General features: G+C 41.9%; 4 protein-coding genes and 1 long non-coding RNA gene across 11 annotated transcripts; 2 read left to right on the plus strand and 3 right to left on the minus strand.

Moving 5' to 3' along the window:
- Positions 1 to 1,045: 1,045 nt before the first annotated feature.
- On the minus strand, positions 1,046 to 5,808 carry RSRP1 (arginine and serine rich protein 1). Of its 5 annotated transcripts, XM_069479596.1 has the most exons (5): positions 5,431 to 5,808; positions 4,598 to 5,179; positions 2,987 to 3,138; positions 1,479 to 1,562; positions 1,046 to 1,395 (listed from the first exon to the last, which is right to left on the minus strand). In XM_069479596.1, the coding sequence occupies exons 2-5, from the start codon at positions 5,118 to 5,120 to the stop codon at positions 1,279 to 1,281; spliced, it is 876 nt and encodes a 291-aa protein (XP_069335697.1). In that variant the 5' UTR covers positions 5,121 to 5,179; positions 5,431 to 5,808; the 3' UTR covers positions 1,046 to 1,278. The 5 variants fall into 5 exon arrangements, 3 of the variants coding, with proteins under 3 accessions (XP_069335697.1, XP_069335699.1, XP_069335698.1); XR_011234552.1 differs by lacking the exon at positions 1,046 to 1,395 and having other exon boundaries at positions 1,494 to 2,341; positions 2,557 to 3,138; positions 5,431 to 5,802; XM_069479598.1 differs by lacking the exon at positions 1,046 to 1,395 and having other exon boundaries at positions 1,494 to 2,341; positions 5,431 to 5,800.
- Positions 5,809 to 5,926: 118 nt separating this feature from the next.
- Positions 5,927 to 15,188, minus strand: LOC138390522 (uncharacterized). Of its 2 annotated transcripts, XR_011234555.1 has the most exons (4): positions 15,064 to 15,188; positions 14,037 to 14,759; positions 13,032 to 13,180; positions 5,927 to 6,166 (listed from the first exon to the last, which is right to left on the minus strand). It is a non-coding gene; the product is annotated as an uncharacterized lncRNA (long non-coding RNA). The 2 variants fall into 2 exon arrangements; XR_011234554.1 differs by lacking the exon at positions 5,927 to 6,166 and having other exon boundaries at positions 10,467 to 13,180.
- Positions 15,189 to 15,376: 188 nt separating this feature from the next.
- On the plus strand, positions 15,377 to 33,451 carry TMEM50A (transmembrane protein 50A). Its single transcript, XM_069477472.1, has 7 exons — positions 15,377 to 15,458; positions 17,607 to 17,711; positions 19,342 to 19,454; positions 24,047 to 24,114; positions 25,928 to 26,020; positions 28,180 to 28,240; positions 33,012 to 33,451. Exons 2-7 carry the CDS (start codon positions 17,619 to 17,621, stop codon positions 33,055 to 33,057), a joined length of 474 nt encoding a protein of 157 aa, XP_069333573.1. The 5' UTR covers positions 15,377 to 15,458; positions 17,607 to 17,618; the 3' UTR covers positions 33,058 to 33,451.
- Positions 33,452 to 34,915: 1,464 nt separating this feature from the next.
- LOC138389244 (RH-like protein) lies at positions 34,916 to 72,691 on the minus strand. The gene is made up of 10 exons (XM_069477473.1): positions 72,544 to 72,691; positions 63,674 to 63,860; positions 59,679 to 59,829; positions 53,408 to 53,555; positions 52,476 to 52,642; positions 50,756 to 50,893; positions 48,133 to 48,266; positions 43,451 to 43,548; positions 39,690 to 39,763; positions 34,916 to 34,942 (listed from the first exon to the last, which is right to left on the minus strand). The coding sequence occupies exons 1-10, from the start codon at positions 72,689 to 72,691 to the stop codon at positions 34,916 to 34,918; spliced, it is 1,272 nt and encodes a 423-aa protein (XP_069333574.1).
- A 9,068-nt stretch (positions 72,692 to 81,759) lies between these two features.
- MACO1 (macoilin 1) lies at positions 81,760 to 141,155 on the plus strand. Of its 2 annotated transcripts, XM_069477474.1 has the most exons (11): positions 81,760 to 82,050; positions 96,619 to 96,760; positions 98,202 to 98,328; positions 102,398 to 102,521; positions 104,450 to 104,628; positions 105,864 to 106,365; positions 128,445 to 128,603; positions 130,291 to 130,473; positions 132,817 to 132,937; positions 135,060 to 135,234; positions 140,861 to 141,155. In XM_069477474.1, the coding sequence occupies exons 1-11, from the start codon at positions 81,971 to 81,973 to the stop codon at positions 141,061 to 141,063; spliced, it is 1,995 nt and encodes a 664-aa protein (XP_069333575.1). In that variant the 5' UTR covers positions 81,760 to 81,970; the 3' UTR covers positions 141,064 to 141,155. The 2 variants fall into 2 exon arrangements, with proteins under 2 accessions (XP_069333575.1, XP_069333576.1); XM_069477475.1 differs by lacking the exons at positions 104,450 to 104,628; positions 105,864 to 106,365.
- The last annotated feature ends 1,933 nt before the right edge of the window (positions 141,156 to 143,088 follow it).

A 143,088-nucleotide genomic window follows, 5' to 3' on the forward strand; every position in this document is an offset into this window, starting at 1 on the left:
ACACAGTGAGACTCAGTCTCAAAAAAAAAAAAAAAATTTAGGACTTCTTTTGTGCACAGCCTGCTCACCATTCATTATAGTCATCTCTGGGTGTTTGTCCTTTCAAGTGATCTGTTTTGCCTCTAACGTTCTGCCCTTTCAAATTCTCCAGCTTATTTATCCCTGCCTACTGGAAATCTATTCCATTACTGTCTAAATTTAAGAAGCTGTTCAAGATACTGGCAAGCAAAGTGGTAAAGAAATACACGCTCCTACTCAGATTATAAACCTGGCATCTTAAACTCATTTTAACATTTGCTGTATCAAGTCAAATAACATCTGTGCAGGTAACCTAAAAATGGCTGTTTTTCTAGGGTTTAGGTGTCCACAAATATGTTTCAATGGGCAAAAATGACAAAAGCCTATAATCAGTCTGTTTAGGCCAGTTGTCTAGATCTTCCAGTTCATCATATGTGCTTAGTAAAGATCCTTCCCAGCTACAGTAGCATTATAATATTCAAGCTAAGAATTTAATATTTAGAATACTTTTAAAAACGTAACAAAGAAATACATCTCACAGGTTTTACAATTTCATGAGGCATCCCATTTCACCACTTCCTGCCCTATGGCCAACAGCATAACTCTTCCAAGGTAACTCTATGCCAGTATTCCTAAGTTTGAGGCCAACTTCTCAAATTTTAGAATATATACAGACCAATTGGGAATATTGTTAAAATTCAGAGGGAGTGAGCTAGGGACTTCAGATTTACCAAATCTCAAACTCCCAGGGAAAGGCCTGTGCGCCCTATGTTGTCACTCCATGTACTTGGATTTGAGATTAGTAAGGCTTTAAACAAGAGACACCTCCTTATATTTCTACATTAAATAAAGACTGATTATAAAATAGAAACTGAAGAGACTGAATAAAAAAAATTTATTAATATACAAAATACTTCAATTACTGTGTTTGTCTTAGAAATTTCATTTCTATGTAAACAACTGATAGTCAATATTTACAAGTGTGTGTGTGTGTATATATATATATATATATATACACACACACACACACACACACACACCCCTCCCACCCTGTATGTAACCTTTGGTCCATTTGTGCTATCTCTTATCCACAAGAGAAACCTAAAATATTAATATTTGATTAAGTATTTACATCTTTTTGTGTTGGTTTTTAATTGCAATAATTACCACTAAATACCTCAAAGGAATGGGATAATGCTAGAAACACAAATTTGAAATAAAGTGCAGTTTCATGCAAACTTAGCCATTAGTTTTCTCCTTTTACACAGGTCTCCACAGTCCATATGGACTTTTTTTCTGATTTATTTTTGGTGACCCTGAAGTTGTCTCTTCAGCAACAGCTTGAGCTGATTTCTGTATTGGCTTTGCTACAGAATTCTGTAAGAAAACAAATTAAGTTAGCTTCCCAAATACATACATTCTAAATCCAATTTGAGTGGTCAGTACTTGGATATACTTACATTAGAGCTAAAAGCTATGCTTCTTTGCTGGTAAGATTTTCGACCCAGATTTTTAGTTCCATCTTCTGTTAGCTCTTCTGACAGCTAGACAGGTAAGAGAAAGTGTAACTTTAAAAAACATACCCTTGGCTTACAAGTACCATATAAAAGCAGCTCAACTGTATATAAATTTAGTCATAGACACAAATCAAATTCCATCTAACCATATAGTTAACAGCCTAAACAACACAGAACTCTTGAGTTTTCCCCTTAACAAAACTGATTTAATAACAGGTTTAAGACACTCTTCCCATAATTTTATTCCCCTGCTGCAGCAAATTCAAGTACTATTGAAAGTCAAGCCATACCAGGAAATACCTAGTTTCAAGGAAGTAAGCTACTTGCCAGCTGGGCACCTAATCATCTGAACAAACAACTCAAACTAAGATCTTATTTGTCTACTAATATAACATACAACTGGGTCCCAATGACAGGTTCATTTACAGCAGTCCCCAACCTTTTTGGCACCAGGGACCAGTTAATGGAAGAAAATATTTCCACAGACAGCATGTGGGGGTTGGGGAGCGGATGTCAATAAAGAAGGCTGGCTTACAGTTGAAGGCTCACTTGCCACTCACCTCCTGCTGTGTGGCCCAGGGGTTGGGGACCACAGCATTTAGATAGGATGAATATCTTTACTATGCTGATTTTTGTCAATTTCTAACAACTTTAAACCTTCAAAGCTATGAATTTTAAGCTTCAGATTTCACACAATTAAAAGTACAGTGCGATTTGCCAATGCATATCCTGCACATTTCTGGAGAATTATAATAAACTTATCTGCAAGTGAAGCAGGCCTCCTCTTCTGTAATCTCTCAAAACATCTGGAATATATTGCATATATTATGAAAGGGACATCTATATCACAGATGCCCCGCCATTACAAAGTGTACCCTTGCTTAGTTAAAAATTGTCTTCAGTACCTTATACAAATAGTACTTGTCCCAAATTCTAGCATGCACATGGATCTAACAACAAAAAACTAAGCTTTCAGTATGTGAATGTAAACTTCAAATGCTTTAGCCCATGTATCAATTACCAACAGATTTTCTTCATCAATGTCTGGAGACCACATTCATGATTTCTATAAAACACAAATAAAGCAGGTAAACTATACTGTATGCTGAGTACAGAATCTGTGGGAACATAATGCTGCAAAGAAAGCTCAACACTCTGTAAAGACTAGAGATAGAATTTGACATAGAAATCACCAAAGTACCAGCTACGATATACATTAATGGTATTATGAAACATTTGAGTACAGCATCAACTGAAAATCAAGTTCATTAATCTTCCATTTTCATGGGCGTGACCTTCTCTAGTATTATCAATCTGATCTTTTGATTTTTAGCAAATTACACATAGCTAGACTTCCCAAGAAGTATAGTCTAAGGTAATTAAACGGCTAATCGGATCTTTCTGGCAATAGCTTTCCAAAGGTTTTGTCCAGATAAACCAAGAATACTGACCTCCAACTTAGCACCAGAATTCGGTACAGCAGTTCCATGGTGTGTTTCTTTAGCTACAGCTACAGTTCTGAGACTAGCTGGCAAATCAATGTGAGTTGTTCCTAAGGCTTTTGCTGCATTGGCTTTTGCTATTTCTAACAGCTCCATCCGATCTGGAAAAAATAAGATATTCATTAATCCTATAGTATTTCCCCAAGGAGACTCAAACCCACAAAATGAGCTTTTACGTTGCTGTTTTAAGTAAAATATATCTGAGTCATTTGCTTTATTTTCATAAAGTAAGGTGGACCCTTGAAAAAACATGAGTTTGAACTGCAGTGGTCTGCTTATTTGTGGATTTGCGCACCCACCCCCCCAACCAAAAGCAGATCAAATATGCTTCAGTACTGGAGGGATGGGAAACCCCACAATATAGGATGCTGCAGGGCTGACTGCTAGTTTTGTGCAAGTGCCAGAAGATTTTGCTAACTGCAGGGGTCCTGGAATTGATTTCCCATATATACTGAGGGATGTCTGCATCACTTTATTCTCTACCCCATTTTTTGCTGAGAAAAGTAAACATTCCTGAATTACCTCAACAGTTAGTTTTCAATGTTTCCTTACCAAAGACCTTAACTTTGCATTATTTTGCTTTCTCTTCAACATGTATTTTTCCAACATACTACTATCCTTTTTTCTATTCTGTGATCCCCTCTCCAGGATAACATTAAATGGTTTTAACGCACCGACTGCCACACTAGGAAAAAATTTTCTCCTTGGGGCCACGTGTTTTATTAGGAAAATAGAATAAAAACTTAAAAGACAAAACAATCCTTTCTAATTTAATGAAAAGTTTATTATTTTTTTTAATAATTTTTTTTTTCTATTTTCAGTAGAGACCCATCCTCACTCTCACTCAGACTGGTCTCCAACTCCTGCCCTCAAGCAATCCTCCCACCTGGGACTCCCAGAGAGCTAGGATTACACCGAGCCAGGCCATGTTTGTTATTTTTTACTGTTTTCTGTGTACGAGTTATATGCAACTTGAAAAATGGTTCCTGCGAGTCCCAAGGTGAAGAGACTGAGTTACATATGCTTCCAGAGGCCCGGGCTCAAAACTAGCACGAGTTAAATACAATCCACAGGGCAGTTCATGTGTTGAAATACCGAACAATTCTGTTCAGCAATACAGTTAACTAAAAAAAAAAAAAAAAAACAAGAAAGAAAGAAAAAAAATTTTGCATGTTTTGATACTGTTACTGCCATTCAGTACTTACTTTAGAAACCTAACCAAGTAAATCACAATTAACGTTTAAAAGGCTCCACTAACAACAGACAGCCACTAAAAGAAAAGGTCTTCTCCACCCTAAGCCCGTTGGCACCCATAATCCTTTAATCCTAAGGAGAAAGAGCGCCGTACACTTACATCCCAGCCACCGATCATACTGTAGTTTTAACTACCGGCTGATGTCCTCCTCCTTTCCCCCAACAAAACAGACTTCTGCCACCGAAAAGACAAATACCAAGACCACACAGCACCTTTGCCTCCCCAGCCCACTCACATACTGTCACCACACAGGTAAAACGGTGACAAAGGAAAACCATGCGTCTGCGTGTCATCGAGAGACCTACCCTTTTCGCTTAAGCGGAGGGGGGTTCCGCTCCGAGACCTCGTCCTGGACCTCTCCCTCCACCTGTGTTCCCCCGGGGACACCGTGCGCCCAAAGCCGTAGTAGCGCGGTCCCCGCGCGAGCGAGTAGGAGCTTCTGTGGTACGACCTTCCCCGAGAGCGCGACCGGCTCCGGGACCGGGACCGGGACGGCGAAGGAGACCGGCAGTATCTCCTGGACGGCCCACAGCGCCGCTCCCGGTACCGGCGGCTGCGGGACGGCGACCGGCTCCGCGAGTACGACTTCGAGTAGCGCCTGTACTTCCGCTGGTGGCGCCTTCGGGAACGAGACCTGGACCTGCTCCTCCTTCGGGGCCGGTTCCGACTCCTGGACGGCGACCGACTGGAGACGCGGGAATAGGACCGAGAGCTTCTGGAAGAGCGGCTCCTCGACCGCGAAGACGGGCGGCTGGAATCGCCCGACCCGGGCACCAAGGGGGAACGCTGCGGCGAGCCCGGCCACATGTCGTTCACGTACTTGGACATCTTCACCCGCGGCTCTAGCTTTCCTGTTCCTCGGAAGAAAAACTCCTTCCCGAGACCGGCTAAAAACAAAAAGCGAAAAGAGCCTGTCAGGCCGCGGAAGTGGGTGCTCGGCCGGGCGCCTCCGGAGGCGGAGCCGCGGCGCGGGCGGTGCGGAGCCGACGGGGAAGCCGGCGCCCGAAACCCTGCTCAGCGCCCTGCGGCCGCGCAGCCGACCCGAAACGCCGCCTTCCCGCCATGCGGGGCCCGGCGCTTTTCCTGCCACTCGATTCTGAGAGAAATTCGGGACCGACCCCGTCACCAGAAAACTCACCGCAGGCCGTCGACGCCTCGCTCAAGACGGAGAGAAAGGACCAGCGAACGCCTTCCTCTCAAAGCTTAGGACGAAGAGAGGGATTTCGTTTCTACCCTCAGAGAGGAGACGCACAACATCCACCTCACACGCCCACACGCCAACTGCAGGCACTGTTCGCAGACGCGGCGAAGGTACCAGAAGCTGACGCCGGAGCATGCGCAGAGACGTTAGCGCGGTGGGCGTGGCTCTCCTCTCGCCCAACCGCCGCCCTGCCTCCTCCCTCCCGAGCCCCGCCCCCTGTATCGCGCCACGCCTCCGGGGTGCGCATGCGCGACAGGGCCCTGGGCCCGGCGGGCGGGGTAGTGCTGGTACATCCGGGTGTCCCGGGGCCGGTGCTGTTTTTTTCTGCCCTGAGAGAAGAGTAAGTCAGACCTGGTTACCAGAAAACTTTCTAGACGGCGCCGCGCGGCGCGACACCGACTGCATGGGCGGGTGCGGGCATAAGCGCCAAGCAGTTACCGGCTGGAGCTCGGACCCGGGACTGTCTGCCGGGCTGATGCCGACAGGGTCGTTGCCTCCACCCTCCTGGGAGCCGCGAACGCGGGCTGTGCCTCACCGGACCCTTCCTGCCACTTCCTCCTGTCCTGTGTCCCGCGGTGGCGGGAGGGGGCGACCGGGTCCAGACACCGCCTGGCTGCGGGACGAGTGGGGAAGAAAGGGGACCGTGCCCCTCCTCCAGGACATCCCAGGATCTCTGAAAATGCAATATATTAACTTAGAAATGGTTTTTTACTTCCCTGTTTTGGGCAGTAAAGGTAATTAATGTAGAGACAAAATGCAAAGAAATGCATAGGTGACCTTTAGGGGGTAAGCATGATATCTGAGATAACTGTTCCAGAGACAGCGTGGTGTAGGAGATTAAACAAAGGTGATTTTTATTTCTGGGGATTTACAAATAGGGTACGTTCCAAACACTTGATGTTGTAATAAAGCATGACAATTGCCTTGAAAATTGTGGGTTAACTTTTTATTGAATGAACTAACCACTTCTGTAAGGAAAGTTAGTCATTAAATGCACTTCCTTGCAAGACCATTTTTACAAAAGCCACTTTTCTTTAGAGGGAGACACAAACTCACTCATCACCAATCATCTTCACCTTACATACCCAAACTTGCACAAAAATAGAGGGAATAAAATCCTTAAATATCTGCACTCACCCACATGACCTGCCATACTTGTTCACTGTCCACAGTATCATCCATATGTAGTGAGGACGGATGCATCGTAATGGAAGTAGTTCTTAAGTGAAAAAGTGTTTCTTTTTTAAAACATCTTAAGAAATATCTTAAAATATCTTAATATAAGATACAGTGCCCATCTACCAGGAACTTTTGCTGAAAGTTCTCAGTAAACTGTGAGTAGACAGAAAATAATGAGTGCACATTGGACAAGTGTAAAATGATGTGTTGGGGAAATAAAGTGAAACTATGCTTGCAATGCAGTCTTAAGCTCTTGGTTATGCATACAGTGATAGGAATCTCTGTAGACAGTTAATAGTATCAGTCAAATGTGTGCCTAAAAAATGGTTGTCAGAAAAATCCTGGATGTTAATAGAATATTAGAAACACAGTGGGAAACATTATTTGCCCTTGTGCAGAATGTTGGTGTATTTGTTTCAAGAACTTACACAGTCTACCTGAGTTAAAGTCTGCAAGGGATGTTGTGTTCCTTTATTTCTCTAAACAATATAATCTTCACTGAGCATTTACCCACTCACTTGATGGAAAAATCCAACTTCAATTATCATTAGAATATCTAGCACTGAATTTGTAGGCTAATTTAGGCAGAAATGTCATCTTTATAATTCCAAATCTTCCCATCTAAGAATGTGACCCTTAAGTTTTAAATGTGCTGTTCAAGTTTGTTTATATTCTTCACTGTGATAGACAGACTAACGGCCCCCTAAAGATATCCCTTTGGTCGCTAATTTCCTGGAACCTATGAATATGTTACCTTAATGTGGCAAAAAGAATTTTGCAGATGTAAATAAGGTTAAGGACCTGAAGATGAGATTATCCTGAATCTAATCACAGGAGAGATTCAAAGCATGAGAATTCCATGCAATTCAGAATTGCTGCTTCTGAAATGCAGGGAGCTATGTGCAAGGAGAGAGAGAGGCCTCTAGGAAATGTTATGGAACTGAATTCCACCAACACCTGAATGGGCAAGCATTGGGGATTCTCCCCTAGGGCATCCAGAAAGGAACAAAGCTCTGCTGACACCTTGAGTTTAACCTAGTGAGACTTCTCACTTACAGAACTGTAAGGTAATCAATTTGGGTTGCTTTAAGCCACTTAAGATTGGGGTTATCTGTTACCACAGCAATAGGAAACTAATACATTCACTAAAATTTTGTAACTTTTTTCAAATACATCTTGCACATGTCTTGCTAGGTATATTCAGAAATATCTTAATGACATTTTTATTGTTATATGTTCATTTTAAGTGTTTCAACAGGTAAACAACACCTGAGTTTTCACACCCCAAATGAAGTTTTTTTCCTTTGGTAAGTAAATTCAACCCTTTTACATTTATTGGAATAACTGTATTGTTGACCTTATCCCTTCCATTGGTGTCTACTACTTACTATACTTTCCTTTTTCACTTTTTCTCATTTTATTTTGCCAGCTTGATTAAGTATCTCTTTTTCCCTCCCTCCCACTGTTCATTTAGAGGTTCTACAATGTTTCTTCATTGCTATTAATGGTTATCTTTTTTTTTTTTTTTTTTGAGATAAAGTCTCTGCTCTGTTGCCCAGGCTAGAGTACAGTGGTGTCAGCCTAGCTCACTGCAACCTCAAACTTCTGGGCTCAGGCGATCCTCCTGCTTCAACCTCCCGAGTAGCTGGGACTACAGGCGCACACACCACCACGCCCAGCTAATTTTTTCTATTTTTAGTAGACATGGGGGTCTCATTCTTGCTCAGGCTGGTCTTGAACTTCTGACCTCAAGCAATTCTCTGGCCTCGAGCTCCCAGCATCCTAGGATTACAGGCATGAGCCACCATGCCCAGCCAACAAAGATTTTATTTTAGTGCCTTTATTTCTCTTGAGTATGATGTTGCTGAATATAAAAAGGAGGATGTAAAACTGACAACTAGTTTTGAATCTGTCCATCTTATTTTCAGGCAAGGGGGAAACGAGAAGTAAATGATAGCTTCTTTAAGCATCTGGTATTAATTCTCTAGCAATTTCTAAGATTTTTGAATATGCCCGATTGGCCATTCATTATTCATTCAAAGCATTTCATTTTCTCAGTATCTCCTCTTTTACCAGTTACAGGAGAAACAAAGCTAAATTAAATGTGATTCCTACCTTGAAGTACATCACAGACATCTGGACCTTACACTGTTTTTAGAAGAGGCAGATATACTTTTATTTAAACCAGGTCTTTTAGAGAACTTGTCCTACCTAGCATCACATAAAATAAGCACCAGTAAAAAGATAATTTTTATGAAATTTTTAAAGTAGAAAAATTCAAACACATTAGTAAGTTTAATACATTACATATAAAATCTTTCTGGGTAGGGCTTCTGCTTTTTTAACGGGTAACAGTGTGCTCATAGAGCCTGCTTTGACACAACTATAATTATGTGCTTCATGGAATATTAATTGGAATATACCATTCGATTCTTAAGGTTTTTATACTTCCCCTTTTCAATAGCATTCGCTGCTTTGAAGAATTAACACCTTTGTGAACCTGGTAGTGCTTGTGATTCAGACTTCCACTGAGACCAAGGGGAGAACCTTGTACTCACCCGACTGCAGGACACACAGATGGACAGCATGTGGCAGTGTTAAAATGTTCTTCTGAAAGCTGATGCCTCAGCTCTGTACATTGATTGCAAATGCATCCCAGGATTATATTTTTCTTTTCTATTGCTATGTGTCACACTTTGCCAACCAGGATGTGGAAAATGAATAAGCAGTTTTCTTATGCAGTTCTTAATAGCAATTGGTTAAAATCAACTCCACTGCCTAGAAAAGCACAGACACAATTTAGTTACTGAAGATGGCTGTATGTATATATGGTTATTATGGGGGAATCTTGTTTTGCTGAAGTATTATTTTCTTTGAAAATTCTGGTAGACCAAGGTTTTACATAATACTTGAAAATTTAAAAAATGAACAGCTATCAAATTACCAAGTTTTCACTAACATAAATGTAATTGCATTTATAAAATATGATTGTGAATGTACTTTTCCAGGACTTTTAAATTATGAGCATTATTTGAATGAAAGAGAACCAATCTATCAATTAAAAACTCATAGAAGTCATCACATACACCTAAGCAGAAAAGCAAAATAAGACAAAAGAAAAAAATTATAAAAAAATAAAAATAAAAACTCACAGAAGGCCTTCCTTATCCCCTTGGCCAAAAGTAATTATTTGGTAGTTCTCTTTAGCCAAGGATAATTTGTACTGGGGCCGGCGGGGGGATTCAAACAAAGAGAATTCACTTACAACAGGGATCAAAATTTCAGAGTTAAGAAAGATGTAAGAGCTGATTGTGGGGAGACAATCTGGGACTCCCAATCTGGGACAAAGCCAAAACAAACACACATACGATAATATAATATATAATTATACGTGTTATTTTTAACATAAAAATATAAAATATAGGTGTTTACTTGAAAATATATAGTTTGTATTATTCTTTCGGTTACATAAATGCAATTATTTAAACAATAGGAATAGTTAAAATTGTCAACTAGTAATAACAGAACTAAATAAACAAATAATGTATAAGAAGTACATAACAATTTTATGTATTTCTGTCCTGATACAGCAGTTAACTTTTAAAATTTTATTGAATATTTAAATTTTGTAGGTTATATTGTTCTGTATTAAGATACAAAAAATAAGACTTTTTAAAGGAGAACAGAAATACAACAAAATTAACAAAACAGATATTGCATGTAATAAAAAGAAACAATGGCATGTTTCTTTCTGTCTCAATATAGTAGGACATTTTTACTCTTTTTGTTTCCTTTTCCAATAGTACTTCTCTGAACTTCCTGCAGCCTTTAGGACATCCTTCTTTTCTTTTATGTAGTGATAGAACTGAATACAGTCAAATGTAAAATTCTCTTTCACTTGCAGCTGTGCTCTTATCAAGCCCACATTACATTGACTCCTGGTGTCAGTCCATTGTGATGACATCAATCTAAATATCCTCTCAACAAAAACATTTGAGCATGGAATACTTAGGATTTTGCTTACTAGCAACAGCAGGTTTTTAGTCTTGTAGGAATTTGTTTCCAGCTCTCCAAAAATGTCCATCCATTTTTTATCTACAGGCTTGTTTTGGTACACCAGCTGTTTGTCAATCAGGTTCTTTGCATCTATAAACTCATCATAGAGGCTATCCATCTCTAAAATATCCATCATTTTTAAATGTTCGGAAGCACAATGAATGTCATCGTAGGTTAAACCTCTCTTTCTCAGGGAAAATGGTTTTAAAGCACAGAGGTAATTTGAACTTGTAAAATCAAAATTGGATTCCAAAAAAGTGATAGTTCTAGTAAAGAAATTGAGGAAGTCCTGTTTAACTTGGTTGCCCTTTTCTGGTGACATTTTTTTGAGTTCTAAAGCAGTCTTCTTCCCAAAAAATGATTCATTTTTTCGCTGTGTGAGTTTTTGTCGCAACTTACACATAACATCAAATAACTCAGGTGCAGTCAGTTTATCCTTTTCTAGGCTCCTTATAGCTTCTTCAAAGATCATCAAGCAATTCTGGATAAAAAGCATATATATTTCTGTTGTACTGTAATCCTTTTCTTCATTCTCATCCTCAATGTATTTCCAAATTAAAGAAGGACATTCTTCTTTTCCTATATTTTGAAAATAGGACTTCACAGCAGGCCAACATTTTAACATCTTCTCTATGGCTGGCAACAATGATAGCCATCTTGTAGGCACATTTCTAAGGAGTCTGTCTCCTTCCATTTCTACAAAGTTAAAAATCTCATTAAGTGCTTCTGCATGTTTTGAGGAAACCGAAAAGTAACCAAGAGCTTTCATTATGAAAGCCTCAATATCATAGGAAAGCAAATCACAACCCTTTTTAGCAGTCTTGTGTACAAGGTGTGCTGGACATTCAGCAGGTAAGATCTTTTCATTTTCTTTGGTAAGAAGTTTATAGACTGAATGGAATTTGTTGTAATTTATATTTGTGCTATCTGCTGAATATGCAGATAGGTGAGAAAAGTCTAGTTTGTATTTGGACAAGGTATCAACAATCTTTTGTTTTATGTTTTCTGAGGTTTCATTAAAATCTTCATAGAAATCAAGAAGACGATTGGAAACTCCATTTTTCAAATCAAAGTACCTAACAGCTACGGGGAACACTTTTTTATTGCCATGATTCAATACATTACTTGATATACTGTAGAAAGCATGATCGTTCGTAAGATCTGACAAAATCAACTCGACACTGTAAGGGGCCAACACATCTGTTATCAAAATTTCCCCTTTTGTTCGTCCACAGGACATTTTAGTTGCAACCTCTGAATCAGGAAATGTAACTTTACTCAATTTCATAGAGCAATCAAGGGAACGATAGGATAATGCATGTTCATTTGTGTGGTATGCCCAAGCTAATTCAGCAGCTGCTATTTTTGATTGAACACTGATGTCTTTTTGGAAAATGAAAACACTTTGAATTGATTCAAGACTTGCTTGTCTCATCCCAGACTTGTGAGATTCAGTCTCCACGTGCTTTTTCACATCTCCTTCTCCGCCATGCCCAACCCCAAATTCTTTTCTGCATATTGTACAGTATGCTCTGTTTGGGTTATTTACCTCCCTAATCCAGTTGTATGTGTCCTTCCATCTGTCATTAAAATAACATAGCCGTTTAGCCTTCTTTTTCGGTAATGTCTGGGTCGTGCTGGCACTGGTATTGTATTCGTTATCAGTTTCATTATCTGAACTCTTAGAAAACATGGTCACAATAATTCACAAAGTTAAAAATGAAACTAGCATTTTCTCTATACAAAGCACAACAGTTAATTGGACTGCTAACACTCAAGATTAGAACTTAAATTGTACATATTTCAGAACTTAAGTTGCTCTAAGAGAATGCAACAATGGATGATCCATTACTGTGAACCACAAGTCATGGCTGCCAATTCAGCAGTCAACAGAAGGTGGACAATTGCCATATTCATTTGTCATTAAAAACTGTTATCTTCAGCCTCTTTTGGGGTGCCTGGGGAGGAACAATATGGGTTTTACATGCCCTCCAGCCCCAATCTTCCATACTCATTGTTGTAAATCAGCATTTACAAAGGAGTTTCCTGGAATACAGAACTTTCAGAGTCAGTCCTTGGCAATCCAGAATGGTTGCTCAGTGAAAATAAAGTCCATTACTCTCCCATTTTCATGGGTGAAAGCCTGTCTACTATTTTCAGATCTGCTATTTTGACTGTAGCAGATTATATTTAGCTAGCCTTTCTAAGAAGTATAGACTAAGTTAAATCAAATTAGATCTTTCTGGTTAAATGGTTAAGGAGTAGTTCTGAAGGTTTTGTTTGGATATGCCTGGAATACTTACCTCAAACTTTGCAGCATTTGGTACAGCTGTTCCACAGTTTGTTTCTTTAGCTACAGGAACAGTTCTGAGACTAGCTGGCCAGTCAAGGTTGGGTATTCCTAAAGATTTAGCTGCACTGGCTTTTGCTATTTCTAACAGCTCCATTCTATCTACAAAACACAAACACAAATACTCATTAATTCTATAGCGTATCCCAAAAAGGCTAAGAATGACAAATTAAGCATGTACCTTATAATGGTAACATAAAGATGTACAATCATGTTATAAAATACTTGACAATCATTGTAAGGCCAGGAAAGCTAAAAAAGTTTCTACCCTTTAATACCTTTCCTCCCGCAGTCATTAGTTAGCTTATTAGAAGCTGAAATCAAGGTTTGTTTAATGCTGCTCAGAGTTGGTAAACTAATGTTAGTCATTAACAGACATTTAAAAGGTTTCATTACTCTGGGAGGTAAAGGTGGGAGGATTGCTTGAGCTTATGCATTTGAGACCAGCCTGAGCAAGAGTGAGACCCTGTCTCTACTAAAAATTGAAAAATTAGGCAGGCATGGTGGGGTGTGCCTGTAGTCCCAGTTACTGGGGAGGCTGAGGCAGGACGATCCCTTGAGCCCAGGAATTTGAGGGTGCAATGAGCTACGATGATGCCACTGCACTCTACCCAAGGCAACAGAGCCAGACTCTGTCTCAAAAAAAAAAAAAAAAAAGTTTCATTAAGAACTGCCCGCACTAGATTCCTCCACCCTGAGACATTAAACAGTCAAAATTAATCTTTAATCCTGAGGGGTAAGAATGATGTCCATCTGAAAACGGCCCATGGACAAGACTAGATGTATTGTATAGTTTTACCTACTAATTGGCTAATGCCCTCTAAAAAACCCAAAACTACATAGATTTTATGCATCAAAGGACACAACACAATCACCTTAATTCCCTATCCTCATATACTGTCGCCATACATGTAAATATGATGAGCCTGTGTGCCTCTCTTAACGACAAATGACCCACCTTTTTCACTTAAGTGAAAGGGGGTTCTGCTCTGCCACCTCTTCCTGGATCTCTCCCTCCACTTGCTGTTGTTCTTTGGGGTACACCATAGACAGGGTCAAAGACTTAGTAGCGCTGTCCCTGCGTGATCGCATAGGCCATTCTGTAATACAACCTTCCCTTACAGCAGGACCTGCTACAGGATAGGTACCGAGGAAACCGGTAACATCTCCTGGACGGCCCAAAGCGCCTCTCTCTGTGCGTGTGGTTGCAGGATCGCGACCGGCTTCGCGAGTAGCGCCTGTACTTCCGGCGACGCTTTCTGGAACCAGACCTTGACCTGCTCCTTCTCACGGGCCGGCTCCGACTCCTGGACGACAACTCGAGACGCGAGACCCAGACTGACAGCTTCTGGAAGAGGGGCGAGCCCAGCCACAAGTCGTTCACGTAGCTAAGACATCGCTGCTTCCGGCTTCTTACCTTCCTTCTCTTGCAAGAGGGTCACTTCCCGAAAACTCAGGCTATTCTCTAAACAGTGGTTCTCAAGCGGGGCGATTTTCCCCGGGAGGGGATATTTGGCAAAGTCTGGAGACATTTTCCGTTGTCACGACTCGTGACAGGTGCTATTTGCATTCAGTGGGTAGAGGCCAGCGATGCAGATAAACGTCCCAGGATGCACAGGACAGCCTCCGATAAACACAATTAGCAGGCTCAAAACGTCCAGAGTGCCGAGGCGGAGAAACCCTGCCTCAAAACAAAAGGCAAAGAAAGATCAAGTCCTAGAAGTGGGTCTCCACGCTGGGATGGGAACCTACAGGACTCCCACCTCCCGCCAGACCAAACCAGAAAGTCCCCGCCTCTCTCGGGGAGGCGGAGCTGCGGCGCGGGCGGAGCCCGGCACAAAGAAAACAAACAAGACAAGAGCCCTGAGTGGTGCTGTGAGGCCGCGAACCAAGACCCACCTTTTGCACCACGTGGGACCCGGCACTTTTCCTGCCACCCACACCTGACATAGCTGCAGGACAGACCCCAGCACTAGAAAACTTACCATATCACGCGAAACGGGTACAAAGGCCTTCCTTTCAAAAGCTGAGGACGGAGACCAACTTCTCACACCTACCCTAGCAGGGCGTACTCAAACCAGCACGTCCGATGTCCAGACAGGAGCCCAGAGCTGGGGAAAGCCCCTGCGGCGCGCACCCCGGGCATGCGCAGACTCGTTGGATGCGGTGGGCGTGGCTCCCTTTGGGCTCTTCGCCGCCCGCCCTCCCGACGCTCCGCCCTCTGCCCCGTCCCCGCATGCGCGACTGGGCGGTGCTGCAACATCCGGGTGTCTGGTGGCCTGTGGCTGTTTGGTTTTCCGTTCTGAAACTGGGGAAAAGTGAGGCGGCCCGGTGCGGCGCGACACCAGGCTCCGGACCGACTGTGCGGGCGGGGCAGGACGTAAGTGCCTGGCGGGTAGTGAGGGCAGGGGAGGAACGACTGCAGTCTGGCTAGGGCTCGGACCGGGGACTGTCTGACCGGCTCGTGCCGACAGGGTCGTTGCCTCCACCCTCAGGGAAGCCGCGGACGCGGGCTGTGCCTCACTGGACCATTCCTGCCACTTCCTCCTGTCCTGTGTCCGGCAGCGGCGGAGGGGGCGACCGCGTCCAAACCCCGCCAAACTGCAGGACGAGTGGGGAGGAGAGGGCGCCGTGCCGTGCCCCTCCCCAGGACATCCCAGGATCTCTGAAAATCTTGTCTCCCTGCTTTTTAGAGCTGGACAAACTGAGACTCCGAGAGGGAGTGTAATCGGCTGGTTCACACAGCGAGGGAGGTGGCCGAGTTAGTGTTAGTTCCCAGTTCCCAGATCTTCCCAGGCCTCTCTCTAGACCTAAAATTCCCACAGTCTGGAGGGCGAGGTTTGGGCTTGAGTGTGTCAGTAGTCATACATAGAAAAAATGGATTCGGGGCGGGGCCGTTGGGATGAACCGAAAATAACTAACACTGGATTGCTAATCCTCCCAGGGAAGAATAAAATGAGTGAATTTTCAAAAATTGAACTTGTCCCAAAGGCATATTAGCAGTGATTGTAATCATAGTTTTTAATATTAATTTTTTAAGAGAGAAGTTAAAAGTTGAGGTCGTTGCTTTTTTTAGGGTGTCCTGTTTTGGGGCAGCCATAAACTACAGAGTACTTTAATGGACAGGCTCAGCTTCGCTGTAGGAGTTTGGGCGTTTCTTGATTTTTTTAGCAAGTTATATGTAATTCGGGCTTTTGCATACTCTGAAATAGAGATAATATGTATATCTCTCAGACCAGATCTGTACAGCTGAGCTTAGAGGAATATTTTATGTTATTTGTTAAGACAGTTTATTTATGGTAATTTAAGTATCAGTGAGGTTTCTGTTGTTTGAATTAATATTAACGATAGTTGTGTGCATTCCTTTGTCTGGAAACATCTGCTAGAATCAGAGACAGAGATATCAAAATAAAGGCGATGTTCTTTACACATTAATAGAAATGAAACCAAAAAGCATGCTTGGAGAAGGAAAAATAATGAAGTGAAAGGAAGTGATGTGAGTGGTGGTAAGCTGCAGTGCAGTATTTAATTTCTTAACCTAGGTGTGAAGAAACACACGTTCTGTAATAAAATATGTAAATTCCCTAGAGAAATATTTTTCATCTGAATCCATACTTTAACTCAGAGCCAAACTTTATCACTTGTCTCTCCACTGTTAGTGCTCCTGAACTGTAAATATCAAAATCGTATTAATAGCTTCGTTTGGGATTAAAATGATGCAAAAGAGCGCTTGTGGATTGATAATCATTAAATACTTGATATTAAAAATATCACTTAAGCTAATTTAATACCTAGTTGTCAATAATAGCATGTGACAACTTTTAGGGGGAGGTCAACCAGCAGTTACAATTTTTTCAATATTTGGATACCCACCTTTGTTCTTATTACTTAAACATACCAAAACCATCGTGTGTGTGTGTGTGTGTGTGTGTGTGTGTCTGTCTCTCATCGCGTGAGAGAGAGAGACAGAGTCTCACTCTGTTGCCCGAGCTAGAGTACCGTGGCATCAGCCTACCGCACAGCAACCTCAAACTCCTGGGCTCAAGCAATCCTCCTGCCTCAGCCTCCCAAGTAGCTGGGACTTAACAGGCATGTGCCACCACGCCCGGCTAATTTTTTTTCTATATATATTTTTAGTTGTCCAGCTAATTTCTTTCTACTTTTTTAGTAGAGATGGGGTCTTGCTCTTGCTCAGGCTGGTCTTGAACTCCAGAGCTCAAAGGATCCGCCCGCCTCAGCCTCCCAGAGTGCTAGGATTATAGGCATGAGCCCCTGCGCCAGGGGGCTTTTAACTTACAAAGAAACCTAAATGAATCCAAATTTTGTTTTCCAAAATTATAATGTGGAAATTCATCAAAAGCTAAACTAAATATTCTAAAGGAGTATGGGGAGCCAAAATAAAGCATTGGTAACTGTACTTTTATTAAATTATTCCTGAACTATTAATTATTTTCTGGGAACATAAGTCATAGTTGAAGCAAGTAATTGGAAGTACTTTATTTAGTTGTTTGTTTATTTTGTTTTTAAGTGACCTGAAAAAATGTCTGGATTTCTAGAAGGCTTGAGATGCTCAGAGTGCATTGACTGGGGGGAAAAGCGCAATACTATTGCTTCCATTGCTGCTGGTGTTCTAGTAAGTGGCATTGATCTTTTGGGCCTTTATTATTTTGGTGCATTTGTATTTTTTGGGTTTTGATTTCTGTGGGATGTTTTAAAAGGTGTACTACTTACTTCATCTTTGACCCACTGAACTTATTTTAGTAAATGCCGATTTTTTTTTTTTGTTTATGGGGAGTTATTAATTCCATTTTAAGAGTTGAAATTAGATTAATAGGTTGAGTTATTTTAATTGCATGGCAAAAATGGTGTAACAAAATGATATATTTTATACATTTATTCATTTTATGGATTATGCTTCCTCTTTGTGAGTACATTAAGGTAATATTAGGAAGTATTTGAGAAACAATCAGATCAAAACCAGTCGAGAGCTATGATTGCATTTCTCCATAATCCAGTTAACTTTCTTAATCTCATTAAAAACCTAGGAAACTCATTAAGATATATTAGGGAAAAGTGATTTCAGATAAAATTCTTATTTACATTTCAAATCCCTCAAAGAGTCTGATAGTTGTGTTTTATGATCTTATGGTGTCATATATTCTCGAGTAAATTTTAAGTAAACAAATAAATATCCAAGTGTCTCATCTTCACCTAATCGCTGACATTTATAATCTATGAAAAATAATTAGCCTGTATTTTTCCAAAGTAATGGCAGAATTTAATACTGCTGTAGAAATTCTGCTCTTACAAATATTTTTTTAAAAGCTTTAAATTTTAGTCTGTGAAGAAAATATCTTGAATACATTGAGCTAAGGGGAAAAAAGTGAATGAGTACTCATGCAATCAGTAAAAATGTCATTAATAGAGTACGAAGCTGTCTATAACCTGATAAACATAATTTGATTAGCCTAAGATAGTTATTTTTAAATAATTGCCCAAAGATGGCAGTTCCCAGAGCTAACTGGATTAGGGGTGGGAGTCGGAGTGGGAAAGGGGGTTATTTTCAAAACCTATTTGTCAGAAGTTGGGTAATGCCATTTTATTGTAAATTTCTGCTCAGATGATAAATATTTGTGCAGTTTTGGGGTTTTTTGTTATATATTTGCCCTTGATAATATCCAGAACCAAATTCAATTAGATAAATTATAATCTGGTATTTAAATTGAATCCAAAATTATACTTGAAACCATCTGTAGACTGCACTCTATAAATTCATCAAAAGCAAACTGCAGAGCTGTTATTTCACAACACCAAGGGGATAGCTAAATTCTAGCAACGATAATTGTTCCCCATATTAACTTGAATAATGTGAATGATTTTTTAAAAAAATTTTGATAATATCTTTCTGGAGGATTATATCAGCAGCAGGGTATTTCTTCCATCAGTTGGAATCTGAGTCACTTTTTTTCTTTCTCCTACCATGAGATATTATACTTGTTCCTACTTCACCAAGTTAGATTACAGACTGTGTAGGACAATATAAAATAATGATTGAAGTAGGCGTAGAAAAAAGTTCATTATTATTGCTGTCAGGTTTAAAGGTACCTAATATTTAATCAGCCATGTGCAAATTACATGCAGGAAACTGCTGGAACATTTAAGAAAATGTTGAAATCTCTTCATTTAGATACTTTGCTTTCTTTTAGCCAGTAAGACATGAAATTGGTATAATTTCTCATTGGTATCACCTTTGTTTGTCTTAGTTTTTTACAGGCTGGTGGATTATCATAGATGCAGCTGTTATTTATCCCACTATGGAAGAGTTCAACCACTCATACCATGCCTGTGGTGTTATAGCAACCATAGCCTTCCTAATGTAAGTGTCATTGTTATTGGCACTACTTACATAGATTGCCACAAGATAAAAATGTTTTACATGTAGTTGCATAGATTTAAATTTTTAAAATGTTATCAAATTAACATATTGGACATGATTTAAAAGTCAAATAGTAGAGAAGGACTTATAAAGAAAAGCAACAGTCTTCTGTTCTTCCTTCCACCTCTCTTACTTCTATCTCCCAGCTTCTCTCAGTTATCCTTTTATTTCTATACTAACAGAACTCATAACTTTACATTTAGGTCAGAAACTAAGTACTTTGTCTAAGGGATTATTCATTTTTCCCACAAATATTTATCAAGCTTTTATATTCTAGGCTCTGCTCTAGGTACAGGAGATACAGTTGTGAATAAAACTGGGAAAAAAATCCATGCCTTTTTGGAGTTTATACCCTAATGAGTGAAGGAGACAGTAACTAAAAAGAAGTAAAATATATAGCATGTTAGATAATAAGTGCAAGGGAGAAAGGTTGTCCATTTATATTTAAGAAGGAGTCAGGGAGAGGTTGAATGAAAGCTCTGGTCCTAGGTTGGAGCTTCAATTTAGGGTAAGTGGGCAGAGAGCTAGTCTTCAGGCTCCAGGCCTCCCAAATGCCAGGATATAGAACTTTACTGTGGACATAGTCTCACTAGCTGCTATAATTCTGCCTAGATAGTTTTTTCAATTGCTTAAGAGAAAAACCCCTTTTTCCCTCTTCCTAAAGAGAGTAAACAGTTTCCAGGTGTGCTTTAGGTAAGAAGGGGTTGGTACACCATGGCCAGGCCTATTTTGTAAATTAAGTTTTATTATAACACAGCCATGTCCAGTCAGCTACATATTGTCTGTGGCTGTATACTTGTGATGGTGTGACAGAGTATGTGGGCCCATAGGTCTAGAATATTTACTATCTGATCTTGAGGAAAAGTTTTCAGATCCCTGGAGGATGGGAGAAATGAGGAAGGAATGTATTCTTCTACATCTACACCTTTTGTTCATCCCTGTGTTTCAGCCCCATTTCTCATTCCCGGCCTGTAGTGGACCTTCTATTCCTAGTCTGTCATATTTTCTGGGTTCCGTCAGAAGGACCACTTCTGTGGCCATGGCCGTACATAGCTACTGTCCTGACCTCTTCCACTGACGATTAGCTTTCTGTAGACTTTTAACTTGAGTTTTAGTGTCATCTTTTCCAGGCTTTCACTTAATCCAGGTACAAAATGACACACATTTTAAATTTTCTCTACACTTACATAAGTGTACACAAAGTAGCTTGTATTTTCTGACTAAAGCCGCTAAGAGAGGCCAGTGTGACTGTGACTGGGGTGGGCGGAGTGCCAGAGCAGTTATTCATTTGCAGAAGAAATGCCTGACTTCAGACACCACTGACAGCAAGGGGCTATCTAATCTTTTTGAAGTTCAGCCAGTAAGCAGCTATTTCTGGTTCTTTCTGTTTTGTTGCAATTTATTTTGTTATAGTAATTATGCTGTTAGAATTCTTTTAGAAAGCTGACACATGTATAAATTTTAACATTGGTTCAGATTTAAAAATTTTATTTTTGTGACGTTATTTATTTATTTTGCCCTGCTTTTGTCCTCAGATCTTTAAAAAAAAATTTAGCAGTAGCAGCTCTGACCATGTGGAGGGATGTGTTAGATATGTTAGATTGTACTATTCAAAACTTTTCTGCAAAACTTGTATTCTGTTGGATTTCTGGTACGTAATCATACCAAATCTGACTCCCAGGTTTTATTAACATTTATCATCTATTTGGCTTCAACTTACATCTTTTCACAATAGTGCCAGGTAGTGTCAGCCTGTAACCCAGAAGACCTTTCAAACTAAAATTGTTAATTGTAATTCAAATGGATAGGGGTCAAAGAATGGCTACTCTTTCATTAGTAACTTTTATTTTTTCTTTTATTACAAAAGTTATCACCAGTTCTGTGATTTGTGGCTTTAAAATGTTAATAAATGTTCTTTTGTGTTACTCTGTATTTTTTAATTTAAAAAATGTAGGATAGGCCGGGCGCGGTGGCTCACGCCTGTAATCCTAGCACTCTGGGAGGCCGAGGTGGGCGGATCGTTTGAGCTCAGGAGTTCGAGACCAGCCTGAGTAAGAGCGAGACCCCACCTCTACTAAAAATAGAAAGAAATTATATGGACAGCTAAAAATATATATAGAAAAAATTAGCCGGGCATGGTGGCGCATGCCTGTAGTCCCAGCTACTCGGGAGGCTGAGACAGGAGGATAGCTTGAGCTCAGGAGTTTGAGGTTGCTGTGAGCTAGGCTGACGCCACGGCACTCACTCTAACCTGGGCAACAGAGTGAGACTCTGTCTCAAAAAAAAAAAAAATAAAAAAAATAAAAATAAAAAAATAAAAAATGTAGGATATGCCAATAAGCAAAAATGAAGAGGCTATTACTTATAATCTCACCAAACTATAACATTTTGACATATATTCTACCAGTCTTTTCTTCTGTTCTCTCTTCTCTAACACACATATGTACGAAGGCTATCCGGAAAGTATCCAGCTCTGTAATATGAAAAATATATTAACAATGGCTGGATACTTTCTGGACATCCCTCATATATAAATATTTTTAAAGTAGTATTCAACTCTTCTCTTCCTCTACTCTTCCTAAAAAATCCAGTCCGTAAGCCATTAGGTGGGGTCAGCATCTTCAGCAGAAGGGCAAGGTGTGGTGGCCCAAGCTGGCCCAGAGCTCAAGCAGGGTGGGAAGTGGGTGCCCATAGGAGGGCAGCCCAGCACAGGCCGTCAGATCCTGAGCCGGGTGAGGAGGGGATCATGCAGCTGGGGTTGGGGGTTGGGGAGGAGGCAGCTCTAAGTGGGATGTTGCAGTCCGAAGAGTGGGAAGAGGCTGTCCAAATGACTGGGGGAGTGGGGAAGTAGTGGTGCCAGCACCTCCACCAAGAGGTCCCAAGAACAGCTACACCCCCAAAACAAAGAGCACACCTAGCACCTGGGTTATGGGGCATTATGTGGTCAAATTTCAAATGTTTCAGGAAAAAAATTGTTACAGCTATATACTTGTAACTTTTCTGTAAATTTGAGAACATAGGTAAAAATAGTAATATCAGAGAACAAATAGAGATTGTTCATTCCAAAATGTACTTGATAGTGGCACAGGAACATGGCATCTGACAGAGGGCTGTGGAATTTATGGATGGCTCAGCAAGGAAAACAAGAGCTAACCTAAAAACGTACAGTTTTTTTTTTAAATATGAAACTTGTGTTAAAATATATTTATTTTGTGTACAGAAGCTTGTATTACAATATATTTATTTTCTGTACAAAATAATTTAGTTAACACTGTGTATAGAGATCACTGAAAATAATCATGAGTATTTCAATCATTCTTAAACTTAAATTTGCATGAATAAATGAAGACTTCATATTATTGTGAAAAAAAGTTAGAGTTCAAATGTTCAGCAGTTTATTGAGCACATACTATGTGCCAAGCCTCATGCTAGAATAAAAATGGGAAACAAGATAGACAATGGCCACTGTCCTCATGTGGTAGACACACACACACACGAACACAAATAACCAACTAAATGGGTTTATATCAAATGTATATTATGTTTTGTAACTTTAACCTGACATATTGGGGAATATTTTCCCATGACATTTAAAATGTTTCCGAGGGTACTGCTGAAGAAAGCAAGACTATCTCAATTTAAATAATTATTTATTTATTTATTTATTTATTTTTTAGAAACAGGATCTCTCTATGTTGGCCAGGCTGGACTTGAACTCCTGGGCTTAAGCGGTCCTCCCAACTCAACCTCCCAAGTAGCTGGGACTACAGGCATGCACCACTGCACCCAGCTAGGCTATCTCAATTTAGAGTGGCAGTCTATGAAATTCAGTGAAGGACTTCTTAATGTTTAGAACATGTATCAGAAATTGAAAAAACAAAATTTTACAACCTGAATCTTTGAGAACATCTTCAAAGCAGAAAGTATTTTATTTGACATATAATTATTTTTCCAAACACTGGACATTGGTACAAAATTATTACCAAAAATTCATTGCAAAGCCAATTTTAAGTAATTTGGGGATTTTTTTAGGGCCCATTTTCTCTTTCTGTCATTGCCATACATGATTATGTGTTGAGAATGTATGTTGTGTACAAATGGAAAACTAGATAGAATCAAGCTAAAATATCCTTTTACCTGTTCCAATTTTAGCAAGATAAAATTTTGAGAATTTCATTCTCAGATTTTAATAAGCATCAGAATCACCTGAAAGACTTGCTAAAACTCAGATTTCTTGGCCACATGCCCAGAATTTCTGCTTCAGTAGGTTTGGGATGAGGCCAGAGAATTTTCTTTTCAGATAAGTTGCCAGGTGATGCTAATCCTCCTAGTCCAAGGCCCATGGCCACTGCATTAGAATATCTGGTCGAAGGGACTTGCTTAGGGTTACATGAACCCCTTACTCAAGACTCAGGAGGCCTGACCTTAAATTTGAGGAACTCTAGCTAACTGTTTCTGGTAACGTGATGTCATGGATAGTTTCTTCTTGGAGTCAGAGATCCTGATTTCCTGGTTTTATTTTATTCATACAGGATTAATGCAGTATCGAATGGACAAGTCCGAGGTGATAGTTACAGTGAAGGTTGTCTGGGTCAAACAGGTAAATAGGTACAAACAGCATCTTACTATACATGTTTACATCCTTAAAATGAGAATCTTATATATGGAAGATCACTTGTGTAAATCCTTCAGATCAGGGATAGGATGGAGTTCTGTCTAGAGGAGAGGTTATAAGTTCCAAGGCATAAAGTAAAATTGGTGTTTGGTCAAAGTTGACTGTATAGTGCAGAATACACAGGTTTAAGTATATAATCCTGTGCAGTAATATGTAGATATTAATATAAATGTATACAAGATACAATAGAGAACATTAATAATGTGCAAAATAGAGTTTATAGTATTTTAAACTATATCATAAAAATTTTCTTCACTTTTTTGCCAACCTTATTTTGTTAAATTAGCATTTTGAAATAGTTTAGAATCATAGAACTGTTGTGGTTTTTTAAATTGTGATAAAATACACATAAAATTCTTAACCATTAAAATTTGTAACCATCTTAACCATTTTTACATATATAGTTCAGTATTAAGAATGTATTAAGTACATTCACATTGATTAAGTACATTCACAATCTCTTGAACTCTTTTCACCTTGCAAAAGTGAATAGAATCAGAAAGTTGGTGCTTGGGCTCACCCAGGCCTCATTTTCTCTACTGGGGACTCTTATCCCCTGGACTCCATGGCCATGTACCTGAGGTAGACAGAATACAGGGGTATGTGGCACAACTTACAGAGTCCAGTTTACTCAGAGATTTGAGGAGACAGGTATTTATTAAGCAATTTAAATGATAAACTTAAATATCATATTCATACAAATATAAACCTGGCTATTGGAAAATTTCGAGTGACTTTTTTTTTAATGAAACACCATAGCCTTGTAAACTTTGAAAGAAGGGATGAATGTTAGCAGTTAGTGTTACAATAATAGTAAGCCAATAATAGCTAGAGCTAGGACTAGAATATGGCTATCATGTCTCCAAATAAAATTTTGTTAGCTTGCACAGCTTTGGGGGTCCAGAGCCAGATATATTTGTTTTAACATCACATCTATTAATAATAGATTATTATTTTGGAACTATTGTTTTATGTTTTGGGCATGAGCTTAGAAATTTATATATATGACATTGTATTTGCCATGCTTTATTGAGCTAAGTAGTGTTTTTATTAAAACGTATTTGTGCTAATTAAAGAAAGAGACCCTATCTCAGAATTCATTTTAGGCAGTCTAATGACTCCATTTATTATGTATAGCAAATGTTCATGAATATATTAATACTAATGTGATTTAAAAGTTGGTTGTCCTCCTCTGTTAACATAATTTTATGTTACCTAAGTGCCAGCCACAGTAAATTTGAATTTGCTTTGCTGCCTGACCTCCCTGAAAGTGAAATATGGTAGCTTTGAGATTCATATATCACTGAATATTAATTTTTTTAAGTGTGTATATGTTGTTTGAAAGTGTACTTAAACTTTGGGGCACAATTTCTAAATATATGTGGAGAATGAACCTCTAAATGTGGTAAAATGTATTTTGTGAGATGTTTTATAGGAAAGTTGAATAAAGTTTTTCTCAGTGTAGGTAATTTGGGAAAGTAAATGTATGCACTTAGAATGTACAGACCAATAAATAATAAATTTTTAAAAAAGGATTATACAGACTAATCAAGAAGAAAAAGGCCAACATCTGCACTGATGAAAGGTACTTAACACACCATTTACTGTTCTTATTGTAGACTTTAATGGCAGCTGCACATTTTTTTTGTGTTTGGACTTTTGTTTTCTTTTTGAAAATTAATTGTACTAACTGCTGCCATATGAGAAACAATTCTGGTAATATGTTATTTCTTTTAAGGTGCTCGTATTTGGCTGTTCATTGGTTTCATGTTGGCCTTTGGATCTCTGATTGCATCTATGTGGATTCTCTTTGGAGGCTATGTTGCTAAAGGTAAGAGAAAACACAGGTTACAATTTACTTCAATGGAATACTGGAATTTTGCACTAGAAGTTGTTTATTTTAGAATAAAGGTTTTTTCATATAGTTGGGCCAACTACTAGCAATGCATTTATACCTGAGGACTCTCCCGGAATTGAAATTTGTTTAGTTAAGCCTCCCTGATAATATGTCATCTTTTACATAGAAAAGTAAGTTAACAGTTAATACACATCAGCTATATAAGGCCAGTTTAAGGCAAGCCCAGGAAAAGGTATACTGTTAGATTCCTGGCTGAATTTCACCTTGAAGGACCCCAGAAAAATATGAAACCCATTTAAACACTACTTCTTTGAATAATATGTACTTTTGGAGTAAAATCATGGGTTTCCTAAATTTTTATTAAAATCATTTAAATCTTATAGACTGATAGGCATTTTCAAATATTTTTATTTTGTTTATGTAACTTATTATTAAAACAATGTTACCTAAAATGTAGAAAAGAAAAAGAAATAATAATAATCTTACCACTCTTAAATATTTTGATATATTTCCTTTTGGTTTATTTGTTTTTTATGTAGTTATTATAATATAAATGCAATTTTGTTCCTTGCTTTTTGCATTTAACACATCATGCCATTCTCTTGCTGCTATAAAACCTTTGTCACCATCATATCTAAAAAGAAAAAAAATGACTTTTGTATCGTGGGAATTGCATAATACTTGTTCATTATAGATAACTGAGAGTATAAAAGAATACAAAGAAGAAAGTAAAATTACCAATAATTCTTTTCCAGATACAATTGTTAATACATAGACCTTTTATTTTCCTAAAGGTTCCTGGAGAGAGGCTATGCTTTGAGAATTATTAGCAGCAGATTTATAATTTTATAAAGTTTCCTTTATAACGTTTTTATGAGCCATTCTAGTGGTAATGGTTATTTAATGTGGATTAGTAGAGAAAGCCTACAGAAACTGTCTATTATATTAATCAGATTAACTTAAAGCTATTCTAAGATGAGAAAAAGTTGACGATTGATCTATTCATCTTGCCCCAGTTTGTCAGTTAATGAGCAATCATTGACAGCTCCAATAGTAGAAATTTATGAGAATTTCAACTTGACTTCTGGAGACAATCAGAACAAAATGCTCTTCCTGACGTCTTTCCCATCTTAGTTAATGGCTACTCTGTCCTTCCAGGTGTTTAGGCCAAAAGCCCTGGGTGATTAAGTCCCGTCTAAGATGACACCTCTCTTCGTCTCACACCCCACATCTAATCCACCCACAGATCTTGGTGACTCTGCTGTAAAATATATCCTGAATCTGACCACTTTTTACCAATTCCACTCTGGTTCAGTCCATAACAGTCTCTTGCCTGATTTTCTGGAAGAGCCTCCTAAGTGGTTTCTGTGTTCCTTCCCTTGTCCCCTTTAATCTCCTCTCAACACAGCAGCCAGAGGGATCCTGTTAAAACATGTCAGCTCATCTCACTTTTCTGCTCAAAACCCTCCTATGGCTTTTCATCTCACTGGAAGTAAAAATCACAATCGTCACGTGGACTTACTGTGGGTCCTCTAATATACCAGGGTGCTCCCACCTCGGGGCTCTCGTACTTGCTGTTCTGCTGCTTCTGCGTGGCTCTTGCACTCACTTTTTTTGTAGCCTGGATTGTTTACTAATCTACTACAGTCATTTTCATAAATTTTGTTTTGTTTTGTTTTGTTTTAATTTCAGAGTATTACAGGGCTGCACTTCTTTACGTCCCTACTCCATTGCCACCTTTTCATGATGTCTGCTGGCCACCTGTGTCAAATGTCGTCATTCACTACACTTCGTCTATCTTCTGTTTCATTTTCTCTCTTTATCAAGTCAGCATATTGTCCAGCTCCATGAGGGCAAAAAAATTTGCATCTTTTGTTTACTGCTGTATCCTCAGCATATTAAACAGGGTGAGCACATAGCATGCCCTCAGTTAATATTTGTAAAAAGAATGAAAGCAGCTATTACTTACTAAAGCAATGGTAGACTCTGTCATGTGTTGTCACCTTGTGCTCAAACTAACCATAATTACCAGAAAAATCAATTATGCTAGGCAGGAAAACTGATATTTGCCAGTATATATGAAACTAAATGTTTTGAGATAATAAATCTCTAAATATTACAATTATTTACAGAAAAAACCATAGTATACCCTGGAATTGCTGTATTTTTCCAGAATGCCTTCATCTTTTTTGGGTAAGTCTGTTTTGCATTATTCATCTTATCTTTTTTTTTTTTTTTTTAATAATATAGCTTCTTGTATGTGATTTACCATATTTAGTTGCTTAATTTACCCCTGTCCAGTGCTGTTATTTTCATAAAATACGAAGAATGAGGTTGAGGAGGATATTTTTAACACATGGGTTGGTTTGTTGCCAACCTTGGGAAAATACATTAATTTTTAAGATTGCTACCATGCCCCCTTTAATGAATAACTATGATTCATGTAGATTTAGTTACATAACACTGACAGTGTTTATTTTAAATCTAGATCTCTAACAGTTCTTTTAATGAAAGGCTGTCTAAAACCATTTCTCCTTAAATTTTGTTTTCTGGTATAGTTTATAGTTCTCCTATCCTTGGTGTCATTAGAATTTGTGAGTGAGATTTGAGGTGTGGAGGAAAAGTCCTAACATATTTTATCCTGCTGAAGCAATTACAAATGAAAAGATTACTAAAACCCCAGAAAGGCCCAATACTTTTACTAATAATCTTCTCAGGTGTTCATTATTTTTTAGAAACTTAGGGTCTGTCCTTTCTTCTACCCTAACTGTTCCCCATACAAAAAAAAAAAAACTGCAGCAAAACAACTCTCTATCCTCTGCCTCAGGAGTTCTTAACCTTTATTGTGTGGGTAGGCTTCTGAAGAGGAGGAATCACCAGACATTGCCATGTGCAAGAAATTGGTGTTTCTGCTTGTTTCTGGGAGGAGATAGTCTGTGGCTTTCATCAGATTTTTCAGAGAAGTTTCTAATCCAAAAAAGGTTAAGAAACTGCTATATATTGTAGGACTTCTCCTTCCCTATCCCTTCCTACCCATTTTCAAAAAAGAAGAAACAAAAGCCCCATATCTACTTGAACCACTTTTTTTCCTTTCCTCTTTCTTCTTCTTTCTTCTTCTTTTTTCTTTTCTTTTTTTGAGACAGGGTCTTGCTGTGTCTCCCAGGCTAGAGTGCCGTGGCATCATCATAGCTCACAGCAACATCAAACTCCTGGGCTTAAGGGATCCTCCTGTCTTAGCCTCTGGAATAGCTGGGACTACAGGTCCACACCACCACAGCCAGCTAATTTTTCTTTTTTTCTTTCTTTTTTTTTTTTTTTTGTGGAGACAAGGTCTCACCCTTGCTCAGGCTGGTCTTAAACTCCTGTCCTAAAGCAATCCTCCTACCCTGGCCTCCCAAAGTGCTAGGATTATGGGCATAAGCCATTGCACCTGGCCACCTTCCCCTCCTTTAAAAAAAAAAAAAAAATAGATTGTAGCACTGCACTTAAAAAATGCAAAGTGAGTAAACCTCTCCCCACTTATGATATAAAATTTGAGTATATGTTATTTTTTAGGGTAATGTAGCATGTGTTTATGAGAGGGAGAGTATTAATAGGATTTCTTTTTCTTTCAAGTTGCGTGCTGAGGCTTGAGCATCTTGAAAGAAGGACCAGGCATCCTCAGCTCTAGTACTTCCACAGTACCCGACACATTCAGCCACAGGAAAGTAGTGTCACAAGGTCAGAGGCAGGGGGTAAGAGATGTGTCAGGATGGAGTGGTGGAAAGGGGATTTACTCAGAACTGGCCAGTGAAGGGCAAACGGCAGCCTTCTTTATTTTCATCATTGCCTGCTCTAGCAAGGGTAAAGGGTAAAGTAAGTTCCACTTTGAGACACTGCTTTTGGCAGGAAAGATGATATGTTATAGCAGAGAGGAACAGAGAATTGAGAGAGGAAGATTTGTGGGCAAATTTTATGTCTTCCAATGAAAAGGAGAAATATAACTTCATACAGTATGTATCACATTTCATAAAACCTTGGAAACTGATCATTGACTTGCCATTATTGCATATTACTTATAATAAATTGCTTTTATATGCAACAAGTTTGGTTAATTTCTCATTTATTACTGTTATACCTATTAAATCTAAAAACTAATTAGGTTTTGTGAGAATACGAATCTTGAAAAAATAATCTTAGACTGACTATAAACAAATTAAATTTAACTAATGGACACTGTTATCAGAATAGTTGTAGCAGATTGCCTGCTATTCTGATTTATAACAGAATGGTACTCAGCAACAGCTTAGAAATCACTATTTCAGAAAGCAGAATAGACAGGTGACCATCTGACGGTATAGGCGGGACTGGCTCTTGCCCAGGAAACTCTTCGGATTACAGTTCACATCTGTCGACTAGTGTTCGGAAGTTACTATGTCTCTTTGAAGCTGTCTGAAGAGTAGAGGCTTCTAATAACCAACTTCAGTTTTTCTCTTCTATAGCAGTGGATCTAATATTAACTAGAAGAGCAGAGATCAAATCATCTTTTGGAGGTTTATTAAATCCTTTGTAAGGAGAAATTAATATACTTCCAAGAAGGGGGTAGCAGACTACTTCCTGGTTGCATTTTTGTTTTTATTAAAAAAAAAACACTACTAAAACATTTACCTTATGAAGCCATTTTAAATTGATCATTGTAACTGTGGACTTGAGTAGGTGTTGGTAATTGGAAAACAGACAAGAGGACAAAATAAAAAACAGCATATGCCTTTGAAACGTCTGTCTTCAGTTTCTCCTTCACACTCACCCCCTGCATCCAACCCCTATTGAATCTGCCTCTGGATGGTCTGAAACCTGTTCTCTTTTTGTTCATTTCCATTGTTTATATTCAGCCATCCCTTGCCTGAGCAGTTCTCATCCCTCACTCATTCTTCCTTCTACCTCTGGTCTCATCCTCTTTCTTTCTTTCTTTCTTTTTTTTTTTTTTTTCTTTTGTGTTTTTTTGTCTGTTTGTTTGAGATAGGGTCTTGCTCTATCACCCTGGCTGGAGTGCAGTGGCGTGATTATAGCTCACTGCAGCTTCCGCTCCTGGGCTTACGTGGTCTTCCTGCCTCAGCCTCTGAAGTAGGTGGGACCATAGGAGCGCAACACCACTCCCAGCTAATTTTTCTAAGACTTTTTTTTTTTTTTTTGAGACAGAGTTTTGCTCTGTCACTGCCCTGGCTAGAGTACAGTGGCATCATCACAGCTCACTACAACCTCAACTCCTGGGCTCAAGCGATCCTCTTGCCTCAGCCTCCCAAGTAGTTGGGACTACAGGCGTGTGCCATAACACTCAGCTAATTTTTCTGTTTTTAGTAGAGATGAGGTCTCACTGTTGCTCAGGCTGGTCTTGAACTCCTGAGCTCAGCCTCAGGAGGCTCTCTCCTCAGCCGCCCAGAATGCTAGGATTACAGGTGTGAGCCACCTCGCCCAGCCCCGGCTAATTTTTTTTATTTTTGTGTTTGTAGAGATGGGGACTGGGTCCTGCTATGTTGCCCAGGCTGTTCTCAAAACCTGGCCTCACGGGATTCTCCTGTCTCAGCCTCCCACAGTTCTGGGATTACAGGAGGGAGCCACCACTCCTGGCCCTCATCCTCTTTCTGACAGTTTTCCTGCTGTCAGTTTTCCTTCTAAAACAAAACTCTAATCCTATCATTTCCTGTCTTCAAATCTTTCAAAACTCTGAGCTGTCCACGAAAGAGATTAAAACAGGTGGCCGTTCAACCAAACTCTGCGCAGAGTTCTGTTTTATTTAGCCTATACAGTATTTTCTATTTTATTGAGCCAACATTTAAAAGCTAAGAGATTTGACATAAAAATATGAATTTGGCTTTTCTTGAAAAAACTGAAAGATCTGACAACCTCAGGCCCCTCACATCAATAGTCAGCTGGAGCTGAAGAGGGGCTGCATCTCTGCGTGGCCCCATTTTGTTCATTGCCTGGGACTGAGTGCCAGCTGCCCCTGGATAGAGCACGCAGGCTCCTAACTCACTGAGGCACTCGTGGGTGATTTGCCACCCTGGGCAGTTGGCTTCCTGAAGCCTGGCTGCCTGCATTGCCTGTCCCCTCATCCCTTGAACGGTAATCTAGCCCTGGTGGCCTCTTCCCTGTTCTGCTACACTTCAGATAGCTTTTTTATGCTTGTAATTGCCCTCCTGCTTCTCTTAAGTTGAAGCCTCGAGGACAACTGTAGGTACTCCGTCACCTAATGCCTAGATGGTAAGCTCTGTGAGGGTGTATTTCCTGGGCATATACCAGCCTCCTGGGCTTTTCCTAGAGCCCCTTGGCTTTTTATGCCTATTTGCCCTTTGAGGTACTGTTTCCACTCCCTGAAACATCTTCTTTCATCATCCCACTAGCTCTTGTTCCTACCAACTTCCCATTCAAACTCCTGTTTATCCATCAAAGCTGGTCTCAGGTATTACCACCTCTGTAAATCCTCTTCTAACTCATTCAGGCAGATTCTGTGTTTCTGTGCTTAACATTCGGTGTATATGTGTCTTTCCCTACCCCCACCCCCAGTACTTAAAGCTCACATCAGGTTATCAAGAATGTGAGCAGTTTCTGGGCAAGGGTTATTTATCTTGCAGCCCTAGCACCTAGCACATCAGGACACTCAAAAAAGGTTTGTTGAATGAATTTGATAAAAATCAGACATATAATGGTTACATGCTAAACATTGGTTAGCTTTGTAAAAGTCACATGTGTCTTCAGTACTCTTGAGTTAAGGTTGCGGGAAAGATGGCAGCAAACACCACAGCTGAGCACGATGGAAGGATTCACTACCTTAGATGATCAGTTTCTGTTTTGATACGTTCTGTATCAAAATTTTTTATACATCAGTTATTCTTTGTTGCTTATTTCCCATCATTCTCAAAATCTTACATATTCTTTCTTTTCCCAGATTCAGGTAGTCATGTGACATTTCTTGTTTTATTCACAGAGGACTGGTTTTTAAGTTCGGCCGCACTGAAGACTTATGGCAGTGAAAACATCCGATTTCCTACAGCACAGCAGCCCTGCATGGGTTTTGTTTTGTTTTGTTTTGTTTTTTTACTGCTCACTCCCAGTCTTTTGTAATGCCATTTTCTAAACCTACTTCTGAGTGTAGTCTCAGCTTAAAGTTATGTAATACTAAAATCATGAGAACTCTCTATTTAAACAATAACAAATCTATTGTGGTATTCACTTGATTAACTTATAAAATGTTAGAGGAAACTTTCACAGAGTGATTTGTCAAGTTTTATCATGGTATAATATGTTAAAAAAGAAATTACAAAAGACATGATGGATTCATCAGTGTAGATATTTCTCGTATCTGAGGTCCAAAACTGCAATGAAAGTGCTCTGAAGATTTAACATGTTTATTTGTGGCCTCTTCTGTGTCAAGTGTTAAATGAAATATAAACATTTTCTTGTTTTTAAAAACTATTCAGTGGTCAAAATTCTTTCTCACTGTACTTGGTGTTTGGTGTCTGTGGTTTTACTACACATTCTGTAAACATTTAGCAGTAAGTAGCTTTTGAGGGTCTCCCAAGGGGTGAGAGGGCATGTTGGAACAGAGAAGCCCCATGGTCCAGCCACCAGGCTCCTCATGTCCCTTCTGTGGGAAGTTCTTCCATTGTGCTGCTGATTGAGGGGGCAAGGGGATGTAACTGATTCCAGCCATGACATGTGGTTCTGGTGGGACACTGACAGTCCCTCTACACCCACAGTTGAAGGAAAGAAGAAAAGGACAGGAACTGGACACTAGTCTCTTGACCATTTCTTTGTTGTTCTGTTGGATTCCATGTTTCATCGTATCTGTGTGCCGAACCACTAAGCTCACAGTTCATCAGCACGGTCAACATAATTACAAACATTAGCTACTAGGAACTAACTCTCATGGTCTGTTCCTCTCTGGAACCCTCTTGTCCCCTCAGGCTCCCCAGCTTGGCAAAGTGAGATACATATTTTTCAGAACTACAGCTTGAAACGCCTTTCATAAAACATGCTACAGTTAGTCCTTCGTTAAACACAAAATACATCTTGCATGATTTAAATGTGTGGAATTCTTTTCCATATCAGTCATCATTATCTGCCAATCTGTATGTTTTGAATATTGCCTGGTGATAAAGATGCTACTCAAAGGAATGACTGTATTGCTGGCATCCCACGTGAAATCACTAGTGATTTTTTTTTTTTTACATAGATCTATACAATGTGAAAACTGGACGAGATCTTAGAGGTTGAAGTCTACCCTCTATTTTTACACATGAGGGAACCCAGACCATGGAAATTTCAATGATTTCCTTAAGGTCCGAGAACTAGTTTTTTAATCCTATGTCAGTGCGTCCCCCACCCCACCACTAACTACAACCTCTTTCCCTGCAGTGCAACTCGGAATATGCACAGGGAATGCTGACTACCTTGTAAAACTGCTGGAATAAAAGCATTATGTCTACAAGGACTGAATATAAGTTGAGTTCTTCATTTTCCTGTTTTGTGTTATATGCTCAGTCCATGTAAACAAGAGTTAACTGGGCAGCACATTTTATTAAGCATTAGAAAGAAGCTAAGAATTGTCAATAAAATTGAACCAAAACTTCATGTGTCTGCAACCAAGAAAATACTGATACCATCACTTTAATGAAAGCAAACATATTTATTGAAAATTATTATTGAACTACCTCTTAAACAAGTTTTTAGTCCTTTATTTTTTATATCAAATCTATCTCCAGCTTTGTTTCATTGCACCTAAGGAGACTTTGCTGTAGTGAGTGTTAGTCGGATCCAAACAAAGGTGGGCAACAGTGAAAGGAAGTTGTCTTGTTTTTGAACAGGCCTTGTTTTTCTGGATGCTTTTGCTTAAAATCCAACAGCCAAATGAGGAAACTGTAAACGCAAAGGAAACATTTTTATTGCAGATGAACCCTTATACTCCTCTAAAATTTGTATACATACTGATTCTGGCTTGATCTCTTAAAACTTATGTCAACCTTAATGTCTCATCACAAAGACCGTAGAGGTTCTTTTCATAAAATCTAAATTGGAAGAACTTTTAGATAGATCTTATTTCATGTTGCTCTTTACATGGATCATTGACAAATAGTCATCTGGCTTTTGTTTTAATGCTTCCCCTGACAGGGGACTCACTACTGCAATATGAAGTAGCTCATTCCATTTGGCAGACAGTTGAGATTGTTAGAAATTTGTACTGCATCACCCCTTGAACCTAATTAAATTCTTTGGAGAAGCATAGAAACAAAATATTTTTCTTCTACATGCCAGTCTTTTTAAGTGTTTGAAGAGAGTTCTTAGGTCTTCTCTGGGTGTTCACTTCAGCAAGCTATTTCCTGAGTTCTTTGATTGTGCCATATTACAGCCTGCCATAAAACATGATTGCATGTTGAGTAACCTCAGACCACAGAATTCTGGAACCGGAAATCAGGGTAGCTAACACTTACAGGGTATTTTCCACAGATCGGTCAATGTGCTAACATTTCACACACGGTTATTTCTTTTAAACGCTCACATCAACCCAGTGAGAGTCACTGTTGTTATCTCCATTTCGGAGATGGGGAGACTGAAGCTCTACGAGGTCACAGAGCTGGCAGTGATAGAACCCAGATCTGTCTGATTCCAAGCACATACTCTTAGAACGTGGGACTTGATCTCATCTTATAGATGAAGAAACTGAGCCCCAGAGAAGTCAAGGGATCTGCCCGAGAGCACCAGCCCGCTAGTGGGTGAGCTAGGACCAGAATTCAGATCTTGCTCCCAGAACGATGCTCTTTTTCACTGGGCCTCACTAAGACTGGAGGAGTCAGTTGGCAGCTCCTGATCTGTTTTCCTACTTTACTTTAAAAGCTGGCTCTCCTTATTTCAGTTGAGCAAGCATTTGTTGGACTCCTGCTGTGTATCTAGAACATTTATTTTAAATCGGAGGCAGGGGTGATACCAGTGTGACAAGGCTAGGTTTTTAAAACTTTGTCTACATAAAGCAGCAAGGGGAACTCTGAACACATTTTGTTGTGTTTTTGTACCAAAACATTAGTGGTGTTTTATATTTCTTGGCAATAAAATCATTTTAAAAATAAACTGCAGATACTCGTTCAGAAGCCAATGGCTGATCTGCAGATTGCAGTGAGTTTAGGATCCATCCTACATGCTTAATCCTAAAGTCTAAAACTTTGATTTTATTGCATTGTTTCCCCCACCTAAACCTTTGGGAGCTTTCATTGCCTGTAGGATGAAATTCAAGTGGCCCTAGCCACCATTCAGCCTTTTCACAGACGTGTGGCCGAGCCGGTTGCCTTGCCTTTCCTCTGTTCTTGCTCTCAGTCTTCCCCTTGCTTAGATGCCTTGTACTTAAACAGCTGCTCAGCCAAATCCAGCACAACGCCAAGTTCCATTCTCCCAGACCTCCTGGACCCCACGGGGAGTTCCTCTCCCCCCTCTAAATCTTCTACCAGCTACTGCCAGGGTTACTTGTTTAGTACTTAATAGATAGAGCTGTGCACATGTAAAGATCCAGTCCTCCTAACTAAGTCATTAAGCCGCTTGGTTTCTCTGTCCTCCCTGCAATACTCAGAACAGGGCCTTGCCCCTGGGACACTCCCCCCCCAAAATCCCTCACTTGACTTCAGAAACGTTAATTGTGGAATTAATTTTTAAAAGTGGATATCAGTGAGTTCTCGTGCTTTGCAAAGCATGAAATAAAATCCATGGTTTATTAAAATGAAATAAAGAATTGAAGGGAGCAGTTTATTTTTTCTAGTGAAGGCACAAGATGTGTGAAAAATTGTTTTATAAACTGAATTTTTGTAAATCAGCATCTGGGTGAGGATCACTGTAAACTACAGGGAGTTGGGAGATTAGTACATCTGGCTCTTTGAATCCCAGAACTATGCTTTATTTAGATTTGTCTCCCCAGCACGTCACACAATGTCTGTCACAGATTAGGTAATACATTTAGCGGAATGAATTAGCCAACGAGTGCATTTTAATAAACCATCCAAGGATGAAATGGGTGCCCTTGGGGAGTGATGAGTGCCTCCTCCCTTGGAGTGCCAGGCATAGACTGGGCACCAGTGAAGGAATGGCTGAGCTGGCTTCAACGTCCCTTCCAACCCTAGCAGTCAGTTCTGTGAAATGCAATAAGGGTATTCAATCATATCTAAAATGTCTCGGATGGTACCAAAAAAATCACCCCTGGATTTATCAGCTTTGCAAGTTTGCATCCTCGCCTCTTTAATGGATGTTTGGCTTTCAAATGCAAGCTGAAAGTGGTACGCTGTGGGATAAATGGTCGTACTGAGGTGCGGGAAAATAAACCAGAAGATTGCTGGGAGGTGGGGCTGGGTGGAATAACTGTTCTCCCGTAGCTGCACACAAGACATCCATACATGGGGTGTCTTTGGAGCCAAACAGACATCAATTCAAATTCCTGTTCCATGTACTAGTTCTGTCATTTGGGACAAGTTCCTCAATCTCAATTGGCCTCAACTTCCTCATGTTTAAGATCGGGATACTTACTCTCATGCCAGAGTGCTGTGAGGATAAAATCAGGTAATGCTGAAATGCACCTAGCACGAAATCAGGAACAGCAGGCTTGCAATATGACGGCCATCATGCTTACACATTCTTTCGCGGTTGGCTAACCCCCTAGTACTATACTTCCACATTCACGTGGTGGTTTGCATGTTACAGAATGTTGTTACAGACATTATGACCTCACTTGATCTTTAAAACAACCCAGTGAGGAAGAATGAAGATAACTCTTCTTGCTTTATCAGCGAGAGAAGTCCAGGGACTTGCCTACATGATGCATTACAGAGTGCTGCCTGGAATCAGTTCTTCCTGTTCTGTCTCACCTGTTGCTGCAGTGGCAAGTATTAGATGGGTTTCCTCAGATTTCCTTCATTTATTCAGCAGATATTTATTGCAACTCAAATAGTTGAGCTGGATATTTGTTCTGTTTGTGGTATCCCTGGTTGATTATCATAATGCTTGGTATATAGTAGTTGCTCAATAAATACTTGAGGAATGAATGAATGGATTAAAACAGTTTTCTGAGTCCTTTTCTGGATTACCTTGATTCTGCTAAGGGACAAGAATACTTGCAAGGGACTGGGAAGGACTGGCCATTGGGAGAAGCCAAGGACCAATGCCTGTAGAAATAAGCTGGTGCAAGGTGAGGTGAGTTACATGCAACAACACAGACGAGTCTCAGAATAGTTAAATGGCTGAGTAAAAGAAGCCAGACAAAAGAGAGTACATCCCGTATGATTCCATTTATATAAACTTACACAAAATGCAAACTAATCTTTAGGGACAGAAAGTAGTTCAGGGGTTGCCTGGGGATGGGACCAGGTACACGTGGAAGGCAACAATTTCTAAGGGGCAAGAGGGAATGTTTGAAATGATGGATACGTTCCTTGTCTTGATTGTGGTGATGGTCTCATGGATGTACAAACATGTTAAAACATATCAAATCACATACTTTGGATATGTACAATTCATTGTATGTCAATTACACCTCAATAAAGCTGTTTGAAGGGGAAGAGGAGGAGGAGGAAGAAGAGGAAGAGCGAAAGGAAAAAAAGGAGAGGACGGAGAAGGGAAAAAAGAGGCAGGGGCTGTCTGCTTGGCCCTTACAGGCACACGTGCCCAGGCCCATAATAAAGCTGGCTCTCTGTCCCTTCAGTGGTCAACATCTTGGATGCTGGGTGGGGAAAGGATTGGCCTGAGACTCAGAAGACCCGGTTCCTGGTCTTGTCGCTGCCACTTACAAAGGTACGATGCTAGGCGTTAGCCTGACCTCTGTCAGCCCCAACTTCCCTTGACAACGCTGATCCTTGCTCGCCCAGCCTACCCACGGCGTGGGCTGGAGGATGCCCTACGCGTGCTTTGGGAACTGAGTGTAAGTCAAAGGGAGGGCAGTGGGGTGACAGGGAAGGAGCCCTGACCTTCTTTCTAGCCCAGTCAGGACAACAAACGCTACAATGTAACACAGACCCTCACGGCAGCTGAGTTGTTTGAGCCCCATGTCCCTTTGCTAAGTGACCCCAGTCTCCTATACTACAAGTTTGCTTGTGTCCACTAGTTATAATTTATCAAGGGCTGTGTTCTAGACTCACTCAGCCACTCATTCACTGTGAGACCTTGGACAAGCCATGTTTCCACTCTGAGTATCTGTCAAATAAGGCATTGGACTCACTGCCCCTGAGGTTTCTTCTGGCCCTCGCACTTTGCGGTTCTGTTGCCTTCACGTCAAACTATTTGCCCACTTTGAAGACTCCAGATGGGGAGGGGAAGTGTGGCCAGTGGCAGCTCTCTCCTCGCTGACCCTCAGTGACTTGAGGCATCAGAGAAATGGTAACCCTCACCACCTCCTGCTCCCCACCAACACATACACACACACACACACACACACACACACACGTGCACACACACAGGAACATGCCTGCACACATGCACAGGTGCACATACATACATATCATGGATTTGCTCCTCCCCCCATGCTCCCTACTTCATTTCTGTTTGTTTTTGTTTTATTTTCATAAACACCAAGTGAACAGATATAACAGATAAGTTCATGCACTCAAAACCTATCGTGTTAATAGGTGAAAAAGCTTACCTTCCAGAAAGCTTGGTCATCAAAATATTTAGTTACATGAGGTCCTTTCCATATTTTGAGATTTAGGAGCAAACCTGTTAAAATTCACAATTAAGCATTAAAACATTTGGAGCACAGCATTTGTTATCTCATGATAAATCGAAATACCATGTGTCAACTATCGTTATCTCAACAGAAATCCTTTTTCTCCGATAATGGTGAGACGGACAAGTTGAAGCACTGTCATTCTTGGACCAGCTTGATTATTAATTCTATAGACATCTGAAAGGCAGTGGCAAGCGCAATGATCTCCAAGAGATTGAGATTACAGTCCACAATGTAAGATAGCCACGGATCTAGGGCCCTGTCAGACGGCGCCCGACTTCAAAGCTGATCCATTTAAAGCACAGGAGCTGCCATGGAGCGTGACTCCAATTAGGTGCCCCTAGAGGTCGTCTTCTCTGCCTCCAATAAACTCCCAGCAACCTCAGCTCAAGATTCCACTTGTGGAGTTAGGAAGGTAATTTATGGTTTTTCTTTTAATTTTTAATTAATTAATTATTTATTTATTTTAGAGACAAGGTATTGCTCTGTCGCCCAGGCTGGAGTGCGGTGGCCTGATCATAGCTCACTGCAACCTCGGACTCCTAGGCTCAGCCTCCTGAGTAGCTGGGACTACAGGCATGAGCCACTGCCTTGCTTTTGTGCCTGTTCTTCCTTTTTCTTATCTAGCCTCTGCCCAGACAGCTTGACCCTATGCATTCCCCCAACTTTGCAAAGTCGGCTGAATTTCTCAGGATACATAAAATGAGAGTTTACCTTTCACGTGAAACAGGGAAATGCTCCTGGTATATTTATCTGTGTACATTTAAGGATGATCAGTTCCAGTATATTAATAATAAGATTAACAAGAGAAGGCGTGTGTTTAGGTAGTGCCTGCCTTTAACTGATACTGGCACGCAGGGTGTATCCGGCACACTTCGTTTAGCTAGAGTTACTCAGAAATGGTCTCTATTTCCTGTGTGAATTTTCCAGATAGCTGATGCTTGCTCATCACTGATGAAAATACATCTAAAATATATTTTCTTGTCTCATAAGATAACACTGAACATTTTTAAGACTTTTTAAAACATCAGAACCGTCATTAGGAACATCCACTTATGACACGTACTATATAATGTGGAGAAGGCATACAGCTTTTGAAAGTTATTGGCCCACTTGTCTCAGCAGCTCAAGCTTTTTGTGTTCTTGTTTTAAGAATTTCAGGCCGGATGCGGTGGCTCACGCCTGTAATCCTAGCACTCTAGGAGGCCGAGGCAGGAGGATTGCTTGAGCTCAGGAGTTAGAGACCAGCCTGAGCAAGAGTGAGACCCCCGTCTCTATTAAAAATAGAAAGAAATGATCTGGACAGATAAAAATATATATAGAAAAAAATTAGCTGGGCATGGTGGTGCTCTCCTATAATCCCAGCTACTCGGGAGGCTGAGGCAGGAAGATCGCTTGAGCCCAGAGTTTGAGGTTGCAGTGAGGTACGATGATGCCACTGCATTCTACCCAGGGTGACAGAGCAAGATCCTGTCTCAAAAACCAAAAAAAAAACAAAAAGAAGAATTTAAGAATTTCAGCACACACCAAGGAAAGGCCACGAGAAGACACGGTAAAATAGGCAGTCACCTGCAAGCCAAGGAGGGAGGCCTCAGGAGCAACTACATCTGCTGACACCTAGAGTTTGAACTTCTAGCCTCCAGAACTGTGAGAAATAAATTCCCTTTTGTTTTTTTTTTTTTTGTTTTTTTAAAAAAAAGCATTTAAGAATTTCTTTTTCTCTGTTAGGCTATCTGCTTTCACTTTTAACTTCTACCAGTGCATTTTACCTCTAGAAACCTAGCCCACCTCTAATTTGCTGTTTCTAATCTACCTGACCTGGGAAACCCAGTAACTATACTTGATAGGATTGTTTCTTAAATAAGTACAGACAGGCTCCAAATAGGGAGGTCTATTAACAAGCTGAATGTTTGGCTTTAGAGGGTCAATTGGGTGCTATTTTGGCCACTTGGAGGACTTTTTCCCCCTTCTATTGTCCAAATTGTTTTTAATCACCAGGTCCCTAAAGTCAAAAGCAACATGTAAAAAGGAAAGCTCATTGGTCTTAACTCTTAAAGGAATAATATAGGTGTCTTTTCCTCTGTTCAGTTTTAAGAATTTAAGAATTCTATAGTTCTTTTTAAAATTTTCGGGCAGCCATGGTGGCTCACGCCTGTAATCCTAGTACTCCAGGACGCCAAGGCGGGAGGATCTCTTGAGGTCAGGAGTTTGACACCAGCCTGAGCAAGAGCGAGAGCCCGTCTCTACAAAAAATAGAAAAATTAGCCAGGCGTGGTGGCACATGCCTGTAGTCCCAGCTACTCGGGAGGCTGAGACAGGAGCATTGCTTGAGCCCAGGAGTTTGAGGTTGCTGTGAGCTAGGCTGACACCACGGCACTCTAGCCAGGGCAACAGAGTGAGACTCTGTCTAAAAAAAAAAAAATTTATTTTTAGTTTCCAAATATAGTATTCACTTATTTATTTATTTTTAGTTTCCAGAAGTCTATAATTCTTAAAAGAGAATTTCACAGAGAAGGCAACCAAGGCCCAGAGAGAGTAAAGTGATATGCCCAATGTCACATAACTCATTAGTGTCTGCTATGCCATTTTGTCTCTTACTTGGCATCTACTCCCTGCTTAGGGACACAATATATGGATGTCTAACCAATAAAAGATGTTTGCTTGTAGAATAAAAGTGAACAGTTCTGAATGGAATGCATATTTTCAGCTGGCATATAAGTAAGACTGGCTAGTTAGTACCTCCCCAAGATGGTTTGCTGATCCATCATATTGCAGGAACGGAAACCTACTTCACTCCTTTGTTTAAAGATCTGCAGAGGCTCCCCAGCTCTCATAATGGCCTGCTCCGAGCTACATTCTTCCCTTGACCCCTGCGGCTCTCCCCTCAGTCCATCCACATCAGCCACACTGGTCCCTAAACACACAAAGCATGTCCCTGCCTCAGGTCCTTTGCACTTGCTGTCCTATTTTCATGGGATGCTCTTCCCCCAAATAAATGCCTGGCATGTCTCCCTCCTCTTCATCTGAGTCTCTGCTTGAAGGCTGACTTCCCTGACCAGCCCTGTACAGGAACACCCCACCCCACACTGACTGTTCCCCTACCCTGCTTTGTCTTCGTAGCACCTATCCCCATCTGACATAGGATACATTTATATGTCTGTTTATTGTCAACATCCTCCCCCACTAAAATGTCAGTCCCACGTGGTCAGGAAATTTGTTTCGTTCACTGCTGTGTCCCCAGTGCCAGGTTCATAGTAGATATTGAATAATATTTGTTGAATACGGGTGTCTCAGGGAATAAAAGATAGGCTTTTGGGTGTAAGGGTTTCCTGGGCCTTCTGTACAAAATTGAGTGCAGTCACCAGCCCTGGGCTTAAGAGGCTGCGTGGTTGCTACTCACCCTACTTAGGACGTCAAGGAAGTCCCTTTCCTTCCCTGGCCACACAGTCCACATCGACAGCAGGTGACCTCCAAAAGCCTTTCCAATTCCGAAATTATGTGAGTCTATGATTTTTAAAATCAAGGTTTGAGCTCTTTACATCATTAGGCTGGAGCTGAGGGGGTGGGCTCACGGGGAAGGGGAGGGGCACACCCACATCCACCCACAGGGCAGGGTGCTCTCTGGACCTGGGCGCTGTGTCTTGAGCAATGGTGGAACAAGGTGATTTCGCACTGACCTGTCAGGAAACCAGACACCAGACTAAACACCAGACACAAGGCATTAGACGCTGCAGCCATCCTGAGTGCCTCAGAATAGAGCACCTGGTAGCCAGTCCTAGAAATGACAAAGCAGAGGTGGTCACTTGGCATCGAGCTGCAGAGGTCATCCTGGACAAAAAGAACAGCTGGTGTCAGTAGTACCGCTGCCAGGAAGGGCCACGAGGAGAACATCTCCCTGGCTGGCATGTTCCCTGTCATTTTCCCCAAAAGCCATGCAGACATGCGGTGGGGGTCGGGAAAGGGGGTTCCCAGATCCCCATGGATAATGAACTCGACAAGGAGTCATAAAACACAGCTCTGTCGGTTACTGGCTGCACAACCCTGGGCAAGTCCCCGAACCTCTCAGAGCCCCTAGTTTCCTCCTCAGGCAAGTAAAGGTGAAGGCTCAGTTTCTCTCAGGACAAGGTGGGTTATAGCTTGGTGGCTGGCCCATCGCCTCTGCCCACCCTACCAGGGCCCTGCCAGCCCCTTCACTGCAGCCCCACGAACTGGTGCATCAAACGAGCCAGTTTTTGAGCCTTTCTTGGTTTTTGTCCCAACAGGTGGGCAGAGGATGTCCCCGTTTTAAAGACAAAGCAAAGCTCAGAGCCTGCAACTTTGTAGGGAGGACCCTGCCTTCTATGTGACCTGGGTGGTTATTTCCCCTCTCTTCACTGATTCTTCATTATAAAGTGACGGAAATAATGACAGTACCTACCTCATGGGATCTGGGGAGAGTGAAGAGAGTTAAAAAGTGTGACCACTCTGCTGCTCGTATAGTGAGTACAGGAGTCAACGATTACCCGCCCACTGTTCATGCAGCCTTCCTGTCCCTCCCAGGTGGCAAGCTCCAGGCCAGTATCTTTGCCATCTTTGTGTATCTTAAATATTGTACATCTTAAATAGTGCCAAACACAACTCAGGTTATCAGAGCTCAGGGAAATGTTTGTTGAATGAATGAAAAATTGAGCCAACTGCCCAACTCATTGATGTAATAATAAGTGATTTGTAGAAGAAAGCACAGGTGACATCTGCATGACCTTGCAAAGATTCTTAAACAGGACATAAAAGAACTAAACAGAAAGGGAACAATGACGAACTGGACTATATTAAAATTTTTAGCAAAAGACACCATTAAGAAAGTGAAAGGTAACCCACCCAATGGGAGAAGATATTTATAATACATATATCTGACAAAAGATATACATATATAGAATATACAAAGAATTTCTACAAATCAATAAGAAAAAGACAGAACACCGTAATAGAAAATGGGCAAAAAAACTTGAATAGACATTTCATAAGAGAAGACATTCAAATGTCCAAAAAGCATATGACAAATGCTCCATTTCATTAGTCATTGGGGAAATAAAAATTAAAACAATGCATCTGGCCGGGCGAGATGCATTGTGGCTCACGCCTGTAATCCTAGCACTCTGGGAGGCCAAGGCAGGTGGATTATTTGAGCTCAGGAGTTTGAGACCAGCCTGAGCAAGAGCAGGACCCCATCTCTACTAAAAAAAAATAGAAAGAAATTATATGGACAACTAAAAATATATATAGAAAAAATTAGCCAGGCATGGTGGCGCATGCCTGTAGTCCCAGCTACTTGGGAGGCTGAGACAGAAGGATTGCTTGAGCCCAGGAGTTTGAGGTTGCTGTGAGCTAGGCTGACGCCACGGCTCTCTAGCCTGGGCAACAGAGTGAGACTCTGTCTCAAAAAAAAAAAATGCATCTGATGGCTAAGTGGCTAATCAAAAACAAGGAAAAACAAAAGAAGGAAAACACCAAGTGTTGGAGAGTATACGGAGTAAGGGGAGCTCTTGCGCACTACTGGTGATCAGACTGACACAGACTACTGTGCAAAACTGCACGGCAGTATCCGCTAAAGCTGATCACATGAATACTGTGTGCTACAACGCTTTCCACTTCTAGGCATATAATCAACAGATGTGTATTCCAATGTTCCAAAAAAAAAAAGTGCTAGAACGATCATCGGAGCAATACTAGAATATTCATAATATTCCAAACTTGAAATAACCACATACTCATCAATAATGGATAAATACATTTTGCTGTATTCACACACAATGGAACTCTCGGTCTGTCTTTTCTTAGATTCTGTATTTGTCTATCTGGCATTCATTTACCACAGGGCCAAACTAATGACCCAAGTTGTACCACAGAAATTAGCAAATGCTACATATTAAGGCTTTGTTCTCCTGGAGAGCTGGTTGTTAATCGTTTACCAGCACACCACTGATTGACTTTTTTTTTTTTTTTGGCTATAAGCCAGTGGTTCTCAAACTGGAGCTTGCATGAACATCACCTGGAGGGCCTGTTAAAGCAGACTGCCAGGATTCTAACTGAGTAGGTCTGGGGAGAGGCTGCGGGTAGGACTTGCATTTCTAACAACAAGCTCCTAGGTGATGCCGGTGCTGTTGAGAACCACAGAATCACAGACCTGGGGATCTGGAAGGGCAGGTGGTGCACGGGTTGCAGGATGGCAGCCCGCGAGTACAGTTTAGCCCGTACAGTGTTATTAATAATTTTGAATTTTTCTCCAGTACTTGGAAGAGTACATGCAAAACTCTCGATTTCTAGCTTCTCTTGAAAAGCGATTAGATCTGGTGACACTGAGGCTGGGTCCCCACAGAGAGATGACAGCCTGGAGCCAAAGAGCAACTGATGCCTGGTTTCTACAGGCATCTGAGTTTGGGAACCTGCTAGATCAACTTCCCCTTTAAAGAGGGGGACTCGGAGGCCCATAGAGAGAGAAAGATTGGCCTGGAGTTGCCCAGCTATTAAAACACATCGCCGGAACCTGTTCGTGCAGGTAAGAAAGGCACTATGAGAAAAAAAAGGACGAAACAGGCTGTGTAAAAAAATGAGATGCCGAGTAAAGAAACACGCTACAAGATGAGGGTAGTCACAAGTGTCACAAAATGTTAGCATAAGAAAAGTGAGACATGAACAGAGAAAATATGAAAGCAAACAATGTAAACAAATGAGAAGCCGAGTAAAAGAACATACTGTAACAAGAACAAGATGAGGGTAGCTGCAAGTGTCACAAAATATGGCACTACAGTTTGCCCTCCACCCCCACCCCAGCGGGCTTTAGACACCACAACACGTCCAGGCCTAACCACATAAGGTAAAAAACTGCCCCGACCTACACCAGGAAGGAGACAACATCCCCATCGGTCAAGAAAAAAAGGAGAAGAGACAATGTCAGGAACAGAGGCCAGACAAGAGAAAAAGGGATGACACAGAGACCCTAGTGCCACCGTCCACTGGGACGTGTGCCCGCTCTCAACCCCTTTAAGAGTGAACTTTCGCTTTAATAAACTTTACTGCTTGCGACTTCAAAACTGTCTCCTGTTTTCATTCTTCCATCGCGAGCAGACAAGGACGGAGGTGTCCACGTCGCTAGCCGGTGACGAACCCATTACTGAGGTGCCTTGCTTCACACAAATCACCCCCCAGCCCCAAATGGAATCCTCCTCACCCCAAGCAGCTCAAGGAAGGAGGTCTTACCCACCAACATGATTCCTATAATTTGGGGCTCTGGTTGTCTCTGTCGCTGGAGCCATAAAGGGGCCCAAGTACTGGAAGGGACGCCAGCCCTTCCATGATTTCTCTGTGATGTCTCCAAACCACCAGCTCCTCATCACCCGCTTCAGCCATTTTCATAGCCGGATTCCAGCCGAGTGACCTTTGGCAGATAACTTCCCCTAGATATCGTTTCTTAGAGTCTAAAGATACCTCACAAGGTGACGTGAGGATTAAATGAGATGGCACATGTAATGTTTTTAGTACAATGCCCAACGCTTAGAAGGCAATCAATACACAGTAGTGATGATTATCAGTAATAGTATTATCCTCACAATATCAGTTCTCTGTCCTTGTATCATGCCCAATTCACTCTTTCATTTTATGTAAGCTATGTCCATAAATACACAGCCTCTAGGAGGTAATGGCTAGGGCTCTTGTATGTCAAACTGATCATTGCTGTTCACTATCTATGGGACACAGAACCTAACTCTGGTCTAGAGGTCACATTCCCACCTTCCAATGAGACTTTGGCTACCCCCTTGGCCTCCCTGGGCCTCAGGGACGGGCTATGCTTGGCATTGTCCTGCAATAACTTATTAAGTCCTCTCAACTGCACAGTGCTAGCCTCTTAACCACAAGTACCCTCCCAATCACCCTGTGAGGGGAGGTACTATTGTCACCTTCATTTGCAACTGGGCGACCATGGCTGAGAAAGGTGAGGGAGCATGCTGTTAGTTAGGTAGCGAGAGTGTCTCAAGACCAGTCTGACTCCAGAGTACGAGGTCATCACCGTGACCTAAGCCACAGGCTCCCTGGCTTGGGCTTAATTGACCTGTTCTGTCTGCACCTGTGAGGTCTCCGGCCTACGTGCCTTCGCCCTGCACCTAGGCTGCCCCTTTTGGAAAGAAGAGGTGGCCTGGAGAGGTGACGACTCCTTGCAAGGTAGGGGCTGGGAAGAATTTCTGGATAAAACAGCCAACAGATATTCACTGAGGCCTACTGAGTGCTTGGTCCTAAATGCTCGTACGTACTCCAGCTAAGGGCTCTGGGCACATTTCTTCCTCAGTTGGAAAGGCGTGTGTAGGGGGTAAGCCAAGTGACCCACATGGTATTCTTGGTCCAGCTGATCTGAAGCGTCAATAACACAACATAGGTGATTCCTCCAAGCAGACTCGGCAAGCCGAAGGTGTAGTACACGCCGCAGGTATCATGAACCCTCAGCACTTGGTTAAAACACACCTGGGGACAAACATCACTATAAGCAGATTTGCAGGTGAGACCATATTCCCTACCCACCCTTTTCACACACCCTTGGCATCCAGGGCCACCAAAGGGGAATGGACACCGAGGCTTGCCTAAGGAGCACTTCTCAGACTTGAATGTGCACTCACATCATCCAGGAGGAGTTGGATTTAGCAGGTGTGGTGTGGGGCCTAGGATTCTGCATTTCCAGCAAGGCCCCAGGTGATGCCAACGCTGCTGGTCTACAGACCACACTTTGAGTAGCGAGGGTCTAGCGCAGGCACTATTCACATTTTGGACTGATAATTCTTTGTTGTGGGAGGCTGACCTGTGCACTGTAGGATATTTAGCAGCTTCCCTGGCCTCTAACCACTAGATGCTAGTAGCACCTCCCACCAGTGTGTCAACCAAGAATGTCCCCAGACATTGGCAAATGTCCCCTGGGGGGCAATTGAGACCTGCTGATTTAGTCCAAATTTAAGAGCAGTCCCAAAGACAGCATGACTGTTGAGAAGAAAAAGCATCTGACCACATCTCAGATTCCCATCAGGGCTCCTGCCACCTGGTCACTTAGCCTCCCAGATGGCCAGGGGCCAATAGATTGGGATACAAATGCAAATTTGATCAGGCTGCAGAATGAAAATCCAGGCTCCTCCACCAGCCCAGGAGGTATGTCTGAACAGCTCCCGTCTTCCAAGGCTTTGGCTCCGCCACCTTCCTGGTGTGAACCCTGCATGTCTTCCTATTCCTTGGTTGGGCCACATGCTCTTCACACCACTGAGCCTTTGTACACACTGTTCCTTCTGCCTGGAATGCATTTCCCACTTCCTTGCCTGGCTAATACTTCTTATCTGTCCATGCTTGGCTGAGAGGTCCTTTGCTCTGGAAAGCATTTCCTGCCCTGCTCCAGGCTAGCCTAGATGTGCTTCTGTAGCAGTTATCACATCTATTGTGTTTATTTGTCCATTTCCCTCACTAATCTGTAGCTTGAAAAGCAGGATGTGTGTTAAAACATATGTTTTGAATGAATGAATGAATGGACTGAGTGAGTGATTCATCTTTGAATAGTCCTCCCAGGGATAGAATTGAGGAAACTGAGGCACAGAGAAAGTGATGGACGCTGAGCCTGATAACTTGTCATGCATTCTTTGTTGTGCACTTCCTCCTTTCATCTCAGGATTTCAAAGCCAGAGGAGAGAAAAGACATTTGTTCCCACTGCAAAGATGAAAATCAGACCACCCCATCTTTGGTCAAATCAAACTGCTGATAAGTTCTTTCCTAATTTTAGGTTGAAACTGATTCCCTGAATAGCCACTACTCATCCAAATTCAGCCTTCAAAAGTCTACTCCTTTTTCTCCCATCAAGTCTTTAAATCCACGAAGATTGGCTGTCCCTCAGTCTTTCTCTTAGAAGTACAAAATAACCCGGCCGGGAGCGGTGGTGGCTCACGCCTATAATCCTAGCACTCTGGGAGGCCGAGGCGGGTGGATTGTTTGAGCTCAGGAGTTCAAGACCAGCCTGAGCAAGAGCGAGACCCCATCTCTACTAAAAATAGAAAGAAATGAGCTGGACAACTAAAAATATATATATAAAATTAGCCAGGCATGTTGGTGCATGTCTGTAGTCCCATCTACTTGGAAGGCTGAGGCAGGAGGATCACTTGAGCCCAGGAGTTTGAGGTTGCTGTGAGCTAGGCTGACGTCACGGCACTCTAGCCTGGGCAACAGAGTGAGACTCTGTCTCAAAAAAAAAAGTACATAATAACCAGCTGGCTATAATGGAGTATTCTGGTATGATCAGTACTTCTCGAATAGTAAAGGAAGAAAGATCCATCCACTTAGAAGAATTAAACAACGGGGGTAGACATGGCCTGCGTCATCGGTCCAGTGTTGCTCTGCCCACCTCCGCCACATGGCATGGCAGCAGTCAGGTGCGTATGACATGGCCAGCACCATTTCCCACCATGCCGAGGATGACACATCATCCAAATTAAACCAAAGCGTCCCTTGTTCACAAAATTTGGAATTGGGGCCAAGAGATTTCACTTGGCTGCTTTCTTGAAGCGAAAAGACTACATTCCACCAACGTGGAGGGGAGGAGGCGGCCCCACTGAGTGAGAATAAAGCAGATATTTGGGAAAAGGAAGTAAAGCAGGGACTTTTGGGGCTCCCCACAACACTGTAGTCCCTGGTGTCAGCCTTCCCTGGGTTCCCTGTCCTTAGGTTCTGTGACACCCTGATAGCCTTATAATAAATTCCCCCTTCTGCGTGAGCAAACTTGAATGGGTTCTGTTACCGGCTCCCAGCATCCTAACAAATGCACCATCCAAGCAGGGTGGGTCCCTCACCCAGGCTTTGAAGCTAACATAAGAAAGTGCCAACACCTGCCTGCTGCTGCCCGTGGTATCGCATAATGGCCCACCGGGGCCCCAGGGTCCTGCTGGTCTAAGCCAAGGCAGAGGGTACTAGTTGTCCAGTTTCTTACCGGCAGGCACTCTGCTCCCGCACTGGAGATCAGCCCAGCCACAAAGCCCAGCACCATAGCGAGCCAGGGAGAGGTGATCAGATGGCACGAGGAACCCACAGCCACGCCTCCTGCCAGCACCGCATTGTGGATATGCGTCTGCAAAGAAATAGCGTGTGGGAGAATGCAGTGAGGCCCGGAGCAGACAGCACCTTGCCGAAAGCTGCCCCACGTACCGGGAGCAGGGCAACCCCGAAATGTCCTCCCTGCTTTGCTGATCCTGAAACCAGCCCCTCCCCTGAGGCAGGGGACAGAACACGAACAAATTCCCAATAAACATAAGTCATTACCATTGTTTTTATTATTTATTATTATTATTATTGGCTCCTTGGTACCTATGTCACCCAATCTGACCCAGTTCCAATAAGCTGGGCCTTGTTCCTGGGTCATGTCTCTGATGCCCCGGAATGGGAGCCTTGCCTCACTCTTATCCGACACCCTTGGCTCCAGCTAGGCCTTGGATCTCTGGGCCCTGGGACCAGCTCCTGGGCTACCCTGACCTGATGCCCACTCCTGCCTCACTGGGTGTCCCCACCTCGTCTGCTCCTAGACTTCCTGCCACCAGGGAGCTCACCTGTGGGGACACTCGCCTCCCCTTAGTGCTGGAATTACACTGTGAACCTGCTGTCTGTGGCCACGCTCTCTCCACTCCAGGTCCCCTGTCTGTTCAGACTTTCCCCAGCACCTCTGGTTGGCTGACCCTGTGGCCCAATCGTCACGGAACTTGCTGTGTCTTTGGGTGTCCCTTCTCACCCAGCTCTCCCCACAAAACTCGCACACACCATCACCCCACTATATAAACATACATATTCCCAATATCCCTCTCCCCTGCTATATTAATAATAGCAGCTGGCTGGGTGCGGTGGCTCACGCCTGTAATCCCAGCACTTTGGGAAGCTAAGAGGAGAGGACCGCTTGAGGCCAGAAGTTTGACACCAGCCTGGGCAACATAGTGAGACCTCTTCTCTACAAAAAAGAATTAGTTGGGTGTGGTGGCGCGTGCCTGTAGCTTCAGCTATTCAGGAGGCTGAGGCAGAAGGATCACCTGAGCCCAGGAGTTTGAGGCTGCAGTGAGCCCTGCTCTTGCCACTGCACTCCAGCCTGCGCAGCAGAGTAAGACCCTGTCTCTAAAAACAAAACAAATGATAGCAGCTAATGTTTGCCCAGAACTTATTCCTCATGAAGACTTTACATTCATTGTCGCTTAATTCCCACTTTACCGATAAGGCAGTTGAGAAGCTCAAAAAGTGCAAGTGGCTTAACCAAGGTCTCATGACTAGTGCAACATACTTCTTTACTTCTGATTCTGATAATTCCATCCTTGACATATCTTGGGGAATGAGAGAGGCTAATTCTATTCTAGTCTATTGCTGCCGACTCCTGCTCACGGTGGCTGGGTTTCTGAACCAGCAGAAACGAGATTCAAAAGGTCTGTTTGATGTCCACACTGATGGATCTAATCACTCCGTGCAGAAAGCCTTTGATAATTTCACAGTCTCCTGAGTCCCAGAGCCCATTCTGGCCACCCAGCATTCTCCCTAATGCTCCATGACATTGCAGACAAGGCCTTGTCACCATCACCCAGCATGTCCTTTCCCAACACACGGGGCTGGCACTGGAGTGGCGAGGGGCATGGATACGTATTACCCAAGTGCCGTCCAAGGGACAGCCCCCTTCTCACCATGTTGATCTTCCCTTGGGGGTGAGCCCAGGCCGACACTGAGGTGGCTGTCACCGTGCTGACCGCCAGGGAGTAGTAGGTGTTGAATATGGCATTCTTCCTTTCATTTGGATCGTTCAGCAGAGCACCGTTGAAACTTGGCCAGAATGTCCACAAGAAGAGGGTTCCTGGGGGCCAGAGAAGGACATTGGCCAGGACCACACTCCTCCTCCAAAGTCCTGACCTCCAGGAGCTTCAGATGAGGAGAATTCTAGAGCTAGGGAGTCTCCACTTTGTCACTTTCTAGCTATCATCAGCTACATGGACGAGTGTTGTTTCCTCTCCAAATTCTCAAGTTGGCAGAGACCAGCTAACATATTTTATAGGCAAGGAAACTAAAGCCCAGAGAGATGATATCTAATACAAACCCCAGGCCCCCTGAACCCAGTCTGGGATGGCCAAATGCTTATTTAAAAAAAAAATTTATGTGCTGCTTTAATTTGGCTCTATAGCCTGATACTCCTTTGCCTGCTGTCATGCTTGCTGCCCGATTTCACCTCTCTCCGGCAGTCTAAGTTCATCATTTTCCCCACAGCTTTTCAAAATGCAACTTTGTTACTGTTTCCACTCTAGTGCCTTTCTCCACTCCCAGGCCCTATCTCTTCACGTGCCCAATTCCCTCCTTTCAGTTGAATATAAAAAGGACTGGACAAATTTATTTAAACTCAAGCATAACAAGTCTTTTCTCTCCATCCGATATTAATGAAGAGAGGTCCCTGGAAAGGAATGCTTAATTCGAAGGTATGAATTTAACAAACACTACTAAAAGAAATGAGTCATTATGACAGACACCCGGGGAAAGTTGGCAAAGGAGGGAGATTTTTCAGCTGAGCCTTTTTTGAGGCTTTCTGCTTAGCTGAAGTATGAGACCACCCACACCACCTCGTCCTTACCCAGCATGGCAAACAAACTGGGGCTCGTTGCCGTCCGATCTTTCTCCTGAGTTTCACTGGACAGGCCCCTTGAGAGGCAATAGGCCACAGTCAGCCCAAAATAGGCCGCAAACATGTAGACGTGCATCATGTTTGAGTGATCGTCTATCTGCAACAAAACCCAGCAGGAGCAGTGAGTGTCAGCATCCTCTGCCCACGGGTAAACACTCATGTTTCTTGGAGAAAGTTTGAAGCTTCACGCAGGAGGTGTGACTTGAAGCCATGAGACTGGTGTTCAGACCTTACTCAGCCCAACTCATCCAGCCTTCTTCCTTCAGAGGAGCCCAAGAGTAGCTGTGTATTTATCCCAGGGGGGTCACTGGCTGGCCTTTATCAGTAGCTCTTACATGCTTTGGGCTGAGATCCACTCAGGTGGGGCAAAAAGCCACAGGAACACACACCCCACTGCTTCCTACTTCTCGGTGGAATTTCAGCTCTGCAGGGAGTGATGGGTGATACAAACTTGCAACATGAAGCAAGCAGCCAGACTTCTTACAATATCAAACTAAAGTCTTTAGTAAATTCTAGATAGGTGCTAATTTTGCTTCATGAACATCAAATTTAGTAATCCTTAATAATTTATTTAGCGGGCTACTGCTAAATGCTGTCATCAGTGCCTTCCAAAAATACCCAGATTCGACAGAATTGTTAAGACCACTGCCCACAGACTCCACCTTGATTTAAGCCGCCACCACTGCTACCCCAAATCACTGCAATAATCTCCTAACTGGGTGCCCAGCTCCTGCCCTTGTCTTCCTACTGACTATTCATTCTCACAAAGCAGCTCGAGTGACCATGTTAAAATGTGAGTCAAATCGCGTCGTTACTCTGCTCAGAATCCTCCAGTGGCTCCCATCTCACTCAAAGTCAAAGTCTACATACTTGCTATTCAGCAGTCCCCAACCTTTTTGGCATCAGGGACCGGTTTCATGGAAGACAATTTTTCCACGGATGGGATTGGGGTGGGAGGTGGAGCTCAGGGGGTGACGCGAGCAATGGCACGGCTGTAAATATGCTCGCCCGCCACTCACCTCCTGTTGGGTCCCCCACCCCTCCTGCCCCCACTCCCCACTGTTCCTAAGTTTCATGGAAGACAATTTTTCCATGGATGGAAGGTGGAACTGTGGAGCTCTGTGACCCGGTCCCTAAAATGCCACAGACCGGTACCAGGGGTTGGAAACCACAGACCTCCAGGACCCTCCAGGACTGCTCTCTCCCTGACCTCTCTGAGGTCACCTCCTAGTCCAGGTGTTCCCACCTAAGGTCATTCAGCTGCCTGAAATGCCCCAGCAGGGGCATAAGGAGGGTGGGGTGGAGGGGGTGGTCCACCCTGGGTGCCAGCAATAAGCGGTGTTATCTGTAGAGGATCTCAAACAATTCTAAAGCCAATTAAACGCCTGTCTGCTTTTTTTTTTTTTTTTTTTTTTTTGAGACAGAGTCTCACTTTGTTGCCCAGGCTAGAGTGAGTGCCGTGGCGTCAGCCTAGCTCACAGCAACCTCAAACTCCTGGGCTCAAGCGATCCTCCTGCCTCAGCCTCCCGAGTAGCTGGGACTACAGGCATGCGCCACTATGCCCGGCTAATTTTTCTATATATATATTTTTAGTTGTCCATATAAGTTTTTTCTATTTTTAGTAGAGACGGGGGTCTCGCCTCTTGCTCAAGCTGGTCTCGAACTCCTGACCTTGAGCGATCCACCCGCCTCGGCCTCCCAGAGTGCTAGGATTACAGGCGTGAGCCACCACGCCCGGCCTCCTGTCTGCTTTTAATTAGCACCATGTGGCAACAATTCTTAACAGCGTTGGTGATAAAAACTCATCTTGGCAGGCCCCTCCCGCCACCCTGCCATCGATCTGCCACACCTCTCAGGTGTGCTCGCTTCCTTCAGGTCTGAGCTCCAAAATCCCTTACTCTGTGAAGCCTTCCCTGGCCACCCTATATATCCTATCTGTGATAATATTTTATCCCCTGCCCCCACCCCGCGTCTTCACGTCTGCTTTCTCCATTTTATTTTTTCTCGGTGTACTTATCACTATCTAACATGTTCCATCTTTTGCCTATTTTCTTGTTTATTGGCAGTCTTTCCTTCTGAAACAGAAGTTCCATGACAGTTGTATTTTCCCACTGCCACAGGAGTGCCTGGTACATGATAGGTACCAAATAAATATCTGTGAAATGAATGAATGATGGTAACGAGCCCTCAGTCGTATGCAAAGATGAAAGTCTATGCAATTTTCTTGTAAAAACTGAAAAGAGGGCTTGCACTGTTAGTCTCTTCGAGCTCCACCAGGAGTCCGGGAACCACATCTGGGGAGGCTTGGAACTCGTTTCTTGAGTTGCCTCGACTGAAATGGCTCCGGCCCCTGGCTCTGGTTCCCCCTGAGCCCTCCCACTGAACAAACCCAGCCTGAACTGAAGTTTTGAGAACAGTGAACTCTCCAAATCAGTGCTAAGCCTTCCCCCTAGACCAGTTAAACTAGCAAGTTGAAACTGCAGAGAAGAGAGGAGATGGCATTGTATTAATACAGTCTTTTAAAACAATCATTATAAAGGCCATAACAAAGTAGGACAAGGTTTACGATGCACTACTCACGGTGAGTGTTCCATCTCTGAAATTTACCCTCTCTTGACAGCCATGTTTTTATTGTGCGAACTATCTTCCATGCCAGCTGTAGCTGGTTGGACCAGAGTAGATAAATGACCCAGTGGACTGATCAGATTTTCTCTCCCTGGACCCAGGAATTGAGACTAACTGAGAAAGAAAAGTGTTATCTCCTGCAGGATCTGGGACATAGAAATGCAGGAATAAATGTGGGTGGGTGGGTAATTTTTCACTAACGAGAAATTAGATGTACAAAGAGGCACGAAGCCAACAGCTGGAGAGCATGGACTACCTAAGGTTACAAAGTCTTCCCACATCCAGTTCCAGTGGCTTCCTGGGTCTGGCTGCACCTCCTGTCCTGTGTGGTCCTTGTACTAAATTCCACTCATTCTGCCTAACAAAGCTCCAATGACATTTTCTTCCTAGGAACCAAGGAGTTGTAATTAATCCTCATATAAAGCAGAGAGAAAAAGCAGAAAATGAAAGCGTGCCTACGTGAATCCATGAGCCCATAGTGATATGAATAAATAAATAGATGAATGAATAAATGGAGCAGTGCAAGCTCTTCCTTACAGAAGAATGCCAACTAGTTGATGTGGAAGGGAAGATGGAAGTGGAAAACCAATATTGGCAATCATCGTACTACTGATTGATCCAAGCAAGAACCTGTGGGTGCTAAAACTAGTAGATGAAAATTTGATGAGAAAAAGGAATTTTATAGGAAATTATCTCCTCCCAAGATGTTTATTAATTATAAAGGGGAAAATAACTTTACATTGGAAGATCCTGGCAGACACCATCTTAACCAAGTGATCAAAGTTAACATGCCTAGTAATGGGACAAAGGGACAGCATGTCTCGTGATGTACTAGGAAGGACACACATCACTTTCGTGGAATTCCTGCCAAGCATGCATAACCTCATTTTTGAGGGAACAGTAGACAAGCCCACATTCTACAAAATAACTGGCTTTTAACTTCAAAACATGTCAAGGTCATGCAAGACAAGGAAAGATGAAGAAACTGTTCCAGATATGGATGGAGTTTAACACATTAACTTCCACGAGAGTTGTATTTAACTCACTTTGGTTTTGACCCTGGGGCCATGGGAAGCATATATAAACTCTTACTTGTTGATGTTCTTATTGTTACAATTAATATTGACAATTTAATTCTAAAAACGTGGATTAAATGAACAGAAGTCAATAAATTTTATTTTTCTATTTATGTTTACCTTTAAATTACACACTCGAAGTTTTTATTCTATTTTCGTAATAAAACGCTGCGGCCCCAAGGAAACGTTTCTGGTTTTTTTGTGTGTGGCAGTCAATGTGTTAAAAAGACATGGGAGCTAAATGCAAGGTGTGATCCCAGACCAGAAAAAAATTTTTTTTGCTTTTGCTAGACAGGATGCTGTTGAGACAATTGGTAAAATTTGAAGAGGGTAATCCTATTACATCAATGTTAATTTCTCAATTTTGTTAACTGAACAATGGTTATGTAAGAGAATGCCCCTGTTTTTAGGAAATCTACACTGAAGTATTTAGGGGTTAAAGTAGTATATACAAATAAATGAACAGAACCAAAAGTTAACAAATAATAAGAACATCCAATATTCCCTTCCAGACCATCATTCTTTTTTTCTCCTCAAACATCCCCAGTTCCCTTGAAGAAGACGCCGTCACAGTCTCCCCTCGTTGCTGCGCTCATCTCTCTGCCTCCGGGCTGCTCCTGGTCACCGCAGCTGTCAGCACCTGCCCTTCAGCCTTTCTCTCTGTCACTCGTCCCGGGCATCATCTTGGTCCACCTAGCTCCTCCCTTCTTGGCCCCTTGACCGCTCTCTTGTCATTTCTTTCCCTCCTTAACATTTCTGACACCCATGTCCTCTGTCAAACCTTAGACCTTGTCATGACCTGTAACTGTGCTGCCTCTAGAAACTCAGTTGCAAGCACCCCACCTATGGCACCACCACCTCCCGTCTGTCTGGCTCACTTCCTGAAATCTCCCCACTTCAACAATTCCAACCAACTGAGCCCGACTGCAATGGCGGGGATGAAAATAACAGCCTGCCATGGCACCTACCCCGTGCCAGGCACTGTTCCGCACACTTTATATATGTTAACTTGTTCAACCCTCACGTCAGCCCTAGGAAGTGGGTATTATTATTAATAATAATAATGTGTGGTGCTCTAGGGCTCTGTCCTCAGACTCCACATCTCTGTTGGTACCCAACCCTGGGTGATCTCCTTGGCCCTCATGGCTTTATCCACCATCTATACCCTAACAACTCCCAAATTTATATCCCTGGCCCGACCTTTCCACTCAGCTTCAGACTTGTACGTTTCCATGCAGTGTCTCTACTGGTACTGGGGTGCTTCATACATCCCCCGCCCTCGCTTTAACCCTAACCCTACCATAGTCAACACCGAACTCTGGCTCCTCCCTCTCAGATCTACTCCACCCACCAATGCTCCCTGTCTCAGGAAATGGCATCATCACTCACCAGTTGCTCCCGATCAAAACCTTGGAGTCATCATGACCCTTCTCTGTGTCTCACACCCCACGTGCAGTGCATCAGCAAATCCTGCCCATTCTGCCCTCAGAATGTCACCAGGATCCAGCCTCTTCCCACCACCCCTACAGCTATTGTCCCAGTCCAAGGCCAGATTATTGCGAGAGCCACCTCTTTGGTTTCACCTGCTTCCTCCCTTGCCCCTTCAGCAGCCAGAGTTCTCTTAAAATGCAAGTCAAATCACAGATAGCTCTCTTCTGCCCCAAACTCCCCAGTGCTCCCTGTATTTCTCAGAGTAAAATCCAAAGTCCTTACTGTGGGATACTGAGGCATAGCAAAGAGGCTTCATGGGTTTTTTTTTTTTTTTTTTGAAATATGCATCATCTCATGTAATTAATTCAATTACTCCCCTAATCCCTATGTGGTAGTACTGTTATCTTCTTATTACAGATGAAGACACTGAAGCTCTAGGAGGTTAAATTGCCCAGAGTCACATGGGGGTTTATGGCAGAGCTGAGATAAACACCCTAGTCTTTGACTCCAAGTCCTGTGCTCTTTCTCCTAAATCAGGCTGGGACTCTGGGTTCTCACGTGGGCCCTGCCAGTATCTTGCTGCGTGATCCTGGGTAGTCCCTTCCCCTCTCTGGGCATCAGCTTTCTCCCGTGTGAGATGGGGAGGTCGGCCGTATCATCACTCAGGGTCAGGGTTATGGCAGAGGAGCTGGGAGAGCAATTTGGACTGGCCTTTCACAGCTGGCTTCACACTTAGACTTGACGCTCTCGCCCAGTGAGATGGCATGCGCAGTTACACACTCATCTGAAAGAAGACACTCACCATACAGCTTGCTGCGACCACTGCTGCTGGGGCCCTGGGAACTAATTCTCTTTATATAGCACATAATTATCTTGTGAATCGCACAATCCTACATGATCATATTGTGGAAGTTAAAGGCATTAGTTTACTGTGTTTAAGCATTTGGCATAAGCCACACTTTTGTAACCCCGTTTTGGCCTGTATTTATTTTTTAAAATCCCAGAAGCCTCATCAAATGGAGGCAGGGGCCCCGTCCACCCTCTCGCCCCTCTTCCCCAAGGTCCCTTCTCACCGCACCGTGACTCACATTGAGGAAGCGCCTGTTGACCATCCTCATGGTGCTAAAGGCTGTCACCTCCAGCGGCACCATCACCGCCAGCTGCAACAAGTTAGCCTTCCCCAGGATGGCACCCAATGAGATCAGCACCGACACAGCACTCATGGTGGCCAGCTGAATACTGGTGGACAGAAAGAGAGCCAGGATGACTGAGAAGAAAGGATGCCGCTCATTCATTCAACAAACACTGCTGGGAACCTACTTTCTGCCTGGCACTATTTTTTTTTTTTTTTTTTTTTTTTTTTGAAGCAGAGTCTCACTCTGTTGCCCGGGCTAGAGTGCTGTGGCATCAGCCTAGCTCACAGCAACCTCAAACTCCTGGGCTCAAGCAATCCTCCTACTGCCTCAGGCTCCTGAGTAGCTGGGACTACAGGCATGTGCCACCATGCCTGGCTAATTTTTTCTATATATTTTTAGTTGTCTAGTTAATTTCTTTCTATTTTTTTTAGTAGAGACGGGGTCTTGCTCTTGCTCAGGCTGGTCTCAACCCCCTGACCTCGAGCGATCCTCCCGCCTCGGCCTCCCAGAGTGCTAGGATGACAGGCATGAGCCACCGCGCTGGCTGGCCTGCCCGGCACTATTCAAGGCCCAGAGGACGCAGCAGGAGACAAGATTTCCACCCACATGGGGGCTGATGCTGCAGTCCGGAGTTTCCTTTGTCCCTTGCCCCGTCAAGGTGGCCTCTGCGCTCTGAAAGATTGATTGACCTGCACACATTGGTCCTACTGAGGTTGCTCCGAGGTGAGGTAAGGAGGCTGACTGTTCCCTCAGGCGCCCCCCTCCCCCTTTTGGTATCTGACACCTGGGACTCTGCCCATGGATTCTTCTCTTCTGCCGTCATCACTCACAGATGCTCGATAGAGGGCGCTCTTCACCCGTTGGCCCACCCAGGCAGTCACCCCATCCTCATCCAGGGCCACTGTCTCCCCCCTCCCTCTCCATGGCAGTGGAAAGAGACTGGATTTGGAAGTAGGACAAGCCTGGCTTCCAGTCCCGGCTTTGCCACTTGAGCAGCTATTTGAACTTACTGAGCCTGTTTCTCCAATTATAAAATAAGAATAGTAATAATACTTATCCCCCGGTAGTGCAGTGGGCATTGAAAGAATATTCTTCCTACAGGTGTATTTAGCACCAAAACTGGCACCAACAACTAACTGATGCATAGAGGTTGGCATTATTAACACTATTACTGGTTCCTTCCTTCCCTTGACAAATGAGCTCAGTGTGGGGCTTCAAGAGGAGCAAACAACTTCTGTCCTCAAGGTGCTTATGATTCGGCTGGGCAGACAGAACTTATACCACGAACCGGTCGACTAAGGATATCTGTGATCTGTGATATCAGAAGGCTGGAGGGGTTCATTGGAAGGACAGAGCAATGCTGACATCTTCAGGGAGGACTTCCTGGAGGAGGTGGCACTGAGCTGGATAATCCATGGACATCCACTCTCCCCTGAGCACCTTGCTCTAGTCTCTCCCCTCCCCCTGGGAATTAATGATGATAACGCCACCACCATAGCGACAATGATAATAATGATTCATTGAGCATTATGCACAACAGGCTTGTAACTATATCGCCTCACCTAAATTTTGATCCTCTGAGAGACCCTCTGTAAAATGGTGCTAGGTTACCCCCTCAGCACCCCCATTTTAGAGAAGAGGACATTGAGACTAGAAAATTTGAATTTTTGGCAATGGCCACACAGCCAGTTGATGACAAATGTGAGGTTCCAACCCAGCTGGCCTGGATCCAAAGTCTGTGCTCTGAAGTCTGGACACAGCTTCCCCAGCTGACATAGTGTCCTGCTCAAGGCTCAAGGACTTCAGAGGAGGGGTCAGAGAAGGGCAAAGGACACAGGAAAGCAGCCTTGTAAGGACCAGGAACTATTTAGAATAAGGGGTTCCCACCTTCCATCATGCCTGGACAGAGTGCACTTTCTAAGTGAGCATTCATTTCATTGACAAAGGCTTAACTCAGGAGTGTGTATGCCAGCTGTGGTATTTCGGACCGGAAGTGCCAGCTGGCACCGGGGAGGTGCTGAGACAGTGCAGTACAGTGGTGAGGAGCGCAGTCTTGAGTCCAGGCTGCCTGGGCTGGAATCCTGATCCAGCCACTTTCTGGCTGTGTGATCTTAGACAAATTACTCAACCACTCTGTGCCTGAGTACCTTCATCTATAAGGTGGAGGCAATGCCTCTGGAGCTGTTGTGAGGGCGAAGGGAGTTGACATATGTCAAGTGCAATAAGGGGGTTTGGTATTGCTATTACCTTCTAGGGAGAGTCCTTTTGGACCTTTCAAAATACAGCATTAAAATATCAGACTTTTAAGGTTCCTTTTATTTTCGTTATTGTTTGAATAACCATTTACCAAGTTCTTAGTATGTAAAGAAAACAAAGGAGGGCAAAGTTGAATAAAATAGGCTCCTGCCCTGAAGGGACTTGGGCAGACCCGAGTGAGGCCAAGGGAGAGTACCCTGTCCCCAGAGGCAGGCCTGGGCACTGCCTGTCAGCCCTGCCCTGGGTGGGACTGGTCAGGAAGGAGCCCATTGTTCAAATCTGCAAAGCCAGTCGCAGCAGGGGCACAGCTAGGAGGGTCCAGGGGGCAGGGGTGGGCCGGGGAGTTCACTCAGGCTGCAGCTGGCCCCATCTTGTCTGCCGGGATTGAGTGGAGAACAAACAGGTCCCTGTGGACAGGAGAAGGGAACAGCCCTTCAACGCCTTCTGCTCCAGACTGCCACGGTGCAGAGGCTGAAGGCTAGTGTGACCTTAAGTCAAGGTAGCAGAAATGCCAGACCAGGGCCACCACTGTCAGAATTCCCCCAAAGTGCCCTTTGCCACTTCCCAGGTGGATACCGGGGGTTATCGAACCCACATGGGGATTACCTGTAAACTTTTAAAAAGGAAAAGTGTGGACAGTCCCCCCCTGCACAGGGCCAGTGGGCAGCTGGCTAGACGGTTTTTCATGTATGACCACTCTGGAGAGTATGGGAAGGGTACAGATGATTAAAAGCTGAAGCCATCTTCACCACCGAGCTGTGTGGCCCTAGGCAAGTGCTTTACCCTCTCTGAGCCTCCATGTCCTTAACCTGTATACCAGTAGGCCCCTATCTGGAAGAGTTAAACAAAATAATATTTGTGGAGTGGCTGCCAAAGTGCCTGGCACAGTGCCTGGCTCATGGAGAGATGTTCAACAGCCACGCCCAGAGGTTTAGCAGGGGCTCAGAGGGGAGGCTGGAGTGGCCTGGAGAGGTCCCCAAGATGCCTAAGATGAGGATTTACCATCATCTGGGCAGGACAGAGATTCAGAGTTGTATAAAACAAAAATGTAACTTTTAAGGAAAAATTTAACCTAGTCCTTCCTATCGAGTGCACGGAGAACATTTTCTGTACCCCATAAGCTTATTTTGTGCCCCTTCCTAATCAATATCCACCTCCTTGCCTGAGTAACCACTACTCTGGCTTCTGGCACCATGGGTCAGTTTTGCTGGTTCTTAGCCTCTCCTGGAAACGCATCCACACGGGTCACAGTTAATCTAAGGAAAGCGAAGGCCTGGCTATTCCTTTACCACCAGCATTTATGGACTGAGAGTCCTTCCTTTTCAAGAGGCTGTCTCTCCGGGTGTGACATTTCTATTTCTTTTTGTCTAATCTCTTTTTCTTAATTTTTCTATGAACTGATGTAACTTTACAAAATCATAATTGATAATTTTTAAAAAATGCATGGAGGGCTATATAGACTTGGACCCCTTGTGATATCACAGAGTAGGACTGACTGATAAAATACAAGATGCCCAGTTAAATTTGAGTTTTAGGTAAATAATGAATAATCTTTTAGTGTAAGGATGTCCTAAATATTGCATGGGATTGGTGCTAGAAAGAGAAGGGGATATCCCAGTTCTTCCAGACCTGTGCTCTCGAGCTCCATGCCCTCAAGGACCCAAAAGCAATCCAGCCACCATTCCGGATACCTGAGGAGTGTGATGACCACCTTCCCAGTAAAGAAGTCTTCCAGGAAGCCATGCAGCAGGAGTGCCCACTGCACCCCGAGCACCAGCAAGAAGAGGCTGAAGGCCACACTGCTCCAGTTGTATCTCCGCAAAGATGAGGCCAGGAAGCCCATGCCCAGGGCAGCCACGACGGTGACATCCTGGAAGGCTGGCCGGGAAGGAGAAGGCAAGAAGGAGAAGGGGGAAGCAGACAAGGCAGGGGGTGGTGTGTGACTAGAGTGTTACAGAATGGCAGCTGGCAGGAACATTTGTGATCGTTTACAAGTGCTTGTGCAAGTTACTTCTCCTCTTTGAGCCTCATTCTTCTCATCTGAATAATGAGGATAACACATACATACCGAGGTAAGGATCAGAGGAGCTAAGGCTGGTTAATCACTTAAGGCAAGGCCTGGCCCCTAGTGAGTGCTCAGAATATGTAGCAATTATTGTTATTATTAAACATAATGATATGAACACGTGTAGAGCATCAGGACCTGTGCTTGGCACATAGTTGACACTCAGTATATAAGGTAATTGCTGCTGTTATTAGGATCAGGTTCAACCCCCTGGTCAGGCACATGGCAAAATAAGGCCACAGCAGCTGAGTGACTTGGCACAGGTCACACAGGAAGGGGGGGGCACGGGCAGGCCCAGTGCCTCTGTTGGTGAGAACCAAATTATCTTTGCAGAAAACCTCTCTCTCCCTTTGCCACCTGCTCTGAGGGACCTGGTGGGCCAGCAGAAAGCACCAGGTGGCCCTCACCTTTCCTGGCCTCAGACCCTGAGCATGGGCTGCTGTGGCAGGTGAGTGGGGGAGACGCACCCGACGGCAGGGAGAGGTCCAGCAAAGGGAACAGGTGAGCACTTTAATTCCAATTTTGAAAAATGGTTGACAGCTTGGTCTCCAGAACTAGACAAACGTGGGTTCAAATCAGGGCTCTGGCACTTTCTAGCTGTGTTGTCTTGATCTAGTTACTTAACGTCTCTGAGTTTTAATAACAGCCTACACTTATTAAGTGTTTGCCATGTGCCAACACTGTTTTAATCCCTTTACATAGATTATCTTGTTTCGTTCTCACAACCGCCCTTTGAGGTGGGTGCTGTCAGTATCACCATTTTACAGATATGAAAACCAAGGCACAGAGGCGTCAAGTAACTTCCCAGCTGGTGGAGCCAGGGTTTAAACCTCGATAGTCGGCTGGGGCCTGGGCCTTTGACTGTCCGCCCTCTTCATGTTCTCATCTGTTACGTGGATAAATAATCATACCTCTTTTATTAGGTTGCCAGGGTCAAATGGTATAATGCACGTGAGTGCTCAGACTAGTAAAGGCTGTTTTCCCGATAAACACCAACTATTTTCACATGTGTGTAAACGCCTGGAGAGAGATCTTGAAGAACTTTTTTTTTTTTTTTCTCCCACAGATATTGGGTCTGAGTTTGGGAGATTTTTACTTTCTCTTGTTTTCAGTTTTTAAATTTTCTGCAACCAGTATGTAGACAATAAACAATTTTTTTAAAAAGGAAAAAAGCACGGGCTTCGAGTTCAGACAGCTCTGTCTGATCCCAGCTGTATCATGTGCTATTAGGTTAAACCTTATTAGATTGCCAACAGTTGACCATGTTGACCTATAAAAATGACAATTTATATGTTTCAACTGCAGGGCCCTGTGGCTTTGTACGCTGCTTGCGTTCCTCGTGAGCATTATACCCAGCTCAGAGGGAGCCGGAAAACCTGAAGCAAATAATATTTTGTTCAAGTGCTTGGTACAGTACCTGGCGCACAGAGAACATTCAACAAACGGTGGCAATTCATCATCATTATGATAATCACAGCAATAAGGACTCACCTGCCACTGGTCTCCGGTCCTGATTTGGAGAATAATGAGGAAGCTCTGATTGTCAGAACTTTCCAAAGACTCAGCCCCTCAGATTTACAGAGTCCATTTAAATTCACTTCCACTGAAAAATACACATACCTAGGGTCTGACATGTAGGACTTGGGGTGGGTGTGGATATTCCCAAATCAATCTGACAACATCAGGATATAGGAGGCCCCCAAGGACCTCAGTAGGACCTGGGGATTTGGGGAGGGGGAGAGAGGTGGGCATTAGGGAGGATTCAACTCTCTGCGCCTCCTCTGACGTTGGGGGAGGGAGGGCCAGGGAATGCTTCCATCTTCTGCTGGCATCCTCTTAGGAGTGGGGCGGGGTGGGGTGGTCAGGGCACATTTTGTACAGGGGTTCTCTTGGGATCACTCAAATTCCTTCAGGAGCCAAGGGGAAAATATGTGTATGAAGGTGTACATTTGGGAGCAGTGAGGCCTGTGGCCAATTGGAGGCTGCATGGCCCACTGGAGATATTCAAATTCAACCTTTTATTAAACACAGTTAAACAAAAATGCATCTGCCATTTTGCAGCAACGCTATATGCAGAGTCCAGACTTACTGAAGATTCTATGAGTAAAGAGATCCCTCCATTTCCCTACCATTTTATAGAAGGGGACCAGAGAGAGCCTGTGACTTTCTCAAGGCCACACAGCACACCAGCAGCAGAGCCTAGCTCTGAACTGCTGGAACAGTGACCTTCTGCAGGCTAGGCTGTCCCTAGTTCTTTTTCCCCTCACCTTGCTATAAAGGACCTTAGGCAAGTCGCTTGCCCTCTTTCGGCCTCAGTTGCCCTATCTGTAACCCACAGGAGTTGGACTAGATACTCTCTAAGTCCCTTACAGCTCTGGAATATTCCAAGGAGGGGGCCGGCAGGAGAGGAGAGTCACCAGGATAAGGGCAGAGGTGGGGCCCTAAAGATTAGGAAGTCAGAGGATGCTGGGTGGGGGACTTTATCAGACACACCTGCTGCCCCAATTCTGCATGTAAGAGCTCAGGGCCTTGCTCCCCAGGGTTGCGTGCTATCCCTGCGGAAGGAATCGTGTTTCAGCCAACCAGGTGGAACTAGGGCAGCAGTTTGCAAGAGCTGTTGACAAGAGCCTGTGCACCCTAGACTGGTCAGGAAATAACAGTTGGTTTCAGCCCTCCTCTCCCCAGGCTCCTGCCTCCTCACACTTCCTTTCCCAGCCTCCTGGGGCTCTGGGCTCATACCTGCTCCTCTTATGTCTCCCTACCTGGGCCCTGCCCCAGGGCTGGGCCCCAGCTCAGGGCAGCCTCACTGTGGCAGTCTCCACCTCTGAGAGCCTGGTCCGCACCCACATCAGCCACGGGTCTGATAAGCTGATGGATGCCAAGGTGTTCAGAGGTGATAAGCATGTGCTACAGGGGCCCCTGGTGACTGGGCCCAGAGGGGAATTTTACAGTCTAAAGCAGGCCTTCAGGAAAAGTTTATGAAAGCCCCATGACTTGGAGAAAGAAAGTCTAACGTGGGAGTCCAGCCATGAGAGATAAGGCAATAATTACCATCATCGTAACGGCAGGCACTCAGAGGGTGCCCTCCACATACCGGACACTGTTCCAAGTGCCTTACAGCCCACAACCACCTCGTGCAATAGGTACTATTGATTGTCCCCATCGTAGGGATGGGGAAAGGTAGGCACAGAGAGGTGCTATTAATATAACTGGCCCAGGTCACCTGGCTAGTAAATGGTGGCAGGACTTGAAGCCTAACTATGTGGGTTTAACCACTGTACCATCCTGCCTCTCCATGTAGCATACGTAGTGTAATGGTGAAGAGTGTGGGTCTCTAATCAGGTGGGCAGGATTCAGAGCCTGGCTCCACCTCTGTGTCCCAGCTTCCTGATCTCTAAAATGGGCATGAAACGATGTCACCTGCTCTGTGGATTGCTGTGGGCATTGAGCTTGCTGGCTCATGCAAACCGCTTTGCCCAGCACTGGGTACATAGTGAGTGAATGTTAGTAGCTATTACCCCATGACTGCTACTTATTAGTGTTTGACTTTAGGCAAAACTGTTCCCGCTCCAGGCCTGTTGCAAAGAGTCCACTTGTGAAGAGTTCATTTGGATAATAGCGGTTTGGCCTTTTGAGTCCATCTCCATGGGCAGCTGCCTCCTCCAGCCTGGTGCCCCTGTGATTCTGGATCTGCGCTGCCCCCACTCTTGCTGCTCCCTCTGGCCTGCAGAAACTTCAGGACTAGCATCTCTGATGCCAGACCCAGCTTTTGTCCCCCAGGCTTGACCTCCACACTGTGCTCCCCACTGCTGACTAGGAAGACCTTGGTGTCATCCATGGAGCCCTACACTACCTCCTCCTCCCCCACAGCCTCTAGTCCCACCCACTTTCACCCCTGCAGCAGCCTGGGAAGAGAAAAAGAGATTTCCCAAAGGGGAAGCCCAGGGCTGAGATGGGGAAGGTGCCAGGGTTTGGGGTATTTACATGTCACTGGGAACATCCCTCTTGTTTTCTAGGAGCACTTCTCCCTGCCTCTGAAGAATATGAGGGTGGGGGAGGGCCATTGGGTGGGATCCACAGCACAAGGCCCAAGATGATCCCTCAATTTGGCAGCCCTCATTTAGCTCTTTGTGGCAGTAGATTGTTACAGTAATGGCCCCTAATGAACTACCAACTGCTAAACATGTGAATGAGGCCACCTGGGGCCATCCTGCCCCAATCAAACCTCCAGGCTGCAGATGCGTGAGTGACCCTAGGTGAAACCAACAGAAGAACTACCCAGCTGAGCCCAGCCCAATGAATTCATGATCATGAGTAAATAAAAAGGTTGCTATTTTAAGCCACTAAGTTTGGGGTGATTGTTATATTATACAGCAATAGATAACTGATACACTCTGCTTCCTCTAAGCAAAACATCTCTCAGGCAGCTCAACTCCAAGTCCAGATTGAACATATCATTTTTCACTTACCCCACAACCTGTCCCTGCCCTTGTGCCTCTCATCTCTGGACTTGGTGCCTCTACATGCCACATCATACACCTGCAGCCATCCTCTGCTCCTCCCTCTTTGCACCAAGTGCAGCTGATTTTCTCTCCTAAATATCTCTGGAATCCGACTCCTTGCTTCTCCTCCACTGCCCCGGCCCATTTGGCCTCATCATCGATCATCCAGACTAGTGTTCATTAGAGCGAGGAATACATGTCTCAGAAGACACCCAAGATAATCAGCAGGGGTGGCTGGAAGGAAATATTAGCACTTCTAGTTTTATTTATTTTTAATGTAAAAAATAAGAAATTTAAGTTTACTAATAATAAAAGCTAACACTTTTTTTATCAGTCTTTATGTGTGTTGATTTTTTAATCCTTTCAGTAACTTAATGAAAAAGTTCTATCACATCTGATAGAGGTTGTATAATTTCCCAAGGTCTCACAGCTAATAAGATGCTGAGGCAAGATTTGAATTAATCTAGCACCAGGAGTTCTCAAACTTTCCTGTGCATTAGAATCACCTAGAGGCTTGTTAAAACACAGATTGCTGGGCCCCACCCCCAGAGTTTCTGATCAGTATGTCTGGGCTGGGCGCCCTGAGAACCTGCATTTCTAATAAGTTCCCAGGGGGTGCTGAGGCAGCTGGTCTGGGGACCACACTTTGAGAACCATTGATCTAGGTTATTTTACCACTAAAGGAACTTGGTGAAGTTTGCAACTCTGCAAGTATTTAATATTCAGATTGACCCTCGCTTGCTCAGGATGTCAGATAGCCTCACGTCTCCTTGCTTTGAAAGATGTCTGTTGTAGTTTGGATGTTCGTCCCTCCAAATCGCGTATTGAAATTTGATCCCCAAGGTTGGAGGAGAGGCTTAATAGGAGGCGTTGGGGCCCTGGGGATCAGATCCCACATGAATAACTTAATGCCCTTCCCGGTCAGGGATGGTGAGTGAGTTCCCCACTCTATTAGTTCCTGAAAGAGCTGGTTATTAAAAAGAGTCTGGCACCTCCTTTCCCTCTCTTGCTTCCTCTCTCACCATGTGATTTCTGTACACTCTGGCTCCCTTTTGCCTTCTGCCATGAGTGGCAGGAGCCTGAAACCTTCACCAGATGTCCAATCTTCAAGCTAGTAGAATCGGGAGTCAAATAAAACTTTTTTCTTTATAAATTACCCAGTCTCAAATATTCCATTATAGCAACAAAAAATGGACTAAGACAGTGTCCTTAGGAAATACTGGGCCACTGGGAAGGGTTTGATATGTGTTTCTCTATATTTGTCACGTTGCAACTAACGACAGGGTTTTTAAAAAATTTTAACTATTATGGAAAATTTAAGCATCCACAAAAGCAGAGAGAACAGCATGGTGACCCCACGTACCCATCTCCAAGCTTTGATAATTGTCACATGAATCCAATCTTGTTTTTATTATCCTTCTCCACTTTTTCTCTTTTTTTTTCTGGCATAAAGGAAAACCCAGATATCACATCATTTCAATATGCTTCTCTAAAAGATAGAGTCTTTAAAAAAAACTATCATGCTTTTATGACATCTAACAACCTTAACAATAATTTCTATATATCATATGATATTCATGCTATATTCAGAGATTTCCTGATTGTCTCAAAAATGTCCTTTTAGAATTGGCAGGTTTGAATAATCAATGGACTAGATTAGATTAAGAGTATTGACAGATTACATTACCTAAGTTTAACTCAACTAACCTTTACAAAATGGACTAATGGCTTAAAAGACTCTTGCAAAAAAGCACAGATTGGAGGCAAAACAACAGTGGCAGCCAAGTGTGAAAAAAGGAAACAGCAGAGTGATACTTCTCCTTGTGCAAGCTCTTTGTAAGTCACTTTCCAGGGTATAAAAGAAAAAGTCAATCTAATCATATTTGACAAGTCACCCAAGACAACTTGAAATTATCCAGAAGACTTTGAGGAGCAGATTTGCATCTAATATTGGCAATGGTAGCAGTGGACCTTGCCTGGAGATTGACACCATTATGATTAGAAACTGAAACTATTATACATTTCATTTTGTTCTCTTTTGAATTTTCTAATTTGTGTGCATGTGTGATAATGTACAAAATATATTAATGCAGTCGTACTTCAGTATATAAATGGGCGCAGGCTCAAACAATGGTGCGCGCACAATCAGAAGTTTGAAGCCCTCTGGTCAATACTACACTACAACCTCCACACTGGTCTCATTCCTCAAGTCATGCTCCCTTCCGCCATCCCCTACACCAGCCCTGGCACGGCTTTCTCCATAACCCAAACCCAAACTTGTCACACTCCTTCTTCCCCTCAGGTCAGCAGAATAAAAGCCAAACTCCTCAATCAACCCGCAGGCCCATCACACCCTGCTTCCCGCTTTAGGCTCCAGGAACAGAGCAATGTTAAGCCCCAGTGAAGATCGTTACTCCAGTGTGTGCTCACATGGTGGCTCCCACCGTGCTCTCACTCTAGATGGCCCTCTTGGTTCCCACGGGTAACTCCTGAGCCTTCAAGACCTGACTGGGCAGTCACCTCCCTCCAGAACCCTTCCCTGACGCTATTGTCTCCCCTGCCTGGGCACGGGCTCTCCTCCGTGCTTCCATGTAGAGTTTCCAAGGACATTTCATACCTATGCTAGCAGCACAGTGCAGGGGTGAGGAACACAGACCCTGGAGCCAATCTACACTATACATAGTACTCCTACACCCACCACTTATATGATAAATGACTCAACTCCATTGTAAAAGGGGGCCATGATGCAGAATGGCTAAGCACATGGAAACTGTAAGTAGGATGCCTAAATTTAAGTCTGCAGTGCTCTTGCTGGCTGAGAGACCTTGGGCAAATCACTCAATGTCCCTGTGCCTACTTTCCTCATATGAAAAATGGAGATTATAATAGTACCCACCTCCTAGGGTTGTTGTGAGGGTTCAAGGTAAGGAATTTAGGATAGTGCCTGGTACATAGTAAGTGGTCAATAAATAGCAGCTCTAATCACGTGTCTGGACCCCACAATGGATGTAATAAATGGTTGAATGAATGAATGAATTGGACTGGATTGGATTGAAAGAATTAAAGTAAATTGAACTGAATTAAAATCTCACTTGTCTAGTGCTGAAGGTCCGTCTCTGGGCCAGCCCCTTAAGTGGTGTAGGTGCTTCCCTCCCGAGTCATCTGTCCTACTTGCCACTGCCATGGGTCCCAGGGTGCCTTCCCTTTGCTTCCGGCTAACTGGTCAGTTAAACGTCATTTAGGAACAAGCAAGCACTCACCAGGCTTAAGCTCCAACTCTGTCTCAGGGACGTCCCTCAAGGAGGCCCATCCATTATCATAAACAACGTAACAGCCCACAGAGATGCTTGAAATTCATCTTAATTTTTCAAAAAAAAAAGCAAAGTCACCCCACGGTGGACATCTGTCTTGTTTACGGTTGTCTCATCACAGTCTGGGAATATTTTTAGCTGAATATAAAATACCCACCATCTTCCCCTCCCTTGCGGCTGTACCTTCTGGCTCCAGAGTTACAGACAGCACCCAGACTGCCCAGCCCTAAGTGAGGAGGCTGGAGTGTGAGCTGGGGGGAGGGAAGCAACAGGCTAAAGCTTCAAAGAAAAAAAAAAAGTGGGACAGAAATGAGCAAGAAAGACCAAAAAAAGGAAATAAAAGACAAAAACCCAACAACATGAAATTCCTTGCCACTAAGGAGTGAGAAGTAGGGGAAGCAGAGAGACAGAGAATTATGAAGACCGTTTGGCACAGGGAATTCAGGGAATGCCGAAAAGGATGCCTCTCGCTCTGCTTTGACAAATCAAGGAAGGCTTCTTGGAAGAGGTGATGCCTAGGCTGCTCCTAAAGGAGAGCCTGCATTGTTGGCTGGGTCTCGGCACAATCTGTTTCCTTGGGGATTTTGTGGAAAGGAACATCTGTGCCCCTGGAGAACCACCATCCTCCCCCAGCCCTGGCCCTGCTATTTGCCTCTGTGACCACTTTTCCAGTGAACTCTCACCTCGATAGGTCTCCACAAGCGTCTTCTGATCCTTCCGGGACGTGTCATAGGAGGTGTAAAAAAAGAAGATGAGAATGAAAGTTGCCTCCAGCACTAAGGCCCATCGGGGCAGGCAGACCCGGAGAGACCGCGGGTACTTGGAGCACATCCTGTAGCTGCCTTGGTGCAGGGTTCCGCTAACACCAGGCCTCACCCCTCTCCCCCACGTCTACTTGAGGGAGCGATAGGGGAGACACCCGCCAAAGGCCTTATCTCAGACCACAGGGCTGGCCCTGCTGGCCTGTCTGTGGAGTCAGCACGGGGGCAGAGGGAGTAGGATGGGGAGGGGGAAGACATGCATGGATCCAACATTAATTCAGTCATTCAACAAGCAGTTGCTGCGTTCCTGCTACAGGTGTCTACTGTGCTCAGTTTTAAAAAGGGTATTCTAGTCCCTTGACACCCACACGTTATCCTTCAGTTCATTTTCACCGTATCCTTGGAAGAAAAGCAGGGATGGATCAACACTCTATGAATGGGGAAACTGAGGCTCAGAGAGGACTTTCTTTTTAAAACCTTACCACATGACAGAGAGGGCACCCCATGAACTCTTAACAATGTACTGAATGAGAATGAACGGAAGGAAAGCAAAGAAGGATATCCTGGGGAGGATATAGACAGGACCCACACAGAACTGACTCCTCCGAGTTACACAGTTGAAATTACTTGTATCTGAATGTATTTAAACCTACTTGTTTCTAAGCATTTTAAGGGTAGGTGGGGGGGGGGGGGAGAGAAAGAAGCCTTGGGTTTGGCTGTAGTAGAAACCTGGTGTGGCCCTGATCCAGCCCCAGGCTGCAGTCGCTCCTACCTCTGGTCACCTCCTCACACAGCAGCCCAGGACTCTGCCCGGGGTATGAGCACTACAGTGCATCTGAGGAAGGCCACCAGCCTCAGCATCCCCATCCCACAGTGGGGGACTGTCCCCTGGCATGGGGTTTATGGCCTGGGATCTACTTCTGACCCTGCAGCCAACTTTCCCTGTGGCCCCAATCCACAAGCCTTGCAGAAGGTCTGGTACATAAGTGTCAAGGAAGGGAGGGAGGAAGGAAGGGACAAAAGCAGAAGGAAAGAAGGAAGGAAGGAATGGAAGTTTCCTTATCTTCTATACTGGCCCAACCACTGGCCAGGCTAGGAATTGCAGGGAGACAGAACGTGGATACTTTATTGACCAATACAGCTGTCCAGTGAAATCCTGTGAGGTGGTGAGCACCCTGTCACTAGAGTAATGCAAGCGGAAGTTGACAGCTACTTGTCAGAGATGTCTTGGAAACAATTCACATGTGGGTCACAGGAGATTTAAATCACCCAGTAGAATCCTGTCATTTTGATTTTAGCTGAAGAAACTAAGACTAGGGAGGTCACAGCTGAGGTCATACCCAATGTCATACAGCAGTTGGCATCAGTCACTTCTTGCTCAGTGCAGCTTTATTTATAGAAGGAAAAAAATTGAGAGTAACCGAAATGCCCAATAGCAGGGGATTTGTTAAGTAAACCACAGGACATGCAACTTGCCACCAAAAGGACGGTTCCGGACATATGCAGAAAAACCCAGAGGAAAATGCTTTTAAGGTTTATCAAAAGTTGCGCAGAGTATATGCCATTTAGTGAAAAGGCAAGTTATATAACAGTGTGTATAATATAATAAAATAATAACAATATGTTAGCACAGACAGAAAAAAGTTGGCTGCAAACCACTAACACATTGGTTACTTTTACTTTATACGTTTTCAGAGCTAGCATTTATCAAGCACTTATTGCTAGGCACTATTCTAAGTAAGCACTTTACATGTCTGAACTTAATGACACCGTGAGGTGAGTACTATTAGCCTTATATTACCAATGAGTAAACCGAGGCACAGAAAGGTTAAGTGACTTGCCCAAGGTCACAGAGCTTGTAAGTAATGGAGCTGGGATTTAAACCCAGACAGTCTGACTTCAGCACCTGGGTGTTTGACCTCTTAACTCCGGCCCAGATTACTTCTAAGTCTCCTTCCAGTTCTAAAAGTCTAGGGAAGTAGGATTCTAAGCCCTCTGCTACCCTAATAGCAAATAAGGGAGAGCGTCCCCTGACCCCCAGAGGCCAGATGTCTCCATTCCCCTCCTGGTCGCCTCTGGTTCTGATTTCTGGGCTCTTTCTGGCAGTCGGTACTTCTTATAAACTGGTTTCCTTAAAGAGGAACTCCCTGTACAGGGGGACAAATGGATGTGGCCCCAGTGGCCTGAGCCCAGTACTGGCTCTGTAAAGCAGGCAGCCAAATGGACCCACCTGCCCAAGGGCACCAGTGATGTCAGCAAGATGAACCCTAAAGACTTCCAGGCAATGTCAACCCCTGTGCCTGGCGGTTGTGTGTACCCGTTGGCAAACTCAGTGTGGGTGGCGGCTGGTTGAGCAGCACCTCCAAACCCCTGCGTGTCCTGATCCTGCCCCAGTGAGGAAGCAGCAGGGACTGACAGCTTGACAAGAGGACCCAGCTCCTCGCTAAACAGAAAGGCTTTCATCAAGAAACGGAGGTGTCCCCGCAGTTGGCCTCTCCTGACAGATTTGTCAAAAGCAGATAGATTTGTCAAAGAGCATTTGCTCTTCCCCTCTGAGTCTTGCAAAAGGCCCCTGTTTTCTGACTACAGTTACAGATATTCTGTCTCTAAATCTTCAAGACAGGTCACTTGATACAAAAAGCACAGGGGATCTTGGGTAGATATGTCAAAACACAATACAATAAAGTGTTAATTATTGAATGTAGCTGGGAGGTGTGCGGCTTTTCACTGTACAATTCTTTCAACTTGCTTTTTGTAGGTGTTTGAAAATTTTCACAATAAAATGTTGGGAAAGAAGCACTCTGTGCACCTGCTATTCTCTCTGCCTGAAACCTCCTACCAGACTTAATATTTTTGACTTACGATTTTTCCACTTTACGATGGTGCCAAAGTGACACACTTTCAGTAGAAACCATACTTCAAGTACTCACACTACCATTCTGTTTTCCACTTTCAGTACAGTATTCAATAAATTACATGATATATTCAACACTTTACTATTAAACAGGCTTTCTTTTAGATGATTTTGCCCAACTGTAGGCTAATATACGTGTTCTGAGCACATTTAAGGCAGGCTAGGCTAAGCCACAATGCTTGGTAGGTTAGGGGTATTAAATGCATTTTTGACTTACGATATTTTCAACTTATGACAGGTTTATCGGGACGCAGCCCCAGCCTAAGCCGAGGAGCATCTGTACCTGCTTGCTCCTGCCTCACCTCCCCAGATCTTTACTCCACTGTCCCCTTCTCAGGGAAGTTTTCCCTGACTGTCCTGTTAACAAAAGCTGGATCAAGCCCCATTCCTCTCCCTTTAAGACGGGTTTCTTGTGCCCCCAGCTTTCAGTTTTCTTCTTAGCACTTACTACTACAGAATAGATACTGACACAGTATTTTTTTTTTTACTTGTGTATTTGTTTATTGTCTGTCTTTCCCTATAAGAATCTCAGCAAGAAGAGAATAGGGACTTTTGACTGCTGTGGTCACTGCTGTATCCTCAGCACTAGGCGCTCAGTCCATAGTAGGTGCTCAGTAAATATGTGTTGAAATAGCAGCTACGATTTCTGGCATGCCAAACGCTGAACCAACCCTTTTGCATACATTATTGCATTTCATCTTCCCCTCAAGCCTGTGAGTACAGGCATTATTGCACCTGCTTTACAGATGAGCAAACTGTTGCTCAGAGAGGTGATGTTGAGTACCCAAAGTCACACAGCTAATAAATGGCAGAGCTGGGACCCAACCCAGACCCACCTAACACCACGGCTTGTGCTATTAACTACTTTGCAATTCTGCCTCCCAAGTTACTAAATCACCCACAGTCTCAATTTCCTTATGAGTCAAATAAGGTGATGTGCTCTGTTTTCCTCATAGGGTTATTACAGACGTGAACATATGTCAGCATGCCTGGCAACCTGAGTTATGGAAATGAAGGTGGGCAAGTGGTGCTATGACCAAAGCATTCTGGTCCAAGTGGCCAGGCTTCCTCCAGGTGTGGTGAGTCAAGTCAGAGAGCCCACAGCTTTCAGGCATAATCGGGCCTTTTTGTAAATACAGGACTCTATAAGAATACTTGTCACACCCTCCTCATCTGAGTCAAGCTCAGTCACAGGCAGTGACCAATGAGGTAGGAGGTTGGAAGCACGTCCACACCAAGGGTGTGATCTTGCTCTGGGCATGCCTGGCTAAAGCGTGGCTAAGTCAATCATTCATTCATTTAACACACATAAGCTTTGGAGTCAGGCAACCTCGGTTCGATCCTGGCTGTGCGATTTATTAGCTATGTGTCCTTGGGTGAGACAGTCCCTCTGAGCCTGTTTCCTCATCTGTAAAGTGAAGAAAATCAGAATGTGCATCTCATAGGGCTGCTGTGAAGATTAAATCAGGTCGTGCATAAAGTGTCAGATGTGTAGAAAACATTCCATAAATGTTAGCAATTATTATTATCACAAAAGCTTAGCTTGTTTACTATAGAAACTTTGAAAATACACAGATGCAGAAAGCTAACATAAAGCACTCATGATTTCAATATCTCCAAAAACCACCACTACATTTTGTGTGTATATACTTTCAAATGTTTTTCTATTCACATGGATTCATGTCTTGTTTTTTTTTTTTCCCTACAAAAATGGGATAATACAGCTCATACTGTTTGGTAACTTGCTTTTTCCATGCATAATATATCATGAGCAGTTTACAAGCCAGGAAATTCTTTCTATGACACTATAGCATGGTGGCTAAGAGCCCACGCTCTGGCAGCAGACTGCCTGGGTTTGAATCCCAGCTCTGTCACTTACTATGTGACCTTAGGCAAGTGACTTAACCCCATGGTGCCACAATTTCCTCATCTGTAATATGATGCCAGTAATAATCTCTACTTCATAGGATTGTTTGAGGGTTAAATCAGAATGTATATGGTACTTGGAGCAGTGACTGCAATAGAAAGTGCTGTGTGTACTCATTCTCCGTGATACGCTGACTCCCACCATAAGGATGCGTGATAATTTGTTTGACTAGCCCTCTTCCAAAAGGCCCTGCTCTAAACATTACAGTGAACAGCCTCCATTAACATGGTTCTCTAGGGGACATGGGCACATGTGTAAGAGGTGGCCATCCCGATGTCTGGACTTTTCTATGACGCCTGTAGGCCAGGAACAAAGCTCAAGGCCGCTGGCCCAGCCAGCCCTGCCTGGTGAGCTTGAGGGGACTGAACCTGTTGAAGAGATGGGAATGCCATTTCCTTCTTTGTGAAACAAGGTGTGATGATTTCCCCTCCAGGGCTGTCCTGAGCTCAGATGAATCCCAAATGCAAATCCTCCCATCAGAAAGTCCCAGGAGGAGGGACAGGCCCAAATCCCTGTGAGGGTCTTGGTCTTTTGAATGCGATCAAATTATTTTCCTTCAAATGGCCACTGCTGATATTCTCTGCTTCCTGATCAGTGGGGAAATGTGGGGAGCTGGGCTCTGTGGCAGGAGGCCTGCCTCACGCAGCCCAGTTCTGTGCTCTTAGAATCCCAAAGGGCTGTTTCATGGCTCAGAAAGGAAGGCTGGCACTTGGCTAGAGCCCAAAGGGCTTGAACTAGGGTGGGCCCAGAAAAAAAGAGCTGGGTCTGGAGGAGTGTAAGAGAAGACGATGGAGAAGGCAGTCCTACTCTGGCCTGTCCCTGGGTTGAGTTCTCTTTTCTGTAAAATGGAGCTAGCATGACCTGCTTCTAAACAGAGGGCTTGATAGACAACGGAGACTTGGAGGAGTAGGGGGGGTTGGGGGAGGGTAGGTGTTGGGAGGTCACTTGGTGGGTACAATGTGCGTTGCTCCAGTGACAGATGCACTGGAAGTTCTGACTTCACCACAATGCAATATATCAATGTAGAAAACTGCACTTGTACCTATGGATTTATACAAATGAAAATAAGTAAATAAAATCTACAAGAAGAAAAAAAATCATACAATGTCTGCTCTCAGACAACAATGGAATTAGACCTGAAATCAATAACAGAGAGCTGGAAAATCCCAAAATATTTGGTGATTAAATGCTTCTAAATAACACATAGGTGAAAGAAGAAATCTCAAGAGAAACTTAAAAATATTTTGAACTAAATGAAAATGAAAGTAAAGCATGAGATAAATTTAAAAAAATAAACACAGGGCCAGAAGCACCTCCAGAGGGGATCTTGGCCCAGGGAGGGCAGGTGACTCAACCAAGGACACCAGTGAGTTGCCATCTGAATTGGAACTGGAACCCAGACCTCCAGACCTTCAGACTGCTTCTCAGGCCATCACCCTGAGATTCTCTCTGCCCTTTCTCTGCTTCCACGTAGCCCTAGAGCCTAACAGTATCTCTCAGCCACACCCTCTGTTGCTCCCAGCTGCTCCACACTTCCACCACAGCACGGGATGTCCTTGTCAGGAACCTACTTGATGGCAGGCTAGTCAGGGAGCTCCAGAAAGCTGGGATATGTCCCCAGGGCCTCCCTCATCTTTTCTCTGGATTACTTACCTGTCCATTCCACAGAGTGCCATGGCACTGTCCTAGACAACAGGGACACAGCAGAGAGAGGAAAAGATCACAGATATGGCCCTAATCTCATAGAGTTGACTATCTTCATCTCTGGCCCAGGTAATGTGGAGCCTTGCAGTCACAGAGATGAGGGATGTTCAGGTCTGGGGTCCCCATAGAGTCTGGAGCCAGGACCTTACCATGTAGCTGTCCTCCCTAATGCTCTCAAGCCTCCAACCATTTTGATTTGGGTCTTGCCTGTATCTTCCACCATCTGAAGGCTTTTTCTGCTGCTCGAAGCAAAGCATTCTGTTCATATCCTTTCTCAATGATGGGCAGGCCTTGGTGAAACTCTGAGCTCACAGACTTTGTTACCCTTGGCCACCCAGTGCCACTTTATCAACACGCTGGAGTAGAGGAGAAGGATAAAAAATAAGAATACTGTTAACGGCAGTTATTGCATGCCTGGCTCTGAAAGCTCATTATCCTCCAAGCCTTAAAACAAACCTGAGTGGAAACAGAGGCTCTGAGACATTCAGTAACTTGTCTAAGCTAGTAAGTGGCCAAGCTGGAATTTCAACCCTGGTCTGAAAAAGCAGGTACTCTTGCCATTTTTCTAAACTGCATCTGTACAGGGTATGGATCCGATGCCTAAGAAGCTTTTCATCTAGGTGGATGGATAAGTGCCACCCAAGAAACCACACACTAGAAGCGTATGGAGATGCTGTGTGTTGGAGCAAAGGCAGGAAAGAGAGAAGACAAAGTTGCAGCAGGTTTAAGTACAGTGAGAAGATAAGATGTGCCTGCCTGATGAGGCCTGGAAAAGAAGGGTGGGTTCACATTGTGACCAGCTCTGGATGCCGTACTAAAGAGAATGGGTTTTCTCCTGCAGGCACTGGGGGATCTTTGAAGACCGTAAGCAAGTAAGAGAGCAGAGATTGAGGACAGTGCATTTGGTGTAAACAAGTTTCTCCTTTGGGTGGATGTTGATTAAGTCAGGGGTCCCCAATCTATGGTGAGTTGTATAGTTATTTCATTATATATTACAATGTAATAATAATAGAAATAAAGTGCACAATAAATGTAATGTGCTTGAATCACCCTGAAACCATCCCCCCTCAACCCGTGGTCCATGGAAAAATCGTCTTCCATGAAAATGGTCCCTGATGCCAAAAAGGTTGGGGACTGCTGGATTAAGGGCAAAGAGAGCTCTAAGAGTACCAGGACAAAACAAAACTGCATCGACTTCTTGGGAAATTTTAAAAATATGCTGGAAGACTAACTGCCCTATTGTTGAGGGGTTAATCTGGTAAGCCACTTGGTAAGACATTCTGCAACCATCAGAAATATTTATAAAGTCTCCAAATGACATTGAATATCTAGTATGACCACTATTCAAGTTAATAATAATAGTAATAATAATATCATCCACGGAGGAAAACTAGGAAAAAAGGAAATACAATAAAATGCTAACAGTGTGTTAAGGTGATGAGACCCGTGGGTGTTTTTTCCCTTTCTGGCTACTTTTCTACATTTTCCCAGTTTTCTCGGAGATACATTCTTCTTTTTCTATTTTTAAGAAAATCTTTGCTGCCTTTTCTAATTGTTATTTTGCCATACCTACGTGGCAGGGGAGTTACGAGGAGTAAACGAGCAAATAAGACGCAAATTACCCAGCACTGTGCTTGGCGCAAAATCAGCGCTCAACGAGCGTTTGGTGAGAAGAGTCGCTGGCCGGGCGTCCCCGCCTCCGAGGAGCCCGGACGCCGCCGAGCGGCCTTCCGCTCGGGCCAGGGGCAGACACACCCCAGAGGCCGATGCTTGGCGGCAGCGGGCTCTCGGGTCCTGCAGACTCAGCCCAGCCTGCAGACGTGGAGCCCCGGCCGGCCGCGCCGCCCCACACACCCACCCCCGGCAGCCCCGCGCGACGTCGCGCGCACCCACGGCCCCGCCCCGTGACGTAACCCGGGGCGGGGTCGCTGCGGCCCAGTCCCGCGCCTGCTCCGATTGGCAGCAGCGCTGTCACCACGTCGCGGGAAGCTGGCAGGGTGTGTGTGAGTGTGTGTATGTGTGTGAGGGGTTTGCTTTGTCATTCGTACCCCCGTCGCGCGCTGACGCGGCTGGCCGGGCCGAGCGCTCCAGCGTCCGCGGACAGGACCCCGGCGCTGATCCTGGACGCTCCCTTACATAATGACGCGGCTGACTGGAGCACATGTCAGCGCAGAAACCCCACATGCCGCAAAGCCGGGCCTCCGATATCATACATTGCTAGACCGGTGCCTACAATGCCATACAGCACGGTATGCTCCAGCATGGATTATAATACAATGAAACGCAACCCAGCAATAGTGAAGCATACCTTCGCAACTAGGCATAATATAGGATGTTATATTTATAGGGCCTATTTATAAGCCTCTATTTAAATCTTTTCTGATAGGCCCAGCCACGGACCCAGACACCATAATGATTGGCGCATTCTTCTGTCCTTCAAAGAGGCGGGTTCTAGAGTCCGTTTTGCCTCAGCGGGCCCTGGGATTGGCCGGCTTCGGCGTAGCGGCGCCTTCGATTGGTCCCACGGGCCGTCCGTCGGAGCCGAGGAGGCGGGGCAGGCGGCTCTGGTGCTGGGCGGGCGGGCCCCGGAATTGTCATTTCTTTGTTTCCGAAGGCGGAGGAGGCTCTGACCCCCCCCCTGCCGTGCCACCCCCTCCCCCCGGGTGCTGGCTCCCTGTATGTGTGATCGGCCCCAGGGGTAGAGTCCAGGCCTGACGCGGGGCGGGCCGGCGGCGGCGGCGGCAGCTGAGGTGAGAGACGGCGGCGGCGGCGGCGGCGCGGGCACTCGGCCCCCCAGCGGGAGGATGAAGCGGCGGAACGCCGACTGCAGTAAGCTCCGCCGCCCCCTAAAGCGGAACCGGATCACCGAGGGCATCTATGGCAGGTGAGCGGCGGCGCCCCCCTCCGCCGGGCGCGGGCCCCGCGGTCCCCGGCCGGCTTCGGAGGGGCTCGGCCCCGTTATGTAACCCCGACTAGGCCGCGCGCCCGCGCCGTGGGCTCTCCTGAGGAGCGCTGCCGGGGGAGCCGCTGGCCGGCCCGCCGGGGGTCCGCCCAGGGGGCGCGGGGCGTGGCGACGGCCGGCCGGGCCGAGCGGGGAGGGCGCGGCGGGCGCGGACTGAGGGAGCCGCCGCGCCGCCGTTGGGAGCGCCGGGGCCTGCCGGGGGGAGGGGCGGCGAGCCCCCTACCCACTCGGCGTTCTCCGGCTCCCCAGCCCGTCCCGCTGGGCCTGGAGGGCCGCTCTCGGGACCCCCGACTGACCGCCGCTGGTCCCCGAGCGCCGCTCCGGCCTGGGAATTTGCCGGCCTGAGCTGGGAGGCTCGTGGACCATATGCAAGGGGGGTGGGGGCTGGCAAAGTTGGGAGCAGACAGTGGCCCCTCGGTCCCCCTGAGCTGCCGGCCGACTGGCCTGGGGCCATGCTGTCCCTTTCGTCTTCCACTTCCCATATGGGATCTTAAAGTTGGCACCGAGGGCTGACGCTGATACCCACAAATCATGCCCTGTGGCCCAGCTCCAGACTCCGAAGGGGCTGATGATCAATTTCTCAGGAAACATTATTTTGACAATTCCAAACAGGTTTGTTTGAACCTTTTAAAAGGGATTTTCTCTAAACTTTTTTTTTTTTCATTCAAAAGAAAAGCAGTGTCTCTTTAAATAGAAATTGAATTTAGTCCTCCAGGAGAGAAGGACAACAGGTTCACGGTGCAATTTGGTGACTAGCATAGCTTTCCCAAGTCGAATTTGTGTACCACTGTTATTTTCTGGTTCTTCTCAGAATGTTAATTCTAAATGGTACTTGCCTTGATAAAGGAAGATTTCAGTGGAGAAGTAATTAGTCTGCAAAGGAGAATTCTCAGCACAGGTTTGAGTTGTCATGGTGTTTTACAATTTGCTCTTCTAGCCGTGGGATTTAGAGAAATACATGAGGTAGCTGATGACACCCAAGTTGTCCTAACATTACTGTACACCTTGCACATGCTCTTGTTTACACATGTGGAATGATTGCTTTCCACGAGCAGCTGACCAATGGAAACATTGGGGGTTTTCTTGAAGTTCCAAAGCATTAAGAAGTTAGTTAATGTAAAAAGTTCTTGGATATATCCTTATATGATGAGCCTTAGATCATAGGAATCATTCATTCATTCAATAAATATACTATGTGCCAGGCACTCTTCTAGCTTGTAAGGATACAGCATTGATAAAACAGACCAAAATTCATGCTGAATTAATAAACTTGACCATTTTAACTAAAACTGTAAAAGCAAACAATTTTTCCTACAATATTCTTGGGTGGAGGAAAGATCTCTTTAGTTTAAGTTACACACAGTATAAATTCTTGAATAAAAAGAAAGCTTTTTTCCCTGGCTATTGACAAAGATTTGAACAACTTGACATTATTGGTGACACAAGAGTAGAAAAAGCGTATCAAACACAGTTGGTAGAGTTAGGACAACTGTGGCATTTGAATAACTGCTATTTACAGTTAACATAAGATGAGGTACCTCCATTTATAGCAAGAAGATTGAGAGTCTCATGTTATTTACATGTTTCCTGCTGTATTTCAACTTCTCTTCGTATTTGAACAAATATGCCCAGTTTACTACCTACGTCCTGGTGGCCACTCAATCAGTGTGAATCAGTGTGAAGAAGTGAATTTTTTTGTTTCATGAAGATCTATTATTTTACTGATGGCCTTAGGAATTTAAATTTTCTTACCCTAAAAGTTAATAGTATATGCCCTATTCAGAGTTTCATCTGTAAAATTTGAAAAAAAACAATACTTTACCTCTTAAATCTGCTTGCTCTCCTCTGTTTGGCATCCTTTAAGTCAAACGTTAATGAAAGACCTAAACATATTTCTACCTGTCTTTCCTGGTTGAAGCATCATATATCAAATGAATGTTTCAATCCACTGATCTGTTTCTTAGTTTATATTATGGAGTATTGGACTGAAGAATAAGATCATATATTAATATTTTTTCCAATTCTGTTTTTAAAGAGATTTAGAAAATTTCCAGTTATTTCTAAAGCAAACAGAATGAGTGGGCTAGTTACGAATGAGAATGTATGAGGATTCCTGAATATCAAATTTGTTATGATTATCAAATTGAAATCTATACTAAATTGTCTTTTACACCATCTATTGCCCATTTTGTTTCTCAACATCTGGCCAATTTTGGTCTCATTAAACAGAGAGCTTTGTTTTTTTCCTGAGGCCGTGTTGACAGTTTTGATAACCACTGTCTACTGTTTCATAGCCAAACCTTTAATGGACTTATTATTTTCATGTTCTCAGTCTGTACAACTTTCTGAGCCTTGGCATAGGAAGGAGGCAGCTATGGTGAAGGACTGCAGGAATCAGGAGATCCAGGTTCAGACTCAAAATCCCAGCTCTGCTGCTTTGGATAGGCAGGGGTTCCACAACTTTGCGCCCCAGTTTTCCCTTTGAGGACTAAAGGAGTTACATACAGTTTGTGCAACTCTTTATAAATCCTGGTGTGGTATACAAATATTATTTACCATGTTGTTGCCATCACAGTTTAACATGTGTGGTTTATTCTTTAAGAAGGCAGGAAAGACTATAAAATTTGGTACAACTGTAAATGAAAGTTGAGTAGTCAAAGCAGGGGATCAGTAGCTGCCTCGTCTTGCTTTAAAAAATCCTGTTGCTGAGACACTTTTAATCATGGGCTCTAGTCCAACAACTGTTACTGAGGTGATTGTCAAATGATATTTATTCTCAGTATCATGACTGTGTCGGAATTGTTTCGGGGCAAGATAAAAAGAAAATTAATTTTAGACATTATATTAATGTTATCTGCATTTATACATCATTTGAAAATTAAAATATGCTACAGAAATATGTTAACCCAGTCAAGTTAATAGTCAAGACTAAGAGAAAGGAAACAGGAATGGGTGATCTTCCTCCTTGCCCCCAGCCCAATCTGATCTTTTATATTATTAAGGCTAAAATTCAATGTAATTTCTTAAAAATCTGAACCAACACAGAGTCTGACACAGAGTAGGCATTCAGTGTTCAATAAATATTGAGTGAGTAAATTAAGTAATCTAGTCCATTCCGTTTATTAAGAACCTACATTGTTCAGGGAATTATGGAAGATATAGGAAAACACATGGTACCTTGTCTTCAAGGTGTTTATAGTCTAGTAGGCCCTCTTAAATTTGTACAGTGGTTTAGAGGTTCCAAAGAACTTTGAGTTCTGTTCAAATAAAAATATTTCTGTTGTATTAAATTTTAGCTTACTGTTTTAGTGGTTCACCTGACAAATTAACAGCTGTATTTTGCCCTGTGACATTTTATGATGTAGACAGTTGCCAACAAGTGAGGGAGTATTTTCTAACTCAAATGAGATAGATATGAAAATACTTTGAAAATTATGAAAATAAGTTATTAATGAGAAAGTACAATGAAAGCTTTACTTAACTCTTACATTCCCGAGGTCCTCAGGTTTTCTGGCATTGATTTTCTCCCTGTGTCTGCCTTCACATACACACACCACATACTCCCTACAATAATATCTCATTGCAGGCAGTGATTTTCCAAGTGAGGTGGAGTTGGGGTGCTGTGTCATTTTTAAAAGTCTTAAGGGGATTATGTGTGGTTCACCCTTACCTCTCACCCTGCCAGACTCCCCACTCCCTTTGCCCTGAGAATTATTGGCTTTATAAAAGGAAGATGAGATAAGTTATGGTAAGTAGAAGATGGAGGCAGAAATATTTATGTTTCAAGTACACATACATTCCAAGTCTCTACAGTTAAAATTATTACTTACACGAGTAAGTATAATACGAATTTTAAGTAAGGCATATGTTTTAAGCTTCAGGAAATGATTTTATATCTTTGTTACTGGTGGTTGAAGGAAGCACCCCTTCATTGTGAATTTATGACTACTTCCTGCCTTCCTGTGCTGGATTCTGCTTGTAGTGTTGCCTGAAGCTTACACAGTACAGTACTGTGCCTGACTGTCGTGTTTTTGAAGTTTAATGCCTTAAAACTAAGACTAAGGTCTCAGGACTGGTATATATGTTACCTTTTCCCATCTTTATTTCAGAGAAGAGTTCTCTAGTCTTTGGTGCTCCTTGAAAGTGACTTTTTTAAATGATCAAATTTTGCATTCTTCTGGCCTTCTCAGGTTCCTTTTTCAGACCCTTGTCTAAATCTCATCTCCAGAGATTTCACTTGACTGCTTTTTTCTGCCTCCTTAATGATGCTTTTTAAGCTTAGTTTTAAACTCCTTTGGGCTATGCTTATTCAAGTCACTGGAGGCTGGCATGACCCTTGGCTGCCTTGATTGTGCATGTGTTCTGCAACTGAAACCCCAGATACCAGTGTTGGAACCTCATAGCCTAAAAGCATGTTGGTAATCTTGATAGGCTTTAACAATGCTGGACCTGACATAAAAGTGATAGATTCTATATTGTTTTAGAGGAGTATTGGGGAAGAGGGTGAGTGTAATGGAGAAATTGAAATGTTTTCACTAACCTGTGCAGTGAAGTGTTTACCCTTCTATTTGTGGTTTCCACAAAATACACTTTAGAAATCTGCCACACTGGAATGTTTGCACTTAATTTTTGCCAGTAGTGTAGAGTACTCCCTTTGAAAAAGTACTTTCCTCCAAGTTTCATTATGATTCTTCTTGTCTGAACAGTCTTGGCAGTTTAGTTTCATTAGGTGTTTTGAAAATCCCTTTAAATTACTGCTACTGGGTTGAGGAGGAGAAAAGGAGGGAGTGTGATTCATTTCAGATTATTTGTTTAAAAGCTTCCTGGTTTATCAGTGATATTCTCCTTTTTCTTCACATTGATTCCTCACGGCCTCTCTTGAATCTCACTAGAGGTTGATTTTAATGGTAGGCTTAATAAATTATTATTTTCACTTTCCTACTAGTTATACCTGTGTATATATATCATGGACCCAATCCATGTTCTGTAAACACTTATATTTCCAGAGTCTCGTCTTTTGGCCATATCTCTTTACTGCTACCGTCTTGTGGAGTCTGGAGGGCAGATAGACATTTCACAAACATATTTAAGTGAAATACTGTAATTGGGTTACTTTTCTCCATAAAATTGAGTATGCTCTTCAAATACACTGATTACTTTATTCTCTAGGCTTACTAGACTTGGGCGTAATTATTTTACTTGGATCTTTTTCAAGAATTGAGTCCAGAAGAAAAATAAGTTGGCTGCCCAGCAAGCTGCATAAGTAAAATGGTACATACCAACAGTAGAAACACATATCCTTATTAGACTTTTTTCCATTGTGGATTTCTTCAAATACTTAAGGAGTGGCTTTTTCCTCAAGGTCTCTCACTTTGCATCCTGGCACATGCATGCTGGCAATGGAAACTTTTAAAAAACTGAATCAACTTTTAATGAATGTTCTTTGAGGCTTTATGTCTTTAATTTGACATTCAATTGCTATCAAATTGGCTCAACTCGTCAGCCTTCCAAGGTGCTTATCATCCCCAGCCTTTGAATCCCTTTCCTAGCACTAGCCTTGTTTTCTTTATGTTTTTTCTCTGCTGCCCTGAAGGACGATGTGCCCACTTTGAGTTGTGGGATTGTGTCATCAGAAGTAATTTATCCCTTGCCTTATCTCTTGTTGCCTTTTCTTTTTAGTGGTTTTGCATTTAGTGATTAAAATGGTGCAACTAGTCCATTTTAGGTATATCTGTCCATATCATTGATGCATGTGAGCTGTTTAGGATCCATTTCCTGCCCAGCACAGAGAAGTGGCTAGAAATAATCTTGCTCTGTTTTTAAATTATATTATTACTTTTTTCATCTTCAAAACACTTTTAAAAACCAAACAAACAGCTCAGTACTAAAGTCAGTACTTTGCCTATCTTGTAGCAAGGACACTTGAACACTAGAGAGAATGAATGCTATGTTTATGGCCAAAATAAGAATTCTCGTTTCAGAATAGAGAAATACTAACCGAGGCTTGAATCTTCTTTCTCAGATGTAATAAGAATTTTTTTCTCTTTTTCTAGGCTTAATGAGCTATTCCTTATAATTTATCGTGCTTCTGACTTTATTAAAAATGAGTTCTGTCTTTTTATTTTTAGATTACACATTTCTCTATTACAATGACCGTTCTAGCAGTGTGAATATTGTTGGGCTGCAGACTTGAGTTGTCCTATCTTTTGTGCCATAGTTATTTTTGTAAAGAACATTTGACTTTAAAATTTTTTTCTGTAGAGCTTCATAGTGTATTTAAAAATCAAGTTTACAGATTGGTAGATTAAGATATTGAGGGTTTATTCTCTCATAAACTACATCTGCTCATTTTTTTAAAAACTTGGTTTTCTTGGAGAATTAAAGAAATATATAACTTGAATATGTACGTAGGAATGGCTACAAAGAGGGAAAGTAATATTTAGTGAGCACCTACCATGAGAAAGTCAGTCGAGTGTGGTAGATAAGCATATGGGCTTTGAAGTCATATGGACTTGGATTCAAATGATGTCTCTGACACTAGTTGTATTATCTTGAGCAAGTTATTTACCTATTTTAATCCTCAGTTTTCTCATCTATAAAATGAAAATAATATTATCTACTTTATCAGATTGTTACAGCGGTAATTGAGATGTCACATAAAATGCACAGTGCCTGATACAGAATAATTGCTCAAAAAGTTGTTTGCTGTTACTGTTATTGTTACTATATTTTTATCTTTATTATCTTATTTAGTGCCAATAAAGGTATTTGCTTCAATTTCTCAGGTGAGGAAACCAAGGTTGCCGGAGGCTTAGTTACTTGATAGAGACCCCTATCTGTCCAACTCCAAAGTCTGTCCTCTTTTTGTTTGTTGTATTATGTCACTTCATCCTTTCTGAATGGTGCTTATGTGTAATAAATTATATGATCCTCTCAAACTCTCTACTACATGTAGGGCAAGTGTCATTATCTTCATTTTCCAGGTGGAGCAGTAGATATCAGCAGTGTCATGCCCAAGTCCATTAACCTTTTTCCTTCTCAAAATGGTCATCTCTCCTCTATTAAATATAAAAATCAATATAGACATGAAAATTTAATGCAAAATGTGATCCTGGACCAGGATTGATCTATCTATTTATAACTATAAAGAACATTAGTGAGGTAATTACTGAAATTTGGATAAAGTCTATAGATCAGATAATATACTATATTGTTCATTTCCTGATTTTGATAATTCTGTGGTTATATAAGAGAATGTCCTTTTGGGGGGAAATTTAGGGATGAAGGGGTGTTATGTCAACAGTTTATTTTCAAATGGTTCAGGAAAAAATTTATGTATATATAGGGAGAGAATGATAACAGAAACTTGATAAAATGTTTTATCATTTGTGAATTTGGGTGAAAGGTATAAAGGAATTCTTTGTATTATTTTTTGCAACTTTTCTGTAAGTCTGATATTTCAAAATGAAAAGTTAAAAAAGTAGCACGTTTGTTTCAAAAAATTAAAACAACATGACAATGTATAAGGATAACGTAAAAGCCCTTAGTAGTCTTTCCCCAGGATGATTGATGTTATATATTTTATAAATGTAGTTACTTCTTTTTTTCTGTATAAAGAAATGTGTGTATTTCTTAACAAAAATAGAATTCTGGGCCGGGCGCGGTGGCTCACGCCTGTAATCCTAGCACTCTGGGAGGCCCAGGTGGGCGGATCGTTTGAGCTCAGGAGTTCGAGACCAGCCTGAGCAAGAGCGACACCCCGTCTCTACTAAAAATAGAAAGAAATTATATGGACAGCTAAAAATATATATATAGAAAAAATTAGCCGGGCATGGTGGTGCATGCCTGTAGTCCCAACTACTCGGGAGGCTGAGACAGGAGGATCCCTTGAGCTCAGGAGTTTGAGGTTGCTGTGAGCTAGGCAGACGCCACGGCACTCACTCTAGCCTGGGCAACAAAGTGAGACTCTGTCTCAAAAAAAAAAAAAAAAATAGAATTCTGTTTTATATGTCACCTTCTTTACATAGAGATATACCTCTTATTCATTTTAGCAGCAACAGGTTTCCATGTAGAATTCACACTAGTCTCTTCAGTCTCCTGACTTCTTTCTGTGCTTTTTCAACAGTGCCCTGCAGCTTATTAGTTCCCTGTTCCTCATGTTTCTTTCCTTTAAATGGCAATAACTGCCCTGCATGCTTCACAGTTGTGTGGACAAAATGAGATAATTAACGTGAAAGCATTTGGAAAAGTTACAAGTGTGATAGAAATGTAAAGTGTGATTAAGTAGATTATTACTATCAATTATATAAAGCATAATATTTGATTCACTTATTAAATGAATTTCTAATGTTTATGTAATGTTAACAATTTTTTAAGGCTTGTGAGTTTTCTTTCTCCTATAATGCCTCTTCACCCCTTGTCCCAAACCTCATAGACTCCACACTGTTTAAAGTATTTTTGAAGCAGAAATTGTAAAACTCTAAACTCTCCACATGCATTAGGTTATGATACCTGTCCTTGATATCTCTATATAAATGCTTTATAAAAATGCTATACCACAAAATTCTTAAAATCTTTTTTCATGATTCCCATTCTAGGGAAATGTTTTTATTTTAAATTGGGCACGTTTCAGAGTGTTAGATTTGTCATTGCAGTGGTTGTGTATGTATATGTGTGTGAGTTTGTGTGTGTGTGTGCTTGTGTGTGAGTAACTCCAGAAAGGTTCCCTTTGCCGCCTGCAGGAGACCTAGAATAGAAAAGAGAAATGTGGAACAGCTCGAGTCTTCTCATTCTGCTCTCCTTTTTTGGATTTTACACAAGGATGTGCTTGCAGAACATAGCAGTGGTTCTCATCTATTTTATCTTGAGGCTCACGCAGAATTTTCTGCATTCCAGCATTTCTCAAATTGTTTTGTCTCAGGTCCTCTTTACACTCTTAAAAATGATTGAGAACCTCAAAGAGCTTTGGGGGTTATGTTTATCAATATTTACTGTATTAGAAATTAAAACTGAGAAAAATCTAAAACATTTATTAGTTCATTTAGAAATAACAATAATGAACCCCTGAGAAGACTGGTGAGGTTTTACCTTTTTGCATATCTCTTTAATGTCTCACTTAATAGAAGACACTTTGAGAACCACTACTATAGTCAAAGCCAGTGGCAGGTAGGCCAAATGGAGTGATAGTCTGGCACCCAGAGCAAGGCTAATTAGATGAGTTTTTTCCTACTGAAGAACATTCAGAACAAATTGGGAGCAGGCACATGGTAAACCTTCAGGCAGAAGCTGTATTTGTTACCTTTTTCAATGTTGCTTTGTTCAGGCACCTTTCCCAGTCATCTGTGCATTATGTCTCCCTCTGTCTTCATTCTAAGTGTGTACTTTGGTAAAAGCCCTACTGTTAGTCCTGAACACTCTTCTGCATTATAGATCATTCGTTCAACAAATATTTGCTGGGGAAAAAATTTTTTTAATTAATTTAATTAATTAAAGATTAATTTAAAAATTAATTCATGATGCAGTGTGGCAGATGCTGTGCTGGGCACTGAGGAGATAAAGTGAGGAACACAATGGACTTTGTTCTTGTGAACTTTACATCTAAACAGCTAATCACACAAAATGCTTTTAAATTATAATTATGATTAAATGTTCTCATAGTACAGGATGCTATGCAAACATGTAATGGGGTCCTAGTCTTTACTTTGGGTCGGGGAGACTTTTGAGGAAGCAATGCTCACACTGTGTGCTGAAGGATGAGTAGCAATGGGAGAGCTTCATTTAGTTTTGATTATACTTAGATAGCGATCTTGTCTGTGACTCAGAAAGAAATGTAGAAAAATGGAAGAACTAACCCTGAACAGTTTGAATGTTCCTAGTTGAGGGGAGGATAGTCAACAATTTGGAGATAAGTACTGATTATTTGATTAGAGTTTTATCTTCTTTCTGAGACATCCTGGAATTCAGTTGAAGTTCTGTAACAATGAGTAAGTTTATACTGTAGAACAGTGCTTCTCAAATTTGAAGGCACACACAAATGGCCTCGGGATCTGGTTAAGATGTAGGCTTAGATTAAATAGGTCTGGGCCCTGAAATTCTACTTTTCTAAAAAGCTCATATATGATGCTGATGCTACCAGTCCATAGACCAATGCTTTGATTAGCAAGTCTATAATTACAAATGGCCAGTGTGAGACTTCAGCAGGAGTACAAGCCAGATAAAGGGCTGGACAAATATTTTAGAAGTGATGCCCAGTAGTGAGAGGTAATGAATAACAGAGAAGACAAAGCAGTTTGGTGTAGGAAGTATCATGTCACATACTGAATGCCAAAGGGGATTCACAGTTACCATTACCAAGAGGACAAAAAAGCTAGAATTGAGATAGATGGCTACTAGCACAGGCAGTGAAATATTCCACAGACTCATTTCTGTGGTGAGGATGAAGTGAACTAAATGGCCATTAGTCTGCCTAGGGAAAAGGTCAGTTACTAAGTATTTATGGCCACCCTGTGGTAATTATGTGGGCTACAGAAAATGATCTAGGTGACAAGCAGCTAAAGATAACCGGAGAGAAGGTGCACTTTACTTGGGAAAAGAAGAATGTTCAGTACTCCTTCTAATTAATCATAGGTGATTAATCCATAGATGGAGAGTATTGGTAAATGAATTCAGGTAAAAAATGGTTGTAGATGTCAAGAGTAGGACTAGAATAGGAGGACAAAATCTTGTAGTTAATATCCACTTTGAAACAATTACCACCACTAAGCCTAGTAATTGCATACGCCTTTTCTTTATTTCACTGGCACCCAGAATGAAAGCTTACCAGACCCTCGAAAGATGGTATTGTCTCCCCTTGTTTCAGTATATTATTTTGGAAAATATCTTTTTGTTGCAATTATACTTTAAAATTTTGCTCAAGATACAGTATTTTATAGTTATTAACAAATTTATTTGGATCAAAGAATCAAAGTAACATCAAATTAACCATAAGTCATATAATGAACTGTGTGTATAAAAGTATTTTATATTTAATCGTATTTTCTTTATAGTTTAAAAGTAATATTTTAGAATGCTATTGTGGCTTAAATCCCTGTCTAATTTTCTTCCCCTTTGAAATATCATCTCTTTGGATTTGGCAAAATATTATGATCTTCAGAATATGGAAAGAGAGGAATTCATTAGGTTTCTATACTTATGAGCAGTCATTTTAGATTACTTGTCTTATAACTTTTGTACATGTACCTAGAGAAGGACATGTAAATCATGATTTACTGATATAGAGGGCTAAGTACTGAATCAGGCAGCTGTCTTAAACATTCTAAAACTCTGTGAGACTAAAATGACTCCATAGAATTCAAGATTAGTCCTAGAGAAAATCAGCTTTGTTAATTAGGTTGTCTCTTGATGAGGCAGACCAGCCTGAGAGGGGAGCCTGAGGAAAGTTGAGAGTATGGCATATGTTTGTGAAAAGATCAAGTTTCCTTAGAAATCTGTACTTCTAAACTGTGACTCAGTAAGAATTTGGTGTCAAGGAACATCAAAGGTATGAAAGCAGTTGCTTGAAAAGAAATGAAATGTATAAAAAGGAACCTTCCCTTAGAGTTACAGAATTGAAAAAGAATAGTCACTAGCAAAGATGATCATTTTTGTACTATACATTTTTGTACAAATAATTGAGTTATTTAAAACTACATATTCAACAGGCTGCTGTTCTTTGGATAATGCTATCTAAATAGCGAAATGTTGCCAGCCACTCTGGGATCCTACTCCCAGGGGGCATTTTGGGCATAGAGCAGTTGGTACTACTGTTCATTCACCTGGGGAATGGTAATGACGAGACCTGATGAAGTACCCATCATGTCTCATTTGGCTACATTCCAGAGACAGCCCCATGGGGAAAAGGATTAATCAGGATAATAAATACATTGCCATCCCCTTTTTTGTTTGTTTTTTAAGAGTGGAGGTCTCGGCCAGGGGCGGTGGCTCACGCCTGTAATCCTAGCCCTCTAGGAGGCCGAGGTGGGAGGATCACTCGAGGTCAGGAGTTCGAGACCAGCCTGAGCAAGAGCGAGACCCCATCTCTACCAAAAAAATAGAAAGAAATTATCTGGACAACTAAAAATATATATAAAAAATTAGCCGGGCATGGTGGCACATGCCTGTAGTCCCAGATACTTGGGAGGCTGAGGCAGAAGGATCACTTGAGCCCAGGAGTTTGAGGTTGCTGTGAGCTAGGCTGACGCCACGGCCCTCACTCTAGCCCGGGCAACAAAGCGAGACTCTGTCTCAAAAAAAAAAAAAAGAAAAGAAAAGAGTGGAGTTCTCTTATGTTGCCCAGGCTGGACTTGAACTCCCGGGTGCTCAAGCGGTCTTTCTGTCTCAGCCTCCCAAACAGCTGGGACTACAGATGTGCATCACCACACTGGCTGTGCCATTTTTTAAATTACTTAAAACTGTGGCCAAGAAGCTGCTATTCCTTTTTTAAAACCTAGAAACAGTTCTGGACACAAGGAAAAAACCTTTTAGTCTTAAAGTCAAGCACCTTGGAAAATCTAATTTCCAACTGGATTTGTGCTCCTGAGTACCTGCATGACTCGGTTATTCTTTCCAATAAAATGTGCATTGCTCTCCACTGGGTCAGTTTCGGATTTAACGAGTAAGAATGAGACTGAGGGCCCTGTTTTTATCTGGCCCAACACGACTCTAATAAAATGAAACTAAAAGGTGGGACTTAGGATTCAAGACATTCTTTTGTGGTTTGCTTTGAGTACCTTGATTTTATAGCAAACCTCTTAATAGAATCTTATTATCAAACTCAAAGAAGTTGTAAGAATTAACTTTAGAAATTGACCCCTAGATCGCAAATTATGTGTCATTATGAATACTGTATCATTGAGGGTCAAATGTGTCTGTTCTTGACATCTCTTACTTATGCAGTTTAAAAGGGCACAGAGGCTGGGCGCAGTGGCTCATGCCTGTAATCCTAGCACTCTGGGAGGCCAAGGCGGGTGGATTGTTTGAGCTCAGGAGTTCGAGACCAGCCTGAGCAAGAGCGAGACCCTTCCTCTACTAAAAATAGAAAGAAATTATATGGACAGCTAAATATATATATATATATATATATATATATATATATAAAAAATTAACTGGGCATGGTGGCACATGCCTGTAGTCCCAGCTACTCGGGAGGCTGAGGCAGGAGGATTGCTTGAGCCCAGGAGTTTGAGGTTGCTGTGAGCTAGGCTGACACTACGGCACTCTAGCCCGGGCAACAGAGTGAGACTCTGTCTCAAAAAAATAAAAGGGCACAGAAAGAATCCTCAGTGCTGGATCCTGCTTTTGTTTATTTTCCTCCAAGTGTGTCTTTTTGTATCTTACTGAAATATATTTCAAAATTATAATATTTATTCAAAATCTTAATTTTGTTGTTGGTGTTTATTCAAATGGCTAATTTGATCACATCAATATTGGAATGTTTGTATTGCAAAACAACATGCAAGGCTGTAGCTGAAGTCAAAGTGAATTTTAGGTTATTGCCAATCTGTATATCTTAGAAAACCTTTGTTAATACCAAAATTTGACCTGCTGCAGAATTGGCAGCATTAGAGACATAGAAATAGAGGCTTATTAATAGGTAGACTCTAAAGGCTTCTATTATCCATTATTCAACTAGTGAACTGGAAAATGGACTTTTAGGTTATATGAAAAATAACTTTTTATCCATATCCTTACCTTGTTTTGAGCTACTGCAGTGGTTACATATGTGTCCTCACTGGCTGTTTAATGTAAGTCCAGAGGGAGTTGGGAACATACATTTACATCTCAGCTAGAGCAAGGCTTGGATGCATAAATGTTTTTTCTCTAATGTACATTTTTGTGCCTGCACTGCCTTTGGTAATGATTAGCATCTGCTCCCTAAGTTAGTTTCTATCTATTTAGGGAAGTCATTTGGTTTTTGTTTGGTTAATGCAGATGAATACTATATAGAGAGGCAAGACAAGAAAGGGGAAAAAGGACAGAATTCTTCAAGCATGTAGGGTTGTGCATCAAGAATTTCAACGACTCTTCAAACAGATGTAGAGGGGTGGGAAAACAGCAAATTTGAAGCCTTTCAACTGTGACATTTTCTTCTAATGAAGAACAGCTTGAAAGCTGTAATTTTGAGAGTGTTGCAATATTTTGAAGTCAGACACTTAGCACATTTTTAAAATAGTGGTGAGATTTAAATGTTTTTTTCAATCTTAAATGGAATTAAGCACTTTTGGCCATCATCTTATCATGATAGTTGTGGATCTCAGAATGAATACCAGAGCTTTTAAAATTCAGATGGGTGACAGCAGCATCTTTTTTTGATGCTTCATCTCTGTTGTTTTCATGGTATATGAAGGGTTGTTTTTTTTGTTTTTTGTCTTTTTAAAACAGAAACAGTGTATTTTCTATTTCTAGTTCTTCATAAATGATCTTGAATTAATTCTTTATTTTTATGTTTTGCAGTACATTTTTATACCTGAAATTCCTGGTAGTATGGGCACTTGTCCTCCTAGCAGATTTTGTCCTGGAGTTCAGATTTGAATACCTGTGGCCATTCTGGCTTTTCATCAGAAGCGTCTATGATTCCTTCAGATACCAGGGACTGGTATGTTTACTAATATGTGCTTTCCATGTGTGAGGGATTTAATTGCCCTTCTAAGAAAATCTTCAATAGCTGGGATAATGAACTATTTAAAAGTAGAATTATTAGCAATATTTAGGTGACTATATTGGGATGAACTAATAGGATCTATGGACTGAAACTGAACTCTAAGGCTATTTTGTCTAAACCCATTGATCAAATTATTGTATTTTCTCCTCTTCTCTTATTCCAGGGAAAAGAAGAGGGGTGAGAGGAGGACCTCAGTAAGAGACAGAGTAAGGGAGGAAGTCAAGATTGCCCAGTCCTGCTCTGAAGTGTTTCCCTTTTTGGTCTCAGGGGCCCTTTATATTCTTAAAAACTATTGAGGACTCCAAAGAGCTTTTGCTAATATGAAATCTATTTATATTTACTATATTAGAAATTAAAACTGAGAAAAATTTTAAATACATTCTTATTAATACACTTATACATAACAGTAATAAGCCCATTTATGCCAATACAAATTACATTTTTAAATGAAAAATAGCTATATTTTCCAAAACAAAAAAGATAGAGAAGAGTAGCTTCATTTCTACAAATCTCTTTAATGTCTGGCTCAACAGAAGACAGCTAGATTCTCCTATCTGCTTCTGAATTCAGTCTGCTGCAATATCACATGTCATGTAACTTACAGAAAATTCCACCATACTCATGAGTGAATGAGTGTGAAAAAGGCAGATAACATCTTAGTATTATTATTAAAAAAAAAAAAAGACCTGCTGAAAGTAACTCAGAGACACCCCCAGGAATCCCCAGACCACATTTTGAGAACTACTAGGATAGAGCAAGGCCATAGGCCTGGGCTTGTTCCCTTGGTTTATGTGTTATTTATATTGTGTTTCATGGCCGTGTCTTAAAACTATAATTCTTCCACCCAGGCTTGGTGCTTTGGTCAGAGCAAATATGCTTCAAAAAGATGGTTTCAAACTCACATCCTAATAGTAAGAGGTAGTGGTGTCCAGAGGAAGGCTGCACTATTAAAATTATTAGCATCAATGTATTTCTTACTAATATTATGGTTCATCTGTGCTCCAACAGTACTATCCTTTAAGAATGAGACTCTTTAGGAATGGTTTGTGAGGAGAGGGGAGGCTTTTCTTTGTTAAAATTCTAGTTCTTTTAGGTGACCCACCTGTGGAATCCAACTTAATTCACTGAGGTCCAACCTCTGGTTCAGTTCTTCATGATTTGGGGACCATCAATAGTATTACTTTTTAATGTTAAATTAACCACTACTTTTTATTTGGTTGATTTTTAAATGTTTAAAATTTCCTGTTGTTAACTTGCTCTGTAGTTGTCAAGTGATCACTTAGCGTGATTTTGTCCAACATGCTTTTAACAACCTGTGTTTGAAAACAACAAGTTCTAAGATGTGTTTTTTATTTTGTTTTGTTTTTCCCTTTAGGCCTTCTCCGTATTTTTTGTTTGTGTAGCATTCACGTCAAATATAATATGTCTGCTGTTCATCCCCATACAATGGCTTTTCTTTGCTGCTAGCACATATGTATGGGTTCAGTACGTATGGCACACAGGTAAGTCTGAATGATTTCTTAAATGGATAGAAATCTTAGATTCAAATTTTTTTTTTTTTTTTTTTTTTTTTAAGACAGAGTCTTGCTCTTTTGCCTGGGCTAGAGTGCCGTGGCATCAGCCTAGCTCACAAAAACCTCAAACTCCTGGGCTTAAGCAATCCTCTTGCCTCAGCCTCCCGAGTAGCTGGGACTACAGGCATGTGCCACCATGCCTGGCTAATTTTTTCTATGTACTTTTAGTTGTTCAGATAATTTCTTTCTATTTTTTAGTAGAGACAGGGTCTCGCTCTTGCTCAGGCTGGTCTCGAACTCCTGAGCTCAAACAATCCATCCGCCTTGGCCTCCCAGAGTGCTAGGATTACAGGTGTGAGCCACCACGCCCGGCCTTGATTCAAATTTTTAAAATGTGATTTCTTTGAACAAATTATTAATATTTAGAGTTGAGTTTAATATGGATGTTTTAAGGTTGCCTTTTCCTAATAGATTGTAATATACCTTTAAAAATATATTTTATATTTTTTTCATTACTTGAATCCAAAGTTCAACCCTTTGTGATTTGATATCTCAATTGTAGGCATTTCAATTACCAACTCTCACCATGAAGATAGCCATTTTTTTTTTAAAAGTTGAATTGATTTCTATTTAGGTATACTTGAAGATAGCCATGTGCCAAATAAGAAATATGTTCGAGGAGTTTCAGCATCAAAAGGAATGTCAGAGGTCATTTAGGTGAACCCTTAATTTGGCACAAGAATCCCCCACAGCATCCCTGGCACATGGTGGTTTTTACCTCAGATTGAAAAACTGTAGTGACAAGGAATTTACCTACTGTTCCTGGCACCCTGTTCCACTTGGGGGCAGCTGTCAAAGAAAGTTCTTCCTGGCCGGGTGTGGTGGCTCATGCCTGAAATCCTAGCACTCTGGGAGGCCGAGGCGGAAGGATTGCTCAAGGTCAGGAGTTTGAGACCAGCCTGAGCAAGAGCGAGACCCCCCTCTACTAAAAATAGAAAGAAATTAGCCGGACAACTAAAAATATATATAGAAAAAAAAATTAGCTGGGCATGGTGGCACATACCTGTAGTCCCAGCTATTCGGGAGGCTGAGGCAGGAGGATTGCTTGAGCCCAGGAGTTTGAAGTTGCTGTGAGCTAGGCTGACGCCACGGTACTCTAGCCCGGGCAAAAGAGCGAGACTCTGTCTCAAAAAAAAAAAAAAAGTTCTTCCTCATACTAAGCAAAAATTTTCATTCTTATACTTTTGACCCAGTATGTCTTAACTGTTTTTGGGCTTGCTGATTTCTTAGAGGTTCTAAAGAGGCTTTCCCCAGAAAAATACATAGGAATATACAAACTTTTCGTTAAAATTCCAGGGAGCCTACAGACCATCCTCTCAAGCCCAAACATGAACGTCTGCATTAGAGCCACATGCAGTGTGATCTTCCATGTTAACATTTCTTTAGAGATTTGAAGACACTGTCATATGCTCTTAAGTCTTCTTTTCTGTAGACAAAAACATCTCTGGTTTCATCAGCTTTATGGCATTTTAAGCACTTTCACCATTCTGGTCTCCCTAGTTCTTAGTGGTTCTATGTGCTATTATTTCATGTGTGTTCTGACTAGAGTCTCTACTCCCTTCTTTTTAGAGCTATACTTCTACTTCAAACTAAGATGTGATGAGATATTTTGACAGCTCTAGCTCACTGTGCAAGCCTGAATGTGGTATGCACTGGGATTTGAGGATTGGCTCCCAGAGTCACACTTGTTTGCAAAGCTGCATGAAACTTAATTCTTGGGCCCAGCTGCAACCTGTAGGATTTTGACCACTGAGGGAGCACCATATAATAAAAGCTTTCTGGCCGGGTGCGGTGGCTCACGCTTGTAATCCTAGCACTCTGGGAGGCCGAGGCAGGTGGATAGCTCGAGGTCAGGAGTTCGAGACCAGCCTGAGCAAGAGCGAGATCCCCGTCTTTACTAAAAAAAAATAGAAATTATCTGGCCAACTAAAAATATATATAGAAAAAGTTAGCTGGGCATGGTGGTGCATGCCTGTAGTCCCAGCTACTCGGGAGGCTGAGGCAGTAGGATCGCTTAAGCCCAGGAGTTTGAGGTTGCTGTGAGCTAGGCTGACGCCACAGCACTCACTCTAGCCCAGGCAACAAAGCGAGACTCTGTCTCAAAAAAAAAAAGCTTTCTGGAGCAACATTCATCCTCTTCTCAAAGCTGCTAAGAGGATGATGTTGGCCGTGTAGAAGACATGATTGAACTCTGTTTTTAAAAGTAACCACTGTGAGCAAGGTTGTTCTCTGTATTTACCACTCTTTCATATCTAACTGGATTTATAAGCTACCGTGAAGATTTTTAGTGTGCTTTCCTCTAATTAAAGTAATTTTTCTCCACACTAGTTTTTACTTGTATTTCCGTGTCCTGGGCCTCAGTTTTGAGTGAGTTGCCATTTGTACTTGTCACTCTCTCTAGATCTCAGTTTATTCTCTGTCACATAAAGGTAGAGTAATCTAGATAATGTCTAAGGGAGCCTTCCAGCTCAAATATGCTGTGACTCTGATGAGCTATGGCAATTTCCTAAATTTCTTCAATAATGTCTTAGTAGTGTAGAAGAAACTAACCATGTAACTATTAATAGAACCTTTTGAGAACCAGTTCAGTGGGTGATCCACAGGACAACAGTGTAACTAGTGTCGTAAAATGATACTGGCCTCTCTTTAGCCCTAGGCTCAGAAATGCCTTTTGGAATAGCTAAGTTGTGAAATATGTTTTAATTTGGAATGATTAGTGCTTAAACAAACAAAACAAAAAACTATGTGCTCTTACTGGGCCCAAGAAATATGAGTGCAATTTATATATAACTTGGGGCTAATTTTTCTTCCAGTTGTTAAAATTTAAAATTCTTTCTTAACAATATTAGGGGCCAGGCACAGTGGCTCACGCCTGTAATCCTAGCACGCTGGGAGGCTGAGGTGGGAAGATTGCTCGAGGTCAGGAGTTCGAGACCAGCCTGAGCAAGAGCGAGACCCCCGTCTCTACTAAAAATAGAAAGAAATGATTTGGACAGCCAAAAATATATATAGAAAAAATTAGCCGGGCATGGTGGCGCATGCCTGTAATCCCAGCTACTTGGGAGGCTGAGGCAGGAGGATCGCTTAAGCCCAGAAGTTTGAGGTTGCTGTGAGCTAGGTTGACGCCACGGCACTCTAGCCTGGGCAAAAGAGCAAGACTCTGTCTCAAAAAAACAAAAAAAACAACACAGTATTAGGAATGGTTGATGAAATTATGTATGGCCACAAAAGAATGATAATATTATATCCTAAACTTTTTGTCCTTGCTGTTAAGAGGGGAGAAATGCTGGATACAAAACTATATGTACAACATGATCATTATACTTGTTCAAAAAATGATTTCAAGGCTGGACATGGTGGCTCACACTTGTAATCCTAGCACTCTGGGAGGCCGAGGTGAGAAGATTGCTTGAAGCCAGGAATGTGAGACCATCCTGAGCAAGAGTGAGACCCTGTCTTTACAAAAAATAGAAAAACTATCTGGGCGTAGTGGCATGTGCCTGCTACTCAGGAGGGTGAGGCAGGAGAATTATTTGAGCCTGGGAGTTTGAGGTTGTAGTGAGCTGTGATGTGACACTACTGCACTCTGGCCCAAGCAACACAGCAAGACTCTGTCTCAAAAAAAAAAAAAAAAAAACAACTTTAAATGTGATTTTATTCGATAGATGTAGAATATAGATATTTTGTCTAATTTTGTCTATTTTTTTCTGTAATGTGCTCGATTTGTAGGAGCTCTTTGTATATCAGGGCTATGAATCCTTTGTTTTACATATATTGTAAATATTTTCTGCCAGGATGTTTGTCTTTTATTTTTGTCAATGATTCTATGGAATTGTTTGTCATATAAAAGCTTTCAATTAGAGTGATTTGCTTATTAATTTTGATCAGTGGAAAGTCTTAATGACAGTTACTGTAGTTGAATCAGTCTCCCAAACAACCCATCTGTTATGTTAGTTAATGTATCGTTGATGCTTGTCTCTCTGCTGCTTTCTCACAGAGAGGGGAGTGTGTTTGCCTACAGTGTCCCTCTGGATACTCTTTGTTTATATTGAAGCAGCCATTAGATTTAAAGATCTCAAAAATTTTCATGTGGACCTTTGTCGTCCATTTGCTGCTCACTGGTAAGTATTATATGTATTCTTTTACTTTCTTTATTTTTATTTTCTTTATTTTCTTTTATCTTTATTTTCTTTAGATAGATTTAAGGGGTGTAAGTGGTTTTTTGTTACATGGAATTGCATATTGGAGAAGTCTAGGCTTTTAATAGTACTACATATATTCTTAATCTATAATCCATTTAAATGTAGAATATTAAGTTTAACTGTAAATTTATTCTTAGAGATTTTATGTGAACCTAGAAAACAGTACAGCCTGGTAGTAAAGAGCATGAGCTCTCTTTTTGGCCGAAGAGTGAATCCCAACTCTGTCCCCTAATAGCTGTGTTGCCTTGGGCATGTCACTGTCTCTTTTCTTACCTGTCTCATGAAGTCATGGGAAAGAGGAAATGAGGGTGATATATGTAAAGTGCATTGGTGTTTGATGAATGTTAGGTATTTTTTTGTAATCAGAGAATGATTCCAAAAAGTCTTGATGAAATATATGGCTATTTCATGAAGTTTAAAAGAACTTAGAATTGCCTTAGCCTAGTTGTAAAAGTAAGAGAATATTAATAATTTTTAAGGGAATATTATTTCTTCTTATGAAATATAAATGAATATTAGGATATTATTCATTTAACCTTAACCATGAAACATTTTTGAAAATGAGCTTGATTCTTGTTTATATCTATTGTGGAACTTACCACCAAATATTAGCAAAAACACACCAATTTTTGCTAATATTTATGACAAAAACCAAAATAGACAGTAATCAACTAAAAAAATACAATTTCCAGTATTTTAATCTTTTCACAAACAACTAAATTAAATAAACTTGGTCAATAAAACTTGTCACTTTAAATTTCTAGTGGCCGGGCGTGGTGGCTCATGCCTGTAATTCTAGCACTCTGGGAGGCCGAGGTGGGCGGATCGTTTGAGCTCAGGAGTTCAAGACCAGCCTGAGCAAGAGCGAGACCCCATCTCTACTAAAAATAGAAAGAAATTATATAGACAGCTAAATATATATATAGAAAAAATTAGCCGGGCATGGTGGCGCATGCCTGTAGTCCCAGCTACTCGGGAGGCTGAGGCAGGAGGATTGCTTGAGCCCAGGAGTTTGAGGTTGCTGTGAGCTAGGCTGATGCCACGGCACTCACTCTAGCCTGGGCAACAGAGTGAGACTCTGTCTCAAAAAATAAATAAATAAATAAATAAATAAATTTCTAGTGAGACTACATTTAAACTAATTATAAATTGATACATTTTAATGTTAGTGAAGCTTAACATGGACTTGACAGTGTTTGTAGAAACTTTGAAATGATATTAGGCAGCCTGATGAGTTGAATGAAAATCTTTTAACTTTCTATCCCAGAAATTAGAGTTCTAAGTACAACTGATTTAATTTGGTGGTACAAACCAAATGTTGGCACTGATAATATCATTTACTTATTTAAATGATTCTTGAATTTATGTATGTTGTTTATAGACTAATTTTGGGGGGATATTTGGTGACAGGCAGTACCCTTCAGACAGCAAGAAGATTAAGTTAAAAGTAGTCACCTGAATTTGACCCTGCCTTCTAGTATTAAAAACCAAATGGCATCCTTTTGATTTTTAATGCATAAGGCAGATCAATGTTTCTTCAAAGACATTAGCCACTGTGTCTGACAGTCACTGTGGTGACTCCTTTAATTAGTTTGAAAAATGCCAAAGTCTGATGGAAAGTGTCCTCTTACGTTCTAGCAGTCCCGTTGTTCCCTGCAGGTTTGTTCTATGTGCCAACTGCCTCTGATTTCCACATTCTATTTATTTATGTGTTTTCTGAATGCTATTTACAGCTACCACCATCAGCTAGAATTTATTTTTTAAATCTAAGTCATATGTATCTTCATGTGCTTGATGCATGTATTGTTTTAAATTTGCAATTACTGGCTGGATTGTCTTCTTTCTAGCATTGGATACCCTGTGGTAACTTTGGGCTTTGGCTTCAAAAGTTATGTAAGCTACAAAATGCGGTTAAGGAAGCAAAAAGAAGTGCAAAAAGAGAACGAATTTTACATGCAGCTTCTTCAACAAGCCCTCCCTCCAGAGCAACAGATGCTACAGAAGCAAGAAAAAGAGGCCGAAGAAGGTAGGTCTTTACCCTAAAACTGTTGGCTCAATAGGCTAGTTGTTATTTTGTCTCTCAGTAGAATTTTCTTTTTTAGAAAAATAGCTAGAATTTTAGATTTTTCTGTTTTTTGGTGTTTTTACTCAAGGCCATTGTTTTGTTTGGCCATGAAATACAGAATGTGGATGAACTTTTTTACCTACTCTCTAAAGACTGTATGCGTTTAAATATGTTTACTTTATAAAAGTAAAAATATTTTAAATATTTAATAAAATATTTATTTTAAAATATTGTATATCTTATTTTATGTTTTAATATTGTGATTGTTATAATATTTATTCTCAGCAATAAAATAGTATGTAACTATGTGAATTTGTAACTGAAGCAAGCCAAGAGTCAAAGTATAAGCAAGAAAGAGATGTAGATATGTAGAATTGAGTTTTATAAGTTAAAATTCTTCTGAATAGAGCAAAGATGGATATCTTAATCTAAATGGTTTAGATAATGTAATGTGGATTTTAAATTGAACTATTTTTAATATGACCTCTGTCATGGGCATTTAACCAATAGAAGTAGATAAATTGATAGCAATACCAGTTTTCTTTGGTTTGGGAGTTAAAGGTTTGAGGTCATGTTTTTAGTTAATGTATGTCAAATATTTTTCCCTGATGTAGTTCAAAAATATCTCTTCCAGTAGACTTTAACAAATTGGAATGTATTGACCTGATACAGACAATAGTTTATGAGTAGTCTGATAAATGAAAGAGACTTCCTTATTACCTCAGCACTAGAGTCAAGAAAAAGGATACCCTAAAATCATTCCTCTACTTTTGTTTCACTTAACCTTTTTCTTTTCAGTAAAATTAGCAGTTTGCTTAATCCATCTTTTAAAATATAGCTTCTTAGGATCTGCATTTGTCTTCTCACCCCAGTGATAGATAACTTTGATTTGACTGACACATAAAGTATGACTTAATTATAAAATCCTGATTATTTTTAGGGCCAAACTTTCAATGGCTTGATGTTCATAAATGATGGTGATTTTCCAAATGTGCAGCCTCTTAAATGTATTTGGATTTGCTTCTTAAAGTTAGCATGATGTGCTGTAGTTATTGCTTCTAAATGAGTTTGCAAATTAATGTAGTGAACTTCTAAGTGGAGATGGTAATTTGTTGAATTAATCTGTTTTGTTTTTGAAAAACTAAATATTCCGATGTGGTTTTTGTTTGTTTGTTGGTTTGTTTTTGGTATTGTAGCAGCCAAAGGATTACCCGATATGGATTCCTCGATCCTTATACACCACAATGGAGGTATCCCAGCCAACAAAAAACTCTCCACAACTTTGCCAGAGATAGAATACCGAGAAAAAGGGAAAGAAAAGGACAAGGATGCCAAAAAACACAACCTTGGAATAAATAACAACAATATTCTACAACCTGTAGACTCAAAAATACAAGAAATTGAGTATATGGAAAACCATATCAATAGTAAAAGATTAAATAATGATCTTGTGGGAAGTACAGAAAATCTCTTGAAAGAGGACTCATGCACTGCTTCCTCAAAAAATTACAAAAATGCCAGTGGAGTTGTGAACTCCTCACCTCGAAGTCACAGCGCCACAAATGGGAGCATTCCTTCCTCATCTAGTAAAAATGAGAAGAAGCAGAAATGCACTAGCAAGAGCCCAAGTACACACAAGGACTTAATGGAAAACTGTATTCCTAATAACCAGCTAAGCAAACCAGATGCTCTGGTAAGGTAAGTAGTGTGTGTGCTGTGTTCTTACCAACATTTTCCAATAAATTTGCCATACTCTTGAAAAACAAACACTCCCATATGGGCCTGTAGGAGTTGTTTGTGATCAGATATTGTGACCAGTGACATTTTGGTGATTGTTTTATGTGAGTTTGTTGGCCACCTTGTGTTAATTGTCTTGAAGCATTGACTTAAGCTCTTTCTAGTGTTCTGAATAAGGTGTGACAGTGATTACTTTCCACGTGTGACAAATTTATGTGTGACTTGATTCTTCAGTAGTATTGAAAGGTACTTCTTAGTCCTTGTTCTTTTCTGTTTATATATCCAAAGTTCTTTTGGCATAAACACAAAAAGAGTTTGTGCCTGTTCATGCAAATCTCTTTATTTGTCAAACAGATACAGATGGGGGGCTGTTGAGAAAGTTGTCCTTACTACCTTTTGCTTGCTTTGTTTGTTTGTTTTTCTGTACTTAGAATATGAATTATTTCTAGATAACTCTGGGAGAGTTAGGTTTGAAAAGTAATCTCTTTCTAAAAATTCCACAGACAAACACAGTGTTAGACATGGATTTTAATTAGAAATGTTCCTTTTCTCACTTTTAATTAAAAGAGCAACATTGTTATATTACATTGACTGGCTCACCCTTAATTTTGCTGTATTTTATATGACTTATGTTAGGCAAAACACAAATATATTCTTTTCACCTCAGATCTTTAATTTGGAGGACAAAATCTGAACTGGAGCTTTTCTCTTTTTTTTTTTTGAGACAGAATCTCACTCTGTTGCCTGGACTAGAGTGAGTGCTGTGGTGTCAGCCTAGCTCACAGCAACCTCAAACTCCGGTGCTTAAGCGATCCTACTGCCTCAGCCTCCCTCAGCCTCCCGGGTAGTTGGGACTACAGGCATGTGCCACCATGCCCAGCTAATTTTTTCTATATATATTTTAGTTGGCCAGAGAATTTCTTTCTATTTCTTTTTTTTTTTTTTTTTTTTAGTAGAGACAGGGGTCTCACTCTTGCTTAGGCTGGTCTCGAACTCCTGACCTTGAGCTATCCACCCACCTCGGCCTCCCAGAGTGCTAGGATTACAGGCATGAGCCACTGCGCCTGGCTGCAGCTTTTCTTTTTATGTGTAACTAACTCAAGAGGGCAATTGTTAACTCACCCCCCCCCCCCAGTGAATTATCTTATATTCCTCTTCCTTTGGCTTTCTTAAAGGCAGACAGTTTATTCTAGGAGAGATGATATCCAGCATTATAAATTATATGAACTAGATTATTAATTTGTCTTGATTTTCTGATTGGTAGCTAGATTAAGGGAAATATATTTGGGTTCTACTGCTACAAGCTCTAGAGGTTTCTTTCATAGCCACCAGGCTACTTTTGGAAGCATACTGTTGCTGTTGCTTGGCTGGCATCCACATCTATTTGTTAAGACATTCTGCCCATCGTGCTCTGCAGAGCAAACACTCAGCAGAGAACCCTCCTCCAAATGCCTGTGGGAGAAAGACCAATTAGGTGACCTTCTATTTCAAAAGGAATATCCCACAAATTCACTAAATGCTATAAATGAAACATCTGCCACAAGCTACTTAGCATCCTTTCTCCTACACAATTTTTTTTTTTTTTTTTTTTTTTTGCAACAGGGTCTTGCTTTGTTGCCCAGGCTGGAGTGCAACAGTGCAATTATAGCTCACTGTAACCTAAAATTCCTGGACTCAAGTGATCTTCCTGCCTCAGCCTCCCGAGTAGCTGGGACTACAGGAGTTAGCCACAACACCCAGCTGATTTTTTAACTTTTTGTAGAGACAAGTTTTCACTATGTTACCAGGCTGGTCTTGAACTACAGGCCTCAAGTAATCCTCCCACTTTGGCCTCCCAAAGTGCTGGGATTACAGGCTTGAGTGACCGTATTGGCCCTAAACAATTTTAATAATAGCAGTCAAGCCAAATCAGTTTTCTTCTGTTGGTTGTTGCAGAGAGAGCAGTCAAGGCTCAGTCTTGTGACACCATGCCAGTTGTGATGTTGATTGACTCTACTACCTGATCTACTTTTAGTAGAGAAGTTCAAGGACCCAGATGGCCAGTTGTCCAGTAAACTGGGGCTGTTGACGTAGGTCCAGTGTCCCTGTGCCTGCGCTTGGGAAATATGTCTCTTCTTGTGGTCACTAATGTGTACTCTGCCTTGACCTACAGGGCCCCAGGTGTTAACTCTGTTTTGGAGAACTACTTGCTGTCAAATAAATAAATAGGCAATATTATATTTAAGTAGTTTTATAAGCTTTCATGGATTATTTTCAACTTTTAATGTGATATTAAAAATAAGGGGATGACCTAAATATCCAACAGTGGGAGAAATTTAAATAAATTATGGTTCATCCATTTGATGGACTTTCCCCCCCCCCCCCCCCCCCCCCCGAGACAGAGTCTCACTTTGTCACCACAGCTAGAGTGCTGTGGTGTGATCATAGCTCACGGCAACCTCAACTCCTGGGCTCAAGCAATCCTCCTGCTTCAGTCTCCCAAGTAGCTGGGACTACAAGCACACACCACTGCACCCACCTAATTTTTCTATTTTTAGTAGAGATGGGGTCTCTCTCTTGCTCAGGCTGGTCTTGAACTCCTGAGCTGAAGCAATCTTCCGGCCTCAGCCTCCCAGAGTGGTAAGATAACAGGTGTGAGCCACTGTGCCTGGCCCATTTGATGGACTTTTAATACAGGCATTACAAAATCGTACTTTTGAGCCATATTAAAAAATATGGCAGAGTACTTGTCATAATGTTTCATGAAGAAAGGAGAAAGCAATTAAAAGCAATTTTTTTTCTAATATATGTAAGAGAGGGATTTGAAGGAAAAGGAACCAAAATGTTAACAAGAGTTATTACCCCTTAATAGTATTGGGCATTTGTTTTTTCTTTCTACTTTCATACATTTTCAGATTTTTCTGTGATGAACAACACTGAAAGGTTAAAAGGAAAGGTACCTGTCTAAGCAAATTATCCAGCTTGGTTATAGGATACCTTATCTCACTTCTCGCCTTTGGCTATCTTCTGTGTTTCCTCTTATTTGACTTCATATGTTTTGATGAATATTAATAAGACTGTGACTGATCTAAACCTGACATGTTTGAGTTGTTAGCTAGAGAGTGGGTTTGTTATCTTCAGATGGAGAAGGCTGGAGTCAGTGGTCTCTAAGGCTCCTTCTAATGCAAACCTACAAGGCTGAGTGTGTACAAGCCCCCTCATTTCTGCAGGTACACCCAGAGTTGTGCACAGTTCCAGGCTGATTATAACTTTCACAGGGGTGCTTTAGGGATAAGATTGATCTACCCCACAGGTTCTCCACCCCTAATTTACCCTTTTATAAGTATTCAAGAAAAAGTTTGAAAACTAGTACTATATTAATTAACCAGTAACTCTATTGTGATAATAAATTAATTGCAATACATGCAACAGCATTGTCTGTCTCAACACCATGGTTGAGAACTGCTATTTTTGAGGAACCGATTCAGTGACTTTTGGCAGAAAAATTCATTACTGCTACACCAATTTCAAGGAGAATTCTTATAGATCAGTGTGGCTGGCCAAATAACGTTTGATGGCCATTCCCTGTGAAGGGGCAAGCAGTCTGGCAGGTTTTTTTCTCAAGCTCTCCCACCTCCCAGGATGCTCTCTCTAGTGTGCTGTATACCATGAGTTAGCAAACTACAGCACACAGGCCAAATCTGGCCCACTGCCTGTTTTTGTAAAAATAAATTTTATTGGAACACAGCCACTCTCATTCATTTACACAACGTCAATGGCTACTTTCATGCTACAGTGGCAGAGTGGAGTAGCTGCCACAGAAACCGTATGGTCTGCAAAGCCAAAAATATTACAATATTTATGTATTATATATGATTATAGTATTAATATCATATATTATTATAATATATGCTGTCTGGCCCTTTACAGAAAAAGTATGCTGACCCCCATGGTATAGTAATTGGGTTTTTTTTTGAGGATCTTTTGCCCTCACTAGATTGTGAGCTCCAGAGGTCAGAAGCTGGGTTTCTTTGTTTTTATATCTTTATAGTAAAAATAAAGTGGTCAGTGAATGTTTGTTGAATCAACGAATGACATGGGGACTAGGAACTGAGTGAATGGAGAAGGCTCTAGTCTACAAGGAAGTACAGGAGAATTTGGAACAGAAGGTGCTAGGTTGATAGCTCGGGTAAAAGAATATGGGGGAAGGCCAGGAACTTGGGAGTGAGTGTTGCCTGTAGGGTCCTTCCCTGGAAGAGTTTGGGAACTTGCTGAAGCCAGTCCAGAGTCCTCTTTTGGTTTTAGAAATATTTATCTTACAATATGACCCTGTTTCTACCAGCTTGATTTCTGAATTCTTTATCCAGGATATTTAAAACAGATTTATTATGTTGATAGTCAAAAATGTTTTTATAAAAAAATGTTTTTATATATAATCTGCTTGTGTGTGAAAAAAATTTTAAAAATGTTTTTAACTCTGATATGGGAAAAATTCTGATCAAAACCAGAAAAAGCCATGAGGAAAATCAGTTGTTTTGACTAATTGCTGAGTTGGAAAAGAATAATGTAAATTAGAACAAGGTTTGTTTAAAGTTTTTCATCAGTGGTCAATTTTTAAAAATATTTTGAGTGTGAGAAACATTAAAAACTTAGAGAAAGGGGAAAATAGTCCTACCACCATGACACAAATCATGTTAAAATTTTGTTGTATTTTCTCCTCATCAGCTAATTTTATATAGCTGTGGCCATGTTTATGTAGTGTTTTTAAAAATAGATTTTATTTTTAGAACAGTTATAGGTTCACAGAAAAATTGAGTGGAAGGTACAGAGATTTCCCATATACCTCCTGCCTCCAAACATGTACAGACAGCCGCCTCTATTGTCAACATTCCCTACCAGCGTAGTACATTTCTTACACTGATGCACCTACATTGATGCATCATTATCACCCAAAGTCCATAGTTTACATTAGGATTCACCCTTGGTGTTATACAGTCCCTGTGGATTTATAATGACATGTATCCACCAGTATAATATCATACAGAGTAGTTTCACTGCCCTAAAAATCCTGAGTTCCACCTATTGATCCCTCCCTTCCCCATAACCCTTGCCAAGCACTGCTCTTTTTACTGTCTCCGTAGTTTTGTCTTTTCTAGAATGTCATATAGTTGAAATCATATAATATGTAGCCTTTTCAGACTGGCTTCACTTAGTAATATGCATTTAAGATTCCTCCATGTCTTTTTATGGCTTAATGGCTCTTTTTTTTTTTTTTTTTTTTTTAGCCGAATAGTATTCCACTGTCTGGGTGTATCACAGTTTTTTTATCCATTCACCTACTGAAGGACATCTTGGTGGCTTCCAAGTTTTGGCAATTATGAATAAAGCTGTAAACATCCATGTGCAGGTTTTTTGTGTGGACATAAGTTTTCAACCACTTTGGATAAATTCCAGGGAGCACAATTGCTGGATCATATGCTAAGAGTATGTTTAGTTTTATAAGAAAATGCCAAACTATCTTCCAAAATGGCTATACCATTTTAAGCATTTCCACCAGCAATTAATGTGAGTTCTGTTGCTCTATATCCTGGCCAGTACTGGGTGTCATCAGTGTTATTGATTTTGGCCACTTTGATAAGTGTATAATGGTGTCTTATTGTTTTAATTTGCATTTCCTTGATGGTGTATAATGTTACATCTTTTAGTATGCTTATTCGCCATCTGTATATCTTCTTTGGTGAGGTGTCCGTTAAAGTCTTTGGTCCATTTTTTAATTGGAGTGTTTGTTTTCTTATTGTTGAATTTTAATAGGTCTTTATATGTTTTGGATAATGGTCCTTCATCAGTGGTCCTCTGCAAGTATTTTCCCCAATCTGAGGCTTGTCTTTTTATTCTCTTGACAGTGTATGTCGCAGAGCAGATATTTTTAATTTTAATGAAGTCCGGCTTATCAATTCTTTTATAGTTGTGCCTTTAGAGTTGTATGTGTAGTTTTTGTATCCTGCTTTTTTCACGTAAATTATATCAAAATCATTTTCTCAACTTAGCCTAACCCTCATGTGGTGTGGAATATTCCATGGTAGATCTGTGCAGTCATTCATCAGTCACCCTCCAAGAGCAGGCAGATCAGGCTGACACCTGAACTGCTGTCCTGAAGTTTCAAGGCCTGCAAGCAGAGGGATCCACAGTTTTGTTTGCATTTGGCACAAAGCTCCCTCTCAAAACAGCCCAAGATTATGGTTTCTTATTGGGGATTGTGACTTCTTTCAGTTTCCTGGTTAAGGGAGAGAATTTAAAACTTTGAGTTAACAAAATACAAAGTGATCCATAGTCTGTAGAAATGTTGAAGCAAAAGTCTCTTCTCTGTTTATTTCCATTCCACTGCTTCTTTTGTATCCAAGACAGAAGATTCATCTTTTTTATTTTAGTGTTTATTTTTAATATAGTATCAGCTCTTTAAAGCAGTTAGAATTGTCTGGTGTGAAGAGTCATAAAGGCAAAGTATTCACAGTTTGCCTGGTAGAGTAGCATTTAATAAAACTGAGTAGAATTTAAAATGATGATTATTTTTTGCAACTGGAAGAGATCTAAGAGATATCTAGACCAGCTTCCCTCAACCCTATCTTTTTTTATCAGAGAAGTAAATGAACTCTAGAAGATTAAGTGGCTGGTCCAGGTGACCCAGCAAGGGTGGGAGTGCCAGGACCAGAACTGAAGTTTCTTGACTTCTAGAACGCTTTCTTATACCATGCTACTTTTAAAAAGTTTATCAACCTTCTTTTTTTTTTTTTCCGCTGCTTCATAGTTTTTTGTGTTTTTGTTTTAAATGCAAACACAATTAATGTTGGTTCAAGGATGGCGTTAGAGCTAGATTTTATGATCTCATACCTCAATCTATAGAATAAGTGCTTAGAATTTCAGAATTCATTTATTTTCCTTTCTACTAGAGACATACTTTTGTGTTTTAAAAATTCTACTCTTGCCAAAGACACAGGGTGTACTTATCTCTCAACAGAAGGGGGCCATCTGCTTATACCCTTGAAAGCTTACAGGATCTCTGAGAATTCAACTCTGGTTAGGGATAGCTTGGGAATTAGTCTGGTCCAGACAGCCTAGAGCCCCCCCAGTGTGGGATTTGCCCTTTATATCTGGGGTAAGCTTAGCTTGGCAGCAGCAGACCTAGAAGCCCTGAACTGGAAGTCTTAAGACCACAGATATAACCATCAACTTACCCTGCAGAGAGGCCACCATTGACTATGTTCCTCTTTCTGCTTAGAAAGCCTGGGGCTGGGATGTGGGCATTGCCAAAATGGTGAGTTCCTGGAAATTTTGAAGCATGGAAGGAGGAAGAGCCTTAAGGGGAAATTGGAAATCAGGGTAAAGTTGTAATATATTGAATACTCTTTTATTCCTCTCTAAATTCATTTGGTTATTTTAGGCACACAAAAAATGTTATTACTTATAACTTGATTTGCTCCTACAATTAGTTCTGTTTATTTAGAGACTTGAAAGCATGGGAGGAAATGGAGAAAACTTTTCTCAGGATTTTTCCAGGAATCTCTAAGCAACTGGTGGCCTTGCCTCAGAGGCAAAGGAGGAATGGAGAAGCACTTTCAGATATTTTAACTCATTCACTTGCACTGAGAAAGGTTTAACTTATATCCAGGAGCTAACTTATATTATGAGATCTGGGTCCTAGAGAAATATTTTTAGAGCATACAGATTGATAATGTAATTTATAAATAGGCTATATAATGTTCTAGTCTATCAGAGAGTACGTTGATTAGTATTGTGTTTTAGTCATCTGTGATATGACTATTTGTAACTCATCCCTTTGTGGTTTAAGCTGGTAAGTGAGCAAAATGTCATTGCTCTTCATTGCACCATGTAGTCCATGTAAACCTTGTCTTTATGTTTTATTATGATTTTAGATTTCTCTTAAAGGAGGGGACGAAGATAGCAAAAGCTAAAAAATAGTCAGCTTTCCCCTTTGACTAGACTTTGCTAGACAGATTGATCAAATGTGATTTGAGTAGCAATTCACAGACTTTGATGCTTCTAAGTTTAATCTTGCCTTCCAAATACCAGCATTTAAGATTGCTGTGTAACCTCTGACTTTTGTAAGGCTCCTTAGTGTGTGTGGTCTTACTGTTTGGGAAAAAACAAAAGGAGATGGTTTACAGTACTTCCCATTTTTTGTTTCCCCATATTGTAAGATACACCCAGTTTAAAATTATATATTCATTGAAAAGAAGGGGCAAGGGGCCATATTTTTAGATAGCAATTTTTAATAATGAGTGGATTCAGTACGATTTGGTGTGAATTAACTGTGAAACAGAGCAGAGTGAAGAGAGAATCCAAAACACCCCCATTTTGTGATCTTAGAAAAGCATTTCAAAGCAACAAGGAAAATTAGGGGCTAATGCTATTTACTGGAAGAACAAAAAGACCCTGTTTTTACTACTGTCCATCTTTTCCTTTTTCCTTGTCCCTTTTAGAGAACTGGCCTGGGTCAGGCTTAGGAATGGGTGAGGCTGGCTCCCAGCTCCATGGGCAAGGAAGAAAGGTGCTGGTCCAAGTTGCAACAGAAAGCAGGGAAGAAGATTCAAAGCATGCCACCCAAGGTTATAGGCACCCAAGAATAGAATCCGAAGCTAAGACCTGACTGTTGGGTTGAAGCAAGACAGAGCGGTCAGTTCGGGAGATAGAACATTCCCCAGGCTGGTAACTCAGGGTAGGTGGCTTTTATGGGCCATTACACTCCTCCCCCACAGCCCTGAATAGTCCTTAGTGGAGAATCACATTAGTTAAGTGGGAAATAGAACAAAGGATTCTCTTGCAAGGTGGAAGCTCATCTTAACAGAAGGTAATGGAAGGAACCCAAGATTGGTTGCTAAAGTGGGAAGGGGGAGGGAAGAGCAAAACAGATTATAAAGTGTAAGCCCATTAAAAATATATTTCTCATGTGCACAGATAATATATACCGTACGGTCAATTGTAGTTGGCTATAGGGGATGTTTACTTTCTGCATTGTTTATTTCTGTATAGTTTGAATTTTTACAACAGGCTTATATGCCCTTAATAAATAGAGTGTAAGTTCAGCGAGGGCAGGGAACTCCTATTTTTTAGTCCATCACAGTACACAGTGCTTGGCACAGAGTAGATACTTGATAAATACTTGTTTTTGTTTTGTTTTGTTTTGGAGACAGAGTCTCACTCTGTTGCCCAGGCTAGAGTGCCGTGGCGTCAGCCTAGCTCACAGTAACCTCAAACTCCTGGGCTCAAGCAATCCTCCTGCCTCAGCCTCCCGAGTAGCTGGGACTACAGGCATGCACCACCATGCCCAGCTAATTTTTTCTGTATATATTTTTAGTTGTCCATATAATTTCTTTCTATTTTCTAGTAGAGATGGGGTCTCGCTCTTGCTCAGGCTGGTCTCCAACATCTGAGCTCAAACGACCCACCCACCTTGGCCTCCCAGAGTGCTAGGTTTACAGGCGTGAGCCACCGCGCCCGGCCATAAATACTTGTTGAATGAATGGATAATATTACTTTTGTTCAGGGAAAATATTAGGAAGGCTAGCAGGGGGTGGGAGAGATGAGCCCCAGTAATTTTGTCACAGTGCATCTCAAAGGCTTCTGAAGTTAGAAAACCTAAATATTACATTAGAGCTGTCCAGACATCTATTGTCAAATTATTTGTCATTTTTGAGGAGGTTTTATCAATTTTATTGCTAAAAAATAGAAAGGCTTTCTACTCCAAACCCCTTTTCTTGGTATTTCCCAAGAAATTTTAAAATCCAGTACTCTCTCAGTACTTTTTCCAAAGGATTTTCAGGAGGTGCAAGAATTTCTAGAAGTTACAAGGGACAAGGGGAGAAAAATCTTCTGAGGCACTGCTGTCAAAAAGAAAAATCCATTTGTTCTGGCAGTGGGTTGGTTCCTTCAGGGCCAAGGAATCTAGACACAAGCCACATCTCAGCCAAGAGCATGGAGAACATCTCAGTTTGCCTTGTCTTATTCATCTTTCCTAGTGGGTCTGGACCCCCTCTGTCCTTGCCAGCCCCAAATCATTCGCTGAATTTGTGGAAGCAGAAGCAATAGCTTAGATCCCGTGTTTCTGTTCCAACCTGTGCTCCAAGGAAATCCTCCAGGTTAGAATGTATTTGGCTGCTTACATATTATCTCCAGTGCCAGAGAGAGAATGGTGCATTTGTTTTTTCTCTTCTATATTTGAATGCATTTTACCTGTGTGTCAGGAATAGTCTGAAGAAGAAAATCTGACCTTGGGAGATACAGTGAGTTGGGCTTTGGGGGCTTTATCCTGGCTGCTTTCCCTGCAGGTGCCTGCACATCATGGTGCTAACATCCAACTGCTGCAGAATAACTTGCTTGGCTGCCTGTGAGTGAGGGCTACCTAAGCAGGCCTTTCTGCTTCTATGGAGCGTATGATAATTTTTTTTTTTTTTTTTGGATAATGGCTTCGTTTCTGAGAGAAAAAACTATAAAGGTAAAATTATAGTAAAAATATGAAATTTTAGAATAAGGACTATGAAAACTGACCACTTTGAAGTTCTAGCTAGACTAGATTAAAAATGTTGGATATAGCTACTACTCAATTATTTGGAAATTATCAAGTGGGAAAAAATAAGTAGTAGAGCCATATGTCTATTCAGTAAATTTAGTGTGTTTTCTATCTCTGTGGAAACATGTTTTTGATTTATGTTTGGCAGTATGTGTGAGCAGATATACTTTGTCAGACCTGATTTATTTTCATTTTTTGCTATGCCTATAATATTTTAGGTGCTTATAGTTTAACTTGGTTAACCCTTTTTATATTACTTTACAATATGGTTTGAGTTTGTTTTAACCATTGCAGGGATTTAAAACTATAATATTCTGGGATATAAATGTGGTAATAGAAGCAAGATGATTTTATTCTTAAACTGGGCTATTTTGTGACTTGAAAACCATATGGCATTTTAGAAACTAGGCATAAATGAATTGAAGCAAGCAGTTTACCTAGTGTCTCCATGTTCAGATGGCTAAGCAGGAAGGTGATTATGTTGGATGGATAAATAAATTATGAAATAACACACAAGTTATTTGGGGGCAGTCTACATAAAAAACACTTTTAATGTTGAGTCCTACGAGTTTATTCTATCAAAACAGTGATTTCTATAATAAATAGACTGTTTAAAAGTTTCCTCACTAGAATCAAGAAGGAACTACTAAAAAACTTTGAAGGGCTTTGTGTTAAATTCTGAGTCAGTACCTCTGCTGGAACATAATGAATTGAGTTTTCCAGCTAAGGGAATTAGGGGTGGATTCCTTAAAGCGGGGGGTGGGGGGGGTGACCCCAAGGAGAAGGAACCATATTCTTTAAATATTACTCATGCTATCATTTAGAAACTGGCTATTTGGATACTTTGCCAGCCAGTGTGGGTATATGTCAGTCTTTGCAAATCTCTTGGGGACCTCTTCTTAGACTTTTTCTTCTAGCCAGCTGGGACTCTAAGGATTAAAACAAGTTTTGGTTTCTTTTTTATAGGAAGAATGACAACTCTCCTCTATCATAAGGTACATTTTACCTTTCTTGTTAGACTGTTCCAATAGGTTCAAAACAGAAACATGAAATAATGAACCGGAAAGGACCATTGCCCCTACTCCCTCCCCCAAGGCTCCAGAGCAAGTGCTGCAGACTCAGATTCCTAGAGGAGCAGGAGAGGGAACAGGAGTGAGTGAGACACGCTGCGGTGAACATTCTGGGGCCCAGTGTTGTCATTATTTGCATTCAGTCATTCAGTACTGCACTGAACAGCCAGTTATTGCCATGGGGATTGTAAGGCCAATGTTGCTAAACTTGATGGTATTTTATAGAATGCTGAAAACAGATATCTTTATATGAAATCTCCTACTTACAAAACATTTTTTAATATCACATAGGGGGAGGGTCAAATAAAACATGTTGATGGGCCAGATTGATTTACCAGTTAGTGACCTCTCTTCCTGAACTTTTGCTCCCTCTTACCCCAGCTGCACCAATCAGAACTTGACTGCCCTATGGCAAAGACTTTTCTGCTGGGAAATATCTGATAAATCCCATGAACTAATGTGCCATGTATTAATGGGTCCTTTTTGCCATTTCTTCCTTCAGTTTCCTGCAGTCCTGGAAACAGGCCCATGTTGACAAAATACATTCCCAGAAACAAAGACTACCCGCTTTACTGTTGAATTCCCACACCTGTTAGTCTTTCACATCACTTAGAAGAGGGAACAGCCTTGTGATAAGAAGGGTGGTCTGGAGCCTTTTGGCATTCCTCAAACCATACTGTACAGAGAGCTGCTTAGGCTGCCTGTGTCCAGGGCTGCTAACTTACTCCATGTTAAGATATTTTTCTACTGTGTTCTTGGAGCATAAAAATACACCAAAACTCAGGATTTGGGCCCTGGGTATTCAGACTTTCCTGGTTTAGAATCGGGATTTCGCAGCACCCTCTCTTGTAACATATGCGGTACAGTCAAGCCGAAGGTCAGAGCGGTGCCTGTTCTCCTGCGGCCAGTGTACATAGCCGAGAGCCTTTCCCTAGAGAGCCAGAATGAGACAATGAGCCATAGCTACAGAATCTAGCTGTAGAAAAACTATTTTTTTGACTGGGCACGGTGGCTCACGCCTGTAATCCTAGCACTCTGGGAGGCCCAGGTGGGCGGATCGTTTGAGCTCAGGAGTTGGAGACCAGCCTGAGCAAGAGCGAGACCCCGTCTCTACTAAAAATAGAAAGAAATTATATGGACAGCTAAAAATATATATAGAAAAATTAGCTGGGCATGATGGCACATGCCTGTAGTCCCAGCTACTCGGGAGGCTGAGGCAGGAGGATTGCTTGAGCCCAGGAGTTTGAGGTTGCTGTGAGCTAGGCTGACGCCATGGCACTCTAGCCTGGGCAACAGAGTGAGACTCTGTCTCAAAAAAAAAAAAAAGAAAAGAAAAACTATTTTTTGATAGAAACTGATGAATAGGAAGTAGTTGGTATAGATTTAGAAACTGAGGCATTCTCTTCAGAAAGTTCCCCTTTTTTGGAGTGACCTAAAAAGTTTATAAAGTAAGAGCTGGATTTTCCCTAAGGCTTTCAAGTTATTCTGAAAGTGGCCTGTGACATGGCAGATCTGAGAATGACAGTGAACACTGAACAGCCATGGGAGGCGGGTAACAGCCTCTTTTAAAACTATCAAATGATACTTAAAATGTTAAAAATAAGTTATGCATATTTATTATAACTGATTTTCAGGATGAAGAAATAACCACTATTTAATATCCTCTCAGCATTTTTTCTATTGCATATATACATGTTCTTTTTACAAAACTGAATTCCTACTATATATAATGTTTTATAACTTGTGTTCTTCACTGACTGTATCATGAGCATTCTCTTATGTCATCAAATATTCTTCCTGAACGATTTTTAATGATTTAATATTTTAATAGCAGTCAGATACATGAATATGCTATAATTTATTTAGCCAATCTTCTGTTGAATATTTAAGTGTTTCTGATTTTTTTCTTATTACAACACACATGCTTTTACATAAATCTTTATGTCTATCTCCAGTTGCTGCATCAACAGATGTGAACATTTTAAAGAGTTTTGATATAAACTATCAAATCTGACCATATGCCTTTAAGGACTGTATTAAAAATACTAGTTCTTGGCACTCATAGCTTTATTCTTAAAGAACTTCAAGAAGCTAGTACCCTATTTCCCTAAACAACCAGTTGTGTGAAAGCCTCTAGAATTCTTTTCTGTCTCTCTTTGCATTCCTTAAAAAAAAATAATGTATTTGCCTTTTGTGTTTGACACACTGTGGAACACAGACGTAAGGTACTTTGTAATATGGTTTCACTTAGTAATCAGGTCATCAAGCTGTTTATTTTTGGAAAATTGTGCCTGGTAGGCAGTTGTAGCCACCACAATGAGACCTGAGGCAACTCCATGTTGGTATTTCCAAAGCTGTGGTTTATAGAATATACAGGAGCAGCTTCAAGTCAGCGTAGGCCTCACTTAAGATGGGATACATCGGCCGGGCGCGGTGGCTCACGCCTGTAATCCTAGCACTCTGGGAGGCCCAGGTGGGCGGATCGTTTGAGCTCAGGAGTTCGAGACCAGCCTGAGCAAGAGCGAGACCCCATCTCTACTAAAAATAGAAAGAAATTAGCCGGACAGCTAAAAATATATATAGAAAAAATTAGCCGGGCATGGTGGCACATGCCTGTAGTCCCAGCTACTCGGGAGGCTGAGACAGGAGGATTGCTTGAGCTCAGGAGTTTGAGGTTGCTGTGAGCTAGGCTAACGCCACGGCACTCACTCTAGCCTGGGCAACAGAGTGAGACTCTGTCTCAAAAAAAAAAAAAAAAAAAAGATGGGATACATCCACTATATTCTTAGGATACATTTTTCTGTGAATTACCCACGCTACCTGTCCTGTTGGTGTGAATGACCTGGTAAGGGTGGGGGAAGGAGTTGGTACAGAGGGTAATTGGCATTTCTTCTGGGCACAGACCTTTGATTTATGAGCTCAGCTTTCTGCACAGACAGCTGTGTGGTCCCTAAATGAGTCTTGTCTTGTATGATTAATGTATACCAGGGGAACTCCTAATAGAATTAGGTACTTATCAAGATGAAGCAGTTGCTCTTCATTCATGCTTTTCATGTGCACCTGCTGCCTTCATAAGCAAACACCATTTACCCCTGTCTCCTTCAGCCACTATTTAAATTAAAAATATGAGGGCCTGCTACAGATAGGTTGTTTCCAGGGCCTCCTATGTTGTAACACTGACTCTGTTCTATTCTGCACCACACTGAGGAGATGGACATAAGAGTCAGGATTAGCAAAATGATCTATAAGAATTAAGGAAACTTTACAAATAAAGTCCCAGCTTTTATTTTTATAGCACAATTAGTCCCTGGCTTCAAAGAACTTATAATCTTGTTAGAATTAAGATACATACACAGGAAAAGATTAAACACCAGAACAACAACAGAAAACCCAGCACAGGGCAGTGATTTAGTGCCAGATATGAAGCACCAAAAAGGAACTTTGGGCGCCTCATGCTGGAAAGTTTTTGAAATTTTTGTTGTTTTAATTAGGCCTTGAAGAATGAGTGAGATTGAAAACTGGAGGCCATTCCTCCCAAGGGGGTTGTATAGTTAAAGGGAAAATATGTCTGAAAACAAGAAGTTCTTTGAGCTGGTGTGAGGATTTGTTAGAAAACCCACCTCCCTTCACTTGACTGTATAACTTAAATATCTCTCTGGAAGCCCTTCTCTTAGCAAGCAGCAGCGCAAGCAATGTGTTGCAGAGCCTAGAGTATCTCTGTCACATGCACTTTAGAGTTCAGAGATAACCAGCAAAGCCAAGGCTCCTCATTGTCCCCATGAACTCTTGGGGCCCAGCCAGCAGCCCACAGAGACATATATTCAGGTAGTTTTCTAGAATGAGTATGGGCTGTGACTCCTAGTCACCCCTTGGCGAAGTCTTGGCTGAAACAAAGTCTGCCTCTTTTCTTCAGGACTTGCTTCCTGGGGAAATTTACTACCCTGATGCCTTAAACTTCCCCTGAGCTCTCAGTCAGGCCTCATAAAGCTGCAGTCAGGCTTTATAAAACCATGAAGTTATTGGCAGTAGCCCCTAGAGACTTTTAAACTTTCAGTGAAGTCATAGAGGTGTGGGCTGTAATTCAAGTAATTCACAAAAGATAAGAATTGCAAACATTTAGACATAGTATCTGCCTACCTTTTCAGATACTTAAAAAAATACCCATTTCAACTAAAAGCTGACACTTGAATACTATACTTTGTTTTACTACCAGGTATCCTTCCAGATGCTCAAAGATATTTTTCCTATTTAGCCTGCCTGAAAGACTAACATTTATACTTCATTCCTTTGGTCAGTTAGGAGATTACCCTTTATTAAAATGACCCTTTTAAAATTAAATAATTTATTTTTTTATTTTTTAGAGACCAAGTCTCACTCTGCTGCCCAAGCTAGAGTGCAGCATCTGTTCATAGGCATGATCATAGCACGCTGCAGCCTCAAATCCTGGGCTAAAGCCATCCTCCTGCCTCAGCCTCCTGAGTAGCTAGGACTACAGAGGTGCATCACCGTGCCAGGCAAAATTAAATAGTTATCAATCATTTACATTACAGCTTAACCTTAGTTGGGTAAGATTAGGGAGAAGGTGAGATGCAGTTAAGATTTGGAGTGGTTAGTGAGAGAGATTGATAAATTTGCTTTGAAGTCAGTCCAGCATCTGACTTGGGGACCTGAGAAATTGCTGCTGTAGATGGGTCCCAACTCTTGCCTTTGAGTTAGGTAATATACTAGGATTCAGAAGTAGCTTCACAACTTCCATAGAAGTTGAGTGCTATGTTTTAAAATTATCACCAAAGTGGATAGGAAAGATGCCTGGACATAATATGAAACAGTTTAGAACCCTGGCTTGTATAATTGGGCAAAAATGGACATACTTACTGTACACAAACTCCAGCTTTGCCTTGGACCCTGTGTTTGAAGTGGTGATGCCACTGGGCAGGCCTTTGTAAGTGTGAAAACTGGCTCCACAGGAGTTGGGCAAACAGGAAGTACATTTATTTCCCGGCTAAGCCTTACTAAAGTTTGGTTAAGATGTGTCTGGCCCCCATTTTTTTTTTTTTTTATAAGATTGTAGCTCTTCTGGAGAAAAGTTCTCTTTTATCCCTTAAAATTCCATAGTGTAAGGAAGAGTATGAGATTTAGCTCTGATAAAAGGGGTCTGAACTTGTGGGTTAGTTTTTTTCCTCTGTTCTTTCTATCCCTTCTTACTGAAATTACTTTCAACGGTTATGAACTATTACTGCCTCATTTTTTTCCTGACCACTTGCTCCTAATTTAGGTTTCAGCTAATGACATTTTAATAAAATCCCATGAATACATTTTAAGATTTTACATTAGCCGTTTAACACCATTTAATCAAAACTTCTTAGTACTTCACACTAATAAATTATATGTCTGTATTTTACCCAGAAAGTATTGAACTTCAATACCAAAGGGTTAAGTATACCATTAAGACAAGTAGTAGTTATCTGTTTCATAAATGCCTCTAACACTTGACTTGCTTGATTCAGTTCAATTTACTAATTTACATAATTCTTTTAAAACTCATGGCATAAATTTTTCTGTTAGGCAAATACAAAAATTAAGGTATATCTTAGACAATAAGATTGTATAGGCCGGGCGCGGTGGCTCACGGCTGTAATCCTAGCACTCTGGGAGGCCGAGGTGGGCGGATCGTTTGAGCTCAGGAGTTCGAGACCAGCCTGAGCAAGAGCGAGACCCCATCTCTACTAAAAATAGAAAGAAATTATATGGACAGCTAAAAATATATATAGAAAAAATTAGCCGGGCATGGTGGTGCATGCCTGTAGTCCCAGCTACTCGGGAGGCTGAGACAGGAGGATCGCTTGAGCTCAGGAGTTTGAGGTTGCTGTGAGCTAGGCTGACGCCACGGCACTCACTCTAGCCTGGGCAACAGAGTGAGACTCTGTCTCAAAAAAAAAAAAAAAAAAAAAAAGATTGTATAGCATATCCATACAATGGAATATTATGCAGCAATTGTTTATGAAAGATTTCTATCATGTGAGAAGCTGCTTATGTAGGCTATATGCAAGGCATGCTCTCAGCAATATTAAATATATTTACATGTGTGAAGAAACAGAAAAAAAGACATACCACCAACTGTGAATAGTGAGTGATTCTGTCTAGATAAGAAGATTATGAGTTTTTACATTTTTATTCTTTATACTTTTTTGTTTATTCAGTTTTTGATGCTGACTGGGTATCACTTTTACAATAAAAAATAAATCCAATATGGGGTTGTAAATCATGTTATCGCCTACCTCAGTAAAGAGTTAAAATATATAGTGGACATTGAAGGTAAAATTAATGCTTTCTCTAGAGAGCCAGTGAAAAATTACCCATCATAAATTTTTTAAATTACCAAGAATTTTGCCATTTAGCACTTTAAGTTACCTTATATGTCATTGGGCAGTATTCCTATAGATCAGTGTTTCTTAAATTGGGAATGCTGGTATTAACTCATAGGTTTCTATGATAGCTTGGAAAACAATAATTCACAGTTTTACAAAATTAATGGTACCAGTTATGAAAATCCCAAAGCATTTTAGTTCAATGTCTTGTGAGAGATTTTTTTTTTAAATAAACCTTTTCTTATTGAAGTATAACACACATACACAACAGTGCACAATTCTTAAAAATGTATAATTTATGAGTTTTCACAAAGTGAACATACTCTTTTAACTACTTCATTTTATTTTTGTTGTATTGTGCTGGTATTTGTCTTTGACAAAATTTTCATAAAAGTTCCACATAAAAAAGTATATTGTTGTTTAACGTTCTGTGGTCTCCAGAAATTATACTCCAGATTTTGCACTTTTTGGTCTCATAACTGCATTAGCTCTTTGTATTTTTACAATTTTTGAGGAACTCTAAAATTTCAGTCAGAATAAACATTGTTATTCTTAGTTTGTGGTAGGAAAACTGGCTTTTAAAAATTACAAAAATGAAAGAAAGTAATAAACACAAAATTATTGACCTCGAGCTTCTGCAGATTTCATTTTTCTTTCATTCCCAACCGTGGTGTGTGTTTTGTCCCAGTGGGCTGGCTGTGTGGAACCTGATTCCTGTGCATCTGCATACGATGCGGCTTAGTTTGCTAATCTAAAGAGGCACATCAGGAGCCATCTGGAAGTGTCAGGTTTAGAAATCTGAGACCAAACTGGGAGGGCCTTTAGAGATGATCAGCCTGGAGGAGGAAACAGGCCTGGGAAGTTACAAGCCTTGCCCAGCCAAGGTCATGGAGTTAGCTAGCACCAGAGCTGTGTCTAGACCCTGAACTTACATTCCGTTAGTAAACCATGCTTAGTCCCTGTTCTCATCCAAAAACTCACCCTTGCTACTAAAAATGCAGTCCTAAGACTGTGAAATCAACTTATCAAGAAAGATGAATTACCTAACACATTTTTCAGCCAAACTTCTTAATGGGAATAACCTGACAGCATCAACCTTTTTTGGAATATGTCTCTTGGGTGACTTCAGGTGAGTAAGAGACAGTGTGGCAATGTGTAAATGCTGATCTGTAATTGTTTAGTGTGACTGTGAGAGTACATTCAACTGGAATAACCCTGGCAATAGGGAAAGTGTAGTGTGATGTTGACTTGTGACCCTTTCCTGGGGAGCAAGCTGTGTCAGGAGACCTAGCAGTACTTCTGGAACATAAGGTTTCTAGGCCATGTTCCCAGGCACTGGACAGGACTGGCTACTGCACCTGCAAGGTGACCATCAGTGTTTTATGATTTGGGGTTTTTGAGATTTTTTTTAAGTTGCCTAAAGGCAAACAGGTAAATAAAGCTGCTCTTTGGTTTCCTAAGGGAGGTCAGACAACATATATTGAGTAAGTGTTGATCACTGTGGTAGGCTCTGGGGATTTAGTGCTTAATAAAACATGTCTGTAAGGACTTAGTGTATGGAGCTGACAGTTCCAAAGAAAGATAACCATTGCCCTCCAGAAATCTTGGTTCTGTTAGTATACTGGATTAGTGACATGCTTAAGAGTCTCATCAGAGCAAACTGACTTTACCTACCTGTGAGTTTGTATCCCGGTGGAAAAAGTGTCTTCTAAGTCTCACATGGCAGCCATCCTTGGCCTGACCTTCTGCACCACTCTCTACAGTCCCATCTACCAGACCCATTCTATCCTTTCCCATTTTCTTCCCTTCATCCTTAGAGGCCAGACTGATTGCTTTGCCCCCAAATGTCTATGACTGTTCCTGCCTTTGCGTTTTCGAGCATGTTTTCACCCTCGTTTAGAATATCCCCTCACTCCCCTTCTGCTTCTCCAAATCCTGCCCAACTCAATCCCCATCTTCTCTACAAAGCCCTTCCCAGTCTTCTTTCCTCAGACTCGGGCAGCACTTCTTCCCCTACCATGCTGTGGTTGCTGTAGCTACAATTTGGCCTAGCAGGAAGGAGAATGGACTCTGGAGTTAGACTCTCTGGGTGACCTTGGGCTGCAACCTTTCCTGGCCTAGAGTTCTTCATCCATAAAAATGGGAATAATAATTGTACTTGGCCCAGAGTTGTACAGGTTAAAAAAGCTCATACTATTAAAGTCTACAGAACAGTGTCTGGAACATAAATTCTCATTAAATAGTTGCTGTTATTATAATTCCTTCTAGCTTGTGTTTAATCATGGCCTTCTATGTGTTATTGTTTAATCATTTTAATTGTCTATTTCCTGGCCGCTAGTGAAATTGTAAAGTGAATTGTAAAGAAAGAGACTTGATTTTACACTTTCTGTTTACCCTTTTCAGTATTACATGTGCATATGTGTATGTAATAGTTTCATTTTAAGCAATATGTATAGGTCCCCAATACATATCACTTAAAACTGCGGTCCCCAACCCCTGGGCCAAGGACTGGTACTGATCTGTGGCCTGTTAGGAACTGGGCCACTAACTGGGCCACACAGCAGGAGGTGAGCGGCAGGCAAGCAAGCAAAGTTTCATCTGTATTTACAGCCACGCCCCATCGCTTGCATCACCGCCTGAGCTCTGCCTCCTGTCAGATCACTGGTGGCATTAGATTCTCATAAGAGTGCAAACCCTACTGTAAACTGCACATGCGAGGGATGTAGGTTGTGCGCTCCTTATGAGAATCTAATGTCTGATGATCTGAGGTGGAGCTGAGGTGGTGGTGCTAGTGCTGGGGAGCAGCTGCAAATACAGATTATCATAGCAGGGAGGTTTGACTGCACAATAAATGCAATGTGCTTGAATCATCCCCAAACCATCCCCATCCCCCTAACCCCCCATCCGTGGAAAAATTATCTTCCATGAAACTGGTCCCCGGTGCCAAAAAGGTTAGGGACTGCTGACTTAAAATGAAACTATTATTGTAGTAAAGAAAATATATGGAACAGGAGTAAGGAATTGAGAAAAGATTGGCTTCAGTTCACAGATGGAGTTTTCTTACAATTCTTAGAGCACGTGATCTGTTCCTTTTTCATTGTTGTTGAGTCTAATGAGCTCTTCTGCCACAATGTTCATACTAAATGAAGTATGAACATCATTTAGTAGCAGTTTCAGGAAGTTATCATAGACTCTTTGTTCTTTTTGGTCCAAGGGTGGGAGGGAATCTCAGACAGTAAATTCTGATCTATCAGAATATCTCAGGCCGGGCGCGGTGGCTCACGCCTGTAATCCTAGCACTCTGGGAGGCCGAGGCGGGTGGATCGCTCAAGGTCAGGAGTTCGAGACCAGCCTGAGCGAGACCCCGTCTCTACTAAAAATAGAAAGACATTATATGGACAACTAAAAATCTATATAGAAAAAATTAGCCGGGCATAGTGGCGCATGCCTGTAGTCCCAGCTACTCGGGAGGCTGAGGCAGTAGGATCGCTTAAGCCGAGGAGTCTGAGGTTGCTGTGAGCTAAGCTGACGCCACGGCACTCACTCTAGCCTGGGCAACAAAGTGAGACTGTGTCTCAACAAAAAAAAAAAAAAAAAAAAAAGAATATCTCAAAGCAGTAAGTGGTGGGTCATGAGCGAGTTGTTTTTAACATACTTCCCTTGCTGGGGGGCGGGGTGCCGCGGGGGTGGGCGGGGGGGGGGGGGCGGAGGGGAAGGCAACCTTTGTCTTCAACTACCCTCTTCCTCCCTGTTCTCCTTTATCACCAACTCAGATCCTCACAAATGCCATCTTCACCTGTTAGTGTTCACAGACATTTGGGGGAAACTGAAAGTTACATCCCAGTAGGAAGAGGTGGGGACCCGGGTGGAATCACTCAATACGATTAAGCCAGTTGTGGGCAGGAGTCCTCATGATGGCAAGAGGGTCCAGCAGGGTCTTCTGCCATCCACCCAGCAACCTGGGACCTCAGCCAGAGTCTCTCACAGCCCTGTGGTCGCCCCCTCCCAGGTGAAAATGCTGTGTTTCTCCTTCTCTAGGCTGGAACAAGACATTAAAAAGTTGAAGGCTGACCTGCAGGCCAGTAGGCAAGTGGAACAAGAGCTCCGCAGTCAGATCAGCTCCCTCTCAAGCACCGAGCGAGGGATCCGCTCAGAAATGGGCCAGCTCCGGCAGGAGAACGAGCTGCTGCAGAACAAGTACGTGCATCTTTCCAGCCTTTGGCGGGAGCCCAGCAGTCTCGCTGTTCCTCTTGTTTCCAGGGATGGGAGCACAAGATTTGTGGTGACAAAGGGACCTAGCTGAGAGGTTTTAAAATAAAATGTCTAAAATACTTGATTTAGGCCGGGCGCGGTGGCTCACGCCTGTAATCCTAGCACTCTGGGAGGCCCAGGTGGGTGGATCGCTCGAGGTCAGGAGTTCAAGACCAGCCTGAACAAGAGTGAGACCCCGTCTCTACTAAAAATAGAAAGAAATTATATGGACAACTAAAATATATATATACAAAAAATTAGCCGGGCATGGTGGCGCATGCCTGTAGTCCCAGCTACTCGGGAGGCTGAGGCAGGAGGATCGCTTAAGCCCAGGAGTTTGAGGTTGCTGTGAGCTAGACTGACGCCACGGCACTCACTCTAGCCCGGGCAACAAAGTGAGACTCTGTCTCAAAAAAAAAAAAAGAGAAAGTAAAATACTTGATTTAGTGCCAGATATTCGACATGTTTATAAAATCTATAAAAACTTATTGTAACAAAACAGCTTATTAATATTACTATTTCTTTCATTAAATAACTAATTAGTTTAAAATATTAATAGTTATTAAGCTTTCATGATAATAAAAGTAAAATTGACAAGTAGTTCTACCACAATTTGAAAATCTTGCTCCTTCGAGGGAAAGTTTCCAGAGGATTAGACTAAATTTACTTTGATTTCCAGAACTGAAAAATGTCACTGAACTTTGATTTTATTTGAAAAGCAGGCAAAAAGCCAGCTCTTCTGTCTGAATTCCTTTAGGCTTTCCATTAATTCATTCTGGAATTACTTCTTGACTCAATGTGGGTCTGTCTTTTTTTTTAAAAAAACTCCAAGCAATGTGTGTGGTAGTGATGACTATTATAAGCTCTGGGCTTTCCCCATTGATAGAAGAGTTCAGCGTTTTCAGGAATGTAACTGAAAGCTAAAGCATTACAGTCAAATAACCTCTCTATTGCTTTTGATCAGCATTTGTGGTGGTTCTAACATTGACACCCAGAGAACATCCCAATAATGTCATTTCATGTTGATAGGAAAAGCTGGGGTGTGGAGGATAGTAAGCAGGGAATATGGCTGAAATTTCTATCTGAAATTAAGTATCCTGTAACTCTAACCAAGAGGTCAATTTTGGGACAGTCTGAGAAAATGTCCTGTAGTTGGAAGGGAAAGGCTGCAGTAGGCTGAAGCGTAACTTTATTTAGGAAAAGAAAAACCATCTCTCTTCTACCCCTTACTTCAGGTTCAGTAGGGCTGGTCCCATCAGTTGTTCTTTGGTTGAAATGAAGTTCTTTCAAGGTGCTCTGGGGCACTAGAATTAGTTCTACAGTTATCTTCCCCTCTGTTAGATTTCTAAACGTGTTTTACCCTATTTTCTGGAATACCTTCTGTAAATTACTTACCTTAACAGAGCAGAGGCTAGGTCTGATTCTCTGTCTTGTAAGCCAGCTTGTTTATTGGTGTTTAGGAATTAAGAATAATGACAGTGTTTTACTCGGGCACTCTGGGAGTTGACACTTAGGATTTGCTGTTCAACCTCCTATTTACTTGGCCTTAAAGTGATAAAGAGAAGTCATGTTTCTCAAGGTTTACAGTGTGCGTTTCTAATTGAAGACTCTATATGACAATCATTCCATATAGGTTACATAATGCCGTGCAAATGAAGCAAAAAGACAAGCAGAATATCAGCCAGTTGGAGAAAAAGCTAAAAGCTGAGCAGGAAGCCCGAAGTTTTGTAGAAAAGCAGTTAATGGAGGAGAAGAAGAGGAAGAAGTTAGAAGAAGCCACTGCTGCTCGGGCTGTTGCATTTGCTGCTGCTTCCAGGTATGTCCATGTTACCTGAGTGTTTAATCTAAGGTTGGCTTTCCTTGTACCAAGACAGACATGGGAATTTGATGCCTTGGGCAGGACTGGACATACAACAACCATGCACGGATGGATTGCTTTTAAGTACTGTTTTGTTAGCTGGTTTAAACTCCATCTCTGCAAGCTTATACTGTCTTACAACAACTTCATCCTTTAGCGACCTCATCTATGAAATGGGATGAGGGAATCACCATGCCTCCTGTACCTGGGAGGCAAAGTACTGTTTATAAAAATGTTTCCAGTCACTTTTTGTAAGGCTGATGATTACTAATTGCTTTGACTGATTCCATCTGGAATTTTGTTCCCTTTAGAGCAGCGGTCCCTAGGTTTTTTGGCATCAGGGGCCAGTTTCACGGAAGACAGATTTTCCACAGACTGGGGGTGGGGTGTGGAGCTCAGGTGGTGATTTGTGGCCCAGTTTCCTAACAGGCCACAGCCCTGGGGTTGGGGACTGCAGCTCTGGAGAGCTATCATTACTTTCTACTCAGGTGTGTGTGTTTCTGGAGTTCTTTGCTTAAAATGTAAAAAAGATAAAATTTCGGTTGCCCAAGCACTGTGTGCTGACTGCTCATGTCTTTTTTGGATATCAGCAAACTGTCAAATGAGGTGAAAAAAAAAAAAAAACTGAAACATAAGTCTCCATTAGATAGCATTAAATTGGTGGAGTGATGAAAATAGGGAATACCTCCTATATCACTGAAAAATATTCCTATATGCAGGTATTCCAAAAACTGATCTGTAATGGCCATCTAAATTCCAGCAAGGAGAGAAGATGGTTAAGAGCCTTTGAGGGGCTTTTTTGGTTTTTGTTTTTTGAGGGGTTTTTTTTTTTTTTTTGCTTCTACTTTATCACTTTTTCTTTTTTTTTTTTTTTTTTTCTTACTAATGAAGTCCATCTTCATGGTGGGGGACCAGTTACTGGGTTGTAGAAACAGAGTGAGGGTAAATTGCTATTTCATTTTTAATTTCCATCGTAATTTATATCTATGTGGTATAATTCAACTGTGATTTTTCCTTGAGTTTTGCTTTGTTGTATTAAACAAGTAATTTACTTGCCAGCCTTTGGCATGTTAATAGCCTTCTTCTGGCATTTGCAGAATAATTAGCGAATCATTTCACCTTTTAGGAAATAACAGCAAGTGAGAACTCTCTCCAGGGTGATCCTGCCTTCCAGCAGGACTCTAGACTGCAGATGGCTGAGCCCACTTGGCCCATCATCTATACAGACTTATAAGACCCTTGACCAGACTGCCTAGGTTGTGGGGGTGTTTGTTTAAAGATGTGTAAGCATTTCTGAAGCACTTACACTCGCAGGAAATTTTCCTACACAGTCATCTAGTGTGGCCTATGCTCTCCTTAATTCATCTAGCACCTACACTTTTAAAAAAAATTCCACCGACGAAGATACAGCAGTTCCTTAACCATATTGTTTAGTGTCTCCCATGCCTAAGAATCAGTAGGTTGGTTTCAGTGTCTACTCCAAATCCCTTTTGCTTCCAGTCAAGCTTCTTTGTTTTGGCCTTATCCCTGGACAGTCTTTGTTTGCCATCACTTACATACAGCTGTTTTTACTCTTAAGTAAATCTCAGGGCGTAAATCTCTCACTGGACCTTCCTTTTGGGGGTGTTTCGGAACCCAAACAGTTCAGCAGCTTTAGACTGCCCATTGCCATCATCTCTTTTAGCTTGTCCTTATTATAGCTCTGAGAAACAGCCTAATGCTGCACCCTTCTTTTTCTGTTTACTCTGGGCTTGTGGCAACTCTGTGAATAAAGAAAGATGAAATCCACAATGAATAGCCCCTCAAAAGTGGGAAAAATTTTTTTTAGTTCACTGCCCCCTGCTGGAGCTAGCCTGTGTTCAACTCTGTCCTGCTCAGCTTTGTGTGCATCGTCCCAAGTCACTGCGGCCTGGTGGGAAGTTTGCTGGATTGGGAAGCTAGAAAACCTCAGTTCTTATCCCTGTTCTGTGACCTAAAACCAAGGTGACCTAGGATGAGTATTTTATCTATATAGCCTCAGTTTTTTATCTGGAAAATGGGATAGTATACTTTAGGTTGTTGTTACAATTGAAAGGTATAGTATGGATAAGGTACCTAGCTTAGTGCCTGGCTCATATGGACACTCAACTAATGATAATTATTTCAGGTCATTGTTGCAATGATCAAAGAATAGAATGAACAGACTGAGCCAAAAGCTAAAACCTGACAGACCCTGGAGTATAAAGGAAATAGCAATCCTGCAATATAAGTAAACCTACAGTTTTTTAAATCATTTTATTTCCTTCTCTTCTTTTTCAAAAGGGGAGAATGTACCGAAACCTTACGGAATCGGATCAGAGAGCTAGAAGCAGAGGGCAAGAAGCTCACAATGGACATGAAGGTGAAAGAAGACCAGATCAGAGAACTAGAACTGAAAGTCCAGGTAATAGAGGAACAAAAGACTTCCTTCGTACTTGAATTCCTCTTTCATGCTAGACTTGTGCTCTGTGTTGTAATGTGGAGATGATGCCTTTTGATACAGACCAAATCCCATTGCATCTGAAAATCTCTATGTGACAGAAAATATTTGAAGCTCTACTCTTGTCCAGCTTATTTCAAGTCATATTTAATATATTCTAATACAAGCCAGAAATGTTGACAGTCCCTTGACATGTTTTATACCAGAATTTGACGAACCAGAGATTCATTTAACTTTTTCAGGTTATAGACCAGATTAGTGTCATTTGGAACTTACACATCTCTTCTTAGCCCTAACTTTCTGTCCACTGCCAGGGAATTGACCCTCCTGGATGGCTCTGAGCCTTGCAGATTGAGGATCTTAGCAGTGCATGATGAAGAAAGGTGCTGGTGCTATGCACATAGCCAGGTTTTTGGGCTATGTACACCATAGCCAAGTATTTGGCATTTAAAACTAATGTCATATATTATAAAATTACAGTGATTTGAATCACATAGGACTGGTAAGAAATTACTGGCATGTCAGTGGAATAGAATAGGTGACTTGGAGACAAAGCCTAAGGCATGTGGTAAAGATGGCATCAGAGATAGATGGAAAAGGTAAGGAATTAGTCAGTAAAAGGCTTTGGAATAGCTGGATAACTGGAAAAAAATTAGAAGCTCGTCCTGTACCACATGAAAAGAAATTCCAGATGAAGAGTTGAATGTAGGAAAAAAAAAGAAGAAATTATTTTTTAAAAAATAGTTGAAAATCTAGTAGAATTTATTTGCTCTTGAAACAGGAGACTTTCTAAACATAAAAGCAATGGAAGAAATCACAAAGCAAAAACATAATAAAGAAAAAATCAGTAGGCGAAGGTGCAGATAATTGCAACAAATTTTATAAAGAAAGAATTAATATTCTTGCTATATACATAGCTCATAAAATTGCTGAAGAAAGCTCAAACATGGAGAAAAATAGGCTAAGCATATGAACAAATAATTTACAGAAGAAATATAAATGATAAAAACATAACAATATATCCTCATCAGTCATAAAAGATAAGCAGATTAAAATTAGATATTGCTTGAAATTAGCAAATAATTTTTAAATGATAATATCAATCTTTGTGAGGATGCAGCAATATAGGCCTCATACATTGGTGGTGGAAGTGTAACTTTTCTCTAGAAAAGACCATGCACTTTTTTAAGTGTTTCTTTGTAGTAATCCAGCCTAAAGTAAATATTTTAAAATCTCACCAGTGATTGTTGTACAAAGATGTTCATAGTGGTGGTATATATATTAAATGCAAAAAATTTGAAAATAATTTTAACAGTGGGAGATCTGTTTAAATTTTGGTATGTAAACATTCAGGAATATCATACAGGCAATAAAAATTTTATTTCCAAATAGTTGAAATCAAGTTTAAAAGATTATATACAAAACTGGATATATGGTATTATTTCAGTTATGCTAAAAGATAAATATGCATAAAAAAGACTGAAAGAAAATATATCAAATTTTTCATTATTGATATGGGTAATTTTCATTTTCTTTGAACTTTTTCATATTTCTAAATTCTCTTTAATAAGTTTAGATTTCTCTCTTAAAAAGAAAAAATTCAAATATCTTTATAAATTAATTGACTACATTGACAGCTATTTTAAGTGGGCTAATTCTGCAGTATGCCCTGTCAAAATAATTAACATTTTTGCAATTTTTGGTGCAAGTTGAGAGAAGAGTTTGGCAGATTTGACTACAGCATTACAGTAACATTTGCAAGTTGCCAGCAAGGAATAAGTGCTCCGTGGTTCTGAATTAGGCTTTTAAGAAAGTGTTTTGTTTGGAAGCAGAGCCCATTGTTATCTAGACACATGCCCAACACAGTCAAATGATTATCTACTAAATGTTTTGTATGTGCATACTGCCTTATAAGTACATTTGGCACTTGCTCTAAGTGGTAAGGTCTAAACCCACAAAATACCAAAATTGTGTGTTCTAGTGGCCAGGCCAAGAATAGTGGGATTTAATTTGTGATTTCAGGCTAACTTACAGACATAGATGCCAAAAGTACCTTGTAGCATTGCTGTTTTGATGATATTGATAGGAGCTTCGGAAGTATAAGGAAAATGAGAAGGACACCGAGGTGTTAATGTCAGCCCTTTCAGCCATGCAAGACAAAACGCAGCACCTGGAGAACAGCCTAAGCGCAGAGACGAGAATCAAGCTGGACCTGTTCTCTGCACTGGGTGACGCAAAGCGGCAGCTTGAGATTGCCCAAGGTAGGAGCGCACAGACCCCTGGTGAGGTGGTGTGACTGGGAATGCACAGGGATGCGGAGGGCAGATCTCCTCTTAGAGCTCTGGACCAAAGGGCATTTCAGTTTTCTCTTCAGGTGTTTTGGTAAGTGCCCAACAATGAAATGCAGAAACCATCACCTTAAGTCATTCTGCAGACATATTTTGACATGAGAACATGTCAAGTGCAGTGCATACAGAGAAAAGTATGATTTCTATGTTCAAGGAGCTTACAGTGTTGCTGAAGAAGTAGAGAACCTCAGGGTCATGAAAAGGTGCTCTGGCACAGAAGTTATATGGAGCCTGCGGGAACATAGAAAGAGGCAGGGACTAAAGCAGTCTGGGGAGCTGAAGAGGGCTGTTTCCCAGAGGAGCTGATGTCTGAGCTGGGACTTGAGAAAGTAATGTGGTAGGGGGTGGCGATGAAGGGGTAGAGAGGCATCTGAACAGAGGAAACAACTTGGGCAAGGGCTGGGAGGCTAGGTGGGTCCTGATGTGTTCCGAGCTATAGCTGGCTCTGCTTGGCTGGAACAAAGGTTGCAAATAAGGGAAAAGTGGGGGAGAGTCTGGAAAAGAGGCCATCCAGTTGGCAGATATTTACTGAGACCTACCATGTGCCAGGCATAGTGAGAGTCCCTGAGGATACAGCCCTTGCAATGACAGATGATGAACAAGCCAGTAGGGAATATGTCAGATGGCAATAGATGCAATGACCAAAATAAAGCAGTGGTGAGATAAGATATGTGTGTGGGGAGGTCTCCTTTTGACATGGTAATCACCTGAGCTCCCTTGACTGGGGAGTATTTGGGAAGAGACTGAAAGGAAGAGAGTGAGCCTTGTAAACAGCTGAAGGAAAGCACTTCTGGGGAGGGAACAGCACACGCAAAGCCCTGAAGAGGGAGCATGGGTACAGGTGCAGCGTAGGTGACGGGGAGAGTTGTGGTTGGAGGCAGGAGTAGCAACAGATTTGTGGCCCATGGAAAGATATTGGGACTCTGAGTGACATGGGGAGCTCTGGAAGGCTTTTGAATGGAAGCATAATAAATTTGGATTTTGTCTAACAAAGTGATTAGTCTCCTAATCAATTAGAGTACTAAATTGAGTATAATACTGAAAAAAATAAAGTACTGAAAAAATGGAATATAGACTACTAAATAGAGTACTGAAAAGAACTTTCAAACAGTTGACTTAGTGGAAGGAAAAGAATATTTCAAGTGGGGTATGGTGGCATGCACTTATAGTCCCAGCTACTTGGGAGGCTGATGTGGGAGGATCACCTGAGCCCAGGAGTATGAGACTAGCCTGGACAACATAGTGAGACCCTGTCTCTTTTAAAAAGAGATAGAAAGAATTTCAACAGGGACTTACAGAGCAGTCACACACTGTGCAAAACATTGTCCTGGAAGCTCCAGGGTAGAAAAAGATGAATACAATACAGTGCATACATTTTGGTCTTAGAGACCCCTTTACAGTCTTAAAATTACTACTCCAAAGAGGTTTATTTAAAGTGGATTATATCTTTCAATATTTACCTACTAGAAATTAAAACTTAAAAAACGTTTATTTTATTTACTTATTTATTTTTCTGAGTCAGTCTTGCTGTGTTGCCTGGGCTAGAGTGCCATGGCACGTCAGCCTAGCTCGCAGCAACCTCAAACTCCTGGGCTCAAGCCATCCTCCTGCCTCAGCCTCCCGAGTAGCTTGGACTACAGGCATACACCACTACACCTGGCTAATTTTTAGTAGAGACAAGGTCTCATTCTTGCTCAGGCTGGTCTCGAACTCCTGAGCTCAAGCGATCCTCCTGCCTCAGCCTCCCATAGTGCCAGGATTACAGGCATGAGCCACTGCGCCCGGCCTTATTTATTCATTTTAAAATAATACATAAATACATTACATGTTAACATAAATAACATTTTTATAAAAATAACTATATTTTCCAAAACAAAAAATACTTAGTGAGAAAAGTGGCATTTTTTTACATTTAGCAAATCTCTTTAATGTCTGGCTTAATAGAAGATAGTTTGATTCTTATCTCTTCTTTTTGTATTCTGTTGTGATTTTACAGTCAACATAGTTTCTAGAAGATTCCACTTAAGCTTGTGACAGAATGGGAGTGAGGAAGGCAAATAATTTCTCAGTATTATTATGAAGGTAGTTTTGACCCTATGGACCCTGATGCACTTTGAGAATTGCTGCCTAAGACTGAGCCAAGCAGAAAGGCTGCTGCCTTTAGATAGAGGCAGAGGGCTAGAAAGGCCAGAGGAGAGATCAGGGAGGCTTCATGGAGGAGGGGGCATTGAGTGGGCTTTGAAGATGAATTCTGAGAGCAGAGAATGGCAGGGAAGGACATCATTACCTGAATAAGTAGTGTAAGCAAAGGAAACAAAGTGCTGGCATGCCCAGATGAACAGTCCAGCAGCCTTAAACGGGACCGGGGTGGGGGCAGAGAATAAAAGAATGGGAGATTAGGAGGACCATGAACAAAGCCATACTCAAGAACATATTCTCTAAATTTTCCAGAGGAAGGGGGTGATATGTTCTGGCTGTTAATTGGAAGTCTCTTTCCAATAGCAATGTGAGAGATGGATTTGAGAGGTAAGACTGAGTAGAGGCAGAGAGGCCAGCTAGGAAGCTGTTACCATCTTCTGAGAGGTGATTGGCGTGCGGAAGAGGGATGACCCAGACAGGTGAGTGAGGCAGAGTAGACATGCCTGAGAAATCTGGGAGGATAAAGTTGTTGGAACCAAGGAAGAAGAGCAGAATAGATTTAAGGAGTGAGAAGGAAGAACTAGTTTGGTTTGGAATGTTTTGATTTGGAGGTGCTCCCCAGACACCCAGTAGGAAATATTCATCAGTCAGTGGGAGCTTTGGGCCTAAACCAAAGAGGCTAAAACCCCTGGGCATAGGACAGTTGGATTTAGAGGCTATGAAGTTACTGAAGCCATAGGAGTGGCTTGGGATGGCCCAGGTGACTGAGCAAGAGAAGGGGGCTGAGAGTCAGGCTGCTTTAGTCTGTGGATTCAGGGAAAGGCATTTAAGAAAACTCCTGGGAATCCTGCTTTGAAGCTGAACTACTAACCTTTTTGTCTGCCTGGCTCAGCTCCTTGGGAGGTAGTCACCCGCTCTGCCTCATCCCTGTTTACTTGGGTTTGCAAACTTGGAAAAGATCGCCCCTGGAATGAAGCAGCACCTCGTCTCAGAGTAGCCGAGGGGAGCTTGGCTTCCCAGCACAGACTGCTCTGCTGTCAGCCCAGAAATCCTCATAAAGTGACAAGCAAAGAGAACTGTCTTTTCCAAAGCTCTGAGGATGTTTGCATGTTACTGATTAAAGAAATCAAACTTAAATCTGCATGGAAAAAGATACAGTGGCTCATATATCAGATGCCCTTAGGTATTCTATTGGCCTGAGGCTTATTTTGTTCAAAGAGCAGGAGGATACTTGATGCTTACTTGAAGCTTAGGAGACAGGAAGGGAGAGGGAGCAGTTCTTTCTACTGCTCTTTGCTGCTGCCTTCTCCACCACCGCCCTCCACTGTCATGCTCAGAATATTCTAATGAGAACCAAACTTTGTAATTCAAATCAAACCCCTCATCACTTTTCTCTTTCCTAGTTTCTACATCATTTGATTCATTCTGGTTCTAAAATGACTTTCATCTATCTCTACTACATGCTTTTTAAAAATATACCACCAAGCTCTCTTACATTCCAAATATATTATTTTCTTCTATAGGACCCGTGAGCAGTCTCAAAATAGGTGCAACTCAAATGCAACCTTTTTCTTTTTTAAGCACTTAAATTTCTAAAAGGCTACTCCTAAGTGTTCTTTTCCCGAGTAGACCATGGAACCACATAGCATGATGGAAGTTGCATGGGTTTTGGAACAAAGTGGTCCTAGGTTTAAATCCTGCTCTACCTGTTAGTAACAAAATGATTTTGAGCAAGATACATAACTTGGCAGAGCTTCAGCTTTCTACAGGGCTGAGCACTAGGGGGATAGCGATGAAAAAAAATCAGACACAGTCTCTGCCCTGATAGAGCTCATGGTCCAGCAGAGCAATGATGGACCCAAAGGATCACCAGTGAATAGTTGCAAGAGACAGAAGAATGTCATAGGAGTATAGACTTGAGCCAAACTACATGGAGTTGAAACCTGGCTTTGTCACTAGCTGTGTACCTTGAGTAAGTCACTCAACTTCTCATCTATAGGCTGGGCACGGTGGATCATACCTGTAATCCTAGCACTATGGGAGGCCGAGGCAGGAGGATTGCTTGAGCTCAGGAGTTCGAGACCAGCCTGAGCAAGAGCAAGACCCCGTCTCTACCAAAAATAGAAAACTTAGCCAGGTTTGGTGCTGTGTACATGTAATCCCAGCTACTCGGGAGGCTAAGGCAGGAGGTGGCTTAAGCCCAGGAGTTTGAGGTTGCTGAAGCCACAGCACTCTAGCCCAGGTGACAGAGCGAGACTCCATCTCAAAAAAAAACTTTTCATGTATAAAACGGATAATGATAATGGGTGATCATTTCTACCTTAGGGTTGTCATGAGAAAGAAATGCATTAGTATATGAAAGCACTTAGAACCACGCCTGACGTATATGAAGCCATATGTGTTAGTTATTTTCATTGTTATTATTACAAAGAATAAGTGACAGAAAGGGGAGTTCAGGGTCTGTTAAGAATCTAGGAATTGGGGAGAGCTGATTGAGATGGAAGGATCGGGAAAGCTTTGCAGAGAAAGTAGAAAAAGGGGCCTCATGTGTTCGCTAGGCAAAGAGCAGGAGACACACAGAAGGGAAGTGACCCCCAGGCAGGAACTGATTGGATCAAGAAACTGAAGCGTAGTGAAGGGGACAGTGAGGGGGACGTTGTGCTGGAGGCTGAGTAGGGTAATGTCGCTGATGCATCCAACCAAGTGCAAACCATGCAGCAGGTCTGAGGGACCCAGTGCCAAGAGGCGAGGGCAAGTGATCTGGGCCATGTGAGCATTCCCCCCACCCCCCACAGCAGTCACAGAGCGTCATCTGTTTGCTGTCAGAGGACCTGGTGGCAGAAGTGTACTACTGTGACTGAATCTGAGGCCTCAGTTGTTCTGTATTCCTTAGTCTGACACTCAAAGATAGTCCATCCTCCCAGAAAAAAAATTCCAGCTCAAGAGATGGTGCCAGAGTTCAAAGTCAGCAGCCCTCGTAAGCTGTCACAGGTGACTGCTATGATCAAAACATGGTTCCTAGAAACTGACTTCTTTACTCCAGTCATACCTACGTGAACAGAATTTCTTCTTACCTCTAAGCCAGGAGTCAGTAAACTGTGGCCCACAGGCCAGATGTGATCTGCTGCCTGTTCTTATACTGCCCATGAACTAAGAATGGTTTTTACATTTTTCCATGGTTGGAAAAAAAAAAGACAACAAAGATAGTACACTGCGTATGGTCCACAACACCTAAAATATTTACTATTTGGACCTTTATAGGAAAAGTTTGCCTACCCTTATAAACTGTCAAACCTGGAGTTGTTCATGCCAAACTGAACCTACTCAGGGATTGGCCCGAGGGGGCATTGGGTTGAGTGTGCCTTCGCTCCTCACTAATTGTGGGTCTTTGATCTTCTAGGACAAATCCTTCAGAAAGACCAGGAAATCAAGGACCTAAAACAGAAGATAGCTGAAGTCATGGCTGTCATGCCCAGCATAACGTACAGTGCCGCCACCAGCCCCCTGAGCCCCGTGTCCCCCCACTACTCTTCCAAATTTGTGGAGACCAGCCCCTCTGGACTCGATCCCAATGCCTCTGTTTACCAGCCCCTGAAGAAATGAAGGCCGGCTGTGTGTTTTGCCCAACCGTTTGGTTACTGGAAGTCATCACAAAGGAGCGTCTCTGGCAGTCAAGATAAAAAGTTTATATTGTATTTTGTGGGACTGTATATGTTGTCATTTTTTAAAAGGGGGGAAAGGTAACATCCAAGTCTGATTAGAACTGCCCATCGGTTTTTCTTGTAAATTTTTAGAAGACCTCACAGAACTTTACAGTTTATTTTTCTCGGCCAACACATTAAAACCATTCTTGGATTTCAAGTAGCCAACTTTGCCTTTTATGTATTCTTACATAGTTTCCTCTTGAAGAAAAAGAAAAGCAGAGTTTTTGCTTTCAACCCTTTATTTTTTGTTTTGTTTTATTCTTAAATAAGCAAAATCTGCACATTGGATTCACATGGGATGATGATGAAAACTTTTAGTTTAAGAGTGAAGGGTTAAATAACCTAACCCAGCTTTGATTTTATAGCTGCATTAAAGAAGATGACTATTGATATGACAGAAAACAAAAATTGATTGCCCCTCCAAGGACCAAACACATTCAAGGAGCATCATTTAAGCTGAGGAGAGACCTAAGTGATGAGACTAGCTGTAAGAATGTAACAGGGGTTGTGTTTGAAATATTTATATTCCCATCAGTGTGTTTACTCCTAGAAAATTGCTAGCAGCAGTCTTCTTCACAGTGCCTTGGGAAAAGACATTTCAAGAGGAAACTTGATAATTTTAAACTCTTTTCCCCCTTTACCGTCATCTGTCTTCTATCTGTATCAAGCTCACTGCGGATCCTGCTGTAAAGCTGGTGGGTAGCTGGGCTGTTCGGCACCACCACAGCTACATCTTCTGGTTCTTTTAATAGACAGCACCACAGTGTTCTGCACTTGCCTCCAGCAAAGCACCTTGGGAAGGGAGCTGGGCGGTGTTTGTGACTGTAACGATGGCTAATAAAAGCTGCGCTTCTAGGGTTTTTTTTTTTTTCCATTTCATTTAACTCTGCTTTCTCCACTTTTCATCATCTTGTGTTTGATGATTTAAAAGAAACTTGACTATTCCTCAGCTCTTGTGCCAAGGAGGGTTTTTTTTTTTAAGATTCTTAAACTCAGAACTCTGCACAAAGATTTCAGTTTCAAATGTGTATTATACATTGGTAGAAAAGTGTTTGCACAGGCAACTTTTGAAAGTGTTTAAGATTCAGGGTGGGGGTGGGGGGAGGGATGGGGGGGCAAAGCAAAATTGTATTTGGAAACTAGGAAAAATTAAGAAACCACATAGATTGGTTTTGCTTCCTTGCCATGGATTCTAGAAGGACATAGTTCTTCTAAAATTTCCTGTTAATTGGCAAGTACATTTCATTTAAAGCAAATTAAGTAGGACAAGCAAGTCAGTAAAATAGAAGTATTAAAAAGAATCATCCTTTTAATCACTGATCTTATTTTGGGATAAAAAAACTTCTAGCTTTAGCCAGGTGTGCATGTTGCTGCCATTTTGCATTTTTGAATCATCTTGTGTAACTGTCACCATGAAAGTGTTACTCAGAATTGTCATAGACTTTTTTCATCTTTGTGCAAAAACATGGAAAATTGTCACTGACTTTGTGTTGAGGTTTCCCCCATTTTGCTGCCTTTGGGACACTATTTTCGTTAAATACTTGGTCTTGGCTGCATTCTTTTTTTTTTTTTTTTTTTTTCTGTGGGGTTCAAAAGAATAAACATTTTCTTACAGATAAAACTAGTTTTCTGCCTTTTTAACTTTTCAGGAGGGCACTGCAAGGTAGATTGTTCTGAGTGGGGCTTAGATGGTTACTATCTTGTTCTCTCCTCATCTCAGCCAGGTCAGGTAGGGGTGCCCCACACAGCAGATCCACTGGGCAGGGAGCAGACACAGGATTTGGGGAAACACATCAAGATCTCAAGTTGGTTTGATTTCTGTTCTTAAGACATATCCATTCTCATTTGTTTTCTCCTTCTCTCTCCCTTCTCTGGCATCTGATTAGAGCCAAGGCTGACTTCTTTTCTGGCACAACCCTCCTTT

This window comes from Eulemur rufifrons, chromosome 8, assembly GCF_041146395.1.
Source record: "Eulemur rufifrons isolate Redbay chromosome 8, OSU_ERuf_1, whole genome shotgun sequence".
In the NCBI taxonomy this organism is placed as follows: Eukaryota; Metazoa; Chordata; class Mammalia; order Primates; family Lemuridae; genus Eulemur; species Eulemur rufifrons.

What these genes read in the sequence shown, in the direction of transcription:
- RSRP1 (XM_069479596.1), bottom strand. Translation starts at nt 5,120, where the DNA reads ATGTCCAAGTACGTGAACGACATGTGGCCGGGCTCGCCGCAGCGTTCC. An exon ending in ATTCTGGTGCTAAGTTGGAG is followed by an intron (nt 1,563 to 2,986) that starts GTCAGTATTCTT and finishes TTACCTGTCTAG; the next exon opens with CTGTCAGAAGAGCTAACAGA. An exon ending in GCATAGCTTTTAGCTCTAAT is followed by an intron (nt 1,396 to 1,478) that starts GTAAGTATATCC and finishes GTTTTCTTACAG; the next exon opens with AATTCTGTAGCAAAGCCAAT.
- TMEM50A (XM_069477472.1), top strand. Translation starts at nt 17,619, where the DNA reads ATGTCTGGATTTCTAGAAGGCTTGAGATGCTCAGAGTGCATTGACTGG. An exon ending in AGGTTGTCTGGGTCAAACAG is followed by an intron (nt 24,115 to 25,927) that starts GTAAATAGGTAC and finishes ATTTCTTTTAAG; the next exon opens with GTGCTCGTATTTGGCTGTTC. An exon ending in AATGCCTTCATCTTTTTTGG is followed by an intron (nt 28,241 to 33,011) that starts GTAAGTCTGTTT and finishes TTTTATTCACAG; the next exon opens with AGGACTGGTTTTTAAGTTCG.
- LOC138389244 (XM_069477473.1), bottom strand. Translation starts at nt 72,691, where the DNA reads ATGTGCTCCAAGTACCCGCGGTCTCTCCGGGTCTGCCTGCCCCGATGG. An exon ending in CCCAAGGGAAGATCAACATG is followed by an intron (nt 50,894 to 52,475) that starts GTGAGAAGGGGG and finishes ATTTCTTTGCAG; the next exon opens with ACGCATATCCACAATGCGGT. An exon ending in ATGACCAAGCTTTCTGGAAG is followed by an intron (nt 34,943 to 39,689) that starts GTAAGCTTTTTC and finishes TTGCGTTTACAG; the next exon opens with TTTCCTCATTTGGCTGTTGG.
- MACO1 (XM_069477474.1), top strand. Translation starts at nt 81,971, where the DNA reads ATGAAGCGGCGGAACGCCGACTGCAGTAAGCTCCGCCGCCCCCTAAAG. An exon ending in AGAAAAAGAGGCCGAAGAAG is followed by an intron (nt 104,629 to 105,863) that starts GTAGGTCTTTAC and finishes TTGGTATTGTAG; the next exon opens with CAGCCAAAGGATTACCCGAT. An exon ending in GCATTTGCTGCTGCTTCCAG is followed by an intron (nt 130,474 to 132,816) that starts GTATGTCCATGT and finishes CTTTTTCAAAAG; the next exon opens with GGGAGAATGTACCGAAACCT.